The 144179-nt window shown below is 36.4% G+C and overlaps 1 protein-coding gene and 1 pseudogene across 13 annotated transcripts; one reads left to right on the top strand and one right to left on the bottom strand.

The window, feature by feature from the left end:
• The first annotated feature begins 14679 nt into the window (after positions 1-14679).
• On the top strand, positions 14680-15744 carry LOC109454610 (methylglutaconyl-CoA hydratase, mitochondrial; annotated as a pseudogene).
• Positions 15745-47602: 31858 nt separating this feature from the next.
• Positions 47603-86335, bottom strand: SLC35B3 (solute carrier family 35 member B3). 13 transcript variants are annotated; one of them, XR_012497329.1, is made up of 13 exons: positions 86003-86332; positions 82676-82797; positions 81674-81781; positions 80515-80803; positions 77924-78045; positions 73425-73579; positions 71973-72080; positions 68569-68666; positions 66427-66519; positions 65910-66021; positions 63046-63115; positions 58642-60862; positions 47603-47889 (listed from the first exon to the last, which is right to left on the bottom strand). XR_012497329.1 is itself a non-coding variant. In XM_074335253.1 (12 exons), the coding sequence occupies exons 4-12, from the start codon at positions 80713-80715 to the stop codon at positions 60712-60714; spliced, it is 1110 nt and encodes a 369-aa protein (XP_074191354.1). In that variant the 5' UTR covers positions 80716-80803; positions 81674-81781; positions 82676-82797; positions 86231-86335; the 3' UTR covers positions 56841-60711. The 13 variants fall into 13 exon arrangements, 12 of the variants coding, with proteins under 12 accessions (XP_074191354.1, XP_074191347.1, XP_074191346.1 ...); XM_074335253.1 differs by lacking the exon at positions 47603-47889 and having other exon boundaries at positions 56841-60862; positions 86231-86335; XM_074335246.1 differs by lacking the exon at positions 47603-47889 and having other exon boundaries at positions 56841-60862; positions 85890-86332.
• Positions 86336-144179: the final 57844 nt, after the last annotated feature.

Here is a 144179-nt window from a genome sequence, read left to right as displayed (position 1 = left end):
ATTCCTATCCAGGAAATGCTAGAAACAGAAACAGTAATTGTTTTACAATGCAACTCTTTCCAGCCTTTTTAAGATAGGAACCAGATAGATGGACATAATCTCTCTCCTCTACATTTCCATAGAACTTCATCTGTATCCTTTATAGTGTTTCTCATTTTCTTATCTTGTATATTCCACATTCTTCTGTCCACATGTGTTCTTAGCATTCGTCCTCATTCTCTCCTTTGAGTTTCTCTTCCTCCACTAATGTAATAGTTGGAATTTCCCAGTGCTCTGTCCTGAGTCCCCACTTCATATCATTCCACATTTTTCTTTTTCAGCAATCTTACCCTTGTCCATAAATTCAATTAATGTCTATGAATGACAACATACAAATTTATATCTTCCTTCTAGACTCTTTTATGATCAGACCTATATATATATTATGGCTTGCATGACATCTCCACTTGAATATCATATAGCATCTCAGATTTAACAACTTTAACACTTGACAATTCCTTCAGGATTTACTGCTACTCTAGTGATCACACCTCAGCTAATGACAACCCCATTTTCTCATTCCAGAAACCTGAGAATCATCCTTTCTCAATGAAGTTGAAGTCCTGTAGAATCTATTTCCTAAAATGTATTTTGAATCCATATCTTCATCTCAACTATCACTATCCATCACCATATATTTGATCCCCCTTACCCTCATCTCCCACCCCCCACCCCTCACCTCCCTTACCCTCTGGTAACCACTAAACTATTGTCTGTGTCTATGAGTTTCTGTTTCTCATTTGTTTGTCTTGTTCTTTTGTTGTTTTTGGTTTATATACCACATATCAGTGAAATCACATGGTTCTCTGCTTTTTCTGTCTGACTTATTTCGCTCAGCATTACTCTCTCAAGATCCATCCATGTTGTCACAAATGTTCCTATATCATCTTTTCTTACTGCCGAATAGTATTCCATTGTGTATATATACCACAACTTCTTTATCCATTGATCTATCAAAGGACATTTTGATTGTTTCCATGTCTTGGCCACCGTAAACAAAGCTGCAATGAACATTGGAGTACACGTGTCTTTATGTATAAATGTTTTCAGATTTTTTGGGTAGATACCCAGGAGAGGGATTGCTGGGTCATATGGCAATTCTATTCGTAATTTTTTGAGGAACCTCCACACTGCCTTCCATAACGGCTGCACCAGTCTGCATTCCCACCAACAGTGTATGAGGGTTCCTTCTTTGATTACTCACTATAAACTTTCCACTCATGTTTCTCATAAGCACTTTACTTTTCCTTTATAGAATTATCCTTCTCTGTATGTTTACCTGTATGATTATGAGTACTTTCTCTTCATCATTGGTCTGTAAGCTCTGTGAACACAGATCTTATATCAGTTTTGCTTACCTTTATATCCCTGGCTCCAGGCGAGTGCTCATAAAACCCATATGTTGAGTGAATGAATGAATGAATGAATGAGTCTTACAGGGAGTATTACATGTTAGTATTTGTCTATCACTGAATAGACTTTGCCTCAAAACCTCTGTGTCACAGATAACATGGAGAAATCTAATTGTCAAATGCAGAGAAAAACAATAATGTATTTATGAGGTTAATTGTGCATGACCATCTCTGCTTAATAACCTGTGCTGAATGGTTTTGAGCTTTAGGGTATCTTTTCCTTAGTTAAATAACATTCAACAAAATTTCTTATTCATTAGTCAAAATAAAGTCCATTTTGTAATCTACAATTCCCCCAATTTTTATTCTCATAAACTGGGAGGAAGTAATTTAAAAAAACACAGAGTTCATAAAAACTCACAAAAACAGAACATCATATAATAGTGAGTTGTTTCCTGTTTTTACCTGCCATTTGCCTTTCCTGGTATTTGGCTCAGAAGGGGCTGCCAGTCATGAGCACTTGCACCTTTGGATGGGTGCAAGATCCAATTGAAGCCAAACAAATTCTTTTTTCCTGGAAAAAAATCTGAACCAAAGGTATTTGTTCCTGGAAGGAGGTTGGAGATGGTTATCCAATGGCAATGCCCTTGAGATATGGTCCCTGATTTCTGGCCACTGAGATTTCTGTCCTGATTTTTCAATTCTTCTAATTCTGTAAATTATAAGGAACGATTCTAATATATATCTTTGTTGTTGTTAAAGCCAGGCAGACTTAACTGTCATTGCTTACAAGCAAAGAACCTAGTTGTTAGTTGTATCGGCATCGGAGGATATATACATAATAAAAAATCTCTTAAATAAAATCACGACTAATCCAGAGTGAATAACTAACTAAACATAGTCTAGCTTTGTTTATATAGAGGGGTTTAATAAAAAATAAACTGGGATGAAGATTAGAGGAGAAAATAGCTAATATAACTAAGGAAAAAAACCTGTTTCTAATTACCTTCACAGCATATATGTACATTAAAAGGATACAGACAGATTACATATTCATTTTCATTATTTTGAGTATTGTGTTTGGAATATTGTAAAAATTCATTGAACAGTAATTCTGCCTTCAAAGAACTTGAGTGTAGTGGACTAAAAGTTTACCCAAAAAACAGTTACAAGAAAGAAGAGCATTTTACTTACATTCAGTATTGTAGTCTTCATAGCAACAGTGAGAGGCAGGTATTATTATTCTCTATTTCACAGATGAAGATTCTGAGGCTCAGAGAGCCCAAGTAACTTTTTAAGGTCACAATATCAATCAGTGATTGAGCCAAGATTAATACTGACCCATGCTTCGTCCACATCATAATGAGATTTCTAACTGAAATGAGTGGAAAAGGATGATGTGTATACAGAAAAAGGAGATATTTCTTCCAACCACAGCAAGGCTACAAGGCTTTAAAGAGGTGGGGGCTGAGCTTGGAGCTTGGGGAAATTTTAAGTTACAAATATAGGAAGGAAGTTTGATCCAAGTGATGAGAAGAATATGAATAAGTAGGGGTTTAAACAAGGATCAGTGAATAGTTACTTTTTGGAGTGATGGATATTTTAAGGGAAATATAGAGAACAAGCATAAGAATGGTGATTTGAGCTCAAACCTTGGAGCACCTCAATTGTTGGGATAAAGAACTAACTCTTCTTCACTGCAAGCCCATCAGAGCATTTACTTGGTACCTCTTCATCAACATTAAATTTGAAGCTACTTTATACAATATACTGCATTTTAAAATATCCCACTAACTTAGACTAGTCATAAATTTATTTTGATAGTCACCCATGCAATCACATTTGGTTCAGATAAAATCTAGCATTAGTTTATTCATTCATTCCATTATTCATTTCTTTTTAAAACATATACAAATCACCTATTATTTAGCAGATATGCTAATAGGTCCCATAGATATAATCATAAATACTCTATCCTTGATGCACTGAGGAGAACTATATGCAAATCAACAATTATAGGAAAATATGATCGATGCTGAAATAAAAATGAGTCATGGGTACTGCAGAAGCAACAAGATTAGTTAGACAATCTCTTAATTACCTTGTCCAGATGGCCAAATGGCCTGATGAGTGACCAAAAATCAGTTCTAAATGTGACAAATACTTGTCTTCTTAAATTGGACCCTTAGCTGTTGGTGTTTCACAGTGTTTTGACTAAAACAGGGTGATGAGCAGAACAGCAGCATAAGGTATGTTGAGGCCACACTGGGTAAGGTCTTGGCAAACATACCTATGTGGTGCTTGTGTAAACAGTCACTTAAAACCTGTTGTCATGTGAGACTCAGTCATTTACAGATGAGTTCAGCCTGAAGCTTTTACCGTGTTTCCCCGAAAATAAGACCTAGCCGGCCAATCAGCTCTAATGCGTCTTTTGGAGCAAAAAATAATATAAGACGTGGTATTATATTATATTATATTATATTATATTATATTATATTATATTATACCAAGTATTATATTATAGTAAAATAAGACTGGGTTTTATATTAATTTTTGCTCCAAAAGATGCATTAGAGCTGATTGGCCAGCTAGGTCTTATTTTCGGGGAAACATGATATTAGAGAAGACTTGTGAGATTCCTTATTACTGCATATCATGTTGCCTTGTTTTCAGCTGATGTTTCCTAACACAATTTCTTCTAATACATCCAGTTAACTGTAATTTATTCTGAGTTAAAGGAGTTTGGATTTTAGCTTCATTTAGGTACTGGGGGGGAATAGTACCATGTTTCCCCCAAAATAGGACCTAACTGGAAAATAAGCCTTGACATGATTTTTCAGCACGACATCCCCTGAACATAAGCCCTAATGCATCTTTTGGAGCAAGAATTAATATAAGACCCAGTCTTATTTTTGGGGAAAAACGGTAAGTCCCACTGTGGATGTAGGTATGTTTATTTTAAACTCCCTATACCTCAGTTTCCTGAGCCTTTAAAATGCAGGTAGTAACTCCTGCCCCATGGAGTTATTAAATGTAATACTGCCTAAAGAATACTTAGTTCCAAGCCTCACACATAATAATATTTAATAATATCAGGATGATAATAAAAACTTCCGACCACTGGACAAAAGTTCCCTCCAAACACCTGGTGCCCAGTCTCAACTAAGCTTGCAGCAGAACTTGCTCATCTTGTTCTTATTCTACGACATAGCATCTCCTGTTCTCCTCAGAACATTGTCTAAGTGTTCACCATTTCTTCTAAAATCCCTACTCAACTCCTATACCTCTCACTCTCAACAGACAAAGGTAGCAGTAGGAAGGGGCTCTTGAGCTTCTGGTCAACCCCAGCTGTAGACCACACCTGTGCACATCTGTACCACTTCTTTCCAGGCTCAGAGGAAGAGGGGTCCTTTCTATTCAAAGCCAGCTTCTCCATTTATGTTCTTCCACTACTTCCTGTTTCCCTGGGTCTTAACTCCTTAATTATTAACATTTTTCATTATTTTTTTTGTATGGTGCTTTCAGCCTATATACATGCTAGGCTCTCTCCATTTATATATCTATTCTATAACTTTCTTGTCTTAGTCTGCTGATAGGAAAGGTGCCATCTATATGGCATGTTATGTCTACATTCACACACACACACACACACACACACACACACACATTCATATAGCTAGCTAGCTATAAGTGGGTAGGTAGATGGATTGATGGATGGATAGGTGGATTGATAGATGGATATATAGATGACAGAGATAGATAGACATATATCTAAACATACTTCCTGGATCCTACAGCACACTCTAGTTCACATTTCCCTCTTTTCTTCCACTCTAAAACCCCTGTCATCTGGTTTCAATCTCGGTGGCTCCTTTGAAAATAGCTCTGGCATTTGATGACTTTATAACTGTCAAACTCAGTGAAACATTTTCAGTTTTCATTTTAATTGATTACACCTACTCGTATTGTTTAAAAGTGATGGTAACAGTAAAAGTCTTCACAGATGTGCAAGGGTTTCTAAGTTTTATCACATAGCACAGTTAAATGATTAAGCATTTAGACTTTGGTATCATAAGGCCTGGGCTCAAATTCAAGCTCTGCCACTTGATAGCTGTGGGGTTTCTGGCAAGTTACTTGGCTTCTTGGTGTCATAACTTTCACATCTCTATAAAGTAGATGACAATAGTAAATTACTCCTAGGGTTTTTGTATAGATTTACATATAGAGCTAATATAGATAGATATAGAGTTTATCTGTATTAACTCTAGACATAGAGTTAATACAAATAAAGAACAGCATGTGGCACATGTTAAGTGCTAAGTAAATAATAGTTATGATTGCTCATTTACTCTTTCTGACAAAAGCTTATTCAAAGATATATACTGTTATCTAGTCAATAGAAAGAATTCTAGATGGGAGGATATGTATATATACATATACACACAAAAAAGCATGAATAAATGAGTAACATAGAATTTACTCACGGAATTTAAAGAAGAGAGGGGAGTATATTTATATCACACAACAACCTAATGAATCCCAGGTAAATACCATGCATCCAAATAGGAGTTTTTCTGTTTTTGACTTTTTCTCTTCGTGTAGAGTTCAACTGCTCCTTTCTCATCCTTCTGTAGTGTATTTATTCTCTTCCCTCTTCCAAAGTGGGCTGGCCAAAACATCTTTTCAATAAGTCTGCTCTCTCATCTTCTATAGATCATAATTTACATATATATACATAAAATATATGTATACATCTGGAAGATTTTTAGGAAAAACAGCACAATGTTAGTGTTCGTTGTCTCACAATTATTTTTTTCTATAATTTCCAAATTTTCTATGTACAATGCATATATTATCTTTTTAATCATAAAAGGATATTAAAATTTATAACACATTCTACATATATTTGCCATGTCACATCCCCATTTAGAACCTTCCAGTGATCTCCCATTGTTTGCAGGGTCAACTTCCATGCTTATCACAAGCACCTCCTCTTTGTTCACCTCCCACCCCTCTCCAACCCTCCTAATACCAAACCGTGGGTTTCTTACACACACCAACCTGGCTCATGTCTGTTTGTCTTTGCTCACATGGCTACCTCTGATATGGGAGGTATCCCCTGGCTACTTCTGTCATCCTCTACTCCTCAGAAGTAGCAGCAGATCCCCAGCGAACCTGTCTGGGACAGTCTTTCTTGGGATCTAACAGCATTTTATCCCTGGGAATGAAATGATTTGTTATCTTGTCTGTACTCCCCTCTAGACGATAAGCTTCCTAAAAGCAGGAGTCATATCTCACTCATGTTCATATTAATGACTTCTAGAAAGAGCTTCCAACATGATTAAAGCTGCAAAAATTAACCAAACTCAAGTGACACTGGTAAGAGAATTTTAGCCATCAGTGAATATATGAGGTGGGAGAATCCTTAGCATAGAACAGAGAAATAAAAGACTTTCTTTCTCTGTTCTATGCATGTTCAAGAAACTATTTTGGTTAAATATTCAAATAGTTGGAGTGCCAAGCACCAAGGCTTAAAAATACCCATCTTGGAAAGATGAAGCAGATAACACCAGCTGAAAACAATGCCCCATGCTGAGTTTTTGGTGTAAGAGCTCCTGCCATGAGCAAGTGTGGGGAAAACTGGGGAAAAAGTAATCAGTGAGCTGACAGAATTTTAAACTTCTCTTCCTAGAATGTGTAGGAGACTGTCCTTAGCCCAAACTGCTGAGTATAGACAAAATACTTTGCTGCTCTTTAAATCACCCCAATCTTGAAAGCAATTAACCGTGCTTTGATAATTGAATTGATTTTTCCTTCCTCATTGAGGAGCACTGACATCGACTAGGGAACCCAGGAAAAAATCTCTTGAATATCATTAAAAATTAGCTTTATTGAACTGCTTAGCATATATTTCAAATATCTTTAAAATGAGCTTACAAAGCTAAGTGAAAAAAATTAAATGCAATCAAGTGTGCTACTACCTTATAATAACCATAGTTAAAAAGAAATGAATAATTCTGGATACTTTTTTTTAATAAACAAAAATGTAGTTCTTCTCCACTCCCTCTTTCATATATAACTCAAAAGCTGTTCAACTAATTTGGCTTGGACTCTTAGAATAGTTGCCTTTGGTTGAGATCCAGAGGGTGAAGTTTCACCAGAATGCATTTACTGCTGCATCTATCAGGCTTGTTAGAATGGATGATGCTTGCAGACCACGTTATGGCAAAATGCTTAACTATAGACATAGGAATTATACTGCTTCGCTGAGCTCAAATGAGAATGTGCTGCTATAGACTTAATGTTTGTATCTCTCCAAAATTCATATGTTGAAACCTAACTCCCAAGGTGATGGCATCAGGACATGGGGCCTTCGTGAGGTGATTGGGTCTTGAAGGCAGAGCCCTGACTGGGATTAGTGCCCTAATAAAGGAGAGCTCTCTTGCCCCTTTCCGACGTGCAAGGAAACAGTGAAATCAGCTGTCTGCAGCCCGGAAAAGGGCATCACTAGAACCTGACCGTGCTGGCATGCTGGTATTGACTTTCAGCTTTTGCTGTTTTGAAGCCACCCAGTCGATGGCGTTTTGTTACAGCAGCCCGAGTGGACTAAGACACGTGACTTGACAAAAATCTTCCCACACCCAGGTGGCCAAGGTTGCATTCTTGGCAGAAATGCTGCTTCTGGAAGAACCTGCTGCTCTTTGGGTCCACTTTCTTACTCTCTGTGTTTCTAAGTCCACTCAGACTGCATGTGGTATCCTTTAAACTGTACCCTTAGGCTGCTTTCGTTTCATGTCTGTGTTGCCTAATAAAACTTGGTTCTGACATTGATTCAGAACTTCACTGATTTAGAATTCAGAAACCTAGGAATATTAAATAGTCAGACATCTTTTTCATAGAAACACATGATGACAATTCATTTTCATAACCACACCCCTGAGGCACCCAAGAAGCCATGAATACTTCATTGATTGGCAGCAAATCAAGATATTAGAGTGAGTTTTAGGGCTAACGATAGTCTTTGAGTTTACTTTCTTTGCAAATTGGTGATCCTTAGGTGGTATAAAATTTTATTCACATTATTCAACCAAAAAGATTCCCTGATGCCCAATAATTATAGATGAATAATTGTTTGATGACAGTTATTAGAAACTTTACCCTAAAAATTGAATTTCATGGCTGTTGAGTATGAAAGTATACATCAAAAAGACTAATGTAAATTAGCATAATTAAGTGGTAATATTCTCAAATTTTTGATTTCATAAAAGAAAGATACAATGTGGAGGAAACTCTTTAATAGAGGGTATTCTTCATGGAATGAATCAAAGGAGTTCAATGTTTTTACTCATTTTTTTCATAAATTGTCATCTTGATTTAAGCAAATTTCATTTAGCAAACATTCATTGAGCATTTACACTATGCACTCTAATAGCTACCTAGGAAGGGAGAAGCAAAAAAGACAAAGCATAAAAGATAAAAAAAGATAAAAGAAGATAAAAGAAGCCAGGTACTGTTTAAAGGTATATGGTCGGGTAGAAATGAACATCAACTCTAGTGCCTGTTGCTTGGGTGACATTGGGCACATTATGTTATCTGTTTTGCCTCAGAATCAGCATCTGTACCATGGGTATAATAATCCTTTACATTATAGGACCACAGGTAGAATATAATGAAGTCATATATCTAAAGTATTTCACATAATCTCTAACATATGGGATTTACTTAACAAATAGAGGCTAACCTAATCTCATTTAGTATATTCACCATAACCAGCAATATTCACTTCTCTCTCCTCTGCACTTTTCTTTACTGCATTAATCCTTAATTCAATATTCAAATATTCAGTATGTCTCCCATCTGATAAAAACTCTGCCTTGGTCCCGCTTTTCCCTCCAGCTACTATCCCATTCTTCTGATTCCCATTAAAACTCTTTAAAAGAGGAGTAGTCAGGCTTCAGTATTAAGGTGTGATTGGGGTAACAAAATACATCTTGCTAAGCTTGATAGATAGCAAGGTCACAGAAGCAGTTCAGGAAGCAAAAAGGACTATACACACCCAGACACAGACACACACACACACGCACAAACACACACCACACATATGCACATACATATACAAGCACATATACACCACACACTGGTGAATAGGATAGAGAAGAAATAGAATAGAAGTGGGATAGCCCAGTTGGTTTAATGTCATGATAGGGATTAAGAAGAAAAGGATAATCAATGATATCAAGGGTTGCAAAACGATTAAGGTGTATAAAATGCTCAACAGTTTCTTGACTCAGCTTCCAAAATGTCCTTCTTCTGGGTTTTCTTCTTACCCCACTGACAACATTTTTTCTGATTCCTCCTTATATATCTTTCCTTTAATGTAGGAATATCTCAGACTCAGGCCATAGACCTCTTCTGTCATCTCTTCCCCTTTCCTCTCCTTTCCTCATCTCTCCTCTCCTATCTCTTCTCTTCTTTTTTCACCTTTCCCCTCTCCTCCCCGCTCCTTTTCTTTCCCCCTCTCTTCCCTTCTCCTCCTCACTCTTCCCCTCTCCTCCACTCCTCTCCACTCCACTAAGTTTCATGGATCACATGCTATTTATATGCTGACAACTCCCAAATTTATATTTCTAGCATAAGCCACACATAGGACTCCAGATTCACATAGTTAGCCATCTATTTAATATCTCCATTTGGATGTGTTCAGGCAACTCAAACTTAACATGTCCAAAAATAATCTCCTGCTATGCCTATTCATCCATCGTTGCACATGTTTCCATTAATGATAACTCAGTTCCTTCAATTACTGAGTCCAGAAATCTTGGCATGATTCTTGTTGCCTCTGTTACTTTTATACCTTATGTGGTGGTTTTTAAATATACCCACTAATTCTTTGTTACTCCTTCCTTCAAAAGGTAGAACCTAATTCCCGTTCCATGGACAGTAAGTTGCACTTACTTACTTGCCTCTAGTAAATAAAATAAAATGGAAGTAAAAGCATGCAACATTGAAGACTGGGTCATAAAAGGCCCTGTGACTTCCTCTTTATTCTCTCTCTTTTCTAATTCTAGGTATATCAGTCTGCTCAGCCTACCATAACAAAATATTCACTGGGTGGCTTAAACAACAAAATTTTTTTTTCTCACAGTGCTAGAGGCTAGAAGTTCCAGATCAAAGACTCGCAGGCTTGGTTTGTGGTGAGAGCTCTCTTCCTGGCTTACAGACAGCTGCCTCTTCACTGTGTTCTCACATGGTATAGAGAGAAAGAAAGAGAGAGAGAGAGACAGAGACAGAGACAGCGCACTCTTTGGTGTCTCTTCTTATAAGGACGCTAATCATATTGGATCAGCACTCCACCCTTATTCCTTCATTTGACTTTGATTACATCCGAATACAGTCACATTGAAGGTTGGGATTTCAACATATGTATTTGGGGTGGGGAGCACAAACATTGAGTTCATAACACTGGGAGAAGTTAGTGGTTATGTCATAAAGACACTCAAGTAGCCCACGGGAGGCCCGTGTGGCAAGGACCTGAAGCCTCCTGCCAGTAGCCTTGTGAGTGCACCATCTTAGGAGCAGGTCATTCAGCCCCAGTTAAGCCTTTAGAGGACAGTGGCCCCGAAAAACACCCTGACTGCAACCTAATGAGAGATCCTGAGCCAGAACTACCCAGTTAAGCAGATTCCTGACCTGCAAAAACTGTGAGATAATAAATATTTGTCATTTTTACCCACTAAGTTTTGAATTAAATTGTTATGAAGCAATAGATAACTAATATTCCCCACATTCAATCCATCAGCAAAGTCAATTGGCTCTAAATTCAAAATAGATCTAGAATCCAACTACTTTAATTGTTATGTCTTACCTTCACTCACCCTCATCCTCTGCTCCTGCCACAGTGGCTTTCTTATCATTCCTGGATCATATCTGGCACCCTCCAACCTCAGGGTCTCTGTGCTTGCTAGTCCTCTTGCCTAAAGCACTTTTCCTCAAAATATCTGATAGTTTACTCCCTCCTCAGATATGTGCTTACATATTAATTTACTATTCCTTATTCTCCGTCCCTGCTTCCATAGCTCTATCATATAACATACTATATAATTTACTCTTTTACTCTTTTATGACCCCCCCCTCCACAGTAGAACGTTAGCTTCATGAGGGCAGAGATTTTGTCTGTTTCGTTTACTCCTGCATCCTCAGTATCAAGGAGTGAGTGTATCTGGCACATATTATGTATTCACTAAATATTTTTAGGGAGAATAAATGAGATAACTAGGCAATGCAATTTTAATCATTTTTAAAATGAAAAAAAAAAACTTACTAAAATCCACACATTTATGTCATGGGATTTCAAAATATGAACTTAGGTTCCTCTTGACTCCAGCCCACTACGGGGCTTATTTTACTTTATTTTTCCACGATAGGAAGTATAATTGAAAAACATTTCTCCGTCTCCTTCCCCCCCCCCACCATGAAGACAGGAAAGAAAGATGGTGCTGTCAACAATCTGAATGACACCCCAGATGGCAGTGACCTTCTCATTGCTGGAGGTACCAAAGCAGAAGTTGAATGACCACTAACTAATGATAGTGTAGAGGGATTGTCATGCTGCATGAGGGCTACCCAGGTGATTTGCCCTTGGACCCTTCTAATGCTGGGATAATGTTCCAGCAATCAATAAGAAGTCACTGCACAGATGTTCCATTTCCAGTGCTGTGAAGGAAAAGGCTGAACAAAAGGAATGGTTCGGGGTATGCAGGGGGGCACTGGGCTTGGCTTTGACATTTTAAACTTTATGAAGATCCAAGTGGATGTATCCCGAGGCAAGGTGAGTAATGTCCACTGTCTTCCTCAAGGGCTGGAGACAGGATTGAAACAGAAGGATCCCTCTCTCAGCAGAGTTTAGCACAAGCAGCATCTGTGTCAAGAGGGTGACTTTTTTAGGAACACCAAATACTTAGAACATTTCTGATCAAACCCTGGAGGGGCCACATTTAAACTGCTCTGGATATTGTCAACAGGAAAATAAAATTCATTTTTCATTTTTCTGAACAGACTCAAAAACAAGAAGCAAAAAGCCTTGACCAGTTTATTTCATTAAGTACAGTGGTCCCCCCTTATCGATAAAGAAAACCCCCCTTATCTATGAGGGATATGTTCAAAGACCACCCCCAGTAGATGCCTGAGACCATGGATAGTACCGGATCCTATGTGTACTTTTTCCCCCCCTATATGTACATACATACAATTTACAGCTTCTCTTTGGCATAACCAAATTGCCAGGATTATACTCTTGAACTTTGGGGCCATTATTAAGTAAACATAAGGGCTATTTGAACACAAGCACTGTGATATCATGACAGTTGATCCAATAACTGAGAAGGCTATTATGTGACTAATAGGTGGGGAGTTTATATAGCTTGGAGATGCTGGACAAAGGGATGATTCATGCCCTGCATAGGACAGAGTGGGACTGTGCGAGATTCTATTGCACTACTCAGAATGGTGCACAATTTAAAACTTATAAGTTGTTTATTTCTAGAATTTTCCATTTAATATTTTCATATCTTCTTTGACTGAAACAGCAGAGGGTAAAACTGCAGATAAGGAGACTACTGTGTCACGAAGCAATACATTTAATCAAGACTGACTGCTGCTGAAGTAGTAGCGGAAGTATGATACACTTGGCTCCCAGAATGGACCAGAGTCAGATACCGATTATTAATTATTGCACAGCTGTCCTGATGGCAGGTGGGGAGAAAGAGCTCAGCACTCAAGTTCATGGGGATGGGGAAGGTACTCATGCAATTTCAGTCATGAGAACTTTGCATTTCACAAAACGGTGTGCTTGGCTATCAGATTTGAAAATCATATGAAACCCAGCTCCCTTCCCCATGCACCCTATCACAGAATGCTGCTTTATTCATTCTGCTTTTCATAACAATGGGAGGTGTCAAAATGAATGATGTTGAAGTGGTTATTGGAAAAGTGCCATGTAGTACATTTGTTGATATTGTTAAAATGTAAATCAAGTCAACTTCATTAGAATGCTTAGTAGTTTCAAAATCAGGCTAGAGTCCTTTCCGAGGCTCAGTTCCCAGCTGGAAGAGTAGTTTCCCCTGCACAGCTGTCCCTGCTACTAACTGAGGCAGAGATGGCATTTGAATATGGATTTGAATATGTTGAGCAACTGACAAATATTCTCAGTACATATTTTATGTCAGTTTTTCCACACTGGGAAATGAGTTTTATTTGTTCAATTGACCTTGATAAGAATATAAACTCTGGCAGCATGGGATACTATGGAAGCATGAGCTACTACCGCTGTTCTGGTGAATTATAATTGTACTGCCATCGCCTTGGGTTTCAATTAGGCAGAGCGGTAAACCCTGGGTCTGGCAGCCTTAGGTTGTAGTGAATACTACAGAGGGAATCAGAGCTGTTCTTCCTACTTTGCAGGGGTGGCACAGTTAGATGAGAGCAGTCTATGTGAGGAGCAGTTGGGGCCAGCATTGTCAAGCTTCAGTGATGAGCAACAACTTGGTTAAAAAAAAAAAAAAAAGTATTAATATATCTCCAGCCTGACTGACACCATGGCTGTAGGAGCAGCTTGGGCCAGCAGCATGGGACAGACGTCCCTCCCTCCACACACACATACACAGAGACATATACACAGGCTCACACACATACATATGCACACATATGCATACAGATGCATATGCACAATGCAGGAACTGCTGAGTCGGACTGAGAAAGAATAGGATAGAGGTAGGAAAACCAACATGGTTTAATGACACGAAAGTCAAGCCTTAAAAGGGAAAGGATGATTAATGTATCAAGGGCTGCAAAAAGGTCAAGGTGGATAAAACATTTAAAAAAGCCCCTGGACTTGTCAATTAAGATATCATCAGTGACTTTAAAATAGATATTGGCCAACTATGGCTGCTGCCTGTTTTTGTATGGCTTACAAGCTAACAGTGGTTTTTACATATCTAAATATAAAATATTTAAGAGTGATAACAGCTGCTGGAAGAGTTGAAGATATTGTCTCTTAGTCTGAAAGCCTAAAATGTGTGCTCTCTGGCCCTTGATAGAAACAAGTTTGCTTAGTTCTGCTCTAAAAAGACATTCTAGTAGAATGAAGAGGGAAACTGAAGAAATATATACCAGATATCTGTCATCATTTCAGTAACACAGGAGGACCTATCTTGTTTCTCTTACTACTCAATGAGGAAGAAGGAAATGGGATATGAGCTTTGGTAACTTGGGGACACATAAGAATCTCTTGGGGAGTTTTACATATGCAGGTGCGTTGGTCCTGACCTCAACATATTTCAGGTTTAATAATTGGTCTGGAATGGAGCCTGGAGTTGGTATTTTTTAAAGGTAGACAGGGTTAGGTCCACGCCGCAAACAGATAACATGGCAGCAGCACCGGCAGCGACATCTGGCACATTGGGCCCCTGCAGGCAAGCTGTGCCCACTTGGTGGCCACTTGGCTTGGTGATCTGGGTAGCCCTGCAATACTGCTACAGCTCTAAGGTGAAGATGGAGGACGAGTTGCGGGTATTGTACCTGAAGGAGGAGAAACGAGGAACTGTGTTGTTTCGAATAAACAGAGCTTATGCCAAAAATTCATTCAGTAAAAATCTTATAAAAATGCTCTCAAAAGTTGTGGATGCTTTAAAATCTGACAAGAAAGTGCGGACCCTAATAGTCAGTAGTGAAGTCCCAGGGGTATTCTGTGCTGGTGCTGGCCTTAAGGAAAGAGTCAAAATGAATTCTAGTGAAGTTGTTCTTTTTGTCTCCAAAACAAGAGCAATGATTAATAAAATTGCTAATCTACCAGTGCCAAGGATTACAGAAATAGATGCACTCGCTTTAGGTGGTGGCCTTGAACTGGTGTTAGCATGTGATGTAAGAGTAGCAGCTTCCTCAGCAAAAATGGACCTGGTTGAAACAAGATTGGCAATTGTTCCCGGTGGAAGGGGAACACAATGACTGCCTCGCACCATTGGGATGTCCCTAGCCAAAGAGTTCATGTTCTCTGCATGTGTGCTCCTTGGCCAAGAAGCCAAAGCAGTGGGTTTGATCAGCCATGTTCTAGAACAGAACCTGGAGGGCTATGCTGCCCACCAAAAGACTGTGGACCTAGCAAGAGAGTTTTTAACCTCAGGGATCTGTTGCAGTGCAAGTGGCAAAATGAGCAATTAATCAAGGGATGGAGGTTGAGTTAGTGACAGGGTTAGCCATAGAAGAAGCTTGTTACACTCAGACTATTTCAACAAAAGACAGACTTGAAGGTCTTCCAGCTGTTAAAGAGAAAAAGTCCCCTTGCTATAAAGGAGAATAGAAAAAACAGAAGTCTTTAAAATACCAGTGTAATAAATATACTTCTGGAAGTATCTTTCAAATTCACATATGCCTCAGCACCTGGAATCCCAATGACCAAAGTGAAGAGTGAGTTAGCTGTACACGGAATTAAGTGTCTGGATTGGGTCCATATGTGTACTTTGTTCCAATGTGTATCATGTCATATTCAGATTTATAAAGCTAGTAGTGTGTACTGTCAAAACCACAGATTCAAAGTGGGCAGACATTTAAAAGTATTTCCTGCATATGAGGCTTTCTGTTCTTATTTTTTTTATGTGAATAATTTATATATTACACAACCTAGGAAATAATGTTGATTGTATGCCTACTGTGCTGTAATACGAAAAAAAATATTTCTATATACCAAATAAAATAAAAGTAGACAGAGTTGAGTATAAAAGTGTTATACTCTGATTGGAAAGTCAGTATAAGTCACCTGGCGTTGAATGGGAGGATTTCAGAGCAACCTCAGACAACATTAGACTTCAGCATTTTTCAAAGGATTCAATTAAGGCAGTTTTATAACTTTCTCCACCAACAGGTAGTGGCAAGGTGGGAAGTCATCCAGTAAGTTGACTAATATTTATTAAGTGCCTATACTGTGTGGGCACAGCAGGATAAGGGGGTGCAGTATATTGGGGTGCTGGTGAAGACACTCTAAAATTGTTAATGTTCACACTGTAACAGGAGCCAAGTGAGAGATGGACTGATGGATGGATGGATGGATGGATGGATGGATGGATGGATGGATGGATGGACGGGTGGATGGATGCAGAGCTTAGCAGGGGTAAAGGACTGAAGGTGACTGAGAGGGGAGGAGAAGATTCAGTACATGTGAAAAAATAAGAAAAATGTAAGGATGCAGTGATAACAAGAACATTCTGATTACACCTCAGGTTCAGGTCATGATAAGACCCTCAATTGTAAGTCTTCAATCTAATTTTTAAATATAGGTATCAATTTTAAAAATTCTGTTGTTTTTTAGTTACCGATATTGCAGTAGCACTTTATCCACCATTTTCCATGATCACTATGTTTCCTCTCTGTGTCAGTATATATACTCTCTGTGGACAACCTAACTACCATTTTATGTTATTGCTTTCAGATTAAAATAGGTTCCATGCTAATGATAAGTAAATGTTTGGAATACATTTGTAATGTGTTTGTAAATTGGGGCATTCCTTATACACATAAAAACATAGATTTGCCAGAATTTTCAGAAGACCCTCTCAGACATTTAAGGAAAATCACAAGCACAACTCTTTACAGAGTGCTGCCCGGCACCCATCGTTGGCCAACAACAGCCTTGTTCTGGGGGAATGCAGGACTCACATCGTCCACAAGATGTCCCATTTCCAGTCAAATTCAGCTGTCTTTTTCATGCCCTGCTTTCTTTTAGGTTTTGATGACCTCTCAGAATAATAGGTCACATGGCTAAAACTGTTGTTCAGTTTTTTTTGCTGAAGATGATAAACTGGGTTAATTTGGAAATAATCATATCCAGAAAAACTGATGCGTGCCTATGGCCTTTTTTCTTGTTTACGTCTTTTCTTGGGGGGAAAAGTGTTTCTAGTTGATTTTTTTATTATGAAAAACAGCACATGTTAATTATAATGAATCACACGCTGCCGAGGCTTATGAAGAAAAAGCGCTTGTCCTTCAGAGTGATCCGCTGAGGCAGCTGATTTGCCTCCTGTGTACTTCCACACTGTCTCTTGAGCAAGACTCACTTGGTCTGCATTTGCTTCCTTTAAAGCTGCCCATGAAGAGATAATGACTGATCTCAGATTTCAGAAGAGAGAACTCAGCCCCTATGGGGGATCAGTGATGGGGACAAGTCAGAGTGCAACCTGGATTCAAAGGTGTTCAAATCCCAGTTCCGTCACTTACTGAGAAAGTTGGGCAAATGATTCAGCTTTTCTTTGCCTCAAGTGACTCCTGTGCAAATAAGAATGTTAAAGTGTCGTATAAGGATTATTACATTGATTAAGAAGTTAATACCATATACATGCATAATACAGTAAATGCTCAATGATAACAGTTTGTTATCTCTCTGATGGGGATTGCAAAAGTTGAAAGAAGGATCGTTTGGTAACTGGGGATCTGAGTATATACAAATTGTACCAGTGATAACCACAGTTACAAAAAGACACATTTGTTTAGGCTTAGTGTTGGGCAGTCACCAAACTTTACAATCCACTAATTATCTTATGTGGATATAATTCAATACAAATTCCTTCTTGTTTTCAGGATTGATAAGAAACATCAATAAAATTTTGGGCACAATTTTAAAATAAGTTTATTGAAGAGTAATTATGTATTAAAAATGTCACTGATTTTAAGCACACAATTAAATGATTTTTTTTGGAAATTCCCCGAGTTGTGTAACCATCACCACAATCCAGTTTTAGAACATTTCCATCAGCCTAATAAGATCCCTCATGCTCGCTTACAGTTAACCCCAGTTCTTATGCCTAGCTCCACGCACCACTAATCTACGTTCCGTTTTTATGACTTGGCGTTTTCTGGACATTTCACATAAATGAAATTAAACAATATATAGTCTTGTGTGTCTGGCTTCTTTCAGTTAACTTGTTTTTAAGCATGTTGGAGCATATATCAGTATTGTGTTCCTTTGTATTGATAAACAGTCTTCCATTATATGGCTATACACATTTTGTTTATCCATTTTCATCAACTGATAGCCATTTGGGTTGTATCTACTGTTTTGGCTATTATGAATAATGTCACTATGAATATTCGTGTACAAGTGTTTTGATAGACATATATTTCCACTCCTCTTAGAATACAGGAAATCCCTAGTAGTGAAATTGCAGGTCATATGGTAAATTTATATTTAATTTTTTAGAAGCTGCCAAACTGTTTCAAAGTGACTTTACCATTTTAAGTTCCCACCAGCAATACATGAGAGTTCTATAGACATAATTTTAAAAGGCTAAAAGAGAAAGAGGATCTAAAAATGTACAAATTCAAATGCTGACTTTCCATTCTCTGACATTCATTATCTTCTACATCTCCCTTTAAATGGAAGGAAGTGGAGAGAATCCTTCTCCTGTCTTTTCAGTGTTCTCACTTCCTACGTTTTGCTGTTTTGCTGGACGGGGGTTCTCTCACCTCCTCCAGTCCTGCTAACTCAGGGAAAGAAACTCTGTGCTCCTCTACGCCTAGAGACCTTGAGACTATCTGAAGAGAAAAAAACAAAAAAAAAAACCCTTAACAAATGAAAATTCACTCTTTGCAAACAGCCAGAGAAGAGTTAATGCAGTTTGAAGCAATTATTGACTACAAGATCTGCAAATGATTGCATAAAATTTCTAAAATATGCCTGCAAGCTTCTGTTATTGATGTGGTACCCCCAGGGGCACATATGGGTTTAAGTGTCTAAATTGTTTTATTAATTAAATTGCTATGATTTACCTCTCCCATGTTAGCATTTACAGTTTATGAAACAGCCCTGTAATTAGAAAATGACGTGCTAGTGTTGCTTGTTTACTTTGTGGGTGAAATATTATATACGTCTATAATTATATATGTACACACACACACACATACACACACACACACACTGTATTTTCCCCGCCAACCTTTACAGGCTACTTTATTTCTAGTCCAATTAATAGGCAACCTCCAGTGGTGCATTAAATTGCTTTTTAGGGGGAGGAGGGAGATAGCTAGGAAGTTCATTGTTCATGCTGAGGTGTGTGATGGCATCATGAATGTTTGTTTACTTGTTTTTCCTCTGTAGAAAAAAATTGAAATCTTAAGAATTTATTATTTATAGAAAAAAAGTCTGTCTAGAATGGCCCTGAGATACCTGGCAAATTCCCAAACTGAAGAGCTATTTTAATTATGCAGTGTACATAATCTTCACTTCCATTTTGAGGGTCTCTCCAGGAGTATATTACTATATATATACATTTATATAGTGGGTACCAAAAAAATGTATACACATTTTAAGAAAGGAAAACTGTATTAAAATTATAATATTCAATATACCAATAAATGATAAATGCAAGTCACGTTTGACTTCTGCAATTACAAGAGGTGCCCAAAGTGGTTGCCATCAGCATCCAGACACTTCTGATTATGGTGAACTACTGCTTGAGCAACGCTGACCAACGTGTCCACTTGTATACATTTTTTTGGCACCTCTGGTATATATATAAAACCTATGCTATACAGACAGTAAAGTTGTTCTTGAGGCACTTTTTCTTAACCTTTATTTTATATGTACTCATGCCATCTACAAACACATATACTGGTGCTCAGTCCAGTCATATGTGTTTTATCAATTTTCTCAACTGTGAGCTATATCTGACTTTTAAGAATGTCAGATTATGACAAGTCTGGTTTAAGCATATCAAAGGATTGTTGAACCTTAGATTGGAAGAACTTTCGGAGTTATGTACTCACAGTTTCTGTATTTCTGAAACATTTTTGGGTTCTGTATTAACCAAATGACATTGCAATTTCAAATCTCTTTTAAAAGGCGGTAGTGTGTAATTTTAAAAGTCTCTACCAGAGCTATTAGTGGTAAAGTGAAATAATCTTTAAAATATTTTAGCACATATGGAAAAGTGTCTTCTATACATACAAAATTTTAATTTGGTTAACCATCTAACAGTGAAGAGATCTCTGGATAAGGGTTGCTTTGCCCTCATGGCTGACTGATGTGGTCTGATTACAGAGGGTTAGAACTAATTTGAAGGGTAGGAGAGAGCAAAAGAGAAGTAGATAATGTAGAACTCAGCACTGGACTACATACAAAGGTGTTTTACATTGTTTGAATTGCCCATTTAACAAATATTTATCAAGAACTTCTGCTATATTCTGTAATATAGTAGGCATGAAAGTGGACACAAATATTTGTAAGATACAATCTCTGACTTCAAGAACCTGGATATTTCAATACAGGAAATGCTCTGATCACAGGTAATTAGGCAGGATGTGTGAAAAGCTAGACAGGTGGTAGTCAAAGAAAAAAAATTAGGGTTTCAAAAAACGGAGGAAACTCTTCCGGTTGGAGTGGTCAGGAAAGTCTTCTTGGCAAAAGTCTTTTAGAGTTGAGTTTTGACATACGAAAAGAATTTCATTGGATGGAGGTTTTCAAGGGTAGGTAATTCCAGCAGGGGTGATGGCATGGGTAAAAGTAAAGAGATTAGAAAATCCAAGATGTATGATGATCATATACACCGAATAAAATGAAGAAACCACCAACTTTCCTTTTGTGCAGACTTGAACTATGGAGATTATTCTTTGGGTTATTATTGTTCTGTAAAATCTTTTGAGATTAAGCAAGGTTCTAGTGGGAATAGGCTCAGTTCCTGTATCGGCTTTTCTAATTTCATATTAAAAGAAAGCCATGGCTGATGCCATCAGTTTAACTACTCATCCTGCAATCGCATGACATGGGTAATTAAGGTGAAAGTGCAAATGCCTCACAGCAACTAGTCATCAATGCTGACAAATATGTGTAGAGTGAAGAAAAAAAAATGAGTGTACAACAGTGAAAAAGCAGTGTTTCTAGTAAATCATCTTTTCAAAAACATTTTGTTTATTTGTGTTTTTCCAGGACCCATCAGCTCCAAGTTAAGTAATTGTTTCAATCTAGTTGTGGAGGGCACAACTCACAGTGGCCCATGTGAGGATTGAACTGGCAAACTTGTTGTTAAGAGCACCGTGCTCTAATCAACTGAGCTAACCGGCCACCCCCTCTAGTAAATCATCTTTAAAGATGGAATGAAGAACATTTAATTCCTTAAAAATAAGTTCACTGAGTTAAAAATGCAAGATTTATAACAAGTAATTATAAGCTAACTTGTAGGAGATATACTAATCTTTGAATTTGATTTTATATGCAAAGAGAAATGTTGGAGAGGAAAACAAAACCAGTAAATGTAGTCACTAATGTGCGTATATATGCTTATGCATGTGTAGGAGTGGGAACTTACAAAAAGGATAGGAATGGTGAAGTGCCTTTTCACTGCACACATAGTAAGTCATTTAATGGCACACAAATCACCTGGGAATGCTGGGAAAACACAGGTTCTGATTCAGTTGGTCTGAAAAAGAGCCTGAGATTCTGCCTTTCTGACAAGCTCCCAGGTGACGCCCACGCTGCTGGACTGTGAAGCATACTTGTATAGAAGGGTGTACACAGTCAGGGGAATCTGCACATGACCGTAGTATTGGATGATACCAAGGGGTTATTATTGCTTTCAGTGGTGTGTTAATGGCATTATGGTTCTACATAAGCCTCAAACATGCACAATGAAAGTGAAAAGACACAGTCTGGGATTGGCTTTAAAATACTCTGGAAGCAGCAACAGGAGCAAACAACAAAATAGGATAGATGAAGCAAGTGTGGCAAAATCTTGATAATTATTGAATCTGGGTTCTGGGTATATTGGGGTTCATTACACTAGTCTCTCTACTTTTGTAGGTTTGAAATTTTTCATAATCAATTTTGTAAGTTGTCTACCGTTTCTGTTTCCACCCCACAAAAATAGCCCTCCTTAAGGTTCTTAATTATCCCTGTTCACAAATTCTAGATTAAAACCCTTGTCTTCATCTTATTATTGGACTTTCAAGAAGCCTTTGACACATTTGAGCACCACTTTCTCAAACTATTTTTCCCTTGGTTTGCTGACACTGTTGTCTCTCCATATTTCTCTGTTGCCCGATCCTTTTCAGTTTTGTTGCCTGCACCATGTCCTCTCTCCGACCTCCAAAGGTGGGAGCTCTTGGGCTCCACACGTGGCTCCATGTTCTTTCTAAGTGATCATATTGGGCTCAGTGACCACATACACCCCAGTGACTGCCCCCAGTCTCCAACGCGTCTTCAGCCCAGACGTCTCCAATGAGCTACAGACACATTTCTTACTTTGTGATCAATAACTCCATGTACAGACTTTTGAAATTCAACATGTCCAAAATGGAACCAATGATCGTTCTCCCAGCCTGGTCTTCTTTCACCATCTCTACTTTTGTGAATGACATCACCATTCACTCAGGTGCTCATTCCAGAATTTGGCGTGTCATCCTCTGCACTATTTTTCACCTCCTTAGCCTATCAGTCACCAAATTCTGTCAATTCTACATCTATAATATTCATAACACATACATATTTCTGTTGATCTCCACTGCCACCATTGTCCCTTAGTTGTACTAACTACTGAGAGAGTCCCTGACTCATCTCTATAAATAGTGTGGATCCCCCCAGTCCCAGTTCATTCTTCACCTGGTAACCAGAATAATCTTGTAGGAACATAAAGATTAAACACTCTTCAGCCTAAAACCCCTCAATGGTTCTTTTTCAACCCCAACGTCCAAAGTCCTTGCAATGGCCCTGAAGATCTGTCTTCCAATGGTCCACATGACCTATCTGGATCATCTTAAACTATTCTACCATTCTAGCCTCACCTTATGCCATTCTCCCTTGTTTACTACGTTCTTGCAACAGTGACTATCATTCTATTCCTACTCGTTGGGTTTCAGCTTAGACAATCCCTTCATCAGAGAAGCCTTATCCGACTTCCAAAAAAGGTAAAGCCCCCTGTGGTGCACTTTTATTGTCCACTGTAGTTTTCCTTCATAACATTAACACAAATGCAAGTAAATGATGATTTTTGTAATTATTAGTGTATTGTGTATTGTCAGTCTCCTGCATTAGACTGAAAGGTCCAGGTCTTAACATATTGCCTATTGCTTGACGCATAATATTTACCCAATTGATAAAATGTCCCATAAAGGTCGAGACTCTGTCGGAACATGGCACATAGTAGATATTCAATAAATTGTTACACTGTTTTGAATGTTGCTGGTGTTCACATTAAACCCTGGGAACTGCTTATGAATGCTAACACTAAAGTTCTCTTAAGAATGTCTTCTTGGGAAATTGAACAGAACAAGGATGAGCTGCTAGGTATTTATTTTGATAATTTGCTACCCCCACTCTCATCTCGACTTCCAGCCCTGGTTCTAGCCCCTTCACTGGTCCTAGAATTTATAGAATTTTTGTTGCTTCCACAACTGATGCTTCTTCTTCAGAAATGAGCTGGAAGGATATGGAGAGTTTAGAGGGGTTTTTGGTTATCGTTTTGTTTTTCCTGAATAAAGGCTATGCATTCAAAGCTGGATGTCACATCTTCTGGCATGGCACTCAAAGTATATAACAGAATGTTTGAGAGTCATTTCAGAGTAAATAACACTGCTTCCTACCACTAAACCTAGCCCATTTCAGAGAACCTTAATCACTCCTCATAAGTTCCCCAGTGAGGGCATCATTATCTTAAAAGAGGGGGGACTGAGTCACTGAGTATTTAAATAACAATGACCATCATATAGGCTTATTTCTAGTTTCACAGCCCTCAGCCCCAGGATGTCAGGCTAGTTAGAGGACAGGGTCCCAACTCTGGCTTTGCAAACTCACAGACAGATGAGAGTTTATTCACTCAACTACACACATGGCAAAAGTGTGAAAAAACTATATTTTTAGTAAGGTGGATGAATGCAGATTGCTGAGAAATGAAGGTGAACTCAACACAGCAGACATCATCTTGGACTAGTGCTGCTGGGCTCACAACTCCCACAGGTTTGGTGGAGGCAGGTGGAGCAGCCAACCAGAGCGCCAGTTTCTGCTTTGGCAATCCACGTCAAACATGGTGGAAGTCTTGAGGCGGCAAAGCCCTACCACCCTTTAGGGGTTCCTGCACACATTGGAGAACTGGCCCATGGCAGAAAATTCAGTAAATCCATCCTATATTAAACCATAATCAGGTACTTTGGCTCCTCAGTCCTGATAAGGAAGGTATGCACTCAAAGGAAATAAACCCAGAAGGCCTCTTTGATGGTTGAACTTAAAAAAAATATTTTTTTCTTCCTGGTTCTATTTTTGGATGGTGCTAGTGAGTTAATTTATAAAACATCATTGCCTCCCATCTCTGGAGCTAAGATTAACGTATGCCTCCTATTTCTGCCAGAGACACTGCCAGCTGGGTGTTTGGCCCTGGGTCCTTTACATAGATATTAATCATGACAGTGTACTCAATTAAAATTAGTAGGTTAGGACAGTAACGAGGGAACTCAGGCAGCTGCTTTTTCTGTGCCATGCCGGACTTGTGCAGATGATGTGACTTCCCTGCTACACATGCCTTGTGACTGGAATTGCATAGAACCTCCATCAGAGCTCACCAGCCACCAACAAATGTTGGGGGTGTGATTTTTGCTCCCGTTACCTAGTCAGGTGTGACACCTGGGTTGCATATAAGCAACCATCTGGTTTTCTCAAAATGAGTTCATGCATTCTATCTTTCTTTGAACTGTTAAATGCTGGAAATCTGACCCATCACTTCATCTTCCAGTGCCTTTCAAAATCCCCACAGCATGGTTTCTGCCTCTCCACTTTGAATTTGCTCTGAGAGCTCACCACTGACGTCCTCACTTTCGGATGTGATGGCCACTTCCTTGTCGTCATTTGTCTTGACTTTTCTCTAACGTTTGATTCACCCATTGGTTATATTTCTGAGTGCACTCTTCTCTCTCTGTCTCCAGACCAGCCCAGGAACCCAGCTTTGTCTCTACTTCCGCTTCAGCCTCTCGATCTCACTTCGTTTTGCTGTCAGCTCTTCCTCCACCAGGCCTTCTGTGTGCTTCTCTAAGCTAGGTACTAGTTGGGCAGTCATTCTCTCTCTTCACCCCTACTGTCTCTGTTCCTCAGCCTTTCTGCCTTTCCTGCCCACTGTCTAATCAAATCCTACCACTTGGTCACATTATTCTAGAAAAAGTCCATGAGCATCGTGTGCCCCCAATATGTCAGGTACTGTGCTAGGACTTTAGGATTTCCGTAATTAATCCTCAGAACAAATCTGAAAAAGAGGTATCATCCTTATTTTACAGGGGGCTCTTAGAAATCTTGTAAAATAAGGATAAGATAAATTATCCCCTGAGGAGGGGGATTAGCAAGGGTTTGGCAACTTTCTCCAAATCCCACAGCAGGGCTGGAGGTGAGATACAAATTTAAGCTTATTTGTCAGCAAAGTCCATACTCTACACCCAGAAGCATTGCAGCTCAGTGGCCAAGCTATGTCGTTTTGTAGACAGGCAGCCCTGTGTTTGATAACTAGCTCTACCACTTATGACCCCAACAACTCTAATATTCAGGTGTTTTAATTGTAAAGTGGGGATCGTGATAACACATACATAATAGGGCTGTGAATACCGAAGAATGTGGTGTAATGCTTGGCACATTGCTCTCCTCTCAATCACTTAATTTGGGATTGCTATTGTTATTATTATTATGCTCTGCTCCTTCTCCTAAGCTAAGTTCCCTACACAAAACCCAAGTCACATTTCTTCCATGATTATTCTAGCCCTGATATTGACCTTCTAGAAAATTTTGTTGCACTTATTGTATCTACCACACTACCAAAACTTGATTATTGTCCTCTTATTTTGTTATCAAGTTCTCAAACTCTATATTTGGTCTCCTCAATGGATTGTTATGTTATTCCACCCCCCCACCCATGGGAGTTATAGACAAAATCCAAAGGTATAGTTTTATGTTTGCAAGTTTCAGTAACAGCTCTATGTGATTTCACAGATAGCCCTGCTGTTTGTCTCTAAGCCAGCATCTACTACTTAGTTTCATCCCTACGACTCCTCCAGTGCATTGCTGTAGTCATTTCAAATTCCCTGGGAGCAGGGGAGACAGAGTCACTGAGTATTTAAATAACAATGAACATCCTATAAGCTTATTTCTAGTTTCGCCGCCCTCGGCCTCAGGATGTCATATTTGTGTGGCATAAGTATTGGTGTGCTAGCTTGTATTTTTTTAATGAAATCTCATTTTTCACCCCTATACTTTTAGTCTATGTGTGTCTTTTGATCTGAAATGAGTCTCTGGTATGAAGCATATGTAATGGTCTTGTTTTCTTATCCATTCAGCCACCGTATGTCTTTTGATTGGAGAATTTTATCCACTTACACTTAAAGTAATTGTTGATAGGTATGTAGTTATTGCCATTTTATTATTCATATTTTTTATCTTTTTTTTTTTTCCCCCATCATAAAGAAGACCTTCTAACATTCCTTGTAATACTGGTTTGGTGGTGATGAACTCCTTTAGTTTTTTTTTTTTTTTTCTGTCTGGGAGGCTTTTTTTGTGTCCTTTGATTCTAAATGATAGTCTTGTTGGGTAGAGCACCCTTGGTTGTAGGTCTTTGCTTTTCATAACTTTGAATATTTTGTGCCAATCCATTCTGGCCTGCAAAGTTTCTTAAAGGCAGAAGATATTTTTTCTCTCCAAAGAGAGGCGAGACTATCTGGCCTGCAAAGTTTCTGTTGAGAAATCAGCTGATAGTCTTATGGGAGCTCCCTTGTAGGTAACTAACTGCTTTTCTCTTGCTGCTTTTAAGATTCTTTCCTTGTCTTTAAACTTTGGCATTTTAATTATAATGTGTCTTGGTGTGGGCCTCTTTGGGTTCATCTTGTTTGGGACACTGTACTTACTGGGCTTGTATGTCTATTTTATTCACTACATTACAGAAGTTTCTTCAAATAGGTTTTCAATTCCTTGCTCTCTCTATTCTCCTTCAGGTACCCTTATGATGCAAATGCTGGTGCATTTGATGTTATCCCAGTTGGCCCCCTAAACTATCCTCATTTTTTTTTTTTTTTTTGAGGGGGGGAGATTCTTTTTTCTTTTTGCTGTTCTGTCTGGATATTTTCTTCTAAATCACTGATTCGGTCCTCTGTTTCATCTAATCTACTGCTGATTCCCTCTAATGTATTCTTCATTTCAGTTATTGTATTTTTTATTTCCGACTGGTTGTTTTTTATATTTTCTATCTCCATTTTTATGTTTCCTATCTCATTATTGAAGTTCTCCCTGAGATCATTGAACTCTGGGAGTGTTTTGAACTCTGTGTTTGATAGATTGTTTGTCTCCATTTTGTTTAGTTCTTTTTCTGGAGCTTTGTTCTGTCCTTTCCATTGGGACATGTTTCTTTGACTCCCCATTTTTAGCTGCCTTCCTGTGTTGGTTTCTATGTATTAGGTAGGGCTGCTATGTTTCCCAGTCTTACTAGAGTGGTCTTATGTAGTATGTGTCCTGTATGCCCAGTGGTGCAGTCTCCCTGGTCACTTGAGCCAGGTGCTCTGGGTGTGTCCCTTGTTTGGGTTGTGTGCCCTCCGGTTGTAGTTGAGCCTTTGTTGCTGTTTGCACATCAATGAGAGGGATTCACCCTCAGGTTGATTGGTTGTGAGGACTGGCCATGATTAGAGTGGAAGAGCTGATGTGCAGGTGCTGACCCCGTGGAGCAGAATTTGCTTTAGCAGGATTCGGTGCTTTCCCAGTCTGCCCTTTGGGTGTGTCATTTTTGGAGGCAGCCGGGTGTTGCTCCAGCTTGGTTCAAAGCAGGACACAAGGCATGCCAGCCATAGGGACTCCTAAGAAGCTCCCTCTGCAGGCCAAGTTCAGGAGCAGTCTATGCCTTGCTTGGGGTCACTTTTATGAGTTACAAAGTAATCTGAAGATGGTTGTCACCTGCACTAAGCTTGGAGTTTCCTCAACAGGCCAAACCATGAACAAGACCAGCTGCTGCTAGTTCTGGGCTTGGGGCTGCTCAGCAAGATGTATAGGGCACACCGAAGCCGGATGCTACTTGTTTGGGGTTTGTGAACTTTTGATAGATTTTAGGAAAGTCTGCAGCATGAGCAGCAACAGGTCATTTGTGTGAAATGCAATTGGAAATGACTTGAGTGGGCCTGCAAGTTGGGTGGGGCAGGATCTCAGAGAATCATGGTGGACAGCAAGGAATGGTGTTAGCTAGGTTGATAGAGACTCAAATATGGCAGCTGCCCACATCTGCAGGAGAAGGACTCAACAAAGAAACAATGGATTTTACCAGCACTCTGACTGGGAGAAAGTTGCTCCTCCAGCCCTCACCCTGCTTCCAGCCAATTCAGTTCTTCCCTATATGTCCCTGGCTCCTTTCCAGCTACTGCCCAGTGCTGGAGCTCAGAGCAAGTGAGTCCCTCAGTGAGTAAGTCCATGTGGGGCCCTTTAAGAAGATCACCTGGGACTCTAGCTGCACTCTGTCTCACCCAGCCGCAGTCTCCACTGGATTTTACAGCCAGGAGTTATGAGGACTTCTCTCTCTGGCACTGAAACCCTGGGTTGGGGAGCCTAGAGTGGGGTTGGGACCCCTCATTCCTCAGGGGAAACCTCCACAGCCAAGAAATCCCTCCCGATTTTTAATGGTCACATGTGAGTGTGGGACTAGCCCGTTCTGCATCTCTGCCCCTCCTACCAGTCTCGAGGTGGCTTCTTTTGTATATCCTTAGTAGTAGGGCTTCAGTTCAGCTAGACTTCAGGTGATTCTGAATGATGGTTATTCTGTAGGTTAGTTGTAATTTTGATGTGGTCATGAAAGAAGGCAAGCACAGCATTTATTTACTCTGCCATTTTGACTGGAAATTCCTACCAGGCCTATATTGAACACCACATATGCCAAGACATGGAGTTAAGGTTCTATGAAGAAAACAGAAATTAATAAGCACATTTTCTGCCTCCAAGGAGGCACACATTAGCAGAAAGAACAAAATAAAGATAACTGCTGGTATGGGCAGCATTCTTCAGGCAAGAAGAAAGAGGCCCCACATGGCAGGATCATCCCTCCCAGGTGCATATGTTCATTTGAACGACGGTCTTCTGAATGCAACACTCTCACTCAAGCTTGTGACGCTCCCAAAGGCAGCCCCAGCCCTGTGGAAGACAGGCAGAGGGCATCTTGCACTGCTCCTCACATCTCCTAGGTGTTGCCAGGACTATATTTGGGGGCCTGTCCCCAACCTGCCAGGATCACTGTCCAGGCCTCAGCTTTTCAGATGGTCCTTATCCCCAGGTTGCTATACATTTCCAGGGAGAAGACCTTGCTAAACCTTGAGAAACAGAATATTACAAGTCTATTCCAGGAAACTACTGGAAGATCAGAATTTACAAATGACATTTCAGAGAGCTTTCTTGAGTTTGTCAAATGACCACTATCGTGAAAGTGCTTCATTGTCTTACTTGCTATAAAATAGATCAGCAGTCACAATTATGGCAAAGACATATAATGCAGTGCAATGCATTGTACTATCTACTTACTGTGCAATGAGGTGGGCAACTTTAACAACGGCTTTTATTAAAGGGTCTTGCTGCTTTAAGGATCTTAAAGGGCTTTTCTTTGTTTTCAGCCTAAGACATGAGTATTTCAGACACGCTTTGTGAACATGTGTATGAGTGTGACTGAGCATGTGACAGTCACGGGTTATCATAACAGACCGTGTCTCTTTAGAACCTTTGTTCCCTAGTCTTACAGCAAGGGTGTCTCATGTTTCCTGTATGTCCTGCAGACCCAGTATCAGTGACAGCAGAAACCCAGACATTGTGACCTAAATCCTTCCAGGGATGCCAAAGGGCATCTTGGAGGTGACAGGACAGTTTGGAAAAAGTAGATGGGTTGCTTAGCAGACTGACATCTGTGAAAAATAGACCTCAGGTCTTCAGTCTCAGGCTGCTGGGAGGATGTATAAAGCCTCTAACAAGAAGGCTTTCACTTTTGAAATTCAGAAAGGTAAATTTCCCAAGGACTGTAAAATGACTCTTGTCTCTTATATTGATATTTTTCTCTGAAAAATAAATGTCTTTTTGCATTATTTAAATAATTAAGTACTAAGGGCTCTATGTTATGTACCCAAAGCACAGCCAGTGAGGTATGCAGGCCTAGGGGGCTGCGGTAAAGCCTGTCTCTCAGAGCAGGAGAGAGGAAAAACAAAAGACAGAAAGAGACAGACAGAAAGGAAGGGCGGGAGGAGGAGAAAGGAAGTGTTTAACATTCAGAATTTGTCCACAGCCGATAATTTATTGGAACTCATCTGTAACAAGGCCTGGCACTGATTTATAAGTTGATTTGAAAAATAAATAAAAGTGATAGAAACCTGCATTTGGTTTTAATGATAGACTGTTGCAGCGTGAAAAGTAAGGATATGAAACATTGCAAGGAAATTAGATAGTATGCCCTGAAGACAATTGCAGCTACCAGCCCATTAATTGTTAGATATTTATTATTAAAAATTTCTTTTCATGAGTGACTGCAGAATATTTGTGCTACTCAAGCTGTTGAGTTCTGACGTGAATGAAGTGTGGGGAACTCATTTGTTTCTGTGTGTGTGTATGTAAGTGTGTGTGTGTGTGTGTGTGTGAGCGCACGCACATTGTGTGTGGGTAACTGACAAGGCAACTGACCACACTAGGTGATAGATCTTGACTGCAAAACCACAAACACAGAGGAACCGCCTCTTAAACAACTTAGAACAGAGCAAAGAATGCTGGAGTACTTGACATTTCTGAAGCCATCATCACTGCCATCATTGTCATTATTATTACTATTACTATTATTATTTTCAACCCTGATATAAACCCAGGTGGAAACACAAGTTATACCTTTCTACCTCAGAAAGTACAATTGTAAAGTCACTGACAATAGTACCCCAGAGGGATTCAACTTATGAATATAAAAAGCAATTTTGTTATCTCAACAGTATTTAATTCATGTTTTATTTTAGTCTGGGAAGATCCTAAAGGGTTGCTACTTGAACATACAACGATTTAGATTATATACACAATGGGTGCACCCCAAACTGGGTAGGTCCCCGTCTATATTATAGTGTGTCTAAAATAGTTTTCTTTAAAAAATAGGTAACACGTTCATTTTCTCACTGAGAGGAAAAGGAGAGTGGGTCTTTGATTAACTAGAAATTAGTTGTCATTACAGACTAATGTTGTAAGTGTTTTTCACTATTTTTTTAATTCACATTTTAAACTTTACATCTGCAGTTTTCTTATTTGCCAAATATTTTTTGGAAAAGGATATATTTGGACAGATTCTCATTTATTTTAATATGTAATTAATGACCCAGATTAATGACATTTTTCAAATCAAAAGACACCTTATAGTCAATCTTAATTCATGATTCACTCTTAGGGCTATTTTTAGTTTAACTTTTGTACTGTGCAATGAGGAAACACATACAGAGAAATAATTTACAACGGAGAGGGTTGGCGGAGCAATGGTATGACTGCTTTTGCAAAGAGTGTATTTAAAAATAGCTGTGATGAGTTGCAATGCAAATCAAGTAATTTAACTTACCATTATTTAATATCTAATAAAAATATAGTCAAAAATACAGTCTAGACGGTCCATATGCTACGATGTCCAGCTTCGCCACCCAGTGATTCACAAATGCTGTTTCTGTGTACTGTTTCGCTTGTGGCTTTTATCTATAGTACACTAATTCTGTGGTAAACCAATGAATACCTGAGCAAATGCTTGGGCTCAGATTTTGGCTAGATTGTAAGCTTCCTGAGGGTGGAGACTGTGTGTATTTCTCTCTTTGTAGCTTCATAGCCCAGCCTGGTGCCTGTCACTGATAGATTGATTAGCTTATTCAGCCTAAAGTCTTAATTTTGATGAATTTGTGAAAATCAATCAAGAAGCATTTGTTGCTTCCTGTCCCTCCTTCTCCCAGGAAGGAGGGTCTTTCAGATATTTATACACAAATGTGACACACTGGGTTGAGAACTGGGCTTGCATTCTGGAATGGATAACAATATATAATGTGGTACATAAGTTCCCTGTGAGCACTGGGGCTATTCCACAATCCCCATTCACTTTGACCTCCAAGGTGCCTTCTCACCTCTGCCCTCTCTACAAATCCTTCACCTGTCATTCCTTTGAAATCCTGTGGATGTTGTTAACACCAACCTTCTCTACTTCTGGCTTTGTTTATATTTCCCTCCCTTTCTTCTCTCCTTCCTGTCTCAGGAAGGAGTGTCTGCTTTCCAAAATTGACCCCACCACCATTCATGTTGATCTTGTTCCCATTGTCCCCAAGACTGTTCTATCATTTGTCTCATCAGTCTGGCTTCCTCAAGTTACTTCTGTCAAATGACAAAGCTAAGACAATTTAGTAATGAGTTTGATGTCCTTTATCCAAGGGAAAACAATCCATGGATAGGAGAGTGCAGTCCCTCACAAGCAGTGGAGCCTCTTTCCCAGGGAATTTGGGTAAGAGTGAGTTTTACAGAGTGTTAGAAGAGGCAATGCAAAAATAAGGCATAATTGGCTAGGAAGCTGGGGATTTCCTTACAAGGCTAGCAGACGCAGACCCTATTTTCCAGGGTAAGGTAAGCTAGCTAAAACTGAGTTGGAGAATTGTGACTAGATTATGTTCGGTATCCTTGATAGGTGTTTCCTATAAGTGCAGGCTGGTTTAGGTTTAGATCTGTGACATGAGCTGGGCCACTGGGGCAGTCTTTATTTTGTGGATCATAATATACTCATAGATACAAACTTTATCACTTTTTTTCCATGAACAATTTCCTTTCAGACTTCAAGCAAACTCAGGTATCCCCACAACTGAATATTTGTTTTGTTGTTTTTTTCTTTAAATTCAGCTTCTTCTTCAAGTTGTCATCACTGCTTGTCCATTTCTTGAAAAACAAAAAGAAAAACAAAAGCAGTCCAGTCCATGCCTGCTGACTTCACTTCATTATTTTTCATTTGTCTTGAAAGGTGGTTCAAAATACTACCTGATCACTAAATCTGACAGATTTTCTCATCCCCTCAAACACTTCTCACACATGAACTAAAGGCACCTGGTTTTCCTTGTATCCTTTTATTTCTTCCTTCTCAACCAAACTCCCCAAGTATTGGTATGACTCAGAGCTTTGCCCTCAGATCTCCTTGTCTTATACTTCCTTAACTATCACCTCTGTGTGAGTGGTCCCCCAAATTTTATTTCTAGTCCCAGCAGCATAATGTTGTCATAATGCAGATCAAAATTATCACATTGCTCCCCAACCAAGTCATCATTCTCATATTTCTCTTCATGGCAGTACCATATGTCCCCAATCACCTGAGCTAGAAATCTCAGAAGAGCATATTCTAGTGCTGTAATGGTAAATGCCCCCACCCGAAAACCCTGATTTACAGTATTTGTTGGTTTCCATGATGTAAATTAGGGGTTGGCGAACTTTTTCTATAAAGGACCAGATAGTAAATATTCTAGGCTTCCAGGTCACGTGGTCTCTGCTGCAACTGTAGTTGACCCTTGAATATCACCGGGGTTAGAGGCAATTTGTGGCATCTGGTAAGTTATAGTCTCTGTGTTCAAAAAATGTAGAAGGAAGAAGAGAAGGTTAAATAACTATAATCAGGAGACCAAGAGAGGAAAGAGGAACAATGATGTGGTTTTGGAAAGGAATAGATCACAACACTCAAGAGGATCAGAAAAGACATTTGAATGGGAAGATTTTAATAGATGGAAATTGAGGTAGGTGATAGGTAATCCTATATTACCATCCAAAGCTAAACACTTATGAAAGTGAAAAGGGATGTCATTGATAATTTCTCTAGGAAAATAACCATAAGCTGCCCAATGTAGGTTAGGCCACAATATCTATATTGTGACCTCACATGCAGTTGAAAATTATAACTTAATTGCTGCTGTAAGTGAAAGCAGCCATGGACAATAGACAATTGAATAAGCATGGCTGTGTTCCGATAAATTTTATCTATGTTCACCGAAATTTGAATTTCATATAATTTTGTCATATAATATGTCATTATCTTCTAACTTTTTTCAACTATACAAAGCATTCTGACCTCAGTTGTACAAAAACAGCTAGGCAGTGGTTTGCTAAGTCCCAATGTAAATAGTCCCACAATAGTTGATTTCAAGCTACTAGTGATTGTGCCTTGAAAAATTGGTGAAAATTTACTTATTAGTTCTAGCTAGCTGGTAGACTATGGCTCTAGCAGGGTGTTCATAGGTGTTAGTTTGTTTTGTTTTTTTAAGTTCCACTGTTAAATTTGTAAAGGCAAATCAAATAAAAAAGTGTGTGTACAGCTGAACTCCTCATAACCTTGAATTTCCTCCTGTGTGCCATGACTCTCTAAGAAGATGTGTGGAACACAAGTGTTTCCCCAGTGGATTTGACCAACCGTTAGAAATATCTCTCTGAGAAGCATTTCTCAGGAACACAATTTGGAGGGTGTTGTCTCAGTGATATTTTAAACTCCCCACTTTTCCTTTCTCTTATGGACAACCAGGTGCCAAGCCTGTCACTTCTACCCTTTCATTTGCCCATTGTCATTCTCACAATCCTAATTCAGGTTTCAATCCCTCTTGTCTAAATGAGCCAAGCCTCCCAACTGGTCTCGCTCTTCATTTCTTACACGCTGCTGCTAAACCATCTTCTTTGAGTAAATCTTTTATTTCCTACCTGGACTGCGGCACTGACTCCCCCTTTGGATCTCTGCTTCCACTCTGGCCTGCCTACTTCCCACATGGTAGTCACAACGATCCTTTTAAACTAGAAGTGAGAGCACATCACTTCCTTTTGGTGACATATCAACGGAAGGACTTTTTATTTGGCCATGAATGAAATGAAGGCATTAACCATGTGGACATCTGAGGAACACAAGTGCAAAGACCCCGAGAAGAGCTTATTTGGTGTGTCTGGGGGCAGTGGCGTGGGTGGAGACTGAGGTGTAGGAGATGAGGTCCAGAGGTAGTTGGGTCCAGATTACCTGCCTAATGGTCTGGTCTGGATGGTCCATTCCCCATCCTCTGCCCTTCCCAGCCGTCTCTGCAAATAGAGGGTCTGACTCATTTCTTCCCCCTAACCTACACTGGCCAGCTTATGTCTATTTTCCTGGAGTAATTGTCAATGGTATCCCTTTTCACTTTCATAAGTGTTTAGTTTTGGATGGTGATATATGATTACTTGTCACCTACCTCCAATTTCCATCTATTAAAATCTTCCCATTCAAATGTCTTTTCTGATCCTCTTGAGTGTTGTGATCTATTCCTTTCCAAAACCACATCATCTTTCTTCTTTCCTCTCTTGTTCTCCTGGTTATAGTTATTTAGTCTTCTCTTCTTCCTTCTAGATTTTTTTGAACACAGAGGCTATCATTTACCAGATGCCAACAAAGTGCCTGGGACAGTGCCTTGCACAGAAGTTCAATACCTATGTGATGAATGATAAATGGCTGACTGACTGACCAGAAATTCAACAGAAGCATCTATTACCAGTGTGAGGAGTTTGAGATTCATAAGTTTGGGTCCATGTCTTGATAAAAATTTTAGAAAATGGTGAATTTCTCTCCCATATCATTAAGTAGAGGGATTACCTAAGAGTTTACAAACTACAGAGAATAAAATATTTGTTCAGCTAGTTGATGTAGAGCAGTGTTTTCTAAGATATGTTCCTCAAAACACTATTTAACCTTGATATTAGTAGGGTGTTTATAAAAAAAGACTTAGGTGGTAAATTAAGGAAATGCTGTATTAGAGCTCAACAAAGCTTTCAGAGTATTTATTTGTTAATGGTGGGATTCTCAGAACTTTAAATAACTGAATGTGCATTTCAGATCTCTAAACAAGGGCTATAGTAACTAACATTTTCCAAATTTATTGGATTTGAAAAAGATACCTCTTCAGAATCCTCGTGCCCCTTTTTCTATGGAGCCTATCTTAGGGAAATAGTGATTCAGAGAGCAGTTTTACAAGGATATTTCTACTATGTTCATTTCCCAGGTTAATTCTAACCAGGATTTGTTAATATACCTTAAAACCTTATGAAGCAGTTTTCCCTGACATCAGTTTCTTAAATGAGGCCTCTTGATAAGCATGACCAGTTGGTACTCCATTCATACCTATGAAACACGAGGCCTGTAACATTGTCCAGCTGAGCTCAGGCCCCTAATCAGCCTCTACCCTTTGCGTTTTATTACTAGTCTTGCTCAGAGGTTCATAATTTCAAGCTGAATTCTTTTGCTTTCAACCTTCCTTTCTCCTTTCACTCATCCTGCATCAGCACCCATATTCACACCCTGGACAACCCTCAGTGGTCTTCCTTTTTCTACAGTCATTTCCAGCTCGTTCACTTAGAAGTCTGGATGCTATGTGAAGAGTACCATAGAGTAATAATATATTCCAATAAATATACTAAGAATAATATATGTAGGAGGAAGATATTCTATTGTGTATAATACAAAAATCACGGATGTGAGCACATCTTTCTTAAGAACATATTGTTAAACTAAGCATGATTGACTATTTCCTTTTTTTTTTCCTGGAAGTTTCGTTCTGTTTGTATTTTTATTGTAGTTAAGTGTTAAGCTTTTAAAGGAAGTTTTATGAGATGAATTTTTTAATTGAGAAAACCCTAATTCATTTTTTTTTAACGAATTGGGACACTATCACTACTGTTTGATTTTTGCAAGATTATATCTAACTCATGATCAGAGACCACAGAGTCAACACCACAGTCAAGTATGAACTCATAGGCCGTTCCCATCGTATTCTTTTAAAACATAATCTTCTACTACTCTGCTCTACTGTCCCCTGCACCCTGGCTACTCAGAGTGTGGTTGCAGACAAGCAGCCTGAACTCAGTACCACTTAGGCTTGCTAGAAATGCTGATTCTCAGGCTCCACTGCTTCGAACTTAATGAATAAGAATGTGCTCTGGAACAAGATCCCCCAAGCACACTAAGTTTGAGTATCGAGGTGGGAGACAAGCCACTTAAATATTAGTTCTCTAGTTTTCAAAGAATAATCTCTCATTTAGGAGCGTTGTGAGGATTAAATGAAACAATGTATTCTGGTGACTGTGAAGTACATCACTAACGTGAAGAAAATTATCCTGGTTTACTCACGGTCCCTGCCTGCCCACGCACCTTTCTGTGTCTGAACCTTCCCTCTGCCTGGAATGCCTTCCCTCCTTTTCCTCTAAGTATCTGAATTATACCCGTTATGGGCTGAATTGTGTTCCCCAAACTTTATATGTTGACGCGCTACCCCCCAGTGGCTTGGAAAGTGGCCATGTTTGGAGACAGGGACTTTAAAGAGGTGATTAAGTTAAAAGGTGGTCGTGAAGGTGGGTTCTAATCCACAGTGACTGGTGTACTTATGAGAAGAGAAGTTTAGGATGCAGACACATGAGAAGGCCTCTGAAGAAACCCACCCTGCTGACACTTCGATCTCCAATTACCAGCCTCCAGAACTATGTGGAAATTTCTGTTGTTTAAGCCACTGAGTCTGTGGGCTCTGCTAGGACAGCACTCACAAAATAATACATTGTCTTTCCTGGTGTCAGCTCAAGTGCTTTTCTCCTACAGCCTCCTGACCCCTCCCAACGCACTCCCACACAATTATATTGGGTGGATTCTTAATTAACTTGACGTATGTACATGCCATATGTCTTCAAATATGCATTATGGTTTTGGATGCTGGGAAAGCTCTGTACAGTATCCACCCTACTTGCCTGCAAATGTATTAATCAATATCTACTGGGGGTGCCAAAAAATGTATACAAGTGGACACTTTGGTCAACGTTGCTCAAGCAGTAGTTCACCATAATCAGCAGTGTCTGGACACTGATGGTAACCACTTTGAGCATCTCTTGTCATTGCGGACATCAAACGTGACTTGTATTCATCTTTTGTTATCAGTATATAATGAGTATTACAATTTTAATACAGTTTTCCTTTCTTAAAATGTGTATACATTTTTTTGGCACCCTCTGTATTTGTTGATTGATTGGCTGAAAGCAGAGTACAATTCAGGAACTCATATTCCCAGTCAAGGGTGCTAGTTAGCCCCAGAATAATTCTCCCTGTAGATAAGCCAAGCAGATTTGGATTGAAGCCTGCATTAAGCATATACTGGTGCTAGTCTCATGGTTTAATATAGGTGTTCACAAATTCAGTTTGGGGGCAGCCCAAACTGTGGGAACAACCACATTTTTTAATGCCTTGTCTTTGAATTTGCTTTGAAAATTTCTAATTTCTTATTTTATTCAACCCCCTTACCCCCAGTCCCACTCCAGTTGGGGTAAACAAAGAAAATGTTATTGTCCCTATTTGAAATACAAAAAAGCCGAGGTTCAGAAAGGTCAGGCAGCTTCGCCAAGGCCCCTAACTAGCTAATGGTCTGGGATGGCAAGTAGCCTCCCAGCTTTTTGACAACAAACTGGCCTTGTGATGAAAATGATATTGAGTGGTTCTCATAAGAGAAAAAATACATTTTTCTTACCCCACCCTTAAAGAAAACCCACAAGAAAATAAAAAAATTAACCAGAGCTGGCATGTGAACAAAGCAGAAACCTTATTTTTCAACTCTTTATGCCACAACTTCTTAGATTCAAAACCCAAAATTGAAAGCAATCTCCATAGAAATTCTCTGGGGAGAAATGACCTACTTCAGCTTATATTCCTCCTTGCAGTTGCTCTGAGCCTTGGGAATTACCTTGTCTGTGTATTTCCATTCAGAATGAATGCTTTAATATATTTCTGTAATCATTTGTTGCATCAGAGAATATTGTTTCATGCATATTAAAGACTTAAGCATGTAATAGACCAGTGTTCTGACTAATAAAAGCACTCAAAGCATGTCACTAGCCTTATTGCTTTTCTTGGCTTCAGGATAGATGTGTTTTATTTGGCAAATAATAATAATAAAAATAATGATGATGATAATTGTGTTATATTAAATAAAGGAAATTATTTTATTTTAAAAAGGTGTCATAGCCTTGTATAGATCATTATTCTTTTGAAAGGGTTGACCCTGTACCCTATTTCCAGAGTGTTTTATTCCCCATTCAGGCAAATCAATCACCAAGTATTAAGAACCTTCTACGCGACCAAGTACCATGTGCAGAAGTTATAAAGATGTAATCCTTACCTAGATGGTCTTCTGGTCGGATTTGGGTCTATAAGACTTTCAGAAAATTAGTAAAAACCAAACCACATGCTCTCAGAAAACAGAGAAGAAAGGGGCTTCATAGAGGGGTGGGGCTTCAGTGGGATTCTGGGAGAAGAAAAAGATTGGGTAGATGGACAAAATGAAGGAGGGAATTTTGGGCAAGGGGGACGAATATGAACAAAGGCACAGTGTTGGGTATTCATTTAATAAACACTCATTATTCTAGGTGAGGGGACCACACAGATAAGAGGCATGGTTTCTGTTCTGGTCTCGAAAGCAGAGCAGATTGTAGCTGACTGCATGCAGAGTGATGAGTGCCGTGCTAACGCTGAGCATCACCTGCTTGTCGACCTCAGAGGAGGGTTACCTGGCACAGTGGCCGGGAGACAAGAGGACAAAGGAACGTTTCCCACAGTTGTTCATGCCTAAGAGGAATCTTAAGACAAGAAAGAATTAGCCAGAGGAAGGAGAGGAAGAACATTCCAGACAGATGGAATCATCTGGTGAAGGTAAACAGGAAAGAGAAGAGAGAGCTCGTCGTATGTCCCGGTTTAGCTGGAGTGGACGTGCGTGTGCCAGGGACAATGACGCTGGAGACACTGGCAGGGGCTGGCTAAGGAAGACCTGGGAAATCATAGCAAAGAATTCTGGTTTATCCCTGAAAGCAGCAGGGAACAAATACTACACCCATAGAACAGCAAGAAGGAAGAAGACTTCCTTAGGCTTCTATGAAGGCTGAAATAAGAGGGAGAGAAGAGAGAGTATACAAAGGAAAGGTAAATGAGGAAGTTTGAATTTGAGCTGGAAGCTACTGTAGCCACTTCAGGTTCACGTTCTTGTTTCGGCATTCATCTTTGATGTGTTTCATGCACACAATAACATGCAGTCAAATAATCATATTAGATTGTGTGAATGGGAGCATTCAAAGTCATCCTCTCTGATTTAGCAAATGTCACTTAATGATGACAGGTGGAAAATAAATGCTAGGTATGCCCTTAATGATCTCAACTAATGCCGATCTTTCTCAAATAATGTGTTGTTCCAATTTCTGATGTATTTAAATTTCTTGTATTAGATAATATGTGCTAAAGTGAACTGGTACTTTTTTTTTGGTATTTTTCATCCTTGTTTATAGATTCAAAAATCCTCAGAGTGGCTTTACCTGGCACTGTTTCAGAATTGTGAAAAGTCAGTGGACATTGTCTTCCGTCCTTGATTTCAATCAATCAAGAATATTTGGAAGGTTTCCCACAACAAGGTAATGGAAAAAGGAAAAGTATAAGAGAGACTAAGAGTGGAATGTTTCATTATGATTTTTCAGCATGATTCTGAAAATAACGTCACACAATCTTGCTATTCATTTTGCCAGCCTGTCAAATGCCCTTACGGCTTTCAGACACAAATGCCATGTGGAAGGATGATGCAACTAATGGTATTTTCCTGTATGACTTCAGAATTTATTGGCGAAAACAGAGTGTACTGTCATTTAGAGACTTTATATCTTACAGGAGTAAGTAAATAAATATTGCCAGTATGGATCCTCCTACAACTTAGGAGTTATGTCTGGAAATGATGAAAGATGAGACAAGTAGTATTCATTTAAGCTAACAGGCTTATGCAACAGACAAAAAAAGCGTATTTTCGGGGGAAATCTTAAAGGATCAAGATAAAGTGAAAATTAATCTAAATTGCCTAAAAAATATATATAATGGAAAATTTATATATTGAAAGAATAAGATTTTTTTTAAAACCCAGTATTTAAGAGTTTAGTAAAAGTATTAGTCTACTTTTGTCGAAATGTCGAAAAATACGAAAGGTGATAAATTGAAAAGTGTTAGCAAATAAATAAATATAATATGAAATAAATATAAGATAAAAAATATAAAACATGCCTACAGTATTCTAGGTCATGTCAAAAAATCTGGAAAAAAGATTCATGGTAGAAAGAACACATAAATATATTGCACTGTAATTAAAGGTTTAAAAGTGCTAACATTGGAAAATGAAAAACAAAGTTTCAAAATATATACTATAATAAGTTCTGGAGATATGCTTATGTTATTTATTTCATTAGAAGTACCCTCCATAGGAGTTCAGAAAACATTTTACCACCCACAACAACATCTACAGCCTTGCTCATTATATCAGTCAGCTCACGTGGCCATGATAAAATACCACAGACTGGGTGACTTAACCAACAGACATTTATTTTCTCACAGTTCCAAAGGCTGAAAGTTCAAGATCAAGGTGTCAGTGTTGGTTTCTGGTGAGACCTTCTTCCTGGCTTGCAGAGGGCTGCCTTCTCAGTTGATCTCACATGGCCTTTCCTCTGTGTGTGCGTGTGTGTGTGTGTGTGTGTGTGTGTGTGTGTGTGAGAGAGAGAGAGAGAGAGAGAGAGAGAGAGAGAGACAGAGACAGAGAGAGAGAGAGACAGAGAGACAGAGACAGAGAGACAGAGAGAAAGAGAGATCTAGTGATTTTTCCTTTTCTCATAAGGACATCAAATTAGGGCCCTGTGACTTCATTTAACTTTAATTACTTCATTTTAGGTCCTGTCTCTTCAAATACAATCACATTAGGGGTTAGGGCTTCAATATGTGATTTTTGTGTGGGGCGCAATTTGGTCTATCACACTCATCAACTCTAAGAAGAGCTAAACTACAACTGAAATTATTAAAATTCTTACTAAGAAACTTTCTTCTTCTACTGTGTTATATATTTATGTATAAATGTTTTTAGTTACATAAGTTTTTTTTCAGGTGTCATTTGTAAACTTTAAATGCATTTATAAGTAATATCAGCAACACCGATGTATTTCTTTGAAGATTAAAGTAACATTATAATGAAAGCCGTGGATAGTAGTCGAGGCTGGGACACCCAGATGGTGAAGAAGAGGTCTAATAAAGGGGAGGAATATAGCGATATGCATGTGAGAATCAGTGGGAGAGTGAGAGCTGAAGGGACCCTGTTCAGGTTTGTTTTCCTCAGGGAGAACAACAGGCTTGGCTTTTAAAAAGCTTACTGTTGTTATTTTTCTCTTGCCCAGAGCTTGTAGGTTGATGGAAAAAACATGGTTTCACAGATGGCAGCTGAGCTGGGAGTCAGAAACCTCTATTCTGGCCCCAATCAATCCTGCCAATACCTCAGAGGAAGGAAGACCTTCGACACTTTTCATAATCCCTGGAGCCCTTAGTTTCTTCTTCTCTAAAGTGAAATGTACATCACATTAAGACCCAACCTATCTTATTCCTAACAGTCTGGTTTCTATGACGCTAAGACTTCTGGAGAATGCTTATGCCTGTTCCAGTGTTTCTAGAACACTTGCTATGTAATAACGTATAACAACTTTCCTGCCCCTCTAAAATGGAAGTAGCTCTATAATGCCAAGCCTTATGCCCAATGTAATTTAACTCTGTGGTATAATCTGAAAACCACTGTAATCTGAGAAGCAGTGAAAAAGGAAACAAAATCAAAACACACTGTATAAAATCCAAGTAAATGGCGATATTTGCATTGCTCTGTTATGTAGTTAGCTCATTATTTAGAAGTAATTTAATTTTAATTACTCCAATACTGTTTCTACAATGCTGATGTTAAAAAATGTAGAGTAAATTTAAACTTTATGAGTTTAGAACAGAATGTTTTCTTTACAAGCATTAGTTTTATTTAGCAAATGCTGTTCTTAGTTTATTAGGTAATTCAAAATATGTACACTTATATGGGACATATGTCATCATCACAGAATGACGTATTATATGGCCATTATTTGGTACTTCTTAGGAAATTCCATATGTGGATGGAATCCATATATAGCAGATGTTAATCAAATTGCATATCTTGCTCAATCTCTGTCTCAGAAGATCACTTCCCATAGTCAATACTAAGGGGTAGTCACATCATCTAATTTAGGCCAACCTCATAATCTGACTTGAGAGCTTCTTGCTTAATTGGACATTAATGTGACTTCTGAAGTGCAGATGTAGGGCATGGTATTTCTTTTAGGGATATTCTTGATTTAGAGGGAACTAAGAAAGCTGCTCTGTAGGAAGCAAACAAGAGAGAAGCAAAAGTGGCTATGGGGACAGAAGGAACCCAAGGAACTGTCTGGGATCCTGATGGCTTTCTTTGTCCTTCTTTCAGTCCCCTGGGAGGCTAGTTTGCAATTCCTGTCTTTGGGTTCTTCTAAGAGATACTGCAATGCCCTGGTACTAAATCCACTCCCACCCTTTTGACAAAACTACTTAATATGATTGTGTAGCACTCGCACTCAACAATCCCTTTATCACCATACTTATTATCTTGGCAAACCACTCTAGACTTTAAGCACATCTCTTAGCTTATTTAGCCAGTGTCTTCTTATTTGCTGCCCCCACCAAGAAAGTAATTGTGTATAGTTTACTCAAATAGTTAGTAATATTGTACTAATCTGGCCTAGTATGGCCACAGACTGAATTTTAATGAGCTTCTAACCCCAGTTAGTAATTGGGCACACAGTCTAACAAATGCATGCCACTGGCAGAAGGAAGCAGTTAGGTTTCGGAACTCCATCACCGGAAACCCAACGGAAAATGCCCAATGAGTGTAAGTTAATAGCGTCAGCATGGGAAATGTATTATGTTCTTGTTATATCTGTCTTATCTACGAAAATTTTACATCCAGAAATACTTTATGATGGTTCCCAAACCTCAATAAGATCAGAATTACTTGGGGAAGCTTTTTAAACATAAATTCCTGGGCCTGACCCAGAATTATGGAGTAAGAGCCTGTGGGATATGAGGCTCAGGAATCTGTGTATTTGTAGTTCCATAGGTGATTTTGAGGTTAGTCAGGTTTGATTTGAGGACCACTCTCTTAGAATATATATATATATATATATATATATATATATATATATATATATATATGGAAATTGGTAATTGTAAATAAAAAAATGAATCAATATAAAAAAATCAATTGTATTTCTATGCATCAACAATGAACAATTGAACATTAAAATTTTAAAAAGTACAATTTATAATAGCACCCAAACCATGAAATACTTGCATAAATCTAATAACATGTGAATGATACATATATAGAGAGAGGGTGCCAAAAAAATGTATACACATTTTAAGAAAGGAAAACACTGTTAAAAATTGTAATACTCAATATATACTGATAACAAAAGATGAATACAAGTCACGTTTGATTGTTGCAGTTACAAGAAGTGCTCAAAGTGGTTACCATCAGTATAATTTTAATACAGTGTTTTCCTTTCTTAAAATATGTATACATTTTTTTGGTACCCTGTGTGTGTGTGTGTGTGTATGCTGAAAAGTACAAAATACTGATGAAAGAAATCAAAGATGACCTAATTAAATTGAAATATATACAATATTCATGAATTAGAAATTTTAGTATATTTAAAATATCAATTCTTCCAAATTCATGTATATTTCAATTCAATCCCAATCAAAATCCTAGCAGCAATTTTTAAAAAGAAATTGACAAGCTGATTGTAAAATGTACATGGAAAGACAAAGGAACTAAATTAGACTAAACAATCTTGAAAAAGCAGAACAAAGTTGTAGGATACACACTACCTGATTTTAAGACTCATTTTAAAGTCACAATAATCAGGACAGTGTAGTATTGACAAAAAGATCAACATATAGATTGATGGAACAGAATAGAGAGTCCAGAATTAGACTGAAGCATATATAGTCAATTAATTTTTGAGTAAAAGTACAGTGACAGTTTAGTGGAGAAAGTAACTTCTTTCCAATAAATGGTGCTGGAATAATTGATAATCTATATGCAAAACAATGAACTTTGACCTATACCTCACAGTATAGGTAACGATTAACTCAAAAAGGACAACTAGACCTAAAAATAAAACCTGAAACTATAAAACTTCTAGAAGAAAACAGAAAATTTTTGTGATCTTGGGTAAGGCAAAGATTCATTGCAAATGATCAAAAGCATGATCTTTACAAAAGAGAAAAATGATAAATTGGATTTCATAAAAAAAAAACCCCGCTCTTTGAAGAACATTGTTGAGAAAATAGAGAAGACACACTCTGGAGAAAATATTTGCAAAACATGTATCTGATAAAGAACATGTATCCAGAATGTAAAATAATGTGGATCAATAATAAGGAAACAACCAATAAAAATTGGGCAAAAAATTTGAACAGATACTTTACCAAAGTAGATACACAGATGTCTGATAAACCCATGAAAGGTAGTCAACCTCATAATCATTAGGGGAATGCATATTAAAGTCACAATGAGATATGTTTATACACCTATAAGAATGGCTAAAATGTAAAAACCTTATAATACTCAATGTGGGTGAGGATTCAGAGCAGTTGTAACTCTCATACATTGTTGATGGGAACGCCTCTTTGGAAAACAGTTTGGAAGCCTTTTATAAAGTTAAGCATACACTTACGATATGACACAAAGATTCCAAACCGAGGTATTTTCCTACTCCAGAGAAATGAAACTAAACATATGCTCACATGCAAACCTGTACATAAATGTTTATAGTGGCTTCATTCATAATCACCCAAATTGGAAATAACCCAAATGTCCATCAACAATTGAAATGCTAAACTATGGTACATCTACACAATGAAATACTACTCAGCAATGAAAAGGAACAGCTTGCTGACACCTGCCACAACAGGGATGAATTTCAAATGTATTAGTCTGAGTGAAAGCAGCCAGACTCAATACGCTTTCCATACTCTCTGATTCCATTTTAAATGACATTCTGGAAAAGATAAAATATAGAGATAGAAAACATATCATTGATTGCTAAGAACTAGTAGGGAAGAAAGATTGATTGCAAAGGGCATGAGGAAATTGGGTGGGGGAATTCTTTGGGTAGTGTAATTATATGTTGCATTACTCTATGTGTTTGTCAACAGTCATAGAACTGTATATGAAAAAAGGGTGAATTTTACTGTACGTAAATGATGCCTCAATAAGTCTATTTAAAAAGAAAAAGAAATGAAGACAAGCAAAATTCCAATTTAGTGTGTCAAGGGATATGTATTTTGCTTTCAGTTCCATAATTTCTAGGAACCTAATTATTTTTTTCTTTTTCCTCAAAACGACTAAGGTGGAGGGCGGCCGGTTGGCTCAGTTGGTTAGAGCACGATGCTCGTAGCACCAGGGTTTCTGGTAACATCCCCGCATGGGCCTATGTGAGCTGCACCCTCCACAACTAAATTGGAGCAGCTGCTTGACTTGGAATTGATCGGCCTTGGAAAAACACACTTAAAAAGTAAATAAAAGTTTAAAAACAACAACAACAAAAACAACTAAGGTAACAAATGGGCTGCCATTCTTTCCTGCTGTGGTAATTCGAAGAGGACAGTGTGTTATGTACCAAATTATTTCCTGTTGAGAGAGGCTTCCAGCATCTACTATTATTTATTACAAGCACTAAGTCCTTCTTAGCCAGTTGGCCTCTGCATGTGTTTGCACCAGAATCTTCACAGAGGAGAGCAAACCTCCTATCATCTCAAAGGTACCTGTGTGCCTTTAAGCAGGTATTATGCTGAAAGAAAATATTAGCTAGTCTCCAGAATGCCATCAAATATTATTTGGAAATACGTAACAAATACAAAAGACTTGAGAAATATTAATTGAATTGTAAAAAACTATACTCATGTATTTAATTTCTAGAATTTGCTATCTCCCTCTTGGACCTCAAGGAAGTTAAATGAATTGCCTACAGCTGGTAAGTGGCAGGGATTGTATTTAAACTCAGGTCTTCTGACACCAAGGCGAGGACACATTGTATTGCTTTTTCTCTTAGAAGTTCACTAATGTGTATAAGCCAAAATGATGTGCTAAATCATACCTAGAGATGGCAGCAGTATTTCTTTCTTCTCTTGAACTCGTGTTAAGCTAAATACAATTTTAAAATTAATTCTTACTTGGCACTCCATTACCATCAGATTGATTTAACTCAGCTACATTTTTAACATTTCAGTTAGAAGATATATGGTACACAATTTTATTTTATTTTATGACTTTTTAAAATACTCTAGAAATAAGGAAGGACAACACTTGGTAACATTTTTCACCAGAGCATTACATACTTTTTTTCTCGTGCCTCCCACAAGCCTCCTGGCTCTCTCTTCCAGTCCTTTTGGACCTCTTAGGGTTCATCTCTTCTGCCTGCCCATTAGATGCGGGTGTTTCCCTGAGTTCTGTCCTTGGGCCTCTTTACTTCTCAGTGTATATGGTGTCTTCTGGGTCATCTCATGCATTCAATTTCCGCTACCATCTGTAGGCCAAGGAATTCATCTTTGGTACAGACCATTCTGACTTGCAGAACCATCATCCCATTCTTCTTTCGGGACAGTTCTGCCTGGATGACCCACAGGAAATGACATCTCAACATGCCCCAAATGGAGTTCATTGCCTACACCCTGCTGTACCTCCCACTGCTTCTCTTATATTCTCTCTTGGAGATGGTACCCAGGAATCATTCTAAGTCCTTTTCTTCCCTCCTCATATCCAAGTGTTCACCCAATCCCACCATTCTATCTTCTTTATCTCTCTCAGTCTTCCCTGCCTCTGCAGCCCTTTATCACAGCTCTCAGCCAGTCTAATCTGCATTAGTTAACACATCTCCTCATTAGTCCCCCCCTCCAGCCGAGTCCCACAGCCATTCCTGAGGCCCGTGTTACTTCCAGCTGGAAGCTCCACAATGGCTTCCTACTCCCAAAGGGCAAAACCCAAACTCTAAGGCCTCCTCCACCTTCCTCTGCAGCTGAACCCTAATTGAAATCTGAGTTTCAGTGGCAGTGAACTACCTGCCCCTATCTACACTCCCTTTGCTGTAACTCATCTGCCGTTATTCCTTTACCCTTCTCCACCCTGCCTTTTAGTACTGGGTTGTTAGTGATATAGAATTCTGGCGACTGGTGCCGGAGATCGTGGTCTCACGTATCCAAAGGCTGAGAACGCGGACTCAGAAGGAGAGGTGGAGGAGCAAAGATTTTTATTAAAGTGAAAGTACAGCTCTCTTATGAGAGAGGGGTACCTGAAACTGGGATGCCCACTGACTAAGGCAACAGGCTCTTATTTTATGCATTTTCTTGTATGCTTGGGGAAGGGAGTTGGCGCCTTCTAATGGATTCTATCTATCAGATGTGCTCTGTTTGCCTAGCCTGAAGGGATTTACGAAATAACCCATTTATCCCCAGAGCGCAATTACATTGTTGTTCTGGAGCGAATGAGTCATTCCAGAACCTTGAATTCCAAGATATGGCTGCCTTTGTTTATTCTTCCAGGGACTTCCTGTTTACCTAACAACATGCTAACTAACCTGTCTCATTAGGTCTCTGCCTTTAATATTCTTGTCATTACGAATTTGTTCAGCAACGTTATACATATATTTAACACTTAAAGTTGTTTGTTATTTTCCCCTCAGTTTTTCATAATGAACAAGCAAATTTTTAAAATTAGAACATCTAACTTTCATTAAAATACTCTAATGAATAAATAACGGCTTTTTCTTTCTTGTACTTTATTTTTCATGTATGCTTCAGATGATAGGAATTGTAAAACTTCAAAAAGTTATTATTCTTTTAAGTCTATTCATATTTGCGAAGCTTTCAATTTTATGCGTAACTCACACCAGAATCACGCTTGGGAGCCGTGAATTTACCCCCAGATCTGGAGTAAGAGATTAGGCCACTCCTCGCCTATGATGCAGGCTTCTTTTTTCCCTTTCTTGTTTTTAGAAAAAATATTAATAAACTTTATTTTTTAATACAGTATTAGATTTACCGAGTAAGTGGCAGGTAGTGCACAGCATTCCATATATACACCCCAATACTACCCACCCCCAACGTAGTTTTCCTATTATTAACATCTTTCCCTAGTGTGGTACATTTGTTATAATTAATGTTCCAATATCTATACATTATTATTCACTATAGTCCATAGTTTACATCCAGGCTCACTCTTTGTGATGCACAATTCTATGGGTTTTGACAAATGCATGTCAAAATGACAGGTATTCACCATTGCAGTTTCACAGTTTCATCTATGCTTCATTTATTCATCCTTCCCTTCCATCTTCTCCTCTTCAACTCTTGGCAACCACTGATTTTTCTTTTGTTACTGTCTTTTAGCCCCAACATTATATTTTAAAGCAAAGTTTTCATCACCTTTTTAGGTACGTCTCTGTTTTTTAAAATGAAGAAAGAATACCTTCATGAAATTTAAATTATTTTGCATAGTCAGAAAATGTTCACAGATTTACTTTTTTTTAGTTAGCTGGAGTGCTTTTTCAAGGACCTAATTGTATTTCCTTGTGTCATTAACCTGCAGTGAATAGATCCTTGGTCAACAAAAGCTATAGGAGGAGACCCACCCCTGGGGAATAAATGTGATATATTATCTAGGCAATTTCAATTTCAATGGTCAGTGTTACCATTTTTCTGTATTTTCCCATCAGAACAAAATCCAGCTGTGACAGTTCAAACTTAGAGGTCAGCACTACTCATTTTCAAATAGACACCTTAACAACTCATTTCGAGATGCCATTCCCATTTTAATTTGAGAGTGCTGGTCCAAGAGAATAGAGTGCATGCTTATCACTATTTTCTTGGAGTAAATGATCATGATTACCAGCTTAATAAAGCAGCGGAAAGCAGAACTCAGCGTTACCAGGCACAATCAATAAGCAAGAAGCCCTGACTTTCGCTTGGCTACATGGTAGACATTTGATGGAAAATAACTTTAAAAGGATATAGAAGGATCAGAAGTCTATATGGAAAAAGATCAAAGTTAAAAGGGAAATTCCTTTTTAATGGAGAAAAGAAGATATTTTGTCTAAGCCTCACTTTTACAGGAAACTAAAGGGGAACCACGTTAGAAGCAGAGTGAAAGGCATGACCAACGGTATGAAAGGGTGTGGTCAAACTAATAGCTTAACAAAAATGAGTACTTTTATAGTGCTTCATAGTCTTCCAAGTGTCTTTTCTCATGTCAGTTTTGATACTAGTTATTTTCAGATGTGTTATTAATATAGCAATGTTTAAAGATATTGAAAAGCTGCTGCTCAGAGGAGCAGATCAGAGTGATCAGAAATGATTCTCTACTGAAAATGTAATAGCTTTCCCCTTCCTCTCAGCTTTAGTGAAATGCCGGAAAGACTGCTCTTTGAGCTGAAAGTATGCTTTGCTATTCCAAAATGATTTCGGTCTCAATCAAGATGGAGTTTGCACATGCCTTTTATGTGACAGGAACCGACTCACATTAGGGGAGGAATAAAATGTATGATTCATAATAAGGAATTGCTGCTTTTGAAATCACTTCCTGCCATGATACTGGCCACTTCATTACAGTGGTAATTAGAAAGAAAAAGAAAATAACAGAAATGGCCATTCGAAGGGGAAATTAGTGCTTAATTTCCAAGACTGTTTTAATGGATGCAACACTGGCAGGATTTTATATTTAAATTGCAAACCAGAGAATGATAAGACTAGTGTTTTAGATCTGTCTTCAAAATGAAAACACTAAATGCAGCATGCGATGAAAAAGTGTCTGATGACTGAATACATCTCTTAAAGTCAAATATACTGTCTTGGAGGGAGGGTTTAGAAAAATAAACACATGTATGTACGTAGGCATGTGTATATTAAGTTATAGTCATTTAATTCATCCTTAAACATTACAGTTTTGCTTTGCCTTTTTTTTCCTTTGGAACTTTGTATAAATGGAATCATACATTTTATATTCTTTTTTACCTATGTTCTTTATGCAACTGTATAAATGTGAAATTTATCGGTTTTCATATTCATCCCTTTATATGTATTTATCACCCTTTTTTTTTCCTCCCATTCTGCCATAGGTCGCTCCTGTATCTGAGTGGCTTTCAGTGTTTGCTTTTATGAATTATGCTGCTTTTGTGTTTTGATATACATATGCACACATTTCTGTTGTATGTGTGTGTGAGTGGAATTTCTCAGTCATTGAGTATACACATATTCAAATTTGGTAGAAAATGCCAAATAGCTTTGTGAAGTGGGTGTATCAATTTACATTTCTACCAACAGTGTGAGAATTCCTCCTTCTCCACATGTGTCAATATTTAGTAGGTATGATCTCTTTAATTATAGCCTTTCTGGTACATTTTGCGGACAGAAAGGGGCCACATATTAAACCTGACATACTCAGGATGGCGTGAACATAAAAATTCCTAACTAAGGTGGGCCATTGTGGGAAGTCACATCTTTGGCCTGTAGCTTCCTTGACAAAGGTCAATCTTTACCTTAAGTGAGCCAATCTGCCATCTTTTTGCATCTAAGATAACATACCCTTGGAATGTCAGAGTAATCCTTTTTTCAGGACCCCTCAGGGGGCACAACCCACCACACCAGAGCAGGAAACTACAAAATTCCTCATTGTTAATCTTGTTTCCCAAATACCATCTCTATGTGCTGTAAAATGCTATTAACTATCCTGTACCCACCAATGTAAAAGAAGTGTGTCTCTCCATTTTGCTTTTTATCCAATCCCAGAGATTCCCCTGCTTTGCTTTCTCTCACCCCCTTAATCTACAACCAATGGATTTCACGTAACCCTCCTCCCTTGATTCTAATGTACAAATAAACTGCAAACCGCCAATTTCCGGAGCATTTTCTCAATCCATTGAGACTTTGCTTCCTGGCAATTGTCAGTTTGGCTCAAATAAACTCTTACAAGCTTTCTCTTAGGCTGGATGTTTTTTTCGTTGACAGTTTGTAACAGACTTTCACTTGAGGTTAAATTTATATTTCCCTGATGACCAATGAGGTTGAGCACCTCTTCGTATGTTTATGATCATTTGGATATCATCTTTTGTAAACTGTCTCAATTCGCTTCTCAACTTTTGTATAGGGATGTTTTCTTACCGATTGCAGAGGTTCTTTTCAGATTCTAGATATGAGCTCTTTCTTGGTTATATGTGTGGAAATTTCTTCTCCACACATATATTTCTACTCCATGGCTTGCATTTATACTTTTATTGGTGATATCTTTTTATTTTTAAAAAGTTTATTTTGAATTAATTTCAGATTTACAGAAGAGGAGAAAAGAGTATAAGTAGTTCCCACATATACTTCATCCAGCTTCCCCCAGTATTAACGTATTTATCAAATATATCAAACACTTTTCAAACTCAGATATTAACACAGATATGATACTATTAACTAGAGTTTATTCAGCTATCACCAGCTTTTCCACTATTGTTCTTTTTCTGTTCCAGGATCCAACTCAGGACACCATGATGCATTTCGTTGTCCTGTCTCCTTAGCCTCCTCCAATCTGTGGCAATTACTCAGTCTTTTATTGCTTTCCATGTCTTTGACACTTTTAAAGAGGAATGGTCAGGTATTTTGTAGAATGAACCTGAAAAGTTATCCTAGAATTCTTCCTTTCCCTATGTTCCCCCTTCCCATATTAATCACTTCCTAAATATTTCTAATATCTGTTCCTTCCTCTCTGTCCCCAACTCCCTAGTGCTTCTTTAGGTCCTCAAAATTTCTTACTTGGACTTGCTTAAATACCTCCTCTTAGAAAAAGTCTTTCTGAATAGTCCTATCACACTTCACACATATTCACATTATAGAAATTACCGTAATTCTATTCCTGCTTCTCTCCTCACTCTGAGACAACCGAGTGAGGGAACTATGGCATTTATGTATGTATCCTAATATATTCTGAGAGCCTTGCAAAGCACTTAATACATATTTGTTGAATGGATGAAGCAGTGTGACTTGGGTCAATGGACGTCATCAGGAAAAAGCAAGCACAAAAAAGAAAAGCGTACTATTTTCCCACCATTACAATTGCCAATAACGCATACTTTTCAGTGGTGGGGTTATGTAGGTCCATGGTTTGTTATTTATTAACCTTTTTGAAAAGTCAGTTCAGAAGGGACTATTAATTTGAGTGGACTTGTGTCAATGTCACTTTAAAATAGAGCTGAACCATTTATGATCACCTCTGCTCTCTAGAAAAAAAGTCTGTTCATACAGTTATAATGAAGTCTTCTGACATTATAGCCACCTCATTTGAATATTTATATCTGTTTGGAAGATAATAGTGCAATCATGCTACTATTGAAGTTGTATGCTTAGAAAAGCTTAGCATCATGTAATTTGAGTTTTGAATAATTTCAAATTACATACTTATTAACAAAACTATCATAAGAAAGAAAACTCAGTTCTGTGGTGAGGGATTTTAATCATCCCTTTTTTAATGTGGTGGATAAAGTGTAATGAAATCAAGCAACTTAGGCTAAGTCTCATCACATTACTGACAATAATTCGGGAGTATTGATTCTTAATTCTAGATTCTCCTCTTGCTTATGGTGGTAACACTATCTCCAGCTAACATTGAAGAGTCACATAAAATCACTAAGTATAACTCCTGATCTGGCTCTTACCTGCCATATTTTTGAAATTGCCCTTGTTAATTACCTTTTATCCCTATACCATCTTTAGGTTTAGTCCCACCTCAGTCTCTTGCTGGGGGAGACAAATCTTGGACTTCACGGTTTAGATGCCATTTGGTTCTCCTCTGACCTTGCAGCCTACATTCTCTGTCTTTCCTCATTTTATTAGGCTTCTGCCATGTGTCCCATTTCCAGCTATGTCTTCTCAGGCTTGACAACACTAGCCTTGGCTTCTTGTTCAGCACTACTATTGCAATTCAGATCTTGACCAGTACTTTAATTCTATCCCCCATCCTCAGCTGCCCCTAAACGCTTCTCCCTATTATTCAGTCCCATTACCAACTGGTCAACTAAGTGCCTACCTATAAAACAGGGCCATGTCACTGATGCATTGATGAACTGGCTGATCAGGGACACCAGGCAGAATATCCCTTCTCCTTTCCCCCCTATATGTGCATCCCTTCTAAAGCCTGGTTGAGAAGGCTAATCTCCTGAGATGGAGTAACAAGCACACAAACAAGACTGACCACTAAAGACCTTCCTTGGAAAAAGTCTTGCTCAGTTTAAGTGGGCCAGAGAAGGAAGGCACTAAGTCCTTCGGGAAGACACAGAATAAGCAGAGAGGATGCCAATCCTAACCCGGGGACGCGATGGCTGCAGAGGGTGGAGGCTCAGGAATGGCAGGTTAACAGACAGGCATTAGGATCCAGGGTCAAAGAAACTGGATTCAGGTCCATTCTGCCACTTCCTACATGTGAATCTGAGGCAAGTCATTTTCTGGCTGAGGCCTGTTTCCATGTCTGCACAACAGAAATGATCTCTGCCTTTCTTATTTCACAAGGTTTCGTACAAGTGACGTTTCCTCCACTGTGCACTAGACTACAGCAGAACTGGGGAATCTTATAAGGTAGGTGAGTTAGTATCATCTCAAGTAAGCAAAACTTTAAGGTGAAGTAGTTTTCCAGTCTCAAACAATTATACGTATTAATAACAATCTTATCTAATTAACCATAATATGAACTGTAAGTTTATTGTAACGACTTAATTCTGTATTTCCTTAATCTTCCTTCTAAAAGATTTTAAATCTATAAATTGTTAAACATTTTACAATGCATACTGCTTAAATTAGAATTTTTACTAATCTCACTTGGTAAATGAACCAGTATTTTAAAAACTGAATCAAACTAGAAGCTAGCAATTATTTATATGGATTGGAATGGTAAATCGGAGAACAGTTAGTAAAATCATTGAGACAAATAATGGGAGAAATTCCCTTTTAATTAGTCTTGGCTCCTGTCAAGATGGTAAATTAGCATAGGCTTCTTAAAACCCTGGAAAAACTGTTGAAGAGATGGGGAAGGAGATGAGGAAAAAGAGGAGAAAGGGAGAGAGGGGGCAGAAGACAGACAGACATATGGGTTCTAGGAAAAATAGAGCTTTACCAAAAAGTGAGACATGCTGGGCAGGCTGAGGCTATGATGACGGTGGAGTGTGGACTGTAAGTGGAGGAGGGAAGCATTGTGTGGAGGGAGGTGGGAAGGCTGGAGGGAAACCCTCAATGCCTACGTTAAGGTGTACAATTACTGTAAAAGAAAGATGGCTAAAAAACATCTGTCACCAGAGACAGAATGATTAGAACAGAGAGCTCAGGAATTTAAAATAATCGTAATATAGTAGTTCCCCTAATCCACAAGGGATTTGTCCCAAGACCCCCAGTGGATGCCTGAAACCACAGGTAGTACCGAGCCCTATATATGCTGTGTTTTTCCCTATACATACGAGTATATATCCTACACAATTAAGATACATACTGATAAACTTTTTCAGACATATTAAAAAAATCAATTCTGTTGAGTCAGAAGTGAAACACGTATGTACTTGAATTGCTCTTTATTCCTTTCATTGTAATTGGCATTAGGAGAAAAAAAAAAGGGAGTCCTGCAATGAGATCTGTAATAATCAGACTCCAAGGTCTCATTTCTATCATCACCATGAATAATTATCCACATTTCTTTACTTGTTCCATCTATTTAAATCTTATCAATTGTGTTAAACTGATTAAAATGGTCTAATTAATTATGTTTGAGAAAGTTTGGGGGTATCGCAGGATTAAGATATTTAATAAAACACATTTTGTGATTAAAGTCTCAGAAGAATCCCTTAAGTGTTGAGTCCCACTTCCTGAGCCCCCTGTAACGCACAGTTCATTCTGAAGCAGCGGGAAATCGCTGAAGTGAACATTTTCTTCATAATGTCACTATAAAATAGCATAAAAAATATTCTAACTACATGCCATGAAATTAAAACAACAGACCATGACTGTAGGAAATTATGGGCTTATCTTACTTTTGTGAAGATTTTTAAAAAAGTAACATTTATGGAGAAAGTAATGAATATTAAATCTTTTATACACCTACAACGATTAAAGGACTCTTTTCACATATGCCAGCAATTGTGCAATGTGAGATTTCTGTCCCATTTGGACAAAGAGACTGGGAATCTCTTAAATCTGGTCGGGTCACAGAGTAAGTTTGGAAGCAAATGGGAGGGAATCAGGTGAACAGTATTCAAATAACTCAAGGTGTCCTGAGATTGAAAACGTCTGGGGTTTGTGCTCTGAAAATTTGATACTCAGGTGTGGTCCATGGACCACGAGCATCAGCATCTTGTTGGAGCAAAACCTCAAGCCACAGCCAATCCTACTGAATTAAATCCTCCTTTTAAAGATCTCCAGGTGATTCCCATGCACATTCAAGTTTTAGAATCACTACCATTGCGGAGAATGTTTTGAAAACTTCATGTTAGTATCATAATCCATGACTGGAAGGAAACTGACAGTTTGTATTTTTAAAGCGATCACAGCAAATCTTCTCTAGAATGGGTGTTCCTTAAGAGTGAAAGTTACAATTGATTCTTTTTTGCATCCTCAGCCTCTCATACAGTGCCTGGCTCAAATTTGGCCCAGTGAGAATGAAGGAATAAATGAGGAATAAGGCAGTGATGCTACACAATTTGTTAAAAAGGTTAAGGTGGTTGGTTCAATGGGGAAGTACAAGGACATTCAATGAGGACACATGAAAAGCAGAATAAGTGAAAATATGAAAAATTTTTGCTCAAACACGTAATAGGAAAAAATTGTCATGTGCTTAATTAGGAAGCACACAACAAAGGTTTTGAGAATATGCATAGCCTGAACTGTGCATAAACTGTGTAGTTTACAGAGCAAATGTAATATTGGAATGCACTCATATTTTCATTGGCCCATTATCCTGGTCAAATCTTAGTAGAATTCTGTGCTCTTTGACCAATAAAGAACGTAGAATGTAAAGTGCGTTTAAGATCAAAGTCACTTGAGAAAACTAAGAGACTTAGATAACAACCCAGAGAGTATCAATAACTATTGAAAAACATTTGTTAAGCATAAAGCCTGCAGTGCAATTTTATCTGGACTTAGATTAGTTTCACTGGTTATGGGCACAGTGTCCACAAGACTGTCTGAGGTTCCCAGGCTACTTGCACTGTTACCAACTTGTTACAAATTTGAGCCTTCCCACTATCCCCTCAGGTATGACAGTTTGTTAGACAACTCACAGAACTCAGGGAAGCAGTTTAATTTCCATTATTTTATAATGATACAAATCAGGACCAGACAAGAGAACCATGGGGCAAGTTTTGGGAGAGGTGCAAACGCGAAGCTTCCATATCTTCAGGATGCATCACCCTACTAGCAAAGCAATGTATATCTCCAACCAGGGGAGCTCTCCCAAGTCTTGGAGTTCACGGCTTTTATTTGGGTCTCACTACATAGCCATGCCTGAATCATTGGCCACAGGATTGAATTCAATCTCCAACCCTCTTTCCCACAGGATGGGCTGAAATCATATGGCTCAAACCCTCAACCCTACAGTCACATGGTTAGTCTTTTCAGCAAGACCAGCCTCTACCCTGGCACCATCTAGGGGCCCACCATGAATAACAAAGGCACTCCCACCACTTGGATAATTCCAAGGATTAGAAGCTCCCTTCCAGGAACCAGGGACAAAGGGCAGCCAAATTCTTTACTACACAACATGGCCTTAGAGGGTTCTGGCTAGGCTGATTTACTTCTATGTCAAATCTTAATATAGTTGTCTAACACGTTACCCAGATTCTTCAGCTATGTGATTTTATTGCCCGAGCATTATGCCAAAAAAAGGGCATAATATGGCAAAATTCAGAACATCCATTATTCAGTCTTTTTTGGTCTAATGGGATTCTTTGATGATTAGTTTCGTAACACCGATATTTACTGAGTGCCTACTGTATGGCAGGCACCTGTGAACACAGCTGAAGAAACAATTTCTATACTTATGCTTAAAACAAATACATCCTTCTGCATCTAATGTTCCAATCACATGACCCTTGCTTTTTAAGTATGCCTCACAAATTCTTTATTTAGAGACACTTTATCACTTAAAGTGATATTATACTTAAATATTTATAGTGGGGTCCAATGGACAGAAAATATGCTTTGGAGTATGACAGAACTTGAAACCCACGTCAGACCCTTAGCAGTAATGTGATTATGAGCTAGGAAGTACTTACCCTGGTCCTCAACTCTGCATTGGTGAAAATGAGAAGAAGAATAATCACATCTCCACAGAGAGGCAACACAGTGGTTAAGGGCATGGAGTCAAACCAGACTGCTTGACAGACAGCTCCGGCCTTTTCGAGCTATGTTAGGTTAGGCATGTCACTTAATCCCTCTGGCCTCAGCTTTCTCATCTGTAAAATGAGGATGATAATACTTACCCTCATAGGATAACAATACCCTCATAGAGATGTTGTGAGGATTAAATAAGTTACTGCTCATAAAGCACTTACAATAGCGCCTGACACCAAACAAGCACTTAAATATTGGCAACTGCAGTTATTATTTTTAATCCCCTTGTTATTACTTATTTTGGTTGTTGGGATGACATAATATTAACAAAAGTTCATATTTAAAATCTGGCACAAACACATTCAAATGTTGATTTCCTTTGTTATAGATATATTTCAGACTGTTCATTAAAATGACTCCATGGATATAAATAAGTGAAGTTTATCTCCATCTGATGGCAGGTAAAAAAAGGAAATGGAGTATAAAGGGTTAAGTTGGAAAACTGATTTTTAAACAGTGCTAAACTGTTTAAATTGGCGGTGGGGTGTGATGAGGAGTTTGTAATAGGCATGGAAGTAAAATACTAAAACATAGTGGGGGATAAAATGATGCCCTGATTAGTTAATTATAACATTTTTTCAAGGATGTGGGAAAATTGACTTTTTTTTAAAGCACAAATCCTTACTGTTTTAGAGATTAAGGCAGCATACTGAAGTAAAAATTAAGATTCCTTTCATTTTAAAATATGAAAACTTAAAAGTGATTAATTATCATTTGGGGGGAAAATGCACGGTATTTTAATATATAACAAATGAAAATCAGTCAGAATTCCTTATGTTAGACCCTTAAATTATCACGGGCTCTGTTGTACCCACATATGCATATAACAGGCTAAAGTCACCATCAGAATACAATGGAATTTTAAGAATCGAGATGAAATATTCCAAGGATATTCTATTGACAAAATATAGTGACACTGCCAATAGCACAGATCCTGAGCTATTTTAACCAACATTACTTACACTGAAAATGAAGATTAATAAGATTTTTAAAATACAGTAGAAGCAATTCTAAAACTCACTGCTAAAAAATAAGGGCCAAAATCTTTATGAATTTAGATTCAAAACTGTGCAAACAATATACTGTACACATTTGCCATATCTACTTATATTTTAAAAATTTATCCTATTTCATCTTCAACCTGCTAAATTAAATTCCACTTTTATGAGAAAAAAGATGACAATTTTATTATTTTATATTAGACATCAATTATTTTTCCTTCAATTAGAAAATCCAAATGATTAAATCTTTTAGCACTTTGCCGAATAGTAGCAAATTTTTCTTGTGCTACATACTTACAGGAGGCAGTATGACGACTTCTTTTACCATATTGTCTGTATTTTACAGAAAACTTAAAGCACGTTTTCTCTAAAGAATATTGTTAAATTAGCAGAGAAAAGCCTGAGTTTTAAAGTTTATGTAAAGCCTTTCTCCACCCTTCACTTCCCTCTTGGATAAAAAAATTATATCAACATTCTTTAAAAAAAAAAAAATCACAGAATAATTTTTATTTATAATGAAGTAATTCTCTCTAGACTTTAAATCATCAGTTCACTCTTATAACAGAGAATCAATTTAAATAACACCACCAAAATGGAATGAAAACAATCTGCTATTATATATCAATTTCTTTGATATTTTCTTTGATATCTAATTAGTCTTGCAACATGGTCCAATCCATTTCCAGTGAAATTCTCAATAAACTGCGAAGAATAACAGTCCTTCATATTGGCATTTTATTCTAAGGTGTGACAGATGCTGCTGTCTTGACTGCTTCAGAAGCCACACAGTCCAACAAGAGCTCGGAAGAAAAGGGCTGACTTTATATGCAGTCCAGGCGCAAACGGAGAGCCTGCCTTCAGATCCTTTGGTTTTTATAATAATCCCTTTGGAAAGGCAATTAATTGATGATTATTCCTTGGAATTCTATGTTAAACCGCATGAATCACTGCCTATACAGTCTGTGCCAACGTCCGTGACTTTCTTGCTTCTAGTGTTTTGTTTATCAGATCACATAGTGATGGTAGTCTTATTTTATCCATATTTTTGCTGTAAACATTGAGAAATATACCAAGGACAACTAACAAACCAGACCATATGTACCTAAGAGAAAGCAATATGGGAAAACAAGGATTAATATTAAGGTAAAATTTTTTATTAACCACAGAATTTGGTGATGAGTTCACAAAAATTATACAATAAATTGAAATTTTACTACTGGAAGCCTACAATAATAGCATTAAAATAAAAACAGCAATTTTAAATCAGATTAGACACAGCAATCCAACTAGTTATCCCAGTTGGGTAGAACATACAGAGACAAAAAGGGGCACTTCCTGAGAAAGGTGAATTGGCAAAGAGTACTATACTGTATACTTACCACATACAGAAACTAATTTATAGAAAACAAATAATACAAGGATAGAAATTTAGCTTGTGGTTACCTTTAAGTTTATACATTGATCATTTCTAGGTTTGAATCTTCTCAATTCCTAACCAACATAAGTTTAAATGATGCTAATTTCCAACACATTCCAGACAATAAAGAAAACAGTAAAGTCTTTCACAAAAAGCCACTAACTAAATAATTAGGGTGCAACTTACAGAATACTTTTCTGCCTCAACTCCTTTGTAGGAAAAGGCAGCAAATAAACCAACAATTTAAAAAACTACATGTATTTTTGAAAGTGTTGAAATTTACAAAGCACTCATTTCCCCAGCAATTCTATCTCTAGGAATTGATTCTGCAAATATACTCACATGATTTATGTATGGAGAGTAATTGCACGAATTTTTATAAAAGCAATAGCTGGAAATACCCTAACTCTATACAATTAGAGGGCTGGTTAAATAATTTTGTATAATCATGCTATGATTTGCCTCTGTGTATCTCTCAGATACATCATTAAGTAACACACAGAACAGGCAGCAGAGTATGTACAGTGGAACCTGAGATATTAAAAACATACACCCTCTCCTCACTTTCATTAAGGTAACATTGCATTTCTACAACTAACATTATTTGTTTTTCTATTTATTTATGGAAAAATGTATATTTGAAAAACCACAATGGCAGAAAAGCCTGGTTTGCAAGTACCCTTATTTTGAGACACTATTAGACAGTACATATGCAAACAGAGACTGCAAAGGAAACACAGTGAAAAGAGATCTGGCAAAGATGGATAGCTCAGTACGGGAATGGAGAAGAATGTAAAATACAAGTGATTGTATTTAACAACCAAAGAAATGCTAGGTGTTTTTTACCCGATAATTTAAAAAAGATACTAAAATTTACCCAAATCTGGTTAGATGATGAGAAAAAAGGTGGCACCAAGAAAAAAATATTTCCATGTCTCTTAAAGTTTACTGAAGTTCGGAGGTCTTTTTTTTTTTTTTTTCAAATATAACGTACTATTAGCACAAAAAAAATAATTCATTCAAACTTACGATAAACATATCAAAAATATAAAGTTAGGATAAAATTTATCAAAGTGATGATAATCAATTTGATCAAACTTTGATAATCAAAATTTATCAAACTTATAACAAATTAACTTTATCTCAGGACTCACATCATGGAGATTGCCCAGTGGCCAGACCCAGGTCACAAACCTAAACCTAAGTCAGTCTGCACTTCAGGGAAAACTTCTCACTGTCAAGGAAACCTATATATAGCAGTCACAGTCCTCCGATTCAGCTTTAGCTAGCGTAGCTAACCCCAGAAAATGACCGGCTAGCCTTGGAAGGAAATCCCTGACCTCCTCGCCAATCCTGCCCAGTTTCAGTGTTGCCTCTTCTAATGCTCTATAAATCTCACTGTTGCCCAAAACCCCTGGGGAAGAGGATGCACTGCTTGTGCGGATCTTGTACTCCCTATCCATGGATTGTTTTCCCTTGAGGGAAGGACATCAAACTCGTTGCTAAATTGTATTATTTTTGTCACTGGACACTTCCATAAAAAATAAAATAAAATAAATTATATACATATAATTTATATATTTGCACTAGGGCAAGGTGGAATGAATCCCTTAATCTCAACACATCACTCACATTCATTCACTTATATTGCAGACAGGGTCACATTTATACTGAGACTCTGGTTAGTCAACTTAAGTGTACAAAATGATTTCTTCAAAATAATTACACACATTTCTGAAACAGCAGAAGAGAATAAATTAGGGGTCAAGATGAAAAGTAGTCTTTATAAAGAGTTAAGGCTGGTTAAGAAGAAACATAGAACAAAGTATCTACAATGAGGAAAACCTGTTGAATTAAAAAGTACTTACTGAAATGTGAATGGCTTAGCAAAGAATATAAATGAAAGTACAATGGTCATTGCTTTTCTTCCTGTTGTCACTGTAGAGAGAGAATGGTTGGTTTAGTATGTGCCAACTATCTTGGTAATATTTTGGAAATCATTCATTCAACAAATATTTACAGAGTCTACTATGTGCCAGATTCTATGTGAGGTGAAAGGAAACAATGGAAAGCAAAAAACAAACAAGAAGTTATTGTTACTACTACTATGGAGTTTATAGTTTATTGTGTTTCCCCGAAAATAAGACCTAGCCGGAGAATCACCTCTAATGCATCTTTTGGAGCAAAAATTAATATAAGACCCAGTCTTATAAAAGATAAGATCACATCTTATATTAATTTTGGCTCCAAAAGATGCATTGGAGCTGATTGTCTGGCTAGGTCTTATTTTCGGGGAAACACGGTAGTAGGGGCAGAGTCATTAATAGATAAATGATAAAGTACAACTGTAATAATTGCTTGATGGAGGCATGTCATCCCTTAGACTTACTTTAGTAGAAAAGAAAGGCTGTCCCAAAGGAGATTCGATGAGGTAGAGCAAGCGTTATCCTTTAAAAGTAGAGATCTAAAGGCATAATTTCTGAATAGTGTTCATCTCTGGATAAGATGATGAGTAATCTTTACAATCCTCTTCACATGTGTGTATTAACTTTTACTTGTCCTTCAAGGTTATGACCTTGTAGTCTGCTATAAGGCTTGAAACCTTCCTTCTTCCCTTGTCCCACCCAGGTGGACAGGAATGGTGCATGTACCTCCCATTACAGCCTTCCCCAACTTTGCATTCTCACTGGTTAGCCTTCCACTAGACAGTACTTTTCCTGACTTCCTTGTCTTCCTGGTCCTTACATCTCAGACTCTATAATTCCCGGAATTTAATGTTCATGGCCCGAATGAATGAACACCAAATGAGACTGTTTTGGAACACGTGTCAGAGCCTTATTCTCCACATCTGTTTTTCCTTGTAGTTTAGTAAAAGGACCCCTATTTTAACATGGCACACCTCCCAGCCTCTCCTACAGCTAGGTGTGGTCATGTGGCTAGGTTCTGGCCAACGAAATTGTGAGCAGAAGTACTGTTTCTAGGAGTGTGATTTCTAGGATGTTTCCAGAAAGAGCAGGTGCGTCTTTCACCTTCTCTCCATCCCATTGCCTGGAATGAGGATGAAGGTGGCAGAGCAGACAGAAGCAGCCTAGGTTCCTAATGAGCGTGGAGACACCCCCCAGCTCAGGAGGCAGTATACACAGCACGTGGGTTAAGAGCACAGGTCTGGAGCCAGACTATCTCAGTTGGAATTCTGACTCTGCAACTTATTTGCTTGTTGACTATTGGGAAAATCACTTAAAATTTAATCTCCCTGTGCCTCACTTTACCTTTTGTAAAACGAAACAATAATAATGCCTAATTTATAAGATTATTTCAAGATTAAGATAAATAACGTCTGTAAAATACATAAAATGGCGGCTGGTACATAATAAGGGCTATGCACATGTTAGCTATAATTATTATTACCACCTCTGCGTTTCTTTTACGAGAGAAATATAACCGGCCCGCACCTTCAAGAGAAGAATGGCATCTCACATTCTCACATTTCTCTATACTTACCACAGGGCTCACTCAACACATACCGAATGATATCAGACCTTTTTTAAACAGTTATAGTGTTACAAGCATAACTGGAACCCTAAGTATATGAATTTGCAATCAGGGTATATGAATTTGCAATCTTTCTTGACTGCATGAGATGACTTGAAAGATTAGTAATACGGAATGATCTACAATTAAATTCCCTCTATCTACCGTTAGGGATATAAACTATAAAAATGACAGTCATATGTGAGCAAATAAAGATAAAAGTTAGGAAGCAAATATACTTCTAAGAAGGGAGAGGTATTTGTTCATTTGTTTAATTTACTCTGTAGTGTTAACATAAGTAGTCCCCTAAAACCATGGAAAATTAAAATCAGGTAAATGACTAATGTATGTATACATTATGGATGCAATTCTACAGATCTATTCTGGAGACTATCAAATCCATCAACCCATCACTATACAAAAGAGAGAAGTGAGGCCCAGGGAAGCGGAGAGACTTACTCTCCAGGTCACACGTCATTAAATGTCACAGCTGAGACTGGGCTCCACCCTCTCTGATGTCACAAGCCAGTGCTCTTCAAGACATGCCACATTGCTTCCAATCCTGGCTTCTGGGCTCTCTCCACACGGGAGATGCCAAGAGCATTCATCATCTGTGCTGTTCATTTGGCCAATGATACAGGTAGCACAGGGAGTCACCTGCTGCCCTCACTGGGCCTCACTTGTAGCCCCTCACCTGTTCCCCACTCCACCAAAGTAGAACTAATACAACTTCCATTCCTCTAAGGTGCGAGGAAAGGCCCTTAACAGAGCATGTGCATAATAATTATTAGTGAAAAGAGAAGCTCATCTGGTTGATGTCCTAGAAAGTGTACAAGATAAAGGTCCAAAAAGCATTGTTTAAAATACACCTGTCAAGTGCAACAAATCTGGAATGTTCAGTTAAAGTGTATAAAGGCAGCATTTTTCTCTGAAGGTATTCATCCCATTACACTTTTTAATAAAAACTTCTCTTCATGTATTTAAGTTACTATTTAGATAAATGTATATATTTGACTTTAAAATTAAAACCAACATCATTTTTCTCTAGAATTGTAAAGAAATACCATAAGCTAAGAAATAAATTGGTGAAATACGACAATTTTCTTTCTAATGAAGAGATGCTGCCGTTATCATTTACAAAAGAGCATCAGAGGAAATTTAAATGCTTATTTCATAATCTAAGCAAGTATATCATTCCTACCTGTTACAGCAAGAAGTGCACCAAAAATTTTAATCAAAGCCAGAACAAAGGAGATTCCAAAATACCCAGTGAGGGAAAAAAGGAAAGCATAACCGTAGGTCCGAATTAGATTCTGCAACATACAAGAAAGCCAGTTAGAAAAATGCAAAACAAACCCTGAGGTATTACAAATGAAATAAAACCACAGATTTTAATCAACTTCTTGAGCAATAATAAGCCATTCAACAACGCAGTCAAGCAAAGATTCTTATTTAGTTGTGATTTAATGGAAAAATAATGATGAAATTTAAAATCCACATATTTCACACCACGAGTGGCTTAAAAATTAACTTAGAGGGTAGAGCAAGGATAAAATAAATTTAAATATAAATCATTTCATTTCTGAAATAATTTCTGATCTGCATATAAAGGAGATATCAAATTACATAAAATAGTCTTTTTGAGCAAAGGGAATTAGAAATATAGAGAAAAACATTTAATGGAAGATGTTTATTTTTTAAAATGTTTTAGTGTTTACCTTTGAACAAAATGTTACTGCAGGGGCTAATCCATTAGTGCATGTCAATCCGAATAAAATATACACAAAACCGATTGAATACGAATACAAAACCTAGAGTAGATAAAAATAAAGTGGAAAAGTGCTATCAAACCAAAGGTGGAAAATGAAGGATTTTCAGTATGTGGCTCAATTTATCCACTCAGTTAAATTTGTAGAACAAAATACTTTTAAAATAACATCATTGTTTCAACATGGCTTGACTTTCTGGAACTTATGGTTGATTCTGTTTATAAGTCTACACTTTATTTTATGAACAACATAACACATCAGTATTGATCTTTCCATATATGGTTACATAATTACTCATTTTTTTGCCTGGCTTAATTACTGAATTCAAACCAGATTTTAATGTTGGGATTCTAAAAACATACATAAACAAAACAAAACAGAAAAACTTTAAAGCTACTTATTAAACATGAAAAAAACCCAAACATTAAGTTTGCAGAGACATTAAAATATAACGAAAATAAGCAGTATATGGCATATCTATTTTTTAATGTTCCAATTTTCTTACTAATCTTTCTGTCCCAGTTTATTATACTCCTAAGCACAATTAGCGTCAGAATCAAACTTAAGTACCTGCTATGTGTCAGGTGCTGTGCTAATAAAGCTCTACATGGATTATTCCACTGATTTCTCACAACCAACTGATGATATAGGTACTTTTAATCATCATTTCCCAATTTGCAGATAAAGAAACTGAAAATAGAGACATTAAGTCCTTTTCCCCGAATAAGAGCACTAGGAAAGCTAGGATGTGAACTGAAACCATCTTAGACCAGAGCCTATGGCCATAACCACTGCATTACATTAGCTTTCTAACTGCCTACACTTCCTTCATCCTCTCACCTTTACCTTATCTAGGAGGAGTGGTGATGACGATCAAGAAAACTCTGACCAAGATGAACGTCCCTGTGCTCCCAGGGACTCCTTAGAATATCCCCAGCCTGCTGACAAAGCCGCAGGCAAGGCCATTCCTTCCTGTATAACCTTTTAAGCAGTGTATTCTGTCTATCTAGCAGGGTGGTTGGCTCTAACATTAATGTAGACACACACACAGCAACTTTCCTATATACAAACACTGACCAGTTGGAAGGGATGTTGGAAGAAAACGCATTATTTGCAGTAACAATGGCAAAGAGATGAAACATCTACCAAGAACTTTAAAAGAAATATGCTGGACTTATATGAAGAAAACTTTAAAATCCAAGGGACATTTTAAAAAGAATACTTGAAGAAAAGGAAAGTCATACCTTATTCTTGGATTGAAAGAATCAAGGGTATGGATGCCATTCTCCCTAATTTAATTTATAATTCAATGCCATACCAATCACAATATCAATGGGATTTCTAGTTTATTTGGGGATATGAACACCAAGAATAACTACTGGTAGTAACATTCTGAAAAACAAAAGGAACAATGGTGGCTACTCCTAACAGATGGTAAACGTATGATAAAGCTGCTGTCATCATATGGTTCTGGTGCAGAAATAGATTCAACAGAATACAATTCTGAACTCTACGTTAGAATATGAAATAATAAAGACAGCACTTAAAGTAAGCTGAAAAAGTACATTATTCAATAAATGATACTGGGTTGAGTGGATAGCCATATGGAAGAAAACTGTTAAAAAGTTTTGGGTGGATCAAAGATTTAATAAAAGAGGAAATCACAAAAGTAGGAGACAACATGGGTAAAATTCTTAAACCTTTGAGTCAGGAAAGCCCCTTTCGGTCATAATACATAGCCAGTAGCCATAAAGGAAAAGATAAACTGGACCGCATAAAAACGACAAACTTCTAAATGGAAAATAATACCAAATACAAAGAGAGAAAAATGATATAGCAAAGGAGTTTTTAATATGTAAAAACCTATTAATCACTGAAGAAAAATTTATCAAATACTATACAATAAGCTATTAACAGTGGTAGTAGCATTTTTACATTTTACCTTCCTATGTTTGAATGTATTCCTTTCGTGAATGTGATAAACTAATTTAAAACTGCAATGCAACTTTTTATCATAACAATGTCATAAAATGAAGTATATCACCATTTTTGAGTCAGTCTGACTGAAGAAAAAAACACTCAAGTGTTTACCATTTCTGAGTTAGAAGCATTATGCAGTTTCATGGCTTTCTCTTGAACATTTCCAATGACCGCATCTGCACACAGCGCCAGGGAAATAAGGATCACACCTTCGAGAAGGCAGAAGAAAACAACCTCTTATTTAAACATATGAATGATAATCAAGATTTATCAGAGATTTAATTGGGCTAAAAAACAAAAGCACATTTTAAACCACATTTGTTCAGTAAAACCGAGTATTTTTATCCAAAACCAGTAAAACAGGCACTTAGATGATGTTATTAAAAAAGAAAAAACAGTAATTAACACTAATAAACTACATCAATGCTGTCACCATTACTGTGCTTCACTATCATGTCAAACAATAGCTCTGCTTTTAAACCAGATTATATGTTTGAAAGGAATACTGTATTAAACACATATAGAAGAAATTCTTAGATGATCTATTGGGATTGGTGGTTAGTCAGTGAATTAACAAAATCAGACTAGGAGGGAAAAAAAATCACTTAAAAAATTACCTATATTATTAAAGTGTTTAATTTAAAACACATAAACATACAAGCAGTGGCCACGGTCTTTTCCTTGAGTACGGGTCCCAACTAAAATTCTGCACCTTCTCCTTTGTTTAACACACATTCTCTATGATTTCCAAATTTTTATTTTTAAAAGTAACCAAAGCCTTAGGAACTTCTTAAACAATCAGGGAGCAGAATCCTTCCATTATTTTTATGCTATCCCCCAATTTTTACAGGTGTTTCACTCACACCTAATTCAATAGTGATTTTCTTGACTTATCAACCAAATTATGTCAATTAACTTAGTTTTCACAGAAACAATTCTGTCTTCAAACTCATTTTTGAGTAATTCATGTAAATATTTCATTACTGCATAATTATAATAACAGGTACAAATGGCCTGAACAAGTCCAGAAATCAACACACTCACAGAGATGTGCACATCTATCTGAGAAGCAGGGTCTTAACTGCAAGTGTGTAGGGCACTGGTCACCACTCATGGTGCTTTACAGAAAGAAGGAAAAGCAGCCTGGGTTATACCTGGGAGTCTGATGGAATTTAAGGGCGTTTTCTCTTTTCATTCTTTTAAAGGTACCGTGTTTCCCCGAAAGTAAGACCTAGCCAGACCATCAGCTCTAATGCGTCTTTTGGAGCAAAAATTAATGTAAGACCCAGTCTTCTTTTAATATAAGACCGGGTCTTTAATATAATATAATATAATACAATATAATACAATACAATGTAATATAATATAATATAATATAATATAATATAATATAATATAATATAATATAATATAATACCGGGTCTTATATTAATTTTTGCTCCAAAAGACACATTAGAGCTGATGGTCTGGCTAGGTCTTATTTTTGGGGAAACACAGTATAAGCAATCAAAGGTAGCAGAAATATATATATATATACACATACTTGCACTTGAAAATTTTCAAGTTTTCATACTTATTCTTCAATTTGACTTTTTATCATCTAACTTAGGTATGTATCACCTAATCATGCATTTTTATTCACATACTTGATTCTGAATGCTCTTTTACTTGTTTCAAATATCAAATCTGTCCTCAAAAGAAAGACTCGGTATTATTGAAGATTCTGAAAACAATGGCCTATCTCTGAAAAGGCTATATTGGAAGTCATTCCAGAAATGTTCTGAACAATGGCAACAGCATAAAATACTTCTATGAAAATACTGAATTGCATCCTTAGGGGAATGTTTTAAAAGGTAGACATGTATTTGAATAAGTCAATCTGATATATTTCCTTTACACATTCAAAGTTTGATTTATGTCTATCTTAACCATTTTAATAGTTTATCTAATTGTCTTTAGATAATATAGATCAGGGATTGTGACAAGTGGTCATCAACTCTTCTTAATGATGAAGTCTTGTTAGGTTTTAATTCTCTTAAAAAGAATATTTCCATGGAACGCAGAAAGGGTTAGTACTTAAGCTACAGTGAGAAGTTATAGAAGCCTCTTTCCATCGTTATCACGAAGACCATCATCACCCCCCCAACCCCACCACGCGTATATACTTCCACATCCATCATTATATCATCTCATTCTATCTTCTCACTACCATTGTGTGAGGCCAAATTATCTCTGTTTTATAAGTGAAGCACAAAGGGACCTGGCCATTTAGTCATGGTTATATATTTTTTAAGTGATTCAAAAAGAATTGGAAGCCATGTTTCTGCAAATTCTGTGTGTTCTCTAAAACTGAGTTTTCATAATTAGAAGAGTCAAGTTCCTAATTTTCAAATATAATCTTCCTTTTAGATTTGCCGACATGAAAACAATTGTTTCTAAAAAGCGTAAACCATGTTAGAAACATCTGCAAGTGTAAGCTCTCGGAGTAAAACTCACTGAAGTAATGATCCCTTGCACTCTGAAAGACCCAAGGTGTAAGTAGAGTAAGAGGTTCTACCAGATCTTCTGGTTGGTAAAGGGCTGCTCCAAAAGGCTGAACTGGTTACACTTCAACCTATCAATGTAACCTGGTTAATTAACAAGGTTAGTAAGGAAGGCTGACTAACAACTGGTAAGAATAGCACAACTGCTGTAAACGGTTTTCTTCATTATACAATACTTGTGTCCTCACAAGTAATTATACTTACTATACTTAGTACTTGCTGATATATACATATATATTTTTTCTATTCTCTCAGAGTTCCTTTGAAGACTTAGATATTTTAAAAATTATTTTTGTCAGGCTAGGAGATGTGATACTAAAATAATCTTATGAGTAAAATTCAGTAGTTAAGAATAACAATATATATGTAAACAATTTCTCCAGTCTTTAAAATGAAAAAAAGATTCCAACACATATTTTTTATTTGTATTTATTTTGAAACATACTATGATACCTATACTGCTTGTGAAAAATCTAAAATTAATTTACAAAATTCCATATGGCATACTATGAGGAAACTATTTATGGCAGAAACTTTAAGCATGTGAAGGTTATGGCCATATTTATATCACCCTATTTAATACTGAAGCACAGCATAACTGTCCGTCTTTAACTAAAACGATGACAAGTAAATGTGTAAATTCCAATTTTCTTTTAAAAAAGAGAATAAAAACAATTATTGTGATTCTCCTATGACTCATGCGTATATTTCCAATTCAGCCCATAAGAAACTGATCTATCATGTACCTGACAAAAGATTTTGACTGGGCAAATACATGAGTCCTAAAAAACAACTGTTATATTTCCAGAGTTGTAATATTTTTACTACAGCTTATTTGGAAAGTCTGAAAGCTTTATGTTAGATATAAGAATGATAGATGTCACACCATCATTTAAAATTCTTATGAAACTAAAAATTCTTACTCTAAACCAAACTGCCTACAAAATCTAGGAAGGCGGTAAAATTCCTTACCTGTCAGGTTGAAATTTGGTGCAATCGTGCTATCAGCTAGGGTAAACCATATCAGACCAAGGCTCATGCATACTGCGGCAGACACATCTGCAACATTGTAACGCTTTCCTGTGTAAAACATTAAGTTAACCTTATTATGCAAATACCCACCTAGCATAGTTTTTGATCTATGTCTTTAACCAAGTTGAGCAGGAATCTGCTTATATCCAATATCAAAAACATGAAAAATACTTTAGGTCAAGGCATGAGATAGTCACAGAAGGGCTACTGAAAATTAAATTACCAGTGAGTACCAATATGTCCTTATAAGTTAGATAATCAGATTTTATCTGTTGTGGTAGTGAGTAAATATGAACATTTAAAAGGTCTGTGGAAATCAGTGCCTCTTTTTCTTTATGAATAATATAAAGCTATGAATTTTCTTATAGTTTGTAAGTTTACAAAGTAAGCAGAGTAATTATCCAGGTTATCTCACTGTTTTATTTGCAAATACCATCATCAAATAACTTCTAGGTTGCTGAGGATTAACTTATTTTAGAATATCCACATTTATTTTAAATAAAGAAACCATGTACAGTAACTTTTTGGAAGGCTTATAAGGAAATATTATACATGCTAGTCAGTTATGACATTAAATGTGATTTTTAATAGGGATTGAGATTATTATTTTTTCCTGCACTTATCCTGAACTTACACATGAATTAGTTGACATACACATTTTCATTGTAAAAGGCTTTTTTGGGAAGGCATCCAAGGCATAAAATGAAGTCAGGCTAAGAACGTTAGTGATACGGAAACACTTGATTATGAAAACATGAATATTCCTCATGGCAATTATATGAACAAGAACCTATTCTGCTGCCTATTGCTATCACTACCGCCTCTTTTACTGCTGCTTCCACACAACTTGTATCTTGGTGGGGGCTCTAGGCCAAAGTACACGGTGGTTTAGAACTCTAGACATAATTTTTATTACCACAATAGCTTATGAGTCATCTCTAACTCTGCCTGTATTCAAGAAGCCAGCAGAGTTGGTAAACAGGCAGTTCTGCTTCATATGAGAATTGATCATTTGTACAATGAAGATAAAGAGTGGAGCCCTGAGGGTAGAATGAAAGAGTTGAAAAAAGGCGCTTTCCAGATACTTCTGAGGTAGGCCTTCAATATGTGAGTATATTAATTGTGGAATCATAGTAGATTCCAGGTTAAGAGAATAAAACAAAATACTATTTTTATTCTACCTGATTTCAAATTGTTGATTTCAGATACTAAGGTATATCACAGAAGTATCAGCGTTTTTATATCTTATTTATATAAGATAGCACTCAGAATTGTCACAATATCTAGAATGTTCATTAAAAATATGACCCGGAGTTTAACGTTTTTCCTATGCTAGATGCTGTAACATATCCTACTGGTTTCAAACAGTATGAAAATACGTCATTACTGTACCTTGAATAAAAACTCCTCCTAGCATAACAGGAATCAATTTGCAGCACTTGAAGATGACTTGGGTAGGGTAGTTCAGGTAACCCAAGGAAGTGTTTGATAGCCCCATAGTACCCACAGTTAAAAACGCTATTATCATGTAGGTTTTTCCTGGTATTCTGTAAAAGACAATTTTTAAAATCTTCATTTTGGGACCCAATTCATGCTATTGTTAGATTATGTGTTTAAAAATGTGTAAATGTCTAATTACATTTATTTCTGTTTAATATTTTGGAAATATTGGTAAAATATCACCATTTTTAGTTATAACAGTATAATTATATAAAAGAATGTTGGTAAAATTGACAATTCATCCTTAATCGTAAGTGAGAAGTCTCAACTGTGTGAAAAGGTAGTATATGAAAAAGTTAGATTCTTACTGAAGGTATAAGATATGAATGTTTTTTTTTAACAGTAGTTCTAGCTATACATAAAAATTATCTTGATTAAATTTAGAAAAAAAGTTGAATTTTAAAAAAATATTGATCTCTATGATGGTAAAAGGCACCTTAACTAATTTTTAATTTCTAAATTGTTGTTCTGTTTCCTAATTTTCCATCTAGCATTAGGGAAAATACATCCATCTATTCTGCTGGAGTAACCTGAGCAGACTTTCTCTAGAAAAAGTACATGGTGGTTTAAAACTCTACACAAAATTTTTATTACCACAGTATCTTATGATTCACCTCTCTGTCTGTATTCTATAAAATGTTAAAATAATCAACTTTCAGATGATGACTCTGACTCTCTCCTTATGATCACGAATCTTCTACTTTGGGTTCTTTGTGGATTTCCTATAAGAGATTCTTAAATTTGGCATCTTCAGAATTTTGAGCTGTCACTGCAAGCATATATGCCCACTTTGACTAGCTATTTAATGGTCTGAAATAATAATCTCGTACACTGGTTTGACTAACACAGGAAGCACTACCCACATAATTAGATTATGGTTCGTACTTAGATCTAGTTGCATTTTGGGATTTATGTTCATGTTTAAATCAAGGCAACAAAATTCTTTTAACATTTTTAATATGGCTAGATGTAAGGCAAGATAATTTACTGGGAAAATTCAATGAAAGTGCATCATTTCCACTCAATTTTCAATTTTGAGGCCTTTTCCTACATTACTACTTAAAACAGGGGTCAACATTTAAAACTCGTATCTATCCAGAGAAATCCAAAACACTAATTCAAAAAAATTTATGCATCCCTATGTTTACTGCAGTGCCATTCACAACAGCCAAGACATGGAAACAACCGAAATGCCCATTGGTGGATGATGGATTAAGAAACTGTGGTACACTTATACAATGGAGTATTACCCGGCCATAAAGAAGAATGAAATCTTACCATTTGCAATGATATGGATGGACCTAGAGAACATTCCACTAAGTGAAATAAGACAGAGAAAGACAAATACCATGTGATCTCACTTATATGTGGAATCTAAAGAAAAGAATAAATGAACAAACTAATCAGAAACAGTCTTAGAGATAGAGGGAAAATTGAGGCTTGCTGGATTGGGGTGTGGGGTGAGAATGAGGAAGAAGGTGAGGGGATTAGAAAGCACAATCAGTAACCACAAGATTGCCACAGGGATACGAAAATCAGTTTGGGGAATATAATCAAGAATGTTGTAGAGATTTTGTAGGGTGTCAGATAGACACTTGTCTTATTAGGGAGACCCCTTCAGGGATGGGGTAGCTGCCTATACACATGAAGCTGAAGCTAAATAATAATGAACATCAACTATAATTTAAGAGATATATATATACATATATATATATGTGACTATATATGTATATATAGTCACAAGAAGTGGAGTACAGCATTAGAAATAGAGACAATGGAAATGTAATGGCTGTGTGTGATGTCAGAGGGGTAGTAGGAGGGGGGGTCATCACTTTGTGAGGAGTATAAACGATAAATGTCTATTACATTGTTTTGTACACCTAAAACTAATAATAATAAAAAAGAAACAAGCAAAGAAAAAAATCCACATGGAAATAATCTGGCACGACTGTATGCATCTGTGTACAAACACTGATTTTTATGCTGCTTGTGGGGTTTACCCCTCAGTGCGGTTATCAGGGAAGGAGGACAGCATCGCTGCCTAGGCAATGATATGTCACAGTCAACAGTGTTCCAAAGAGAAAAAAATCAAACCAGAAAAATTGCAAGGAATGATGATTAGAAGAGCAGCATAGTACAGGTAGGGAAAACAAACAAACAAACAAACAAACAAAAACAACCCGAAACACAGGAAACCTAAATTCAAATGGCTCAATTCTCAGAGCGACTTGCTATATGATCTCACGAAAGTCCCAGCGGTCCTTTGGGTCCCTGCTTTCTGTTGGTAATTGATGAAGTTAGATTTCAGCATCTTGCTTCTAGGATTCTCGTTTCTTTTTAACAGCCCAACTGCTTACTTCCTTAGATATGGTGGGGGAAATTTTAATTTTACAAAGCCCCTTCAAAATCAATTTGACAGATCTCCTTTATTAAAAACTCACAAAGTAATTAATAATAAAGTTACAAGGTTATCTATGCTGAACAATAACTAGTAGTATACTTAGGGTATTACAGTTTACAATGTGCTTTACCACACATTACATTTGATCCTCAAAATAAAACGGAATTTAAGAAACTTCCCTGACGTCTTGACAGTGTAAGAGGCTATGCAAGACTCAAAACCATGTTTTCTGACTCCAAATCCTGTACTTTCAAGTACACTTGTATTCATATAAACAGGAAGAAAGAAAAAAAAACTAAGCAAAGGTCTAAAGAGCAGTGCCACTTAAATTCAGGGATGGGTATATACTCAGAAATAAAATATATGGTTAGGCATATTTTCATTGTAACATACCTTTGAAGACTTTTTCTAAAGTAGTTTTTCATGTGCTTTGGAATGAAAAGGTTTCAATTCATAATTGTATTTGTTATACACCTATAAATTCTTGTACCAAATTCCTTCACTTACGTTTATTTTATTTTTTTCCATTACCAAGAAGGATTTATTTGGGAAAAGGAAAAATGACTGCAACACAGCACATACAGACGCAGCAAGTCATGTGCAGTCTCCCTTCACTTATGTTTAAACAAACACAAATGATGTTCTCTTTAACTATGTATGGTCATGTGGTTTAAAGGTTGGGGTAAACATGGCTCGAGGCCCAATCTCCATCTCATCTGGGTAGCTGAGTGGTCTCATGTTGAGCAGGTGTAATTTCTTTGTGCCACTTTTCATTTAATGGAGACAGCATTAGATTCTTTTACTTTAGAAGCAATCATAGGTCCAGCAGTTTGCAACAGGTAATGAATCATCAGGCTTCCCTATGTATTTGTCGTAACAGATACCGGTATATTTAATTATTTCCTATTCTATCACCTATGGCTCAGTCTTACAGATTTTAGAGCATGAAAATAATGAAGAAGATATCTCGGATTCAAACATTTTTAATATCACTGCTGTAACAATTTATTGGCAAGATAGATAGGTTGAAAGGTTAAATTATACTCATGAAGAAACACTGGTGATACAAATTTAAATATTTAATTTCATAGTTGCCTTCATACAAACATCAAAAATATTTATGTAAGAAAAAATAGCTGTGAAAATTTTGTATTTTCACTGAAGGATTATATCAATATTTATACCAATGAAGACAGAATGTCAGTACAGTATTAGAGCTCCTTATTACATTTAAACTGCCCAATTTATACATGAACTACGCATATATTAGGGTCTGACAGGTCAGAATAACCACACTTACATTTCCCAAAACACTCTGTTCTTTTTCCTAATCATATTTTTTGTTTATAATCAGAGATAAGGTTTTTTATTGCATATTGTTTTATATACCATTCCAAATATTTCGAGGTATTTCTCAAACCCAGATGGCCAATTTAAAATATGCTGTCAAACAAGCTTCTTCAGTTTTGATGAAAAGGAATGTAACCCTTCTCTAGTGTCTAAGAATGCAATCTTAGCTACTGGACATTACAAATGTGGTAATGTTAAGTGGAATATATTCCATAAAACAAAACATGACTATATATTTTAAAAAACCGCTATAAAAACAGGTATTGATATTTCATTTAATCACTTTGATATAGCAGCACTGTAAATCTTTCAGTAATCACTCTATTTCAGTGGAATTTATAAAAACACATATATACATCTGAATACTTTCTCCTGTTTCAAGATCAGCTACAAGTTGAGCCTACTTGTAACACTTGGTAACATTAGAGATTACTTTTTTCAGTGTATAATGAAATATCATATCTAATATTTTAAACAAGTTGATTATACTGATAAAAATTATTGGATAGTAGAAGATACGTTTTATTAATGGGAAGTGTATATTTCATGTATAATATACTCTGTATGCCCAAAAAACAAAACAAAAAATTTAATTACCACTAGTGAGCTTAACTGTCAAAAAATAAAAACAAACACATACCTTCTCCTTTTGTCCTGAATAAGCTGAAGCTCTATAAGGCCAAATATAGAGTAAAATGCAAACTGCACTAAAGTAAGGTACCAGCCATAGGGCTTAAAACCCTCCATTGAAAATATTAATTCCTGTCAAAAGATACATGAATACTGTTAATTTCAAGAAGCAAATTTCCCCGCAATAAATTCCTAAAAACACAACATTTAAAGAAACACTCAAATTACAAGAGTTCACAGAGGTAAAATTAGAGTAATTAGGAGGACTTTCCAAAGAACTAATAATAGATATTCCAGGTATGAAAATCAAGGAAAAAAATAGAGGAGGGATAGCTATGAAGCAGCATTATTCTATGCTTTCCTCAAAATTGAAAGAGTTGCCCAAAACAATGATAAAGGTAGCTGATTCAAGAACTCATTTATTATTCAAAAAGCATATTTCATCAGAAGTCTATCATTATCTCAGGCCTGTTTTTCTATAGGACTATAATCAGTTCAAATCAATAATGCTATTTTTGGAATACTTGTGCCACAGATTATATAAAACTTCTCCTTGTAGAGGAAATGGTTACTTTGCCTAAATATAATGTTAAACCATGAAGTAATACATTAATTGCTGACAACATTCTTAAGAAGTCATTAAGAGGTATTCTAATAAAGTTATCTGGCTTAGTTTAAAAAAAATTAAACTTTCATATATATATTTCAACTGTATTTTAAATAAAGTTTAAAAGGATGAGATTTATGTATACATTTCTTTTCAAAGAAACCCTAAATATAGCCTCTAAATAGACTCTGAACTAGATTTTATAAATGTAAGATATTGTGTTAATTTCCCCAATTTAAATTTCATGTTCAAGTAAGGCTGAAAAGTATTTAGGATTTTCCTGGTTTAACCGTAAAACATGAAAAAACCTTTATTAAGTACTTTGACATATATACAGAGGGTGCCCCAAAAATGTATACACATTTTAAGAAAGGGAAAAACTGTATTAAAATTTTAATAATATATACAGGTAACAAAAGATGAATACAAGTCACGTTTGATTTCTGCAATTACAAGAGGTGCTAAAAGTGGTTACCATCAGCGTAATTTTAAAACAGATTTTCTTTTCTTAAAATGTGTATACATTTTTTGGCACCCTCTGTATATATATAATTTTATTATAAAACTCTATTTTCTTTAAACTATTTTATAATATGCATTGTATGTTAAGTTGGTAGCAATGTCACTTTTCACAAAGTGACAGTGATGTTACAAACATAATTATCAGTGGTTTAATTTTAAAAGAAACTTTGCACACATTAGTTACAATTAAAATCTGATAATCGAATAGAAAACAAATTAACAAAATCGGTACCGTAAATCTCCAATTCATCTTCCTTTGCAATGGCTAACTTTGCTCCCAAGCTACTTGGTAACAATGACATTTTGAAGGAGGAAAAAAATGTTTTCCAGCAAGAAATTCCAATCTTTATTTGACAAAATTTACTATTTTTCATTGTGGTATCTGAATTTTTATATCATCTTCTATTTGGAAAATCAGTTATTATAACTAAGATTTTTAATTCATGTTTTTGTTTTACACTAATACTCTTCATAGCATTTTTATAAGCTAAGAAATAGTCACAAATCACCTTTATTTATACCAACATTTGTATTTCATCTCTGTAAGACATGGAAAAGAGCACACTGATTAAGCTCACTGATTAATGCCACAGAATACCAGAAATATATTGTTTTAAGAAAACATATCACTTTCCTTTTCTTGAATTATAAAAGGTTCTCTCAAGTTAGAGAGTTGCCTACAAAAGCAAATTGGTACTGGCTGAAAATACTAATAAACTGACCGTTAATATTAGTCCATTTAAACACTTTACGCTAGCCTAGATCCTCCCAGCAAGCCCATGTCTTTGAAGGTCAGGAAATTGCTTCTGGTCAAGTGTACACCACACTACGCCACAATGCAATGCAAATACCAGACAAATTGTGGCAATGTTAGAAATGTTTTGCACAGGTGAAAAAAAAAAATCACAGAAAAATTAGGTTCTAGCAGTTTGATTAGAAGAAACCAACAAGAATGAAAACACAATAGATTCTTCAAAAAGGAATGATTCAATTATTACGGAATTAGATACTCTTAGAAAACTATAAAACATCCTGATATGCTTTTGCAATAATGGCCTGTTGTTAAGTTCGAAGAATCAAGAATGAACTGGAATATGGATTTTGTGATATCATTCATTATTATTGGGGAATTATGTTCCAAAATACCAATTGCTACTTGAATCATTCTCTTAAAAACGAATACATTTGCAATTATTACCTGCATTTTGTTAAAATATATTTCAAATTTTCTCATAAATTTTTAAAGGTTGTTTCTACTCCCTTTACCTCACTTGAAATATCTAACTCTGAAATTTTGACCCATTTTCAGCGTTACTTTTAAGCCCTTTTCTACTACTATATTGAAAAACTCAAACTTGTGAATAAACTAGTATCCAAAAAAAAAAATCTTAAACAAAACTACTAGTAAGTACCCTTACTGACCTACTGACCTTAATTTTTATAACTGACATTAACAAATAAATGTTTTTTACCTGTAAATATCCATAAATGAGGTAAAATACAAAAACTCCAGCAACACATATGAAAAATTGTGTAAGTTTGTTAAATCTGCTGAGATTTATGCCAAGAACTACAATGTCATCTATTGACTTGATGTGTGGTGACATTGTTTGGGTTTTGGATGGGACACTTATAGAAATATATTTCCTGGAGTTGTTGAACTTGAGATCCATTGTTCTTATTTCGCTGCATTCAGTGCTTCCAAAGTTGTCTTTGTTGGTTTCTTTTCCTTTTGTCAGTCTTTCTTCTGCTTGCTAAGTCCTAAAGAAGGAAATAAGGAATTTAAGCAAAACATTTGAAGCATAAAGCATTATGCTCCAAATATTTTAAATCACACTTTAAAAATTATACAGGTAAGTCTCCTTCTCTCTGGATATTAATATCTTAATTCCCCTAGTCAAGTGTCCAACCAATTAAAAACAGTATGTTGACTCTCCAAACAATTGATCTTAACCCGGTAAAAACCAATACATCATTAAATTACATACGTAGCATTCTCATTTCCACAGCAACAAAACAGCTAACCTTGCATTTATTTCATCAAAGGAATAAACAAGCCTTCATGTTTTTATATGTAGTAAGGATATAATTTTTAAAGCCCATGATAGTTTATGCATAACATATTCAACATGAATGTCAATCTTTAATTGTAGAAGAGTAAAGAACTGATACTCCTTTAAAATACTAAGACAATTGTAAAATATATTTGCTAATGACATTTTAAAATCAAGTCAAACAATTTTTAAGTTATTTAAAAAGCTAGATTTACCAGAGACTATCACAAGGATAATATGCTTTAATAATAGTATCTCTTAGATAAAAAGAAAATGCTTTTTTTTCCGTTGGAGAAAATCATTTTAATCTGAAAAGTCTTTGGGGGGGCTGTTGTTTAATGGGTATAATAAAATTTCAGTTACACAAGATGAGTAAGTTCTCGAGATCTGCTGTACAACATGGCACCACAGTTAACAACACGGTGCTGTGTGCTTACAAATTTGTTAAGCGAGTTGATCTCATGTGAAGTGCTCTTAATCTCTCTCTCTCTCTCACACACACACACACACACACACACACACACACACACACACGGTACACAAAGAAACGTTTGGAGGTGATAGATATGTTTATTACCTTGAGTCTGGTGATGGTACCACAGGTGTATGGATATGTCCAAACTCATCAATTGTATATATTAAACATGTGCAGTTTTTTTGGTATATCAATTATACCTCAATAAAGCTGTTTAAAAACAAAAGAAAACAGTCTTTGGAATTGTGAAAAACTGGAAAACAACATTTTTTGTTAGCCTGTATTAAAAAAAAAAATAATGAAGGCTCCATAGATGACTTGTTTTCTCTTTGGATTTCTATAAACTGAAAAATGAATTCCACGTAAAGGTTGAAGAGTGAAGAATTATAAAAATTAAAGAATAGAACAAACTTAAGAAAAGTTTGTTATCTTCCTACAAAAAAAATCTGTTACATCCCAGTGGGAACTAAAATTTAGAGTTTAGTTGAGGGAAAAGGATAAGTATAATTTTGATAGTGAATGCTCCTCTGGAAATCTTTTTAAAGAAACTGTCATATGATGGTTTAAAAGAGTAAGAACTAGGATCATCTTTTCCTGGTCACTTGAAGTGGCTAATTTAGAGATTAAGTAGGTCCCAATCAGTAATTTAAATTTGGGGCCAAAGCTTTGAATACAACTTGTCACTAACAATACTCGGCCATCAAAGAGTACTTGTTTTGTAGGGTAACTGCCATACTTCAAACAGAAAGTGTGTAACTTTAAGAAGTTTTACTGTATTTCTTTTCCTTTACCTGTTTTTCTTTATATATTGTTCTTGCTTCCCACACTGTTTTACGGTCATCTCTGAATAAGACTTTTAAGCCCTCTTGTAGGATACCCTTGAGATTTGACTTTCTTTATAAACCTACTTTAAATGATCTTGAATGTAGAAGAAAAAAAAAACTGAACTACTTTCCTTATGTGTAGGCATGGATATAGAGTACCACTCAAATAAATCTGGCCCCACATAGGATATTAAGCTTCCTCTCCCTCTGCTTCTTTCAATCAAGTCTTAAACTGCTCACAATGGACTATTAAACACACCATGGACTTTCATATCCTTGCCTTTTGTTCATGATGTTCTTTCAGCCTGATGTCCTCTTTCTCTGGGTCAGGATTTGAAGATGAGCTGCAATGTTCCATCCTTTGTGACACTGTCCATAATTCCCCGTTAGGAGAGAACGGAACTGGAAAGGCAAGACTCAAATCTTATTTGTCTTTGCATTTTTGGTATCTGGCCTACTCTGCACCCAATATTCAGATAAAACAAATAAACTGACCATTCTCCTGGATGCCTTTCACCTCAGCTTGCAATCCCTCATCCTCTACCTAAATATGATTTTTAAAATGTACTGTGGGGGTGGCAAACTTGTGGGCAAAACTAAAAATCTTATAGAAAACAGAGGATGGGAGGAAAGTAAAAATAATGATTATATATTTACTGAGAGAGGAAAAGAGAGAGAGAGAGAGAGAGAGAGAGAGAGAGAGAGAGAGAGAGAGAAATGAGAGAGAATAAATAAAATTTCTAGAAGACCTCTGTTTCTGGATTTTATTGGTATGAAATAATTTCTCCTCAAATCACCTTCTGGTGGGATGTTTGTAATTTAGCAAAATGCCTGGCATATTGCAATGACTCAATGAAATTATACCTGATAGTATGAGGAAGCAGTATGGCATGGTGCCTTCCCCATATCCTTTGGATTTTGACAGATCTAAGCTCAAGACCCGGCTTTGCGACTTGTCAGCGGAGGAGCCTTTGCGCAAATTACTTAACCTTTCTGAACTTCAGGTTCTGTCTCTTTAAAAGAGGGGTGAAAAAAAAAAGTGCCTATCATAGGATTTTTGTTAGGACTAAATGAAATAACGCAAAAGTGCCTGGCGTATAGTAAGACACCCACTCCATAAATGTTAGCTATCATTATTAAACTTTTTAGAAATATTACTAGGGTGCTAATGGTCTGCTGAAGCAGATTCACTCCTTTGATGTGCAGCTGGAAATTTGAATCTGGATTTCCAACTCAGACTTCTCTCCTGAGATGCGGCTCTATATTCCAAAGTTCTTTCTTGATACCTCTACTCAGGAGCTCCATTGGCACCTCATTTTAAAAGTGCCCAGAGCTTAATTCATTCTTTTCCTCTCTAAACAAATCTGCACTTCTTCCTATAGTCCCAATCCCACTTAATGATATCAAGCTAAAAATTGGAAGTTATGTTAGATTCCTTCCTTTTCCTCACATTCTATATTTTGCTAAGATTTCTGTTGACTCTACATCTATGTATCTACAATCTGTTCCTGACCCTAACGTCAAGCAACCGTTTTCTCTTGCCTAGATTACTAGATTAGCCTGTTTATAACCTCTTCTCCTTTTCTGATACATCTTTCATACCGCTCAACATGAATTCTGATCAAGGTGCACTTCTGATTAAGGACCCATGAATTACAAACTGGTTGATCCTCTGAACTCTCACAGCACTTTATATGTATTTTTATAAATACTTAAATCATAATTGTATAACTTTTTTTGTTCTTATGTCTGCTTCTCTTACAAGTTTATGAAATGCTTAAAGGAAGAGATAATGTCATCCTCATATGAAGTTCTAGCACATAACAAAAGTATAACACATTAAAGGACTCCCTTGCACTAGTAAGCACAATTTGATCAAAAGTATTCCTCTTCTTCCCAATTCTTTGCCACTTCTAACACCTACTGACAATCTTATGAGCCACAGATCTGTGCCAGACATGTAGTTAAACCCCTCCCTCACTGTCACTTCTTGGACATCTGTGCCAACATACTGACCTCTCTACTGAAATTTCCCACAAAGCATCTAAAATGAACATGGAAATCAATTCATTCCTCTGCCTACTTGAGCCAACAGCACCAGAAAGCCTGCTCCTTAAGACCTTGCATTTCAAATGCAGTTTTATTAATCAGAATATCACTGGTCAGATCATGTGCTGAAGAAGGAAGACACTAAACTGATACCCAATAAACGTTTGCCCTATCCCTTCCATTTCAGCCACTAATGATATTAACCAACATCCAAAGAAATTCGGCAAATGTCCTCGTGGTGCAGGGAAAAAAACACACAAAAAACCTCAAGCATAAAAATCAAATTAGTTTTCAAGTTAAATGATCCACATTTTGCTTTGCTTTAGAAGTTTATAGTGACCCTTGAAACTAAGTATAAAAAAACCCATGGCTTTGAATCACCGCCTGAGGCCTCTTCCTAAAGTCAACACAGATATTTAACTTTAGTTACTTGACAATAAAAATAACTGTTAAAATTGAATAAAAGGTAGCATTTCTAGTACATAGTGAAATTTAAAAATTATAAATAACTGGTGATGATGGTAATTTACAATGACTTACTGAAGTCAAAACTATTTCAGATAGTTTCTTAATCTAGTCTTTTCAAGCCTTTAGAATAAAAGTCTCCCACTATAAAAGGGCAGAATATGAGGAAATTGTCATTTCAGTGTGATCATACACACTGAATTACAGAATCCTGAAAAAAGCTTGATTCTGTAATTTGTCACACTCAATACAAGAATCTTGCCATTATATCTAGATTAACTGGACTCTAAATATTAATCATGACCTACAGGGTATAATTATAAAACAGAGAAAAACAAGATTCTGTTTCAGTTCTTTGTACATACTTTATTACACAAAGTTCAAGAAACCGTGTGCTAATTTTTGAAGGCTACTCTTTTTTTTTCCCCTAAGGGGTAAAGTTAAATTTAGGATTTAATATATATATATATTAAGAAATTAAGTACAAATAACACTTATCTAAATTATTTTCAAATGCTACTGTCTCCCTCTGTTCCAAGTCCCAAAGTATTCCAGTTCACTTAGAAAATGTTTATCCAAAAATCAATTCTCAACACACGAGATCCTACTGTAGAAGAAATGAATATGTCCAACACTAAAAAAACTCTCTTAGCACATCAAATCACCCCGCCTTCTTTCAATATTTAAAAGAAAAATAAAATGGTGGGGGAGAGAATTAAGCTGCAAAGACTGTAGGAATCGGCATAACTTCTAGTGGAAGTTTATGACATGAATTTAATAACCTGGCAAGAACAATCACACTGCAAATCAAGTGAACAGCCGAGTACCCTATTTAACGCAGAACCCGGAAGTAGCTCTTAACTGAAACGCAGCCTCGGGGACACTAGGAGACTGACCCTTCTCCACAGGCCCGACTGTAGTCTAAAAGACTCCCCACCCGCACGCCCTGTACGTGTCCCCGTGCCTGCGAGCCCACTGACCCAGGCCCGAGGGAGTTCTCTCCAGCCAGAGTGCGGGAAGGGGACGAGGAGCAGCGGATGCGCCTTCCGAGAAAACACGCTACCAGTTACCGTTCTTGGAAAAAAGAAGTTACCCGTCATCACAATCCCGACCTCATTCTCTCGCCACGCACGCTCACTGTGTATGAGGAAGACGGGCAGTATCAAGTTTCTCTGGGGAGAGGGGTTCTGGGTCCCAAACAAGGAGAAAGGCCCGCGGCACGTCCACTCCACAGCCGGCGTGTCACCTGGAAAGATGACCCCAGCCTGCGAGGCGCCAGCCAAACAAGGCGTCTCCCCGTCCCAAGGTCCGCTGCTATCACCTCCAGCTTCTCCTCCTCTTTGCCTACTGCTGCACTTCCCACCGCGGACGCCACCTTCACGCAAGGTGCTCGCTTTGCCGGCGCCGAAGCGCCACTTCCGCCTATGTGTCCCTGCGCGCGTGCGCAGTTGCAGACCCCGCCCCATTGTCGGCTGTGGGTCGTGGGGGGGGCGTTGGCACGGTTACCTCTCGCGCATGCTCTCTATCCTCCGGGACGCGAGTTAGAGCGCAGCCAAAGTGAGCCAACGATGCGAGGACTGTGCTTCTCTACCCACTAAAAAGGGAGTAGGGACGGCGATCTCCGATCGGGTTGATCGGTGTTCTCATCCTTTGATCGGTGATCCGCTTGTTCCTGGGAGGCTCTGAGCCTCCGCAGCCTCCCGGGTTACAGCGGCCTGGTGCTCTCCGGCCCCCAGCCCCGTGAGTGCCCAGGCAGGAGCCCAATGCTCTGCACTGACATTTGAGAAGGCGGCCAAGTGGACAATGTTGCACCCGCATTTGGAAACCCTTGGGGTTCCCTCTTCTCTCTGCTTGATCCAAATGAGATGGAACCGTCACCGTAACTTTCTGTGCTTCCATGTTCTGGCCTTACTTACACCTGCTTTCTGGTGAAGATGTTATAATTCAGCTTGTAGGTACAGCATCCTGGTCCTTGAAATATAACAGAAGTATTGCCAGCATTGTTTTGACAGTGTCACTTATTGCTCTAAATGTAAATCCCATAGCTTGACCAGCCATCAAACTCCTACTAAATAAACATTGACCCTGCATTTAGGGCTACATCTACAATTACTGGGATATAATGGTTTGAAAACCAAGATGGGATAGGTGATGAGTTGTTTTTAGGCAACACAAAAATGACGTGGAAGGGAAACATTAATGTAACAATGCTAGAACATTTTTGAGTGCATTCTTTGGATATCCAGAAAGGAATGTATTGGATTAATATATATTAGAATCCAGTCGGGTATGTACAACTTTTAAAATTTCACAGACATTATACAGAAAGGGCAGCATTTGTGTTTTGTATTGGATGTTAGGGTTTCTGTTGAAGCACAGCAGATATCTTCCACCGTAAGGGTGTCTGGCTAGGCATTTTCATTTAATCCTTACCAACTTCGTCAGGTCAATGTCATCAGCATTTTACAAATGTTGAAAGAAAGGCTTGGAGAATTTAAATTTCTTAAAGAAATAGTAAATGACAAAGTCTTTCAATGATGCCATACTGTTAGTTGAATAGTGTGGATTTAGGCATTTAAACAATATTTATCGAGCCCCTATTAAATGGACATGTACATAGGTTATATACATAATCCATAAATTACAAGTATGAGCTCCCTGCCCTCATGGCATTATGGATACACATGAAAAGGTAAATGCCAGTATAAAACATTTTACAGCATGTTTTCTATAAAATGTTTTATATGAAACAACGTACAGTACAAGAAGTATCTGTTCATGCATGTACAATTCAAGTAACTTTCTACCAGGTCTTTCTACTTCCCTTATTTCTCTACATCTGAATTCCATTCAGCAGCTAGAACGATCCTTTCAGAGCCTGTGACAGAATATACATTTCTCTGTTCAGAATTCTTTTATGGCTTGGCATTTTATTCAGATTAAAGTTCAAAACTTATTGTGGCGTCTAAGAAAGAACTTGACATGGATGGACCACATCCACAGTTATTGTATCTAACTCTCTCTAAGCATCAGCATCAGCAATCTGGACTTAACTATTCCTTCAGCATGGAATGCTCCCTTCCCAGATATCCCTAAGACATGCTTCCTCACTTTCTTTGCGCCATTGTTCAAAGGTAACCTGATCAGACAGTTTTTTCCTGACTACTCTATCTAGAAGAGCTAACCCCCCCCCACACACACACACTGCATCCTGCTTGTTTTCACAACAGTTATGATCACTTTCTACATATTTATTGTCTGTCTCCCCCACCTCTTTTGCCTTATTGTAGTTTTCCACAAGAGCAGGAATTTTGTCTCCTTTATTGATGGTTGTATGACCATCAGAGTGCTTGACACATAGTCTGCACTCAGTAAATACTTAGTGAATGAATGACTTAAGATTAAGTGTCAAATGAGTGTTAAGATAGTAGTATGGAAATTCAGAAGAAGTAAAATATTGGCTGGAGTGGCTTAGGAAAGCTTCCTTTGGAAGGCAGGACGTAAATAATTCAAATGGGTTTGGAATGGGGAAAAGAGGAGAGAAAAAGGGTAGCCCAAAATAAACAGAGACATTAGACAAGGTAGTAATTCAATCTACAGTAATGCTAATATGCTGATCTGTAAAAGCATAACAAAAATAGGAAAACTACTAATAGCAGATCTGTGAAAATTCACCTTGCCTCACCAAGGGCTAGTTTATAATTTCCCTTAGCGAGATAGTTTTTTAAGGCCATTCTGTGTGCTTCACAAGACGTCCTGGTGAAATTAAGTTCTGGTTGCCCACAGCAGCAACTTCAATAACACAGTCCTTTATCATCTTTTATATCTTTCTCCCCATTCCTTCACTGCTGCTTACTAGGATAACCTCCCAAATGATCTGACCACACACAAGTGGTTGTCTTAGGTTATGCTTTGGGGGGAAATCAAGCTAAGAAAGTTGGTATAGAAGAAAGCCTCAAATGCAACCTCTCAGGTCTCTGCAAGTGGGTCACTCACCAGTCAGATGGAAACAAGAATACCTCCTGGTGTGCTATGGCATCACAATTACTAAGGCTCTTCTTACCTGTGATGGATAGAAGATGAGCATGAAACAATCTGCATGGTAGTGCTGGCATTTGAATGGGAAATGGTACTTATAAGTATGAGGAAATGTGCTGGCTTTTTTTCTTTTTAATTTTATGGTCAGCCAGCTATCAACTCAGGGTTCACCGCAAGAGCTGGAAAGCCTCCATATCAGTATTTAAAGAGACCTTCATCTTTTGGAGCCACAGGACAGACTGCTAAACATCCAGTTCAGGAGTTATTTATAAGGGTGATTTCTATGCTAAAGTCAAGGCCCTTATAGGGGAGACAGGATCCCAAGACCTAAGAAGGGGACGGTTGTGTGGGCATACTAGGAACATGAACCCCTAAATTTCCTTGAGCCCTCTGGGCTGGTAGAAGTAACTGCTTGTTCAGTGGAACAACTTTCCCTCACCTGAACACCATGGAAAGACCTCATCAGAGACAGGTGCCTGACAAAACCATGTTTGTACTCAGGGTCTGCTCCAATCTCCCCTAATTGCATCCTCACCAAAAACTAGTGTCAGCTCTCAGTATAGCCAGAGTGGGGAAGTGCAGCCCCCCTTTTGGAAGGAAATAGCTTTGTCACACCAAGAATCACTAGATCTAGCTTATATCAACTGACAGCAACTAGGAGAACACATGCCAGAATCCAGGAGTCAATATTGCAGGTACTGGACTCAAGGAGGCGGAAAGGATACAAAAAGGGATTTAATGACATAGGAACAATCTCTGTGACTCAGAATTTCATAGCTGGGGGAGGACACCTAGAGTTAATCCCAACGCCCTGTTGAGACAGTTCTTTGAAGCTTGAATGCAGAAAGCCTACAGTAAATGAACCAGGGATAGTGAAATGGCCTTGACAGAATATTGAGGGAGGAACCAGAAGCCTTAGGGAACTGATATAGTTGGAATGAATGTATTATGTGAGAACAAAGAACCCAGCATCTGACCATGCTCCCTGGGAAGGCTTGGTGGACATTGCCTTCAAGAAAGCAATACAGAATACGCTGATGAGAGGGCACTGCTATCTTTGAGAAGCTTAGTGTGGTCTGTAAACCAAGGCAAAAGTAGGAGATGCTTGTATGGAATTAGGATCCCTAATAAATCAATAGGGATAACAGGGGCATAAGGATTCCAGAAGAGCAGAAGCTCAGTGACAGCATTTAGCCAACAGAAGCAAAGTATATGCAATTATCCAAATGAGCAGCAAAGCCAGAGGGGCAACAAAGTTACTTTGGCCTGCAGGCTTATAACCAAGAGTTCTAAGGATGAGACAGATGTATGCCCTAAGCACATTATTTGCCTTGAATAATCCAAATACAAACAGAAGAACTAGCGGGCCAAAAGCTGACACTAACTGCCTTAAGAAAAGCAACCTCACACTCAGACCTGTCAATGGAGGGCAAAGCCAGGTCCCTCACGCTGCAATGCTACCAGGAGTTAGCTACAGTGTGTTCCCCAATACATCCCCCAAGGAACCACAAGTCATTTACCCAAGGATGAGCACACGGTGCAAAGTGAATTACCAGATTTTCAAGGGCTGTTTGACATGGACTAAACTGACACACTGCCACTAAGCATTCAAAATGAGGACCAGGTGATAAAAGGAGTTCTGGCCAAGTCTGTCTCACTGTGTGTCCATTGGGCCTGTGGACTCTCTGAGGTTTAACTGATGTGCTTAGCAACGGATAGAGCCCTCTCTGGTCTGTGGTAAGAGTTGTTTTGGTAGCAAGGGCCAAGTGGAAGATCCTAAGATTATCTCCTCTCTCTGGTCCCAGATAAGAAGTTAAGAAACTTATTGCACCCAAGGAGGAATTGCAGAAGTTGCACTACCCGCAAAGACTTAAAAAATGTAGAGATGATAACACCCGTCATATACTTATTCAGTTCGTCTTTTTGGCCCTTGAAAAACTTAGGTGGATCACGGTGTATGTCGGTAGACTGTGTCCAAATTGTAGCTCCAATAGCCTCGTCTATTGTGCCAGATGTGCCAGTATCTAAAATAGATAAAAACAGCCTTTCATACATGTTATTTGGTTATCGCACTGGCAAATGTCCCATAGGTAAAGCACTTTGCTCCTTTGTGAAAATGACTCAGTACACATTCGCTGTCTTTCTCTAGGCCAAGGGTAAACTTCCCACTCTGTCAACATTGAGGGGGTGCATGCCTGGCCGAGCAGCTAAAGCTCCTGCTTCCTAAGCCTTGAGCATTAAATCTTCTGTAGAGACTGGATTTTCTCAATCTTACTCAGTAACCACTGGTATAACTACGGTCCCTTGGGATGTCCAGCCTGTCAGCGGCACAGATTGATGGTAAATCCCAGAGGAGAGCACCCAGCCACTTGAATGATTGCATAAGAGCCCTTCCTTTCTGGAGAGAGCAGTGATTTGTCTTTATGGAATTGACACTTCTCTTGATATTTATTTTTCCTGTTCACAGTGACTCTGCCAGCACTACAATCTGATGGACTTACAAAGCCCTTGATTTTCTGACCTGTTACCTCTGACCAAGGGATCCACTTTATGGTAGAGGAGGTGTGACAATGGACACATGATCATGGGATCTACTGGGCCTGCTGTATGTTGCATCACCTACAGGCAGTTGACTTAATAGAACAATGGTGTGGTCTAGTGAACATCAAATCTCCTGCTCAGGAGCAACACCCCGATAGAGTTGGGAGGCCATTGCCAGGATAATTAGATGAACAGAACCAAGAGCTGATAGACATGGTCTGTGCTCCCAATAGCTGGACTGTATGAGTCTGGGAACCAAGCAGTGGAAATAATGTTGGCCTCTCTCACAATGCATCCCAGTGACTCAATTGCAGAATTTGTGCTTCCCACTTCTCTGCTCATTAGAGGTTCTGGTCTCCATGGGAAAGCTCTTCTACTAGGGATTATGATAGGAACCACTAAAAATGAATTTATGACTACAGCTTGATCATTTGGTGCCTCACACTAGTGGACAAACAGGTGGAGAAGAGAGCTGGGTTGTTATCAGGATCTGCTACATAATATACCCTGAGTATTATGAGTTGTCTTCCACCTAGTGGGGACAAGGAGGAAAAATGTCTACAAAGCTAGAGGATTCACTGGGGTATCTCTTTGTGTTTCCATGCCCAGTAAAACTGGTGAATGGGCAGTTGCAGCAACAATGGTCTAACAAAGGCAAAGCAATGAAAGGTTCAAATGTCTCAGTCACCCCACTGATAGGCAAGCAATCAGATGTAGTGATGGCCACGGATGGGATAAATCTAGACTCAATGGTGGAAGAGGGAGAAGATGGCTATTACCTACAGCCTCAGGACTGGTTATAGCAGTAGGATCTCTAGCTGATTCTATTCACCCTTGGGTATTAAATCTTTTGTAGAGACTGCATTTTCTCAGTCTTACCCAGTAACTTCTTGCTGACAGTGTCTTGCCTCAAGTTTGCATTATGTGGTTTTGCTTTCTGCTTTTATGATGCTGTAGAGACCTGAAGTAGCTTATTGCATACCCTACACACAAACATACACACGCATACACTTGCACGCACACACACAGACACACACACAGCTGTCCCTTGGAAGGTTTGGGGAAGTTAACACATCCAGGCAATAATCCACCAATGGAGGATGGACACCTATGGATAAAATGCCACTGCCTTCCATCTCTTAGAAGGACAATTTTGGGAGGAGTTCTTTATGTTTCTCGGTTCTCAGAATGTCCTGGGCAAGCATCTTGCATAGTGTTAAGACTCAAGTTCTAGAGTCTAGACTAAATTTAAATCCTTCTGCCACTACTTGCTTGTTGGATACTTTTGGACAAATCACTTAATTCTTCTAAGTCTCAGTCTCCCTATGTGTAAAATGGGGATGATCATAATACTTACCTGGTTAGTTGTTGTGATGATTAAGTTAAAAAGAGTTAAGTGGTTAGCACAATGCCTGTCATCTGACAAACCCTCAGTAAATGTTAGCTATTATCTGTGTTAATATGGCCTACTGTCATTATACTTCATCCATTTTATTTGCATATTATTATCATCAGCTGCCTCTTTTCCATCTCTGCCGTAATATCTAAGAATAACTTAGATAGCGTTTTTAAGCTAGGTAGCTCATTGGTAGATGTGTGGTTTCAGATGCAGTGAACAGAAAAACAAGTTAATTCAATTTCATTAAAGATTTTTAAATAAATATTTATCGAGCACTTACTATACATGCTACTGGGCATTGTGGACATGTCTGTAAGACAGACATGGAAACTTGCCCTCACAAAGCCCAGTCTTGTAGTGGGGACAATATTTACACAAGTAATTACAACACGATTAGTGTTAATAAGAGAATTAGCTACAGGATGTGATGGGAGTGATATGCTGTGCTAATGAGGCTATGGCTCTAGGTTCAACTCCTCTGTAGGTGAGTTGACTTTCAGGGCTACAGGTTGTGCTGTGTTCTCTCCCAAATGCACAGAGGTTCACAGAGCTGGGCGACTTGTGGACACCAGCCACTACTCCCCTTCTTTCCCAGCACTAATAATTTGTGTGGTGAGATATCTACATAAAAACTTAGCATTTATAATGAGTTGGAGAAGTATTTTACTCATTTAGCACCTGGTTTGAGAATCCCTTGTGGTAATATATATTTTTTTTTGGTAAGAAGTAATTTAAGCCTCTTAGAAGATGATCTATAAAATGCTTTCTATGGAGAACTGTTCTTCTTAACATGAAGTTCCTTTTACTTCTTAGAGCAGGGCTTTTTAATGAAAATATAATGTCCACAATGTAGGCAATTTAAAATTTCCTGCTAGCTACATTAAAATGTGAAATGGAACAAGTAAAGTTAATTTTAATAATATATTTTACTTAACTCGATATAGACAAAAGGTTATCATTTCAAAACGTGATTACTATAAAAATTATTAATGAGATATTTTACATTCTTTTTTTTTTTTTTTTTTTTTACATAAAGTGTTGAAAAATCCAGTGTGAATTTTACACTTTCAGCACATCTCCATTCAGAGTAGCCACATTGTAGCTGCTCAAAACACATGTGACCACTGGCTACCAGAGTAGACAGTGCAGTTTTAGAGCATTTTGATTAATTTTGGTGACACATTTGGAGAGAAATGGAGTTTAAAGTACTAGAGAAAATTCAGGGGCAGGGATCAAAGGTGCATAGGGGAAGGAGAGAGAAAAGAGACCACCAGGGTGGTATGGCTGAGAAGAGGCTGTGGAGACAATATCAGTGTCTCATTGGAATTAATTAATTATGAATTAAGTTATCTAATTTGTAATTCCACCACTCCCACTTCTTGAAAAGCTTTAGTAAATGTGCATTGCTCATTAATACCTCTGTGCAGGTGGATTATTTCAGGTAAACATAAAAGAGGTTAAATTCTATGGCAAGCTTGGGGAGGGGTAATAACAGACTACCCCCCGGGGAAGCAGGAGCACGTGGGTGGAACATTGTGCATTCCTGTTTTGCTCAGGCTGAACACCTCCCTTCCCCCACTCCTCTACCACAATGTGATTCTTGAAGGGTTTATGGCACAACTGCTCAACCTACGTGCCTTTTCTCAAGCTTGTTCTTTATCGCATGGCAGCCGCTAGAGACTTTGAGAACCAGCTTCGTTCTGAAACTTTCTTCCTCCTTCACTTCTACAATACTGTACTTCCTTCCAGTTCCCTGTCCTCAGGTGTTTCCTCCTGCTTCTGGCCTCTAAATGTACCATATTTCAGTCTTTGTTTCCCTGATCTTTTGCATAAACTCAATTTAAGGCTACAAACCTGTGTCCTATATTTATACCTGTACAGTTAACTGTGCACCTTTGCTTTAGTCTCATTTTTCAAATTGCTCCCTAGACTTTGGGTGTGGTGATACCTTGTGATCGTCCTAAACTTGACCTCAATTTCTTTCACTAAGCAGCATTTTTCCTTCGGTTCTTTATTTCTGTCAATGAAACCTTCATTATTTGCTACTCTATTGCTTTCGCTTTGTACTTGTCTTCACTTTAGTCTATCTTCTGTGTAGGTAACTGTATTGGCTTCCTATTGCTGCTATAACACATTACCACAAATTTAGTGGCTGAAAACACAACTTTTTAATCTTTCTCTGGAGGACAGAAGTTCAAAATGGGTCTCAGTGAACTAAAATCAAATTATTAACAGGGCTGCATTTCTTTCTGGAGGCTCTAGGGAAGAATTCGTATTCTTGCCTTTTCCAGCTTTCAGAGGCTGCCCGCATTCCCTTTCCATCTTCAATGCCAGCAAAGGTCAGTTGAGTCTTTCTCATGTTACATCATTCTGACACTGACTCTTCTGCCTCCTGTTCCACATTTGAGGACCCTTGTGATTGCATTGGGTCCACCCAGATAATCCAAAATAATCTCCCTATTTTAAGATCAGTTAATTAGCAACCTTAATTCCACCTGCAACCTTAATTCCCCGTTGTCATGTAACAATTTATTCACAGGTCCCAGGGATTAGGACGTTGGCATCCTGGGGGCAGGATATTATTCCACTTACTATGGTATACTTGCCCCCTGACTGGACTTCTGGATGTCAGTCTTACCCACTGAGTTAGGCTGTGTTTCCCCAGAAGAAGTCCCGAGACAAGCTTTTACATGAAAGTTGTTTATTTGCAAGGTGGTTCCTGGAAATATTGGTAGGGAAGTGGAAGTGAGATGGGGAGGGGAAGGAAACTGAGAAAGGCTGTATTTTCTGAGGCTCCATCCCTCTGTGGACCTCTGAGAGACTGTATAGAATAGACTTCCCAGTTATTTTTTTCAAGGAGTGAGGAAGCTTGGGTTCTAATCCCCCAGCTCCTTCCCATTGGATGAGGACTTTTCCTAAGGCTGTAACACCCCAGCAGTTCACTTCAGCCTTCCCCATGCCAACAAGCAGAGCTAAGAGGGGTTCAGTGGGGGGGTCACTAGGGGGTCAGTGAGAGACAGTCAGTGCCCTGCATCCAAAGGCCCACAGTAACATGCTTGTGGTTGAACAACACACTGTTATTAACTTACTGCAATGAGGGAGAATGCACATTATGGGGGACCTGTGGGGCACCTTAGTAGGAGAGCATTAGAAAGGACTTATAGGATTTGGGCTCTCAGTTAGGGGATTTGGAGGAAGGTAGGGACTTGCTCTGAGAAATCCAACAGAAATTTGTCTGTTGCCAGGAAACAGAGATGTCTCTGACTAGGTATCTTCATATTTCTTACCTAGAAAGAGAGAGGAACAAAGGGAAGCTAAACCTATAATTGGTGAAGGAGTGCTGTCCCTTACATCTGGGGAATGTTTGGGCATTTTTGGAGTTTCCACGATGTTTTCGTTTCTGTCTGAGTTCACACATGATTACTGAGTGGTCATGTGTTTGTTCTGATCCATCCTGGTCACTGAGTGGCCTCATCTGATGTTGGTGTTCTGTGAAATTATCCATGTCCCACAGGACACTATGGGCTAGTAGAGAGTGTGGGGGTAGCTCCCAGTTGTCAGGGGCTGCTTTTCTTTTTCTCAGGACTAGAATGGTACAGCCACAACCAGTGAGACACTAACAGCATCTGTTACTCCTTCCTGACTTACCCCATTGCACAAATTGCTGAGATGAATATTAATATTTCTACAATACTTCTTTCATCATAGCTTTACCATCTATATAAGTTTTCTATTGCCACTAAACAAATTACTGCAAATTTAGCATCTTGAAACAAAATCCATTTATCAGCTCACAGTTCTGTTGCTCAGAAATCCTGATTTAGGTTAGCTGAAGTTTCTGCTCAGGCTTTCTTTTCTTTTTTTTTTTAATAGTTTCAGGTGTACAAAACAATGTAATAAATAGATATTTATACCCCTCACAAAGTGATAACCCCCCTCCTCCAATCTACTACCACTCTGACATCGTACATAGCTGTTACAGTTCCACTGACTCTATTCCTTAGGCTGTACTCCACATCCCGTGAATATATATGTGTGTATATATATATATATATATATATATATATATATATATATATATGATTATTTATAATTATAGTTGACATTAATTATTATTCAGCTTCAGCTTCAGGTCTACAGTGCAGTGATCAGGCACCTACACCGTCCATGAAGTGGTCTCCCCAATAAGACAAGTGTCCATCTGACACCCTACATAATCTTTACAACATTATTGATTATATTCCCCCAATTTTTTTTTTCATATCCCCGTGGCAATTTTGTGGTTATGGATGGTGCTTTCCAATCTCCTCGTCTTTTCCCTCATACCCACCCCCTCCCACTAGCAACCCTCAGTTTTTTCTCTATATCCCTGAGACTGTTTCTGATTAGTTTGTTCATTTATTCTATTCCTTGGATTCAACATATAAGTGAGATCATATGATATTTGTCTTTCTCTTTCTGACTTATTTCATTTAGCATCATGTTCTCTAGATCCATCCGTATTGTTGCAAATGGTAAGATTTCATTCTTCTTTATGGCTGAGTAATAATACTCCATTGTATAAATGTACCACAGTTTCTTAATACAGTCATCTACCAATGGGCGTTTCGGTTGTTTCCATGTCTTGGCTATTGTGAGTAGTGCTCGAATAAACATAGGGATGCATATATTTTTTCGAGTTAGTGTTTTGGATTTCTCTGGATAGATACCTAAGGTAGTTTCATTTCCAGTTTTTTGAGATACCTCCATACTGATTTCCATTATGGCTGCACCAATCTGCATTCCCACTAGCAAGGCACGAGGGATCCCATTTCTCCACATCCTCACCAGCACTTGTTGTTTGTTGATTTATTGATGATAGCCATTCTGACTGGGGTGAGGCGGTATGTCATTGTGGTTTTTATTTGCATGTCTCTAATGATTAGTGAAGTTGAGCATTTTTTCAGATGTCTGTTTGCCATCTGTATGTCCTTTTTAGAAAAAAATGTCTCTTCATGTCCTCTGCCCATTTTTTAATTTTTTTTTTTTTTTTGGTGTTGAGTTGAATGAGGTGTTTTGTTTTGTTTTATAAATTTTGGATATTAACTCCTTATCAGATGTATCATTGACAAATATCTTCTCCCATTCAGTGGGATGCCTTTTTGTTTTATTGATGGTTTCCGTTACTGTGAAAAAACCTTTTAGTTTGATGCAATCCCATATGTGTATTTTTTCTCTTACTTCCCTTGCCCAAGGGGAAATATCAGTAAAAATATTACTAAGGGTAATGTCTGTAAATTTTCTTCCTATATCTTCTTCTAGGAGATTTATGATTTCAGATCTTACATTTAAGTCTTTAACCCATTTTGAATTTATTCTTGTATGTTGTGTAAGGAGGTGGCCCAGCTTCATTTTTTTGCATGTGTCTGTCCAAGTTTGCCAGCACCATTTATTGAAAAGACTGTTTTTACCCCAATGTAAATTCTCGCCTCCATTGTCGTAGATTAAATGACTGTATAGGCATGGATTTATTTCTGGGCTCTCTATTCTGTTTCATTCATCTATGGGTCTGTTTTTATGCCAGTACCATGCTGTTTTAATTACTATGCCTTGATTTGATGTCAGGTTTCGTGATACCTCCCATTTTGTTCTTATTTCTCAAGATTGCTGTGGCTGTTCAGGGTCTTTTATGGTTCCATATAAATTTGGCATTATATGTTCTATTTCTATGAAAACTGTCCTTGGTAGTTTCATAGGAATTGTGTTGAATCTGTATATTGCCCTAGGCAGTATGGACATTTTAACTATATTAATTCTTCCTATCCATGAGCATAGTATGTGTTTCCATTTATTTGTATCTTTTTTTAATTTCTCTTTTCAATGTCTTATAATTTTCTGAGTACAGGTCTTTTACTTCTTTGGTTAAATTTATTCCTAATTATTTTATAGCTTTTGAAGCAATTATAAATGGGACTCTTTTCCTAATTTTTCCTTCTGCTAGTTTGTTATTGTTGTATATAAATGCAACTGATTTCTGAATATTAAGTTTGTATCCTGCTACTTTACTAAATTCATTTATCAGTTCTAATAGTTTTTTGGTGGAGTCTTGGGGTTCTTTATATATAGCTTCATGTCATCTGCATATAATGGCAATTTTACTTCCTCCTTACTGATTTGTATGCCTTTTATTTCTTTTTCTTGTCTGATTGCTGTGGCTAGAACTTCCAGCACTATGTTGAATAGAAGTGGAGAAAGTGGGCAACCTTGTCTTTATCCTGATCTTCAGGGGAATGATGTTAGCTTTTCCTCATTGAGTATGATTTTAGCTGTGGATTTATCATACATGGCCTTTATTATGTTGAGGTATGGTCCCTTTATTGCCACTTTCTTAAGCATTTTTACCATAAATAGATGCTGGATTTTGTGAAATGCTTTTTCTGCATCTATGGATATGACCATATGATTTTTATTTTTCATTTTGTTAATGTGGTGTTTCACATTAATTGATTTGTGGATATTGAACCAAACTTGCATACCAGGAATGAATCCCACTTGATCATGGTGTGTGATCTTTTTTTAATGTATTGCTGAATTCTGTTTGCTAATGTTTTGTTGAGGATTTTTGCATCTATGTTCATTAGGGATATGGGCCTGCAGTTTTCTTTTTTTGTAATGTCTTTGTCTGATATTGGGATCAGGGTGATAGTGGCCTCGTTAAAAAAGTTTGGGAGCTTGCCTTCCTTCTGAAAATTTTGGAATAGTTTGAGGAGAATAGGTGATTATTCTTATTTTAATGTTTTGTAAAATTCACCTGGAAAGCCATCTGGTCCATGGCTTTGTTTGTTGGGAGCCTGTTGATTACTGATTCAATTTCTCTGGTAGTAATCAGTCTATTCGGATTTTCCATTTCTTCTTGAGTTAGCCTTGGAAGGTTGTATGCTTCTAGTGAACTATCCATGTTTTCCAGATTGTCTAGTTTGTTGGTGTATAGTTGCTCGTAGTATTTTCCTAAAATGTTTTGTATTTCTGTGGTGTCTGTTGTCACTTCTCCTCTTTCATTTCTGATTTTATTAATTTGGGTCCTCTCTTTTTTTTGATGAGTCTGGGTAAAGCTTTGTCGATTTTATTTATCTTCTCTAAACACCAACTCTTGTGTTGTTTTTCTGGTTTCTATTTCATTTATTTCCATTCTGATCTTTATTATCTCCTTCCTTGTACTCCTTTTATTTTGCTGTTCTTTTTCCAGTTCCGTTAAGTGTAAGGATAAACTGTTGATTTGAGATTTTTCTTGTTTCTTTAAGTAGGCCTTCATTGCTATGCATTTCCCTCTTAGGACTGCTTTTGCTGATTCCCATAGATTTTTGGATCATTGTGTTTTCATTTTTGTTTGTTTGTCTCAAGGTATCTTTTGATTTCTTCCTTGATCTCATTGTTGTCTCATTCATTATTTAGTAACATGTTATTCAGCTTCAATGTATTTATGTGTCTTCCAGTTTTTTTCTTGTAATTGATCTTAATTTCATAGCACTGTGGTCAGAAAAAACGTTTGACCTGATTTCAGTTTTCTTAAATTTATTGAGACTTGTTTTGTGGCCTAACATGTGGTTGATCTTGGAAAATGTTCCATGTGCACTCAAGAAGAATGTATATTCTGCAGCTTTAGGGTGAAATGCTCTAAAAATATTTGTTAAATCCAACTGGTCCAATGTGTCATTTAAGGCTGCTGTTTTAATGTTGGTTTTCTGTCTGGAGGATCTGTCTCTTGTCAGTGGTGTGTTGAAGTCCCCTGCTATGATATTGTTACTGTTGATCTCTGTCTTTATGTCAGTCAATATCTGTTTTATATATTTAGGTGTTCCTATGTTGGTTACATAGATGTTTACTAGGGTTATGTCCACTTGTTGGATTGATCCCTTTATTATTATGTAGTGCCCTTTTTTGCTTTTAATATATTCTTCATTTTAAAGTCTATTTTGTCAGATATGAGTATCGTTACTCCAGCTTTTTTTTCAGTTCCATTTGCATAAAATATTTTACTCCATCCCTTCACTTTCAGCCTGTGTATGTCTTTGACCTGAGGTGAGTCTCTTGTATACAGCATATGCAAAGGTCTTATTTTCTTATCCACTCAGCTACCCTATGTCTTTTGATTGGAGCATTTAATCCTTTTACATTTAAAGTGATTATTGATAGGTACATAGTTATTGCCATTTTGTTATTTGTATTTCTGGTCTTCATTAGTTAGATTGTTTTCATCTTTCTTCTGCTTAAAGAAACCCTTATAACATTTCCTGCAATGTTGGCTTGGTGGTATGAATTTCTTTAGCTTATTCCTTTCTGGGAAGCTCTTTATCTCTCTTTTAATTTTAAATGCCTTGCTGGATAAAGCAATCTAAGTTGTAGGCCTTTGTTTTTCATCACTTGGAATACCTCCTGCCACTCCCTACTGGTCTGCAAAGTTTCTGTAGAAAAGTCAGCCATTGGTCTTATGGGAGCTCCCTTGTAAGTAACTCCCTGTCTTTCTCTTGCTGCTTTTAGGATTCTCTCTTTGTCTTTAACATTTTCCATTTTAACTATAATGTGTCTTGGTGTGGGCCTGTTTGGGTTCATCTTGTTTGGAACTCCCTGTGCTTCCTGGGCTTGTATGTCTATTTCCTTCACCAGGTTAGGGAAGTTTTCAGTCCTTATTACTTCAAATATGTTCTCAATTCCTTGCTCCTTCTCTTCTCCTTCTGCTATTCCTATGATGCACATGTTGCACTTGATGTTATCCCACAAGTCTCTTAAACTGTTTTCATTGTTTTTTATTATTTTTTCTTTTTGTTGTTCCACTTGGGTGATCACTGCTATCTTGTCTTCTAAATCGCTGATTCGATCTTCTGCTTCATTTAACCTGCTGGTAATTCCTATGAGTGTGTTCTTTATTTCAATTATTGTATTCTTTAGTTCTAACTGATTGTTTTTGATGATTTTGCTATCCTTCTTTATGTTCTCACTAAGTTCCTTAAACATTCTTATCATCATTGTTCTGGTAGGTTGGTTGCCTCTATTTAATTTAGTTCCAACTCTGGAGGTTTCTTCTGTTCTTTTGTTTGGGACATGTTTCTTTGTTTTCTCATTCTGGCTGACTCTCTGTGCTTGCTTTGGTGTATTAGGTAGATCCCCTAGGATTCTCAGTCTTTGCTAGGTGGTCTTATGTAGTATGTGTCCTTTATATTTAAATTGCACAGTCTCCCTATTCTCCTGTGTGTGTGTTCCAGAGGTGTCCTTTGTGTTATGTGTATTCTCCTGTTAAAGTTGAGCTTTAATTGGCTTTGGCTTGTCAGTAGGTGGGATTGACTCCCAGGCTGACTAGTTGTGAGAATTGGCTGTGCCCACAGTGTATGAGCTGCTGTGTGAGGGTTGACCCCTCAGATGAGACTTGGCCTCCATGGGCTTTTGTGCCTATAGGGAATTCCCTTTGGGTGTGTCACTTGCAGGTCAAATACAGTAATGTTCTGGTTTGGTCTGGAGTTGACCTCTGGGTGTGTTTATTCTTGTCACTTTTGGGTAGGGCCCTGGTGCAGGGCAAATTCGGAACAAAACTAATCAATAAGCACAACAACAACAACAAAAACCAGATACACTCACATGTAAAAACAACCGACAACCAACACTCAAAACAAATAAAAATATCAAAAATACAAAAAAAAGAAACAAAACAAAAAATAGCTACACCCCCCCAAAAAAAAATCAATACAGAAAAATGGAAAGAAGGAGGAAAAGTAGAGCAAGGAAAAGAAAAAAAAAAAAAGAGAGAGAGAAAGGGGAAAATATATATATATATTTACATTTATGTATACATATATACACGTATATATACATTTTTCCCCTTTCTCTCTTTTTTTTCTTTTCCTTGCTCTACTTTTCCTACTTTTTCTACTTTTCTTTCCATTTTTCTGTATTGATTTTTTTGGGGGGCTGTTGCTATTATATATATATATATATATATATATATATATATATATATATATACTAAAAATGCTAGTAATGCTAAAATAAAAAAAAACAAAAAAACAAAAAAACAGAAAAAGCAGAGCCAGTCTTGGCTTAAGCCCACCAAGCTATCTCCAGGTTGTCCTCTGCTGTACAAAAACTCCTCTGCATCTTGTGGAGGAAGAACCAGCCACCTGGTGCCCAGAGTGACCCTGGCAATGCAGTTCTAGATGAGTGGGGCTATGGGGTTTGGGTGGTAGTTTTTACAAAGTCAGTGCAGTTTCTGCTCTCGCCTGCACAAACATGCGCTGAGAGCACCACAGCCAGCCACCGGGAGGTGGGCTTATTCCCTGTGCCCAAGTCTCCTGGGTCTTAGGGCACTTCTTCTGTGGAGGGTGTGAGATTTCTGAGCTGCTGAAAGCCCAGAGCTGCCTCTGCCACCTGCTGCTGACCCCTGCATGTGTCTCTGCAGCTGTAATTGCCCTGCTGGGTGGTGCCCAGAAAAGGTGAGGGCTGAGTAGGCAGGTGTCTTCTCTCCCTGCCCAGCCTCTTCCCTAGGTCACAGCTGCAAACTGGATTTTTCCAGATCCTAAGCGCTGCAGCTCCTCTGTAATCTGACACTACTCCTCTGTTCAAGGACCAGTTTAAGACTCTGGAAGGGTGGGGTAGGATTGCTGTGGAAGAGTGGGAGGAGGGGCCCAGGTATGGAGATTGCTTCCTGTCTGACTGAGAGAGCCCAGCTGCAGCTCTTAGCTGAGGACTCTGCCGTGAACACTGGGCACTGCTGTCCTCTATGCTGATCTCTCGGCAGGACTGTGGGGCACAGGGAAAGAGCCCACAGCCTGGCTGTTGCCACCTCTGGTATATGTCCTGGGGCTCCCTCATCTCCACAGCCATGGATGTGGACTGAGTCTCCGCACCGCTCCCTTCCCTCTTCCCTCACTTGCCCGGTTTGCCCACCTTCAGGTAATCCTCGTGCGAGTCTCTTAGCTGTTCTGTGCGATGAGCAGAGTCCTTTGATGAGTTATAGATGTTCCGTTTGTGGTAAGTTCCACAAGAAGCCCACCTCACTGCCGCCATTCCTATGATGTCCTCTGCTCAGGCTTTTACAAAGCTCTAATCACAGTGTTGGCTAGGCCTGTTACCTTCTATGAAGCTTGAGGTCTTCCTTCGAGCTCATTCAAGTTGTTAGCAGCATCCAGTTGCTTGCAGAGGTTGCACTGAGGTCCTGTTTGTTTGCTGGCTGTCAACTAAGGACCTGCTATCAGCTTCTGGAGGTCACCTGCAATCCTTGCCATGCAGCCCCCTCCATGTACAAAGCCAGCAATGGCACGTCAAATCCTTCACATGCTTCAACACCCCGATTTGCTCTGTCTCTGACTTGTAGACCTAGATTTTGAAGACTCAAATGAATAGGTCAGGCCCATAAGGATACTGTCCCTTACGATTAACTTAAAATCAACTGATTAGTAACCTGAAGGTCATCTGCAGAGCCCTTTCCCCATCTTATGTAAGGCAATACTCGTCATACTCGTACTCCATCATACTCCTAGCTTCTGCCCACGCAGCACAGAGTCATCTTAGATTTCTACCTACCAAATCATGATTTAAAACAATAACTGGCTTCCCCTTGTATGTAGGAGTGAGTTTGATTTTCCTGTCCTGGTTTTTAACACTCTTAAGAATCTGGAGATTTATCTCCCATTTTCTGATTTGTTTTGGAACCCATCCCTTCAGCCAGTCTAATCAGTTTATAATCTCCTATCTATTCACTTTGTTGTCTTTAGCTCACATTATGTATTCTGTTCTTAGCAGAACACAGAAGGCTTTGTAGGATCCAACCTTGATTTCCTCACAAGCCTCATAGCCCTCAAGTCCAGATACAGGGAACTTATAGGATCTTTAACATTCTAGGCTGTTTTCCCTTGCTCCCTCGCTCTAGGAGAAAGGCTCAAACACATGTGACCACATCCTACTTCAAATGGACAAAAGAGCCCTTGGCTCATGTACCATATCCCATCTTATTCAATCATGGAATAAATTGATAAAATGGTAGGATCACTGCACAAACACATTTCTGGTGGTTTTGATTTAACTACGGACATGCACGATTGATACTGGAATTGCAATGCATGCATATGCTCGTGTTCTTATTTGAAAAATTTAGCCCAAATGTACTGTTGGTAAAAATATTCATGAATACATGCAGGAAGGTTAAAATAGATCCACAGCAATGAAATCAATAATGACAAAGATAAATTCAAAATTATTTACAATTATAAAGCAAAAATAAAAACAATTAACAGCCATAGCCAATTCAAGATTGATAATACAGTTTTTAAATAATTTCTATTGAGGAATAATTACATAAACTGTACATACTTAAAAGGTCCAATTTGTTATGTTTTTGCATATGTATATATCTTCAAAATTAAGATAATGAACACATCTAGTATCTCCGAAGATTCCTCCTGCCCTTGTATGTTCTGTCCTTCCCACCCATCCCTGCCTCTACCCTTGAAAGGGTAATTTGCTTTATATCTATTTTAATTTGAATTTTTTAGAATTTTAAATGGAAACATATCTTATGTTTTATTGTCTGCTTTTTTTCAATCAGATAAATCATATTGAGATTCATCCATGTTTCATTTATTCCTTTTTATTGCTGAGTAATATTTAATTGAATGCATTGCACAGTTTGTTTATCACTCCACTTGTTAGTGGGCATTTGAGTTTTTTCCAGGTTTGGGCTGTTATTCATCAAGCTGCCATTGAGCATTTATGTACTAGTCTATGTAGATGTGGGTTTTCATTTCTTTTGGGTAAGTATCTAGAAATGAATGGGTGGGTCGTATAATAGGTATATAGTGAACTTTTGAAAAAACTGCCAAACTGTTTTCCAGAGTGATTATACCATTTTGTATTCCCATCAGCTTTGGATGAGAATCCCAGTTGCTCCCCATCTTTGCCAATAGTTGGTGTGGTCAGTCTTTTTCTTTAAAATTAAATTTCTCAGGGTAACATTGGTTAATAACAGTATATAACTTTCAGGTGTACAACTTATAATACAACATCTGTGTACTCCATTGCGTGTTCACCACTCAAAGTCTAGTCTCCTTCTGAAACCATGTATTTGAACACCTTTACCCTTTCATCCTCCCCCCAACTTCCCTTCCCCTCTGGTAACCAACATTCTATTTTCTGGATCTATGCGTTTGTTTTTTATTTGTAAAGATAAACGTACCCCTGTGATCATTGCAGCATTATTCACAACAGTCAAGACATGGAAACAACCTAAGAGCCCTTGACTGAAGATTAGATAAACAAGATGTGGTACATCTATACAATGGAATACTGCTCAGCCACAAAAAGATGAAATATTGCCATTTGGTTGGTCTTTGTAGTATTAGCTTTGTAGGTGTGTAGTGTTATCCCACTGTGGTTTTAATTTCCAACTCCCTAATGACTAGTGATACTGAGCATCTTTTCATATGCTTATTTGCCTTCTGTGTATATTGGTGAAGTGTCTGCTCAAATATTTTGTCCATTGAAAACATTTGGTTTACTTGTTTTCTGCATTGTGAGAATTCTTTATATATTCTGGATGCAATCACTTATCAGAAATGCAATTTTAAAATATTTTCCTCTGGGTTGAGTCTTGCTTTATTATTCTCTTTACAGTTTATTTTGAAGAGTACAAGTTCTTATCTTTTTTGTCTTTAATTCCTTTATTGATTTAATGACAAGGGAGGATTAGACTTATTACTTTTTTCAATTTCCATGCACATTTTCACTTTTAAAAGAAATATCATCGTATGTAGCTTAAAGGTTAACATTTTTTTTTTTTTGTCATCTGGCTTATTTATGCATTGGTGGCTTGGGCGTCTGCAAGATATGACCATGGCCACCCCATTTATTCTTGAGGAAAGTAAAAATTAGGAGATGGAATAAAGGTTTGCTTTTCTTATGAAATAAAACATTCTAGAAAGTAAGACAGTATTATACCTGTTCTTCCAGAAGTTCATTCCTTTTCACTGGGTGGATGATTTATTTGCAACAGAAGGCATAAGAAAGAGCCTGTAGCAAGTATAGGACTTGATATCTATGACCCAACATATTTTGGCTTCAGTCAAACTTCCCAGTCTTATCTCTCATTACTTAACTTCCAAACCTGGTGAATAGGTCAAACTGGACATTTGCAATTCCCATATGATTATTTTCTTTTAGAAAAACATTTTAAAGATTTTTATTAAAACTTAGCTAACATACAATATTATATTAGCTTCAGTGTGCACTATAGTTATTCAACATTTATATACCCAAAGAAGGGATCACTAATGTAAGTCCAGAACCACCTGACACTGTACCGCACTATCACAATATTATTGACTATATTCCCCATGCTGTACATTACATCCTCATGACTTATTTGTTTTATACCTGGAGATTTGGACCTCTTATTCCCCTTCACCTTTCCCCCTCTTTTAAAATTTTTCAAATACAGTTGATATGCAATACTATTTTATATTAATTTCAGGTGTACAGCATAGTGGTTAGACATTTGTATAATTTAAGAAATGATCCCCTTGACTATTCTAGTACCCACCTGGCACTATACATAGTTATTACCATGTTGTTCACTATATTTCCTGTGCTTTACTTTACATCTCCATGACTATTTTTTTTACTACCAATTTGTACTTCTCAATCTCTTCACCTTTTTTGCTCTGTCCCCAACTCCCCTCCCATATATCACCCCAATAAATCTAGTACTTATCTGACACCATACATAGTTATTACAATATAATTAACCATATTCCTTATGAAATACCCTACATCCCCATGACTACTGTGTAACAACCAATTTGTACTTCTTAATTCCTTCACATTTTTCACCCATTCCCAACCCCTCTCCCATCTGGCAATCATCAAAATATTATCTGTATCAATGAGTTTGTTTCTGTTTTGTTTATTTGTTTACTTTGTTCTGTAGAGTCCACATATAAGTGAAATCACATTGCATCTGTCTTTCACTGTCTGACATACTCCACTCAGCACAATACCCTCCAGGTCCATCCATACTGCTGCAGATGTTGAGAACCCATTCTCTTTCAAGGCCAAGCAATATTCCATTGCATATATGTACCACCGCCTCTTTATCAATCCATCCATCGATGGACATCCAAGCTGCCTTGACAGCTTGGCCATTGTAAATAACTCTGCAATGAACATATGGATGTACATGTCCCCTCGAAGTAGCATTTTGGGTTTCTTTGGATAAATACCAAGAAGTGGGATTGCTGGGTCCTTCTTTGTCTCTTGTTATAGCCTTTGTTTTAATATCTATTTTGTCTGGTATAAATATTGTTATGCCAGCTTTTTTTTTCCCATTTCCACTTTCATGAAATATCTTTTTCCCATCCCTTTACCTGTGTGTGTCTTTTGATCTGAAGTCTCTTGTAGGTAGCATATATAAAGGTCTCATTCTCTTATCTATTCAGCCAGCCTATCTTTTGATTGGAGCATTTAATCCACTTACATTTAAAGTAATTACTGATAGATATGTAGTTATTGCAATTTTATTATTCATAATTTTTACCTTTTTAAATTTCTGTCTTAAAGAAGTCCTTTTAAAACTCCTTGTAATACCAGTTTGGTGGTGATGAACTCCTTTAGATTTTTCTTATCTGGGAAGCTTTCTCTGTCCTTTGATTTTAAATTATAGCTTTGCTGGGGCCTTGGTTGTAGGTCTTTGGCGGAGCTTCCTTATAAGTTACTAGTTGCCTTTCTCTTGCTGCTTTTCATATTCTCTCTTTGTGTTTAACCCTTGCCATTATGATTATAATCTGTCTTGGTGTGGACCTGTTTAGATTCATCCTGTTTGGGACTCTCTGCACTTACTGGACTTGTATGTCTATTTCCTTTGTCAGAATTGGAAAGTTTTCAGTCATTATTTCTTTAAATACATTCTCAATCCCTAGCTTTCTCTCTTCTCCTTCTGGTACCCCTATGGTGTGAATGTTGTTATGCTTGATGTTGTCCCAGAGGTCTCTTAAACTATCCTCATTTTTTTGGATTCTTTTTTGTTTTTGCTGTTCTGATTGGGTGTTTTCTGCTACCTTGTCTTCCAAATCGCTTCTCTGTTTCATCTAGTCTGCTGGTGACTTCTTCTAGTGCATTCCTCATTTCAGTTATTGTATTTTTTAATTTCTACTGGTTCTTTTTTATGGTTTCTATGTTCTTTTTAATGCTTGCTATATCTCTTTTGAAGTTCTTACTAAGTTTCTTGAGCATCCTTATAACCAATGTTTTGAACTCTGTCTCTCATAGGTTGCTTGCCTCCATTTTGTTTAGTTCTTTTTCTGTTTTTTGTTTGTTTGTTTGTTTGTTTTTGTTTTCCTCCTGTTCTTTCATTTGGGATGTATTGCTTTGTCTCTTCATTTTGTTGCTCTGTATTAGGTAGATCTGCTACATCTCCCAGTCTGGGCCAGGTGGCCCTATGTAGTAGGTGTCCTGTGGGGCCATGGCACAGTCTCTCTGTTCACATACACCGAGTGCTCCAGGAGTGTTCCTTGTTTGAGTTTTATGTGCCTTCCTGTTATAGTTGAGTCTTGGTTGCTATTGGCATGTCAATGGATGGGATTGACTCTCAAGCTGACTGGCTGTGTGGAGGCTTACCCCATACAGTGGGATTCATCCCAGCTGGCTGTGTTGTCTGTTGAGATCACCCTTTGTGTGTGCCACTTGTGAGGCTAATTGGGTGGTGCTCTGCTGTGGTTTGAAACCAACCTCCAAGCATGTTAGTTCTGGGGCCTCTTGGGAGAGGCTCCAGTGAATTCCCAGGTCATCCACTTCCTGTGACTAGACAGTGACTACCTGGTAAGAGCTACAATGTTATTATCAAAGTTTTGAATTGATTATAAAATGTATCATTGTTTATCAATGATTTTTTTTTAACTGACTTCAGTGATAAACAAGGTGAAAGATTTTATTATAGTACTAGCCTGATTTGTGGAAACAACACTAATTTTTGGTTAATTATAATTGCAGTTAAGATAATTTGTTATATTTCATACTAGAAAGTAGGTAAGGATTTCAAATTAACATGTGAAATACATTCTGAAGTTTGCCAAGAAATTAATAATGTAATATATAGACACATTAAATATATAAAACAATATATAATTGACATAGAAACTGCTTTTAAAATACATTGTATTTTTGCATCTCAAAGAAACAAAGAATTGAAGATCTAGAAGGAACTTTGTTCTATTCTGTTTCTCTTTACAACTAATATTAGACCAATTCATGATAGAAAGATAGCTATTTACCTGTTTTTATTTTCTAAGCACTTCAGAGAAAAAAATTTCTACAGTTGAATAAATACAATTAAATGAAGTCTAAAGAGGTATATGATGTGGCTATTTCTTTTAATCTATTAAAGTATTGTATATAAAGTTTAAGGAAATAATTACTTATTTCAGCTTAAAAGCCAAAGCCCTTAAATTGAAACATTATAGCCAATGACCAGAAAAGCAGTCTGAAAACCTATGGTGATAAATTAATAACTATAGAACAGATATTAGCTCACTTTTTAAATGTTTGTGTTAGTAATACTGAGTCATCTTAGTTTCCTTTGTTGTATTAAAAGTATCATGATGCAGCTCTATATACAGTCTTGTTTAAGATATTTATGTGCATTCTCGTTATTTTTATACAGAATAAGAGTAAAATACAAGGGTGAAGTTTAATGGGATGAAGGTTTTTGCAGTTCTTTGAATTAGCCTTAAAAATGAGATTTTGTCTTTTCTTAAAATAAATTTGTTACTCAGCTATGTTTACCAATAATTGTTTCTTCTTTGAATCATATGTCTACTATATCCGTACCTATGGTTGTCAATCTGCTATATCATAAAAATTTAGTATCCTTCTAGTGGAGTCGTTACTGTGTTATTGTTCATTTTGAAGGTAGAATCAAGACCCTAACTTACTAACATGACTGTTGAATTTAAAGCAACTAGCTGAAGGCTCTTTTCCTGATAACGTTTTGAGCAACTACCCTCCCCACCTCTGAAGTTCTTTGAATTGATTTTCATCACAACTGTATAATATGTGTCTATGAATCAGCTGCCTTTAATTTCATCACAATAAACTTTCACAAAATAAGCTTTTTATTTATATATTTATATACTGTCCAAAATTATATATACCTATATATCTGTATCTATATCTATATCTATCTATCTCTCTACTTATATTTCTGTTTTTCTGTTTACATTGTGTGTGATTATTTTAATGTGATTTAAGTCTTAACTGCAATGTAATCTCTTTTAGAAATAAAATGCCTAGCTCTCATTCATTTAGACATTTAGAATTATCTGCGATAAGGCAAATATGGAAAGAGAAATATTACTTAAGACGTTTTGTAACAATAGTCTATTGTTCATTTGGGGGCTATAAAGGTTGTAGACCAATGTAGATTAGAGAAAAATTGTAGCATTTGGTTTATTCCATTTTAACATACTATGATGTAGAAGATGGTGTGCTTCCTTACCTTTCTCCACCCCACCCCCCTTTTTTTTGGTCTTAAGTTTGCTAAAAGTAATGGAATAAAAACAGTGTGTTTTTCAGGCTTCTGAGATAACAAGAGAAGTCTGTCACGTATGTGGCAGCATAAGGAGCGGAGGGGCTGTGGGGTGAGCATAGCTGGCACCATCACGCACTTAAATGTTAGACACAAGCGCTGTTTCCAAGGGCATGCTGTTGAATATAACCTCTGTGAAGAATACCTTATTCTGGGGAGATGTCGTGCATATCACTTTAACAAATAATACTCGAATGCTCTTAAAGGCTAGTCTTTTCATTGTTTATAAGTGGCATTCTTCTCTTGCATTAAAGGCCATACTTGATAGGAGCTCTGAAAATATCAAGAGTTGTGCACAAGCAGCATCTTCTCACTAAATGGTTGGGTGGCAATATCCACTGATCATTTATCCATTATTATTGCTATTGGTTCTGAGACAGGAGTACCGTGTCGTCATTCCTTTAAAGCTAAGGCGTGGCCACAGTATTTTCAGCCATCTGAAGGAGTAAAGGTTATCAATTACATTGCCAATTTGATCTTTTGCTACCTGTTGGGAATTGACATTTGTTGTGCTGGACTACTTTATCTCTTATCAAACGTAAATCAGACATTTCAATTTCTCTGCACACATTGGATGAGGATAAGATACTTGGATACTTTAATATAGGCAACTCAGTTTTGTATTGAATCAGCTACATTAAAGAAGGTGCTCCCTCTGAAAGTTAAATAAGAGAGACGGCAATAATGAAAAGATTCATTTTGCTTCCAAACTAAGTACCCTGCTGGGATAACAGTTTGTAGCAACACAGTCTGACAGCTGGTTAATTAATAAGCTTTTGAGCATCAAAGTAATTGTAAATAAACTGAATTGGACTTGTTGTTTTGAGATAGCACTTATCACTAGCTATGCATATCTATTAACTTCTATGTGACACTACATATATACGCATGTGGATATCATACTATGCATGTATATGAATGTTAAATGCTTTTGGTACAAAGTTAGAGTTGTTTTAAAGGTCTTTTTTTATTCTGTGAAATAGGTAACTATTAGCAAGACATTACTTAATAACATGGCTCAAATGAATCTCATTCCTGGGTGTGTGCGATGTGATAGTATTGATGATCTTTGATCAAACTGTGAGGGAACAGTGTAGCAAAATGAACACTATCTGGAAATCCAGAGACCTGAATTTGAACGGAGGCACTGCTACTGCCAAGCTCTCTGACTGTGAGAAGAGCACACTCTTAAAGATCCCTCACCATTCTCCTCTGTCAAGGAGATTAGCAGTTTTCTCTCGGGTCACCATGATTCTTACACTCTTTCCGTCTCCTGCACTGGGTTCTGAGTTATTAGAAGGCAGTGAGCATGTCATCTGTTTAATCCTCACTGTCTAATGCAGTGTTTGGCATATTAGAAGGGCACTCAACAAATATGTGCAAAATGAACAGATTTGTATATGAGAGTTAGAGTATTTTTAACAACTCAATGATTTCTGCTTCTAACTTGATATTTAATTGGTACAGTTATTTAATAGGACCTGTTTTCCTGGCAAGGCCAAGATTTGGGCTGCTTGATGGCTAACACTGCTCCTTCTTGCTCATGCAATTCCCTGTAGGGAGCAATAACAAGAGATTGGAGATGCCAACAGCAGCTCACACTTGCAGGCAGAGGTCAGTGGTCACAGAGCTCTTACACACCAGCAGATAAGTATAATAGAAACAAAAGGAATTTTTTTTGCATGAAAAAATAACAGAAAAAAATGTAAGAAGCATTTCAGACTAAATAGCACCATTTCTGTGCTGAAAGATACAGTTTATGTGGACATAATTTTCCCCATTAACAGCACTTGGCTGTATATGTCAATCTTCATGCATATACAGTGAGAAGCAGAACAAGAAAAGCTTTTCCAGAGCTAACTAGTTTCTTGATCTATTTTTTTGTTTAATAAAACCATGTAATTCTAAGTTTTGGGCAAGCTTCTTGAGAGCAAGGTTGATGTCTAATACAGCTAAAAATTCTCTATCATCCTGTCAGTGTCTTGCTCAAATAAATATTTGTTGAATACGTCAATAGAACATAAGCTTGGTCCAGGCCAGTTTGTTCACTGTCCTATATGAATATTTATAATGTTCATGATTAGTAGGAGTAAACCCCCAATAGTGTTTCTCCTTCTGAGCCTTCATTCATGTGTTTCACTAGTCTAGACTATGTTCTTTTCTCCAGTTTGTCTCCAAATCCTACAATCCTTCAAATTTGGTCTACCTTTGTACACCTCATTATTGTCTCTTTCTCTTCTAATTTCTCTGTCTTTTAGATACATTAATAATTGCTCCATATAATATACACTATATTAATACAATTTTTTTATCATATATATGATGCTGGAGGCTCCCGGGGATGCCACAAAGCAGACTCAGCCTGGAGTAAAAACCAGGTTCTTGTCTTCACATGAGAATGAATTCAAGAGCGAGACAAATGTAAAAACGAGCAGGGAGTTTATTAAAGTGAAACTACACACTTGAGAAAGAAGTGTGGGCAAACTCAGAGATCAGGTCGTGATGAGAAGGTCTTGATTAATGTTTTTTATTCTCTCCTAAGGGCGGGAAATTGGGGATGTCACACTGTCTCCTCTCCAGGGGTGGGATCTCTGTTTCCCTCCATTTTGTCCTTATTTGGTTCCTTCGGAACTGTCATGGCATCAGGGGCATGATGGGAGCCATGGTAACTGCAGTGTAAATGAGATTATGATATTAGCTAAGGGTCAGGCCCCAGTCATGGATAATGGCCCTGCAGAGGTGCCTCATTGGATATCCTGGAGGATGGGTTGATACCCTACGCTATCTACCCTGCCTAATCTATACTGGGGGTGCCACAAAAACATACACATTTTTAGAGATGTCATCTATGCATCAACTTTTTGAAGTTGAATTGAATTATGGTATCAATGTGTAGTATGACATTTGCTCAAAAGATGGCATTAATCAAATGAATGCTAGCATCATTCATTACGATTTTAATACATTTTTTCCCTTTCTTAAAATGTGTACACATTTTTTTGGTACCCTCTGTATATACACACATACGTACACTTTACATATTTGTATGTACAGGGTTCACATGTATTCCATGACCACTAATTTTTCTTGTTATTAACATCTTGCATTAGAGGAGTACATTTATTACAATTGATGAGACAATATTGATGTCTTAGTGATTTGCCTTAATGTTCACTTAGTGTGATACATTCTATGGACTTGGACAAACACAGAAGGTACCAAAAAAATGTACACACATTTTAAGAAAGGAAAAAAAAAACTGTATTAAAATTGTAATACAATGAATGACACTAGCATTCATTTGATTAATGCCGTCATTTGAGTGAATGTCGTACCACACAGTGCTACCATAATTCAATTCAACTTCAAAAAGTAATACATAGATAACATCTCTTAAAATCTGTATATATTTTTGGCACCACCAGTATGTAACAACATATATTCACCATTATGGTACCTTATAGAATAGTTTCACTGCCATAAAAATCCTCCATGTTCCACATATTCATCCTTCCTTCCCTCCCCCCATGAACCCCTGGAAACCACTGCTCTTTTACTATCTCCATAGTTTTGCCTTTTCCAGAAGGTCATACCGTTAGAATCATACAGGATGTAGCTTTTTCACATTGGGCTTCTTCTGCTAAGCAATATGCATTAAAGTTTCCTCTGTATTTTTTCACAGCTTGGTAGCTCATTTCTTTTTATTGCTGAATAATATTCTAGTGTATGGATATACCACAGTTTGTTTATCCATTCACCTATTAAAGGCCATTTCTGTTATTTTCTAAAGAATAATTTTTCCTTTATGCAATGTTGAAAAGATTAATACAAGAGTAAAAACTATAACTAATATAGTTTACTATCTCCAGATTTGAAAATATGTCTCATAGTGAAAGATTTAATTAAAATCTCTTTAGCTCTCAGATAAATATATTTCATCAATATTTAGATTTTTAAAATAAACATGCTCTTTTTCTAATAAAACCAACCTTTTTTTTGAAAAAAAAAATTTCTGCATAATCAAGATCTCCAAAAGCATAAGAGAGTAGAGAGAAATCTGTTTTATTTTATTTTATTATTTTTTTTTTTTTTAGATATTTTTTTGTTGTTGTTGGGGAAGGAGAACAGGACTTTATTGGGGAACAGTGTGTACTTCCAGGACTTTTTTTCCAAGTCAAGTTGTTGTCATTTCAATCTTAGTTGTGGAGGGTGCCGTTCAGCTACAAGTTGTTGTCTTTTCAGTCTTAGTTGTGGAGGGCGCAGCTCAACTCAGCTCCAGGAGTTGAACCGGCAACCTTGTGGTTGAGAGCCCACTGGCCCATGTGGGAATCGAACCGGCAGCTTTCAGAGTTAGGAGCATGGAGCTCTAACCGCCTGAGCCACCAGGCCAGCCCTGTTTTATTTTTTCTATGGATGTTTACCACATTACTTTTCACACACACACACAAAATGTTATTAAAAAAGATTTTAACGTATATTTTGTTAAGGCTTTTATGATAGGGTCCTAGAACGTACAAATGAAACTTAGAGTCATCTGATCCAATTGGTCAGAGGTATCTGAATTTCTTTTCTGACGTTGAAGGCAGGTGATCTTAGAGCATATTTTTGAACATAGGGCGTGATAGGAAGATTATTCTCTCATGATTCAGTGGATTTTACTTTTTTAGATAACTCTAATCATTACAAAGGTCTTCCTTTTATTGAACTGAACTCTGTTTTCCGGTAATTTCTACCTATTCATTCAAATTCTACTCGATAAATCATAACGAGTAAATTTACTCTTTTTCCCAATGATAGCCATTTGAATATTCAAACTATAGCTATTATGACCCTTTTCATATTAGACTTCTTAAGCACCTTATCATCTTAGACATTTTCCTCTAAATGGTTGTGCTAATGCCACTCTTCCAAAAACATTTTATGGGTACATAACCAAGTGTTTCTCATTCACTCATTCATTCATTCACTATTTTTTGAGTGCCTACTACCTGCCACACACTGTGTTAGACATGGAACATAATGGTAAACCAGACAAAAAGTGTCCTTTCATCATGAAAAATTTCCCAATGGGTAAATACAGATGAACAAAGAGCAAGAGTAAGTGAAATAAAATGTAATAACTATAAATTGTAAAAAATGTTATGGAGGAAAGAGAGAAGGTTCTAAGACAGAGACTAATGGAGTCGGGAAGGCTCTTCAGAAAGGTATTCAGGGAAGGCCAGCCTGAAGAAAGGCCTAAGGAAGAGAAGAAACTCCAAGGAGAACATTCCAGGTAATTGTGTTCACACGTGTAGGAATGCTGAGGTAGAAAGGAGTTTAGCATGTTCCAAGAAGTGAAAGACTATCGCTGGGATGAGAATGCAGTGAGACAAGGTTCATGTGGTTGTTGTAAAATACGATTGCGTATGTTTTCCAGAGATGAAGCCTAATCCCTCCCTTTAAATCTGGGGTGGACGTAGTAATTCCCTTCTAAATGAATAGAATTGGACAGAAGTGATGCTATATGGTTTCTGAGGCACGATCATTAAAAAAAGAAAGAAAGAAAGAAAGAAAGAAAGAAAGAAAGAAAGAAAGAAAGAAAGAAAGAAAGAAAGAAAGAAAGAAAGAAAGAAAAGACAGAAGAAAAGAATAGCTTCCACTTGGCTCCCTCACTCTTGGATCAATCATTTTGAGAGCAGTCAGCTGCCATATTGTGACTCAGCAGCCTGTAGAGAATCCCAAGTGGGAAGGAGCTGAGGCCCCTGTCAATAGCAAGCACCAAGTTGTCAGTGTGAATGGCCTATGTGAATGAGCCATTTTGGAAATGGATCCACCGGCCCTGTTGCCTTCACTTGACCTTGGCTGTGGTCAACATCATATCTACAACCTCACGAGAGACCCCAAACCAGACCCACCCAGTTAAGCCACTTCCAAATTGGTCACCCACAGGAACTATGAAACAAATCGCATTTATTTTTACTTTGAACCACTAAGTTTTGAGGTAATTTGTTGTGCAGATGTGTGACAGAGAAAGAATGTGTCAGTCAGGTTGTTTTTGGCTTCAAATAATATCTTAAACGATGAGGAGTTTTCTGTAGCTCATAATAAGAAGCTCAGAAGTAGGACTTTGGAGCAGCAGTTCCAGTCATCACCTGGAAGAGAGGCATTTCCTCCTGCGCTTATTTTTATATATAAGGAAAACCATTCCCTCACCCTTGGTGGCCAGAACTGGAGAAAACATCATCCTTAAACTAATATCTGACATACGAGGTAAAGAGAGCTGAGGCTTTGGATATGACATCTAGATTTCTAGCTTAAGCATCTAGAAATAAGGTAGTTCTATTTTTTGCTTGTTTGTTTGTTTGTTTGTTTTTGGTGGGGGGGAATCAAGAGTTCCATTTTGTATATGTTAAATCTGAGATGTCTGTAAGACATAAAATTGAGATGTCAGGGAACAGTTGGATATTTACATTTAGAGTAAAAAGAGGAAATAAAAATGTAAACATAATCAGCAAAAAGATGGTTTTCGAATGCCAGCTTTTTGGTAGATGACTTGACCATGGGAGGATGGGTGAGAGGTGACAGAAGGAGGCCCAGAGCCAAGATCTGAAGACTCTCAACATCTCAGAGCTGGGTATGAGAGGAGACAGTGAAGGTAAACCCAGGAAAGTAGGAGGTAGGAGGGAAGGCTGAGACTAGTGTTCTGGAAGCCACAACGGCAGCGTATTTTTCCAGAAGAGGGAGTGGTTACCATATTTTGCCGTGTATAATGCACACATTTTTGCCCAAATTTGTGAGGGAAAAATTAGGATGTGCATTATATATGGGTAATACTAATTTTATATCTATATAAATGTTTTTAATTTTTTATTTATGTTTATGAGTTAAAAGTGTAACTCTGGAAATCAATAATGATATCTGTATGCAAAATAATACCCTGGAACCTGGAATACAATAATCGGTTTTGTTGAACTTATGACAAACTTGCAACTACGAAGAGTTCTTGGCCTTCTATGATGGGTAAATATCGTAAATTTGTTCCCGGTACATAAAATTTCTTGTACCTTGTATCTGTTCTTGTGTTTTGTAATTATTGTTATATAAAAATTCTTCCACCATAATAGGTTAGGAAATAAATGCTAAAATTCCTTTGCAATACAAAAAACAAGTACCTACATGTAAACAAATAAAAATTTGAATTAAAATGAAAGATTATTTACCTGAAAGTTTGGGCCAAAAACGTGGGTGAGCATTATACATGGCAAAATACAGTGATTCTTTACTGTTTGCCAAAAGGTTGAAGAAAATAAAGACAGAAATGTGACCTTTGAATTTAGCACAACAGTTTCTGTGGGGTGGCGAGGAAGGAGGCAGATTCATAAAGGCGGAAGGATGCACGGGACATGAGCAAGTAGAGACAGCACACAAATACAACCCCTTAGAGAGCTTTTGCTGTGAAGCGGCAAGGATATCTATGAGGGGATGTAGGATCCAGGAGAATGAGGCTAAAGTCAGAAGACACTAAAGCCTAAAGCACATCTATATGCTAATGGGAACTTTCCCTTAAGAAAAGAGAATGATTGATAATGCAGGAGAAACAAGGGGCAGCTGAAGGTGTAAAATTCCTGAGAAAACACACATGTATTTATGCACATTCATATGCAATTTTAAGATTAATTATTTATTAGAGTACAAATAGGATATCCATTGTTTGGTGAAAGCAATTTAAGCAGCATGTTGGATCTATTAACTATTTTTTGGTGAGATAATTTTGCAAAATCGCTAAGAATCCAGTCTCCTAGAGACAGATTATTGGGGTTTCAAAATTAGCTGTGTGACCTTGAGGAATTTACTTTACTTCTCTGTGCTCCATTTCTCTAATTTATAAAATAAAGATAGTTACAAAAGTACCCACCTGATAGGGTTGTCATCAAAGTGCCCTAAGTTAATATATGTAAAGCATTTAGAGCAGTGCCTGGTACATGGTAGATAATCTACGTGCCAGGCTCTTACTTTCTAGTATTTGTTGAGTTGGGTTCCATAAAGTAACGTAGGCTAAAGATGCTGTCTTCAGGAAAAAAGTTATTGATTAAAATTTTATTATTATTTCTACATAATTCTTGGGTTATGTGTAGAACTTTATGAAAAGTGTCCTATATTGAGATGCAGCCTCAACTAAGAGAGTGAAATTTACATTTTGAAAGATAGTGATTTGAGAATTAGTGAAAAACAATTGGTTAGTATTTGATGTTTATTATTTTCTGCTTGTTGGGACTGTTGTCTTGAAATATAAAAATGTGATAGCTAGGCATTTATCAGAAAGCATCCAAAGAATATTTGGAGAGAGGTGGTCAGGTGCTAAATGATTAGACAATATAATATGAAATAAAAGATGGATACAGACCTTGTACTACACACACAGCACTTTCCTCCTCCCTTATCAAATGTTAATTCCCACCCAAGTCTGTCTAGTTTTTTGCAGGAGTCTGTCAAGATAGAACGTTTATAGGAATTAATGCTCTGTGGGTATACAAGACTGCGACCCTGAAGAACTAAAAAAGCATGAATAAATGTATTCCAATTACAGGCTAATGCTGGTAATGGGTTTATAGTACTTAGAGGTCTGGATCTGTTCTCTGACAGCCTGCAGACATTAGGAGCCCCTCATGGCTCGCCTGCGATGTAGGCATTATGGAGTGATTTTTACTTTACTGCCTTTTCCATCAGATCATCCCCTTTCTTTCACACACAAGGTTAATTCACTTCTTGATCACATTATTTCCTCGCTGCTCTTTGACAATATAAAAATTCTGAGTGGACAGCTCAATCCCTCTTCCATCTCAGATTTGATTGTTATGGTATTGCCTGGCGTCCCTCAGAGGCCTCCAGCAGCCTTTGCTGCACTTTATGACACTTAAATGGCTCGGCTACAATTTCTCCATCTATTCACGAAATGCTGTTAATAACTCATTTCCAAAGAGGCCCTTCTTTATGTCTTGGCATTAAAGGAATTTTTATTAGGTGCCAGGATAGGTGACACACAGCCCCAGTAACCAAAGAGTTAATTAATCTGTTGAAATTTATTGCCTTTTATACTGCACTCAGTGTGACAGTCCCTAAGAGAAACAGATACTATATTTACAACCCGGTTGAAATATTCAGTAATATAGTCTGCATACTGACCTACTCCATCAGTGTATGCCTTCTGCTGGAACATCCATTAATCACAGAAGATGAATTTGTATAATCTATCTTCTTTCTTATTCTGAGATTCCAATAAATATTGAAATAATAATTTATTGATTACCTCACAATATAAATATGTAGTAAAGTCACCCAAGACATTTGCATGGTAATGCATTTTGGAAATCCTTGGCATTCTATGGGAATGAAAAGGAAAACAGTGCTAGGAATGACATGGAATACTCTTGTAGGCAAAACACCAAACTTATTTTTTTATTTCATATAGAGAAATGGTAAGGTAGTTTTGAATTACCAAAAATCCTAACCACAGCAATAGTAATTACATTCTAGTAAACAACATGAGTATTTATTATCACATTTGCACGTTGTCTTCTTTGTGTATTATCCCCAGAATATTTAAGATCACAAATAATTTCTTTGTGCCACCCTTCACTTGTAGACCCCCATCTTTGCTACACTTATGGGGAAAAGATGGAAAGGATATAGGAATGTTGGGTACTATTTTTCATTTAATTTCAGTAAAACCTCTGGGACCATTTAATAAATTCTTCAAGTTGAAATACATATTTCCTAGGACTTTGGCTTGGATAGTGATTTGGGCTCTTGTCCTAAGTCTAAATTCAATTCTACAGTTTTCAGGTGGTTTTGCTATTATTTATGGGGCATTTGTTTTGCTATAATGCTAGGATGATGATAAGTTTTGCACCAACTCTAATTTGGTCCAGAAAATTGGAGAAATATATGAAAGATGTTACAGAACAAGGGAAGTTGTGTGGATCCAGCATAATTATTGTTAAAGAATTGACAACTCTGTCTTTGCATGTGGCTATAACGGACTGAGGTAAACATGAGCTGAATGACTGGCGTCATCTGTTCTGCATATTGTACCAGCAGCAGCAGCTTTACACCTGGGGGCTGGTTAAAGGTGCAGTGCTAGGTGAATTCAATCATGTACAGTTCGTGTAGCCCATTTCCAGTCTCCATAATAATTTATCTCAGTTTTGGGCAACTCTTTATGATCCAGATAACTCTTCAGAGTGGATAAAATTCTAATGCTGGAGGTTTGTTTTCTAGTGCTGTACTGATAAAGTTAACCAGGTGGTGAAATATAATAGCTTGGAAAATCCAGCTTTGATATACAGTCAGTTGTTTCTGGAATGGTAACAAAAAAAGCAAAAAGGAATAGAGCTTTTTATATTCTCTTCATGGTCATGAAATTGAAACTATACTTTTTTTGGAGGCTAAAGAAGTAGCTCATCATAATTCTCCTGACATTTAAGCCTCTTGGCTGTGTATTTCTAAAATAAGACAAAGTATTTTGAAAATTTTGCTATAAATTTTTACATATAGTATATTTTTATACATTTTTTGACTGAAAAATTATGAAATCTTTTAATGTTACCGAAACAGTATTTCTGATGTAGATTTCTGAAATCTACATCATACCAAAATATATTTTCTTTAGTATTTTTACAAAATAGAATACCAATTAAGTCATATATTTCTTCTAAGTCATGTTTCTTCTAAGCCATATGTTTCTTCTAAGTCATATGTTTCTTCTACATCTATTTTATTTTGATGAAACCTCAAGTCAGTGACTATCAACGTATCATAGAATTAAGCAGCCTTGATCTTTATTCTACGATAACACTTCTAATTTGGCACAGATATTATTCTTTGAAGATGGAAAATACGGTGTGTTTTTTTTTTTTTTAATCAGGTTTGCTTTTTGTTGATTTGAATTATTTTAATTATGGGTCTATATCTTTAAGTATCTCAGAAAGGAATTATGTCGATGCATTAGGCAACAGACATTTTTTTGGTGATTAAGTTTGCTGCGAGATGGCACATTACCATGTAACTGCTATACTACTTATACTCATTTTTTTTTTGGGGGGGGTCCTTTTTACTTGTTGATATTAATAGTTGCTCCTTGTTGAACTTATCTAAAGTTACATTCTGATTTAAGTTCTCCCTGGTGTTTGGCTAATTGGACTATTTATTGAAAGTATACTATGTTTTATTACCTTATCTTCCATGGTATTTTACATTTTGGATTGACTGATTCTAATTCCTGTTTCACAGTAGTATAACTTCACGGTAGATAACCTCAGGAATCCATAAAATTTGGCCTTTAAAACATGGCTTTGTTTTTCTCCATACAGTAGTGAAAAGCCGTGGCATTTTCTGGTACCTATACTGACTCTTTCCCTTTTTATAACAATGCTACTTTTCCTTCCCTTTTTAGTTCAAACCAATGTAATATAATATATATTCATTAAGCCTCCATTACATGGCAAGTTCTGTGTTAGGTGCTGAATATATGATCTTGAATCTGCATAATTGTTGCTGCAAGCTGTTCAAAGTCAAAGTCTGTTGAGTGAGACAGAAAAGTAACAATGGTTTTTAAAAACTTTTTTTCTCCTTCATCACATTAATTCCTTAACTTGAGAAACTTAAAGTCAGATAATTTTGGAAGCTAGCCATTTATTGAACCTTCATTTAAGGGCAGTCACTTTTTTAAGCACTTGAAACTGATATTTGATTACTTAATCCTAACAAGGCTATGAGTCAAGATAGTTGTATCATCCCTGTTTTACTGACAAGTGAGGTGAGTTACAAAGATGCTGCGTGACTTGCCAAACCTGAGGAGGCATTGGAACATGGTCACCTGACTCCAGCAAAGGGACAATTGACTACTCACTCGCCCTGCTCTGCAGGATGAGATGTAGGAGATTCAGAGTAAGAATTACCATTCTACTGTATATTTATTGTCCCATCTCTGATTATTGAGACCTTTCCTTAGAAACTTGCTGTGCCCTTCTATCATATAACAAGTTCTCACACACATACACCAGACTATTCCTAGACTATGTTTTATTATTAGGTAAACCCATTCCTTTGGTTTATTTGTCCATATCTATTCGTACACTATTTCAATCGCTATAATTTTACAAAAGTTTTAATGTCTGCTTGAGTGAGACTGTTTTTTTTTCTTATTCAACATGTGTTTTCTGTTCTTGCCTATTTACTTTTTTGTTAAATTTCTTTTTTATTGTGATATTTATTATGCACACAAAAGAATACATAAAATTTATGTTCAGTGTAAAGAATAATAATAAAGAGAACCATCATAAATTTATTATTGAGGTCAAGAAATAAAATGTTGCCTTGATAGTCGTCTTGCTGTGATCTTTCTTGATTTCATTCTTTTTCTGACCTTTCCCTTTCTCCCAAGGCTTCTGGTTTCACCCTTCCTGTGCTTTTCTTTATAGTTTTCCTATCTATGTGAATAAAATATTTTTTTTTGTTTTAATTGTTTGTGATTTTATATAGTGAAAACAAATTTTATATAATTTTCTCTAACTTCTTTATTTGTTTAATGTTATGTTTTTGAGATATGAGCTGTGATCAAACAGTATGGTGAATGTTTAAACAAGAAAAAATTTATTATAGTAAAGGACACATTGCCATTAATCCCCCTCAAAATACTTCCCCTCACTTCGAACGTACTTATTTCATTTTCTTGTCACTTTCTGAAGCAGTTCTGGAAGTCCTTTTTTGTGAGTATCTTTAGTTGTGCTGTTGTGGCTGCCTTGATGTCCTGAATCATTCTGAATTTCGTGAAGAGCCAGAAGTTGCATGGTGCCAGCTCTGGTGAATAAGGTGCAGGAGGTCACATTGTAATGTTTTTATTTTGACAGAAATTTCATATACCAGAAGCAATGTGTGATACAGAGCTTGTTGTGATGGAGGATGAAGCAAAGACAAGAAAGAGGAATTCCAGAACTGCTTCAGAAAGTGGCAAGAATAATGGGATAAGTGTTTTCAAAGCAAGGAAGAGAATTTTGAGGGGGATTAATAGCAATGTGTCTTTTACTGCAATAAATTTTTAAAATTTAAACATTGACCATAGTTTTTTATTACACCTCGTACATCTATGTTGATGTTAGTATGTAGCTATAGCTAATTTACTTTCACTGCTGTATAACATTACATTGTAGGAATGTAAAACATTAGTTTTCCATGATACTGTTGATTGACATTACACCCATTTCAGGTTTTGCAGTTATGAGCAATGCTGCTATGACCATATTTGTTTATGTATTCTGGTATGCACATGTAAGACCTTCTGTCAAGTATACACTAACTAGTGGAAATGCTAAATCACAGGGTGGGCACATGTTCAAATTCTTTAGGTTATGTCAAACTGTTTTCCAAAGTGGTTGTACCAATCTATATGCCTGTCAGCTGGTGGTGGGAGTTTTCATTGCTCTATGTTTTGCCAATACTATGTTGTTCAAATTAAAAAAAAAAAATCATTTCTGAATTCATGGGTGTAAAACAGTATTGCATTATGATTAAATTTTTATTTCTCTGATTACTAATGAGGTTAAACATTTTTTGGCATATAATTTACATATATATGTGTGTGTGTGTGTATATATATATATATATATATATATATACATATATCTATATCTATATCTATATCTATATCTATATCTATATCTATATCTATATCTATATCTATATCCATTGTTTGATTTTACATTGTTCCTTACCATTTCTATTGTTGTATCTCCTCTTCTTTTGGATACTATATATACGTATATCTTCTGTAATGTGCCTGTCCAAATCTTTTTATATTGGGTTGTCTTTTTCCCCTGGATTCTTAAGAGTTATTTATATATTCTCAATATAAGCTCTTTTTCAGTTGTACGTGTTACAAACATCATCTCCTCCTAGCTTGGAGCTTTTTGCTCTATGGCCACTTTTAAGCATCAGACATCTTTAATTTTAATGTAGCTGAATTTATTAATATTTTTCTTTGTAGAGTGTGCTTGTTGTGTCTTGCTTAAGAAACACTTTCTACCGTAGATCAGAAAGATACTTTCTTGTATTATCTTTTTAAAGATTTATGCTTTTGTTTTTCACACTGATTTTCAATCAACCATTAGCTTTTTTCTTGTGTGTGTGTGTGTGTGTGTGTGTGTGTGTGTGTGTGTGTGATCATTATCAAAGTTATGGTAGCCTTATAAAATGAATGGGGAGTAATTCCCTCTTTTTAATTTCTGAGAGAATTTGTGTAATATTAGATTTGCCTTTTCCTTGACTTTCATAGAAGCCCTTTCATGTAAAGCCATCAGGGTGTGGTGTTTTAATTGTAAATTAATTTCCTTAATGGTAACAGGACTGTTAACATATTGATTTCTTGTGTTAGTTTTGGTAAGTTGTGATTTTAAGGAATCTACTCATTTCACCTAGTTTTCACATTTACCAGCATAAAATTTTACATAATACTAGTTTATTATCTGTTCCATCTATGCAGTTTCTGAAGTTACTCCCCTTTTTTAATTCTTAATAAAGTTTTAAAAAATCTATCTTTTATCATGATTACTCTTGTCAATGGTTTGTTTATGAGTGTTTTTAAAGAGCCAACTTTTGGCAGTTTGTCTTCTCTATAGTATATTTGTTTTCTAGATAATTAATCATATGTTTTCTTCATTCCTCAGGCTTATTCTGTGGTTCTTTTCATATTGTAGTACTTAATGCTATGAATTTCCTACTAATTAGTACTTTAGTAGTTATATCTCATAAGGTTTCATTTGTAGTACTTTTTTATTTTAAAACCTTAAGAAGTATTTTTCCAATTTCACTATGAATTCTCCTTTGACATGTAGGAGATTTAGAAAAGTAAATCAATATTTAGAAAAGTATTTTAATTTCTAAACAAGTGTTGTTTCCTTAGTTCTTGTTTGTACCAAATATTAAAATAACTTTATTGTGTTGTCATCAAGACTGCTATGCATGATACAAATTCTTAAAAACTTGTAGAGGCTAGCTTTGTGACCTAACACGTGGCTCACCATTTCCATTGCATAGACATTCCACATATGACCTGGAAAGAATGTGTCTTCTTCAGATTTAGAGTTCAGTTCTGTATAGCCATTAGCTTAACGTTGTTAATTGGGCAGGCGTATCTTCTATACCTTTACTGATTTTATAGATAGTTATCTTAAAATCTCTCACTATAACTGGGGAGTTGACAATTTTAACTTTACATATATGGAGGCTATATTATTGATATTCATACTTCTTATATCTTCCTGGTGAACGGAAACACTTATCTATATTTAGCAACCTTTTTATTTCTGGTTATGTGTTTGACTTTATAGTCTATTTTGCTTGGTGTTATGTTTATGACAGCTTTTCTTTATCTAGTATTTGTTAGATATACCTTTTTCATTATTAGACTTCTGGTCTTCTGTGTCCCTGTGTTTTAGGTATGTCTTTTTTAATTAGCATATAATATTTAACATTTTAATCTTATATGACCATCTTTTTCTTTGATCTGAAGTGTGTCATCCATTTACATTTTTGTATTATTAATATATTTGGATTTTTTTTTCTTTACATTATGCCTTGCCATTTCTATTGTTGTATCCTCCATTTCTTTGCCTTCTTTTGGATTAATTTCTTGTGTTTAATTTCATTCACTTTTTCTCCTCAATCTGTTTGGAAATTACTTGTTCTGTGTCCATTTTTTAGACCATAACCTAACTATTTTAACATGCATTCTTAACAAAATACAGAGTAAATTAGTAATTATTCTCGACTCTTAAGTCACATAAGCATCTTAGAATACATTAGTTTTGATCAGCCACCTCTCAAATTACATTCAATTGTTGACAAGTGTTTTAGTTCTAGCTAAATTAGAAGCTATCATTATTTTTTCATTTTGTCAATTTTAAACAATTTTTCTCATATATTTTCTAATATTTTTTACAGAGTAGGTTATTTTGGGGGGGATCATTTTCCTTTTATTTATAAATTTATGAAATTTTCCTTTATTAAAGTCTTCAGGTGATAAACTTTCTACCTTTTATTTGATAGGCTTTTTTTCCCCCTCAGATGTCTTGAGTTTTATTGTATTGTTTTTCCAATTGAGGTATAATTGACTCATATATTAATTAGTTTCAGGTGTACAACATAATGATTCAATATTTGTATACTGATAAGTTCTTTTTTTCTCCCTCAGTTTTGAAAGATAGCTTAACTGAGTAGGAATCATATGTTGACAATAAAAGACAATATGCTCACAATGAATGAAAAGGCAGTAAATCTCAGGATAGAAATATAAATTATGAAAAGAACTAAATGGAAATCTACAACAGCAAATATAATATTTGTATTAAAAATAAAGGGTCTTAAAATATATTTGAGTTAAAATATGAGTCACTTTCCTTAACAGTGATTGCTATAAACTATTTCATCTGCAACTAAAGAGAAAAAAAAAAAATTGAACAAGTCCTTGTGGGGCTGTTGTAGCCATCTTGACACAAAGAAGGATGACCCCACCCCAAATTTGGTTTAGATGTCAAGACTGATGACACTACACACACACCAAGAGGGAGTGAATATGTTTATTACATACAAGGCTATTTGGGAATTCTGGGCGGCCTCTCAAGCTGATCTGAAAAGGGCTAAAAAGAGTATGGAAAAGGTAATGGTTTGAATCTCTTGGTAGTGCCTAAGGAGGGTTTTTGTTTTTTTTTTCCAATCAGCTTCTCCATATGTAGGGCAGAAGGGAAGAGAGTATGGCTTGGCTTAAGAGCTGTCAGAAGTTAAACATTAAAAATTGAAGCCACGCTCTTTTCACAGAGACAATATAAAAATGTGTAAAATATATGTAGTTGGAACTTGGAAGCAGAGATTAAAGAGAATGTGGCAGAAATAATGTTGGAAAATATTATGTCTGAAAACATCCAAATTTGCTGAAAGACAAATATACAAACTCAAGAAGCTCACCAACTCTAGCATGGTGAGCCCAAAGGAAACCACAGCCAGTCAAATTGCTGAAAACCAAAAGTAGAAGGAAAATCTTGAAAGCTGCCAAATAAATATTACACATGTTTATGGACCTAGAAGTGGGTTAGCTACTCATATGAAATATCAGTCAGGGACCAATCAGGAGAAGAAATCACACAGTAATTTAAGCTGTGGAAGTGTCATGCAGAGAATTATTAAACTATATAGGAGATTATATAGGACAGTACCTGTATAGATATAAAGGGAACTCTAAAGGGTACTCTATGACGGACGGAGAATACCCACAGAATGATGAAGTTGGAAGAGGGGGACTGTTTCCAAAACTGAAGTTAGGCTTCATTGGAGAAGGTGTTGTTGCAGCATACAGATGGCCAGAGCTGGTCCACAGCTGCCAGATAAACAGGAAACAATGCTCTGGGTGCAAGTGAGCTGAAGAAGTGGGGCAGATGCACAGAGGCAGTAGGCAGTTGTGCAACTATCTTCATAACATGGTGTCTGCCTCAGGCGATGGTAAGGTGGTATTTTGGCCCAAGCTACTGCAAAGGGTTTACATGTCTGGGCATGCTGTTGAGGCAAACACCATTGAATATTTCTCCACACAGATGCTGCAGATGGGCTATGCAGCAAGAACAAGATTTAAATAAAATAAAAAATAAAAATAATGCCCAGCAGACCAGAGCCAAGAAGAGAAGTTCCTCATTCCTGCAATATCTCTCTAGCACCCTCTACAGACCCTCTGCAGTCTGTTATTGCAGAGCAGGTTCTGAAAGACGAATTTGAAATTAAGAGGCACTATAGTAATAACTGGTATGTATGTTTAAATGTATAAGAAATTGTTTGATTGTTTTCCAAAGTAGTTGTACCATTTTGCTCCACAGTGGTATAAATGAAAGTTCCTGATGCTCCATGTCCTCACCAATGCCTGATATTGACACACTTTAAATTTTATCCATTCCAATATATATTTAGTGTATTAAATTCTGCTTTTATTTGCATTTCCTTAGATTTATAACATTTTTATGTAGTTATTTACTATCCATATACTTATTTTGGTGAAGTGTCAGTTCAAATATTTTGCCTGTATTTTAAAACTGGGCTGTTCATCTTATTATTGAATTGTTTATTTATACAATTATATATATATATATATATATATATATATATATATATACACATACATATATATACACACACATATATACATATATATGTGTATATATGTATGTATATATATGTATGTGTATATATATATATATATATATATACATATATACATATATATATATGTTCTTGTTATAAGTCCTCAGTTAGATTTATGGTTTGTAAATATTTTCTCCCAGTTTGTGGCTTGACTTCATTTCTTGATGGCTTTAAAAGAACAGATGATTTAAATTTTGATATGGTTCAATGTATCAATTTTTATGGTTTATGTTTTCTGTCTCTCATTCTAAGACATCTTTGCTTAACCTAAGTTCAGATATTTTCTCCTGTTTTCTTGTATACTTTTTATAGTTGTAGCTTTTATGTTAGATTATATGGGTCAATTTAAGTTCATTTTTGAGAGATGATAGTTGATGTTTGTTTATTTCTTTATTTATGCCTATAGCTCCTCATCGTTCCAGGACTTTATGTTGAAAAAACTTTTCTTTCCCCACTGAATTGCCTTGGTGCCTTCATTGAAAATTAATTGATCATATATGTGTTTAAGACTATTTGACAAAACGTTGTTAAAGCTTTTGGCTTTAACATGTATATTCTTCAGGGATATTAATCTGTACTTCTATGTTCTTACCTGGGGTTGCCAACAAATTCCGAGAACACCGTCCTCAGTACTGCCAAGTCTTCCCAAGGCTTCTGACACTAACTGCAACTTCAAGGGGTTCTCAAAATCACCTGCAGCCCTGATAATTTCTAGAACTCACTGAACTCCCCCAAAGCTATATACTCACAGTTACAGTTAATTAAAGGGAAAGGATACATTAAGTAAGCCATTGGAAGAGATGCATAGAGCATAGTCTTTGAGGATTCCAAACAAGAAGTTTGCATTGCCCTCCGGATATATTACCCTCCCAGCATCAATATCTGACAACTCGAGTGGATTACTGATAACCAAGGAGGTTACCTGAGCTTTTGGGGTCTTCATTATATAGGCATGATTATTGACTCACTGCCCCTATGAGTGAGCTCCATCTCTAGCCCCCCTCTCAGGCTAATAACCTGTGCCCTGAGGTGCACAACAGGAGTCATCTCATTAACATAAACTGTTGGTGTGGTCTGAGGGTCCTACCATGAATAACAAAGACACTTCTGTCACCTTGGGAATTCCAACCCATTAAAGGTTATCTTCAAGGAGCTGTGGACAAAAGCTAGACCTCTCTTTTGGGCAAGGCCAAACTCTACTGCACAGTTATCTTGTGGTTTTGGTATCGAGTTAATAATGTTTTTAAATGATTTTGGTGGTATAGAACTAGTACTGTTTTTCAAATATTTGGTAGAATTCACCAATGAAGTCAGCTGATCTTCCTGGAATTCTCTGAGGGAAAATTTTCTAAAAGCCAATATCCTTAACAGATACAGGGAGATTTATGTTATGTATTTATTCTTGAGGAAGCTTTAGTAGTTTGTGTTTTTGAAGGCATATTCCACTGCATCTGAATTGTGAAATTTTTAGCATAGACTCATTCATAATACTTAATTATTGTTTTAACATCTATAGGATCTGTGACTATGCCCCTCTTGATTTCTTCTGTCATGTTTATTTAAATGTATAAGAAATTGCTCTGTTTATTTTTGTTTTAATTCGCTATTTTTGGTTTTCTTTCTACTTTCTTAAAGTGGAATCTTAGATTATTGATTTGAGATGTTTCTCCTCTTATAAGTATTTGATGTTTTGACCTCTGCAAATACTTTTTTGTTTTAGACAAATTTTAATATATTGTGTTTTCTATTTTAGTTCAGTTCAAATATCTTAAAAATTTCCCATGTGATTTCTTTTTTGGGCCATGAGGTATTTAGAAGTATGTAGTTTACTTTCCAAATATTTCTAATATATTTTGTGTATTGATTTATATGTTTAATTCTATTATGACAAGAAAATATTTTTTGTATGATCTTAATCATTTTATATTATATGTGATCTGCTTTATGATCTAATATATGGTCTACCTTGATTAATTATTTATGTGTACTCTTAGAAAGAATGTATATTCAACAATTTTGGTGTGGAATATCCTGTAAATGTCAATTATGTCAAGTTTACTGACAATGTTGATTAACCTTTTAATATCTTATTGATTTTCTTTATTATTATTTATCAATTATTAAGAAAAGAGTGTTAAAATCTCCAACTATATTTGGTGATTTTTCTATTTCTCCTTTCAGAGCTATCAGTTTTGCTTCACACATAATGGAGTTCTGTTATTAAGTGCATAAATACTTAGGATTGTTATAATATATTCTTTTGATGAATCGACCTCTTTACTACTAAAAAATAACTCTATTTATCCTTAGAAGTAATGCTTGTTCCAAATCTGTCAAATATTATTAGAGCCACTCCAGCTTTCTTTTGGTTCAAGTTTCATCGCATATTGTCTTTTTACATTCTTTAATTTTTAATTTATTTTTATCTTTGTATTTAAAGGGGATTCCCTGTAGGCACATAAATAGAGCTTGCTTTTTTAAAAAAATAAATCTAACCTTATAATCTGTGCAACTTAATTGAAATATTTAGATCATTTACTTTTATTGTGACCATTGCTTTGGTTAAGCATAAATTTACTTCTTTCTGTATATTTTCTATTTGATAGGTCTTTTTTTTTTTCTTTTGCTATTTTCCCCTCCAACTTGCCTTGTTTTGAATTAGCTGATTAATTTTTATGATTCCATTTCTTACTAATACTGATTTATTAGCTATATTTCTTTTTTTGTGGTTGCTCTTGTGTTTACAGTGTACATTTTGAACTTACCCATAATACTTTGAATATATTACATTACAACATATATGAAGAATCTTACAACACTATGCTTCCTTTTATACTCTATACTCCTTTTTATTATTGTCATCTATGTCATTTATACATATTATAAATCTCACAATTCATTTTTTTCTTTAAATTATCAATTAGAAAAAAGAAAAAAATTTATTTACCACTTATTTACTATTTCCACTGTTCTTTATTACTTTGTTAAGAACGATATTTCCATATGGTTTTATTTTATGTTTTGTTTATTATTTTTTAATTATAATTATTGTGGTGACATTGCTTAGTAAAATTACATGTTTCAAGTGTACAATTATATAATATATCATCTATATATTGCATTCTGTGTTCACCAACCAAAGTTAATTCTTCTACCATCCCCATATATTTAACCCTCTTTATCTTCTTCTACCACCTGCCTTCAACCTCTTACCTTCTGGTAACCACTGAACTGTTGTCTGTGTCTATGAGTTTTTGTTTGTTTGTCTTGCTCATTTGTTGCTTTCAGTTTTATACCCCATATATGCGTGAAATCATATGGTTCTTGACTTTTCTGTCTGACTTATTTCACTTAGCATGATAATCTCAAGATCCATCCATGTTTTCACAAATGGCAGTATTTCATCTTTTCTTGTGGCCAAGTAATATCTCATTGTATGTAGGTACCACATCTTCTTTATTTAATTATCTATTGAAGGACACTTCAGTTGTTTCCATATCTTGGCCACTGTGAATAATGCTGCAATGAATATAGGGGTACATATATCTTTACAAATAAATGTTTTCATATTTTTTTGGGTAGATACCCAAAAGAAAGATTACTTGGTCATATAATAATTCCACTCTTAATTTTTTGAGGAAACTCCATACTACATATAATTTTTGGTTTCATTTTATTTTTGCCTGAAAAAATTCCTTTAATATTTCTTGTAATGTACTATTGATGATTTCATTCAGCTGTTGTTAGTCTGAAAAATTCTTTATTTCATATTTATTTTTGAAAATTATTTTTAATGTGTATAGAATTCTGGACTGACAGTTTTTCTTTTAATATTTTAAAGATTTCTCTCCTTTATCTTCTGATTTTCATAGTTTCTGATAACTTCTTTCTTTTAATAGTTCTTTTGTATGTAATACATCTTTTTTCTTCAACTGCTTTCAAGATTCTTTTTGTATTACTGGTTTTAAGAAATTTGATTAATATGTAGGTTAGCATAGAAGTTTCCACATTTCTTCTGCTTAGGCTTCACTGGATTTCTTGGATATGTTTGTTTTTAGTTTTAATTATATTTGGAAATTTTTCATTTTATTGTTTTTCCAAAAATACTATCTGCTTCCCTGTCTTTTCTGGGAATCCATTTTTACATATGCAATATTTCTAGCTATTGTTCCACAGATTATTGATGTTCTGTTAATCGTATTTACTATATTTTATCTATATTTTACTTTGGATAGTTTCTATTACTATCTATTCAAGTCCTGTAAGGTTTTCTTCTCTGATGTATAATCTAGCATTGAGTCCATCCAGGATATTTTCCATTTTACATATTGTATTTTTCATTTCTAGAGATTCCATTTGGGTCTTTTTAAAATATCCTTTATTTCTCTCTTCAGCATGTTATGGATCCCTCTACCTTCTCACACACAGAGTGTATATTTATTAAAGCTGTTTTAAACTCATTTTATGCACTTCTGTGTCTTGTTCTATTGATATTATTTTCTTCTGTTTATGGGTCATATTTTCCTATTCTTTACATACATGAACATTTAAAAAAAATAAAATAAATTAATTTTAATAGGATGTAATTTTTAAAACATTATAAAACTCTTAAAGGATAAGGAATATTGGTAGAATGTTCTAACACTGAAAATGTAGTACTCCTTGACCTGGATCAAATTGAAATTAAAATATTAGACTCATATTGGAATGCCTCATTTGTATCTATATTTTCCCTGAGACTTTCTTTTCATAATATTTAAAAGAAGAAAATAAATATACATGTTTTTGCCCAAATAATTCCACTCTTCACATGGCCCACCCTAATACCATCGGGGAATGCCACTGTTGGACTGTGATGAAAATTTTGTCTATACAACCAGAAACTCTAGCAACAACCTGGACTCATTACAGTTAAGTGACAATGGAACACTAGACTCTCCACATAGCATTTGCTGAGTGTGTGGACCTGAATTTTTTTTTTTTTTTTCTGTAATGCTTGGCTAGAACAAAGTGATAGTTGTATAAAAATATTTTTGCTAGGCTGCCACTTTCCTGATCCTTTGGCTAGAGAAAAAGAGAAGGGTTTTCTTGGAACGTTTTTGTTATTGTTTGCATCTGTTGGCATTTCTGCTTTTCTGGCTTCTCCAGCACACAGTCTGGATACATTAAGCAAAAAAACACACAAAACAAACAAACAAACAAAAAAACGAAAAACAAAAAACAAACCTTGGGAAATTCACTTGTTGTGTTGTTCCATGGGTCTGCCTTCTTCTCTCCACATTTCGGAATCTTCCTATGTTGTTTTATAAATAAAGTCCAGAGTTTTTTTAGTTATACTCCATTGGAGGAATAAGGAAGATTATTTATTCCATCTCATCCCAGAACCAGAAATCATGCCTGATAATTTCTGTTTGGATATTGGATAACATGAATTTTGTGTTCTTTGATGTTGATTTTTAAAAAAATATTCCATTGAATATTACTGGGATTTGTTTTGGGATAAAATTAAGTGACTTTAAAAAAGTGTTGTTTCTGGGCTTACATATAAGTTTTGTTAGAGTTGGTCCAGAGATCTTTTTGGGTAGGGCTAATTTGACTTCCCTCCTAATGCAATACCCTCTTTAGAACTTTACCTAGTGCCCTGTGTATTGGGTGGGTCTTTCCACTGGCTACTGAGAAAAAGAACTATTCCCATTCCTCTTTGAGGGATTGTTCTTCCTACTCTACTCAGGTGAACCTTTCCTGGACTTGCATAACATCCTCAAACTCTTGCACAGATCAGTTCTTAGCCAAAATCTGCAGGGGATCCATCTGCAAATTTCTAGAGGGAAATTTTTCTGTGTACCTCCTTTAATATTTGCCCCCAAACAGTAGACTTCTTGGCCTCCATAAACGCTATATACTGTCTCCTTAATACATTTAAGTCGCAAGGTTCTATTTGAGTTTCTCCTCCCTGTGCTTCAGCTTGGGAATTCTTTCCAGGCAGAAAGCTGAGGAAGTTGTAAAATCTTTCTCACCTCCTGTGTTTTCCTGTCATCCAATGTTTAAAACCTGTGTATCATACGTTTTATCTGGTGTTCTAGTTTTTTAAGACAGAAAGTAAATCCTCACCTTCTTAATTGTTTGGGATGAAGTGGAAATCCTAGCTTCATTCTTGCAGCAGCATTTTTTTCCCCCTTCTGGTTTCAATTTTCTTCAGTTAACTTTTTATTTCAATTACTTTTGAATTACTACTAGCAGGATTATTTTTCTCTATCTATCTATCATCTATCATCTATCTGTCATCATCTTATCAATCAATCATCTGCTTTTGTGTGCTTTTTTGTTCGTATTTTTGCCAAAGTGGCTTACTTCAAGTATCTGATGATCAGAAAAGATCTTGATTAGGCTAATATGCTTGAGTTACGTTTTAGGATAGTATAATTCTAGGGTTTCAGTTAATTTACCTTAGCACTTTAAATTATTTTATTCCATGATATTTTAGCATTAATCTTTGCTAATGCAATGTCTGCTGTCAGCCTAATGATGTTTCTCTCTACATAAGTAATTTATATTGTTCAGTTGCTTTTAAGAAATTTTTCCTTTGTTTTAATGTTTTACAATCACATATCTAAGTATGAATTTGTTTATATTTATTATGCTTTCTATAATTTAAGAGACTCTTGTTTTTCTTTAATATTGTAAAATGCTCAGTCGTATTTTAAAATACTGGCTCTCTTATTTTTCTCTTCCTATTTTTTGATGTTCCCATTGAATAATACTGAATATTGTCATTCTATTTTCCACGTGTCCGAATTTATTTTTTTTTCTCTTTCATACTTTCTACATCTTAAAAAAAAAATCTGACCTGAAATTTGAGCTACCGTTTCACTTCAATTATTTAGTTCACAAATTGTCTGTTCAGTTGCTTCCAATTTTCTTTTATTAATTTTTAATATTTTAATTTTTTTATTGAAGTTTATTGGGGTGACAATGGTTAGTAAAGTTACATAAATTTCAAGTGTACAATTCTGTAACACATGATCTATCTATCACATTATGTGTTCACCACTCAGAATCAGTTCTCCTTCTATCACCATGTATTTGATTCCCTTTACCCTCATCTACTACGCCCCTCCCTCTTTACCCTCTGGTAACCACTAAACTATTGTCTGTATCTATGAGTTTTTGTTTCTTTGTTTGTCTTGTTCCTTTGTTGCTTTCAGTTTTATATCCCACCTATCAGTGAAATCATATAGCTCTCTACTTTTTCTGTCTGATTTATTTCGCTTAGCATAATAATCTCAAAATCCATCCATGTTGTTGCAAATGGCAAATTTTCATCTTTTTTATGGCAGAATAGTATTCCATTGTGTATATATACCACATCTTCTTTATCCAATCATCTATCAAAGGATACTTTGGTTATTTCCATGTCTTGGCCACCTTAAATAAAGCTGCAATGAACATCAGAGCACATATGTCTTTATGGATAAATGTTTTCAGATTTTTTGGGTAGATATCCAGGAAAGAGATTCCTGGGTAATATGGTAATTCTTTTCTTAAATTTTGAGGAACCTCCACACTGCCTTCCACAGTGGTTGCACCAATCTGTATTCCCACCAACAACATGAGGGTTTCTTTTTCTTCACAGCCTGTCCAACACTTATTATTATTTGTCTTGTTGGTGATAGCCATTCTAACTGATGTAAGGTGAATCTCATTGTGGTTTTTATTTACATTTCTCTGATGATTAGTGATGTTGAGCATTTTTTCATATGTCTATTGGCCATTTGTATGTCCTTTTTGGAGAAATGTCTCTTCAGGTTCTCTGCCCATTTTTTAATTGGACTATTCATTTCTGTCTGTTTTATTTGATGCTACAATACAGTTCAAATTTTCCAGATAGCTACTAAAATAACTTTATTTTCTCTTTTTTTGACTTTATACAGTATTTGAATAATGCTTTATATTTTCTTTTTCTATGTACTTACTAAAATAGTACTTTAGTAATGCCTCAAAAGTTCAATTACACTAAATGTTATATTGCTGGAACTTTAAGAAAAATTGGAAAGTGTCCAAAACTTGAAAAGCCCAGATGGAATAAACTTATTTAAAAGTTAGAAAGACTTTGATTCTTGTCTTAGATCAGTGACCAACTTCAATGCTAGGCAAATTACTTAATGTCTCATCAGTAAAATGGAAAGAATTGTTTCTTTAACTTTAATTTTGTGGTGAAAATAGCATGGAACTAAGCAAGTGAAAACATTTTACAGTTAAGATTTTAACTGAGCAAAAATCAAGAATTGAAAGGTATGAGACTACGCTGAAAATGAAATGCAACAAAAAGAAAAACATAATAAAGAGTTGCAACATAATTAAATATATAAGAACAGTTTAAAACACATGAAGCAGTCATGAGCAACAATGACATTGCAGATATACAAAAACAAAGCAGATAATTGAGAAGTATAGAATCTCATAATGCAGAGGTAAAAAACAAAGGTAAAAATGAGAAGAGAATGAGTGATAGCTGTGGTGGACACGTGTGAAAGCCAACATTTCAATTTTTGAATGTTTTAAAAGAGAGGGTACAAATGCAATAAAGAAAACAATGAGAAATATAGTAAACAGTTACTTTATTTAGCTGAAGAAAAACATGTGTATGTAAAGCGTGTGTTTCAAATTAAAAGTATTTGAGATGTTATAGGCAAAATCAGTATAAGGAGCCATACTTGTCAACAGACTAGGGCAAAATGTTAAAAATAACTTCTGTAGGCTTTCAGCAGAAAAGAGGTAATAATGTGTTACCTATTATTAATTATACACTGGACCTTATCTAAATGCTTTGGCAAGTTAATTTTTTTTTAAAAGCTTTCTATGCTACATGTACCATTGTTGCTCCCACTTTACAGATGAAATAAGTGAGGCTTAGAGGATATAAGATCAAAAGTTTCATGGTATTTAAGTGACAGGGTCAGGATGTGAACCAAATCCTTGGTCACTATGACTTAGACACTATGCTATACACAGCCTTGATGTATTTAAAATAAACTCAGAAAAATCCTCAATACAATACTAGCAAACAAAACCCAGCAGCATGTAAAAAGGATTACATACCATGACCAAATGGAATTTATCCCAGAAATACAGTTAATTCAATATATGAAAACCAATCAATGTGAATATTCATAGAATAAAGAGGAAAAGAAACACATCATTTCAGTAAATTCAGAAAAGTATTTGACAAAACCTAATGCCTTTTCATGATAAAAACACTGAATACACTAGGAATAGAAGAAAACTTACACAACAAGCTAAAGGGCATCTACCAAAACCCCACAGCTAACATCATACTTAACAGCCAAAGGCTGAGAAGCTTTCTCTCTTGTATCAGGACTAAGACAAAGATGTTCACTCTCACTACTTCTATTCAACATTGTCCTGCAGATTCTAGTCAGGGAAATATGGCAAGAAAAAAAAATACAAGGTGTCCAGATTGGAAAGGGAGAAGTAAAATTATTTCTATTTCCAAGTCACATGATCAAAAATATAGAAAACCATAAAAAATACATGAGAAACTATTAGACATTATGAATGAGTTTAGCAAATTGTAAAATGTAGGTTCAATATACACTTGTAATTTTATACACTAGCAATGAATAACCCTCAAATAAAATTAAGAAAAAATTCCACTTACAACAGCATCAAAAAGACTAAGATGTACAGCAATAAATTTAACCAAAGACGTATAAGATTTATACATGGAACACTATAAGACATTGTTGAAAGACATTGAAGATATATTTAAAATTCTTGAAAGATGAATTAAATAAATGGAAACACATCCCGTGTTCATGGATTGCAAGACTTAGTATAGTCAAGATGGAGATATCTCCCAAATTGATCTCCAGATTCAAAGTCCAAAATTTCAACTGTTTTTTTCCCCCACACAATGGCCAAGCTGATCCTAAAATTCCTATGGAATTGCAAGTGGCACTGAGTAGCCAAAACAACCTTGAAAAAGAAGAGTAAAGTTGGAGGATTCACATTTGCTGATTTTAAAACCTATTACTAAGCAAGAATAATGAAAACAATGTGGTACTGGCATATACATATATAGGTCAATGGAATAGGATTGAGAGTCCAGAAAGAAGCCCTTACATATATGGTTGATTGATTTTCAATAATGGTGCCAAGACTATTCAATGAATAAAGACTAGTCTTTATAAAAAAAATGATGCTGTGACAACTGGGTATCCACATGCTAAAGAATGAATTTGGATGCCTACCTGACATATACAAAAATGAATTCAGAATGGATGGATGACTCAAATATAAGAACTGAAACTATAACATTTTAGAGGAAATCATTGGTGTATATTTTCTTGACCTTGAACTAGGCAATGGTTTCTTAAATGTAACATCAAAAAAATAGTAAAAATAAAAATAGGTTTATTGGACTTTATCAAAATTAAAAACTTTTACACATGAAAAGACACTACCAATAAAATGAAAAGACAATCTTTAGAATGAGAGAAAATATTTGTAAATCATGTATCTGATAAGGGTTTAGTGTGCAAAATATATGAAGAACTCTCATGACAATAATAAAATGATACATAACCCAGTTAAACAATGGGCAAAAGTTTGAATTGACATTTCTCAAAAAGATATATAGGTGGTCATTAAATACATGGAAAGATGCATACTTTTATTTGAGGAATGTAAATCAAAATAACAACGAGGTACCATGTCATACTCTCTAGGATGAATATAAAAAACAAATAAATAAACAGAAATTAACAAGTTGATGAGGAAGTGGAAGTATTCAAACATTACTGGTAGTAATGTAAAAAGCTATAGCTAATTTGGAAAAAAATCTGGTAGTTCTCTTAACTTTAAACAAAGAATTATCATATAACCAAGCAATTCCATTCCTAAGTATATATCCAAGATAACTGAAAGCATATGATTATACAAACTCTTATATGTAAACGTTCATAGCAACATTATTCATAATAGAAAAAAAGTATAAACAACACAAATGTTTATCATTTAATGAATGGATAAACAAGTTATACAATGGAATATATTCAGCCATAAAAAGAAATGAAGTACTGATACCTGCTACAACATGGATGAACCTTGAAAACATTATGATTAATGAATGAAGGCCACATTTGATTTTATTTATCTAAAATGTTCAGAAAAAGCAAATCCATGGAGACAGAAGGTATATAGTGATTTCCAGGGGATGAGGAGGTGGGTTGGAGAGTGACTTTTAATGGGAATAGGGTTTCTTTTTGGGGTGGTGAAGAGGCTTTGGAATTAAATAGTGGTGATGGTTACACAACCTTGTGCCTATACTGAAAAATATTGAATTCTACAATTTAAATGGTGAATTGTATAGTATGTAAATTATAGCTCAATAAGAAAATGAATATTCTGAAAAAGTCAGCTCAGACCAATCTGATTCATATTTATCTGTGACAGTATTAAAAGTCAGGAGTTAACATGCCAAATGTTGAAGCAAAAAGGTTGTGAACTATAATGTTTTATACAGGTCCACCATATTTCAAGTGTCAAGGTAATTTATGATTTTGAAGATGTATCCTTGCCAACTGAAGGTGATAAAAATTAAGAGATCAGTGAGGTGATCATGGTCTAAAAACACAGTCAGTGTGTTTGGAGCTAGTTCAGATAGTGCAAGATTGTAAAACAATGTAAGAGTGTAAAGTGCAAAAATTTATTTTTAAAAGATAGACATAATATAATGCTGGTAGACAAAAAGTAATGTTGGAATAATAAAAACCTGGTTTTAATATCTGAAATAATATTTATAAAGACTGAAGCAGGTAGAGGGAAGGTTTTTTCAAATAGGACTACTCAAAGAAATGCCTTTATTACTTGTTACTCTGACAATTAGATAAACATAAATTAAAATGTTTTGAAAAATCTTAAGAATAGTAATGAACTGAATTCAAAATTAGAAAAAAAAAATCTTTCAAAAGAAACAGCTGACAAATAGCAAATAGTATCTATGTAGAAAACAAAATAGAAAGAAAGAGCAAAAGAAGTGTAAAAATAGAAAACACAGAACAAAGAGTAAGACAAAATACAATATTTACCACAACAAAAATGAATACATTGAAAAGACAAAGACTCAAATTGAATTGGGCAAATGAAAAGAAATAAAACAAAAAAGAAACCGGGGCTTAAAACATTAAAATCAGACAAAGGCCAAAATAATTACATGGAATAAAGAGAAACCATTTATACTGCTAAAGCTAACAACTCACAATGATAATAAAAATAACATTATTCTTCGTGTGCTGAGTAATCTATCATTAAAATATGCAAAGTAAAACTATTAAAATACAAGGAAGGAATGATGGAAAGATTTTTATTCATAGATTTTTTATTGCTTTTCCCAGTCTATGAGGTCAAGTAAATATGTAAAGAATCAGGAGAATATTATTAAGTTTAATTTTATAGATAGCATTTGGAACTCTGTAACTAACAAAAGTAACCATGTTCTATGCCATTTGAGCATTCATAAAAATCGATAATTTATGAGACCAGAAAGAAATATCTTAACAAATTATCTAAAGAATAAATATTTTATTGTAAGTGCTAAAGTGAAAATTAGTAACAAAATTCAATTCCATGAAAAACTGCAATTTGGTCATTTAAAAATCAGCTTTAATTTAGTTCTTTGAATTACATATTAAGTCAAAAAGAAAAAGTAACAATTTGATATATCAACTCATATCCAAACCATAGTTTAGGGGAAAATATTTTGCTTTTATTTGCTTCACTATATAATATATTTAAAGTCTGGGTAAATCAATTTGAAACCAAATAAAGATATGAAAATAACTTAAAGGGAATAGCAGGAATTAAAAATGTGAAAGAAAAAATTAATGAATTACAAAATAGAAAAAGTTGAATTGATAAAAGTATTCCAAGAATTATTTTCCTAAAATATTCAATTAATAGATAAACCTCTATCAAGACTAACAAGAGAATCAGAAGACACAAATCTATGTTAGTGTAGATCTAATTAATAATGATCACCAACAATATCACAGATAACCTCATTTATTGAGCACTTACTGTAGACAAGATACTATGCTAATGGCTTCATATACAAAATTGTTAAGAGTTTGAAGTCACATTTTTTGTATTTAGAATTTATAACAGTAAACTGTTAGCTGTCTTTATTCCTTGTTTCATAAAATTAGGATAATAGTATCACCTATTTTAATCAGACAGTATGAAGACTTTATGTGATAAACATGTAAAATGCTGTCCTGCCCCTAACTGCCAAAATGACCTCCATTGAGATATACACACATATTGTAGATAAACATTAATAATCATTTAAAAAGCTCATTATCAATCATGACGAGGTCATGAAAAGGTCATTATCAATCATGAAGATGTCCAATAGCTAATAAATATTTGTACCCATGTTTTTCCATTTTTATAGCAAGAAGGCTGTAAATGAGTAGACATTTGAATAACAGCTTTACTGATCCCATTTTCTGTGTATCAGCTTTATCAGAATGTCAAATTTAGGCAACTTGCTTTTAAAAGTATAATAAAGAACCTATTGTTAATGTACATGGTGGCATTTTAAAGGACTCTAAACAAGATAGCATTAGCTATGTCTCATTTTGTCTCTTGCTAGGTTGGTGAAGGGAAAGTGTTTCATACTGAGAGAAAGCTGAAGAAGTTATATTACCTCCAGTTTACATGGTTCCTGTAAAAGCTCCTCTCAGACAGGCTTGAGCCAGGACATTTCCTGAGTTTTAATCTAGAGGATGTCATATGCCAATTTTTTTTTCTCCTCCAATATTTCTTAATAATTCTTCTGATCAAAATGTCTTTTAAAAATCTTACCTTAAAATAGCCAAATAGCCATGACTACTAAAATGGGAGGGTTGAGTCCTGGTAGCTAAAATATAAAAATTTAGTGTATGATAAAAATATTTCATCAGAATTTTCAAAGGGAAGGAGACACTTTCACTGGAACTAAGAAGTCCTATTTATAAAGAGCTGTTTTCCCTCCTTTTTATGAGCTCTCTGCTAAGCTCAGAAATGGTAACACTAATTTCATACCCTAATTTAAAGAATATTTCCTTACTTTTTTGTCTTTCCAAAGAAACTGGCCTCCTACTCATGAGGGTATTTTCCTATTTCCAACAGATGAAGAGATCCCTGTGATTGTAAACCCTCTACAAACCTGGCCACTTGGCTTAGAGTCCCCTTGAAAGCACACTCCAGGCTTTTGCAGGCTCTGTCCTAGTTGGCTAGGTTTCTTGAGTCCTCCAGAGAACTGTTGGAAAACTGCCTTTGGAAAATTAGTCGCAGGATCGGCCTTTCGTGCTTCATAGTTTTATTATTCTTAGACATGATGCCTTTGACCAGTAATGTACCCAACCCCAGTTTGTTTCAGAGTGTGGGCCAGGAGCCAGTGTATATATCATGCAA

This window comes from Rhinolophus sinicus, linkage group LG06 (assembly GCF_036562045.2).
Source record: "Rhinolophus sinicus isolate RSC01 linkage group LG06, ASM3656204v1, whole genome shotgun sequence".
NCBI classification, from domain to species: domain Eukaryota; kingdom Metazoa; phylum Chordata; class Mammalia; order Chiroptera; family Rhinolophidae; genus Rhinolophus; species Rhinolophus sinicus.
Note: the sequence above shows the minus strand (reverse complement) of the source record. Positions and strands in the feature narration are given on the sequence as shown.

Excerpts from the sequence above, each read along its gene's own strand:
- SLC35B3 (XM_074335253.1), bottom strand. The coding sequence starts at position 80,715 with ATGGATCTCAAGTTCAACAACTCCAGGAAATATATTTCTATAAGTGTC. Across the intron at positions 78,046-80,514 it reads TCATTTATGGATATTTACAG|GAATTAATATTTTCAATGGA; the intron begins GTAAAAAACATT and ends ATCTTTTGACAG. Across the intron at positions 72,081-73,424 it reads AGGAGGAGTTTTTATTCAAG|GAAAGCGTTACAATGTTGCA; the intron begins GTACAGTAATGA and ends TGTTTTACACAG.